General features: G+C 40.6%; 1 pseudogene; it reads left to right on the top strand.

Annotated features, from left to right (window-relative positions):
- The first annotated feature begins 56,517 nt into the window (after window positions 1-56,517).
- LOC133768133 (NEDD4 family-interacting protein 2-like) lies at window positions 56,518-95,088 on the top strand (annotated as a pseudogene).
- The last annotated feature ends 49,091 nt before the right edge of the window (window positions 95,089-144,179 follow it).

The raw sequence follows: 144,179 nt of genomic DNA, 5'->3' as shown, positions 1-144,179 counted from the left end.
GGGAAATTTTTAGGATTTGTAAATTAATTGACAATTGGATTGAAACTTGCTTCTAGGTGAAATTATAATTAAGTCGGAAATTACAGCTCCAGAGACTTTCCTTCTGGAAAAACTACTAAATTTAAAAATGTGCAATGCTAAAGAAAGAGTACAAGATGCAAATGCTAATTATGATTTGACAGTACATGCTATATAAATGTCTACCCCATAGATGTGTATAATTATTACATGTTAATCAAAAAGTATGTCAAAATCTTATTATTTGAATTATTAATTATAATATAATTAGAATTAAAGGGAATCATTATTTAAAAAAAGAACGGGAAAAGCCCAACAGAAAAATTAGGTAAAAGATATGATCAGATAGTTTATTAAAAAGCAGATACAAGAGAATTGGATTTATAAAAAGCCACTCAACTTTCTATTTAAAAATTGATGCTAAATACAATGTGATATTTTTCACTTTGCAGATTAGCAAACCCTAGAATCCTTAATAGTATGTTTGGTTAAAAATGTGAGAAAAAACTCTAACTCATTCATTACTGTGTACATTTAAATTGTTATAGATTATTTAGTCATAGCTACTAAAATTTAAAATGACTTTTGACCTAGAATCCTACTGAGATATCCACATATGGATAAAATAATGAATGCATGAAGTTATTCACTGTGGCTCTATTTGTAACTGCAAACAGTTGAAAGCAACTTTAAATGTTTATCAATAGGGGACTGAATAAATACATTATGATATGCCATAGAGTATTATGCAGTTGTTAAAAAGGAGGCAATCTTTAAGTATTGCTACAGACTTATATTCAAGATATATTATTATTGAAAAAAGGCAGGGTTCAGGACAATTTGTGCTATGAGCCACCATTAATATAACAAAAGAAAAAATACATATTTAATTGCATATGTATAAAATATCTTTGGATACACAAAAAATGGAAATAATATTTCTTTTTTCCCAGAAGAGAATTGTGTAATTGGGAGACAGAAGTAGGAGGGAAATTTGGATTTCACTATGCGTCTTTGTGTGCCTTTAGAAATCTGTGTCATATGTATGAGTACATTTCCTGGTAAAAAAACATCTAAGCGGACGTAAGAATTCTAGGACAGAGGTTTCTTTTGGGTTACTATGTATCTGAAAACTGGCATCATTCTTCCTTAAACCCATCTGGTAGAGTACTTGCATCACAAGGTCAGTCCATCACCATCTCACTCCTCGATTGCCTTTGTCTTATTTAGTGTTCGGCATGGGATAGGGGCTCAAAAATATTTGTTGGAAAAAGACATGGGATATACAAGATGACTTCATGTGGAACTTTGCAAATCTCAAATAGCTACAGTGAGGTGGGTTTTACCTACCGTGATTTCCAGGACTGAGGTTTTATGTGGAAAAGGAACACCTGCTCCTTTAAAGAAAAATTGAGGAAAAGAAATGGACTTCTCGGAGAATGTGGTATTAAAATTCCATAGAGCTGTATTGATGAAGCCTTGTCCTAGCCACATCATGGTCACCGGTCACCAGTGAATTTGTCCTGAGAAGGTGGGGAGTGAGCAGAAGACTTTGTAGACATGGCTATGCCCTGTGCTGCTAAATGTTTAATAACTGACGTTTGGGAGAAAACAAGACAAAATCCTGAGTTTTAGTGTCATCAGTTTCCATGGTTCCATGTGCCTGCCATAGCCCATTCCAGTTACCAATGTAACATCCATGAATGTGAAGTTGGGAAGCAAACTTCACTTGACTCTCGTGAACCAGCAGGAGCCAGGGCTAGCGCATCATTCGTTATAACCAGGCAAGGATTATCTTTCCATCACTAAAAACAGAAGTTTTAGGGTGTAAACAGACAGGGGTTGGAGTTTTAGAACCATTATGTAATTCTTCTAAGCCAGTGATTCTCAAAATGCAGTCCATGCAAATTCTCAGGCCCCAACACAAACCTGCTGAATCAGATACTCTGGGGATGAGGTCCAGTGATCTGGATTTTAAAAGCCTTCTAGATAATTTTGTCGCAGACCAAAATTTGAGGACCACCGTTCTAAGTCTTAATTTCTTCTGGAAATAGGCAGAATTTTTAAAAAAATATGAAACTAGAATAAAGATTAAACAAAATGATGATTGTAAGTACTTGGCACAGGGGTAGTCTCCATGATTTTGAAGGTGATTTTTTTTTTTTTTTTTTGTGGCTCATCCAGGCATTTAGGAGATACTGACTGAGTTTGAGCTGTTTATGCTGGACGAATAAGAGGTGTGCCAAGGAAGCTGCATTTTGGCACACTTGGACCATTTGTTATTATCTGAATTCCTGTAGCATCACTGGAAGAGGTGAATACCAGCCCTGTCTCTCAGTAGCATGCTTAAACAGAGCTTAGATGCCTTAGACTAGTGTTGGAAGGGTGATTTCCCAAAATTCCTTGGCACCCTAGCCTTTAAACCAACTTATTTTATAAGCACCAGAAACCAACCTCAATGAAAAGAAGATTGTGAGCAGTAGTAGATGAGATAGATGAACATACTTGGAGATCTAAGACTTGAATCTCAGGAAAGTTTTGGTGTTAAGTAACAACACCTGCAGTTTTGGAGACTATTAACTTCATTTAGTGAACACCCACTACCTAGCAGACCTTGCAAAATGTTTTTCAGTATAGGTTTTTTTTTTTTTTTTTTTTTTTTTTTTTTTTTTTTTTTGACAGGCAGAGTGGATAGTGAGAGAGAGACAGAGAGAAAGATCTTCCTTTTTGCTGTTGGTTCACCCTCCAATGGCCGCTGCGGCCGGCGCATCGTGCTGATCCGAAGCCAGGAGCCAGGCGCTTCTCCCGGTCTCCCATGCGGGTGCAAGGCCCAAGGACTTGGGCCATCCTCCACTGCCTTCCTGGGCCACAGCAGAGAGCTGGCCTGGAAGAGGAGCAACCGGGATAGAATCGGGCGCCCCAACCGGGACTAGAACCTGGTGTGCCGGCGCCGCTAGGTGGAGGATTAGCCTGTTAAGCCACGGTCTTATCTCCATTTTACAGATGGAAAACACAGGTAATATGTTGAAACACAGAGAGTTCATTTCTAAGACATCAGGAAGACACACAGCCAGTCCCTTAACTATTGTTTGTGTTCTTTTAAAAACAACATCTTTTATTTAGTTTTCCTTTATGCTATGGCTCTTGGTCATGGAAGGGCCACTCTCCTTGTTGCAGACCTGTTTTTTTTTTTTTTTATCATTAGGCAAATTTCAGATACAGTCATATCAGAATGGTCCATGACAGTCTTCCCTAAAGGTACAAAGATAAACCTTCAAAAGAGTGAGTGCAATGACATGGAGAGAGCCCCAGGGTTGTACAGACCACTGGCTGAATTTTGTCTTTACCACTGCTAATTCTCAGATTTTGAGTAGATTACTTGTTTATTTTTTAAGTGTTAAAATTAAAAAATTGACACATAGTAATTGTACACATTTATGTTATACATTTATTCAATGTATAACAATTAAAGAAAGGTGATTAGCATTTCTCTGTCCTTAAATAAATGTATCATTTATTTTCATTGAGTGGCTTCAAATTCCCCTGTAAGAGTACATAATAAATGTGTAATAATTTGCTGCAGACTGTAGCCATCCTTCTGTGCTGTAGAACATTAGAGCTTATTCCTTCGTTGTCACTGTATGAGGATACTTCAAAAAGTTTGCAGAGTGGTGAGCTTTTGGTGTACTGGGTAAGACTTCTATACCCTGTATCCCATATCAAGGTTCCTGGGTTGTGATTCTAGCTTTTTGCTAGTAAATACCCTAGGAAGGTATCAGATGATGGCTCAGGCAGTTGGATCTCTGACACCCAGGTAGGAGACTTGGATTGAGTTCCTGATTCCTGTCTTTGGCCAGGACCAGTCAGTTTTTATAGGCATATGGGGAATAAATAAGAGGATGTAAGATCTCTCTCTCTCTCTCTCTCTCTCTCTCTGCATTTCCAATAAATAAAAATTTTAAAGCATTCATGTAAAAGTAGAAGTAAAAATAAGCTTATCATGTTGCAAAACAATTTTGAAATCCAGGCATAATTCCATGAATTTTTTGAAGTACCTTTGTAGTTTGGTACCCGTTATTCAATTTCCTTCTACCCTCCCTCCTGGCCCCTGCTCCTTCCTATCCTCTGGTGACCACTTTTCTCCTCTCTAGTATATAATTCATTTTTCTCTAAGTGTCATAGTTGCATTCCTTAGAAGCAGAGCTTGAGATGGAGAATTCTGTGCAAATGATTTATGAAGGGATTGCTCTTGGGAGAAATTTGAACCTGAACAAGGGAAGCAAGAGACAGCAGGGGAAGATGCTGAGTGCAACTGTCGCATTTGGCTTAGCAGGCCTCTTAGCTCCAGCCTGATCCCACTGGGAGTTCTGGAGCGTAAATTGTACCAAAAAATTGGTCCCAAGGGGTGGACCACCATTTGTACCTCCATGTCAGTCCGTTTTGGGCTAGAGGGTAGCATGGGAGAGGGTACAGTCTCCTGTGAAGTGTTTTTTGTCCTCAGAGAGCATTTCTCAAGGAAAGAGGGAAACTTTGAGCCTCCATAGTCGTTAGTCATAGTAGAGAGAGCTCACTGGAATCTGGGTGGAGCAAATCAGCTCCTATACGGTAATTCTTTGTGTTTAACAAATGCAGGACCTGGTGTCCCCTCAAAGGGAGTATTGCAAGGATTAAATGGTATAACATGTTGAGTGGATCAAAATCAATGTTAGCTTCATTTGCTTTCTGTTTTCTCTAAAGGATAATGCCAACTCCCTTGTTAGGGTGATGATACCTTCTCAGAAAAATCAAACTATTCCCCCCAACTTCAGATTGGAAGAGAATAATTCTGGGATAATTATTACTTATTCACTAAACTATTTATTTAGCACCTACTGTGTACTAGTCACAGTTCCCTGTGCTGGAGATACAGTTGTGAACAAGAAATATAAGATCCCTGCTCTAATGGACCAACTTCTAACAAAGTAGAATAGACAACCAGCAGAGAAACAAAACTAGAACACTTTAGCTAGTGATACACACATACTCCAGTATGGAATCTAGAATGATTGGAATGCTACCTTAGATTGAGAGGTCAGAAAGGTCATCTCTGAAATGACGCTCACTTGAGGATCAAAATGAGTTGGTCATTTGGAGTTATTGGAGAAGACTGTTTCAGGCAGACAGAGTGCCTAGTCCAGTTTCCCAAGGAAGAAGAAAGTTGGAAAATTCAAAGTGCAGAGGAAAGGCTAAAGTGCTGAAGCAGGGAGAACAGTGGGTGGGGTAGGGATAGGAAATGAGCCCAGAGATAAGGATGGGAGATTGGCCCAAGCTAGATCCTGCAGAGCCAGAGGAAGTTCTAAGAAATTTTGATTTTATTATAAATGTGAAGGGAAGCCAATATGGTGAATTTATGCAGGGAAATGAAATGAACTTATGTGTATTTGAAAGGACCATTCTAACTAATTTTTGAAGAATGAATTTTAGGAGAAAAAAAGTGGAAGCAGCGACACCAATTAGGAGGTCACTGCAAAGATAATATTGGCCAGAAGCAATGTCGGGAATTGGGGGAATAGATTTGAGAAATCTGTTAGTAAATGGATTTGGGAAATGTTTTGAAGGCAAATTCAGTGGGGCACACTGACAGACCACATGTTGTCTATGAGAGAAGAGGAGAAGTCAGGATGAACTCAATGTTTTTTGTCTTGAACCTTTGGGAAGCGGGTTTAGATACTTAGTAAGATTGGGAAGACAAGGGAGAAGTGGGCATCTTGTGTATCACAGACAGAAGGAAGGAAAGGAGAAAAAGAGAGAGAGATAGGAAAAGAAAAGAAAAAGGAGCATGCCATAAGGCAGAAAAGAAAATGGAGGAAATGCAAAATTTAAAAAAATGTAGAGTACTCAAAAGATTCAATATCATGGACAGGAAAGTTGGATGTGAAATTTATGAATATATGTACTGGAATTTGAAGAGCCTATTCTAGAGTTCAGCCTGTTGATCAGCATTTTCAGAGAATGGCAAATGCAAGCCTCTCCTATCAGCTCTTCTAAGAGGAAGCATCTGGGGGTATTTAAGATTTTGGAAGGACTGAGGGCTCATTTACTTTAAAATTTCAAGATTCTTTCTTTTCTTTTTTTCAGATTTAGTCATCAAAACCATAAGTAACAGGGGTCAACATCTTTTCAATTAGGGATCTTTTCAGAGTGAGGTACTTTGAGAAATCTCAATAGATGGGCAGAAAAAAAGCAACGACTTAGCTTTTTCCATTGGCCCCACGTATTTTGGGGCACAAAAGACAGGAGCTAGCCTTCTGTTTCCATCGTGCTCAATAGTAAAAATCATGAAGCAAATGTAGCATTTCCCCTTCAAAGATTTCAAATTAAGAAAAATATGTTGGGGTTGGAAACTTGGGAGAGATGTGCTGTGCTGATCTCTCTGTCCAAGACCAAAAATTCCAAAGAGCTTGGAAGAAAACACAACACAAACCATCCTGTAGCTTTGTTCTTGGTTAACCGTTCTTCCCTCAAGACAAACCCATTCTTCCCAATGAGACTGCCTTCTATTTATTTTTTTAGGGATGTGAATTTTACCCTAAAGATTAAGGAGATCATTATAAAGGTGGTTGAAATGTGATTTTTTTCATTGCCTTGCTATGTTTTAGAAAGTAGCTACCAGGGAACCTAATGAGGGGTAGGGATTCTTTTGGAGTCACTTGGATCTATTTGCTGGCCACATGGTTGTAAGCTGGAACCTTCTAATGAAGAATTTCTCTCCTGTCTAAGATCCTTGGTGCAGTTGAATGGAGATAATTGGGGCCCTGGCTTAGAGTTTTGGTTGAGCTATCGTTTCTAATCACTTATGAACTTGTCCAGATGGGCATTAATTGGAAACCACAATTAAATCAAGCAGTTTTTAGTATCAATATATTATACCTCATTCTAGTACAATTGCAGGAGTGGAGAGAAAAACATTCTTTTTTTTAAAAGATGTACTTATTTGAAAGAGTGGCAGAGGGAAAGACAGTGAGAGAGAGAGAGAGAGAGAGAGATATCTTTTCTATCTACTGGGTCACTCCACAAATGTCTGCAACAGCCAGTTCTGGGCCAGGCTGAAACCAGGAGATAGGGAACACATCCAGCCCAAGATTTTGGGCCATCAATCGCTGCCTTCCTAGACACATCAGCAGGAAGCTGGACAGAAGCAGAGCAGCTGGGACTCAAGCCATCCCAAATGAGAAGGTGACATCACAGGTGGTGATTTAATCAACTGAACCACAGCAGGAGGACCCCCCCACCCCCACCCCAGCGCTGTTTATTGGTATCCGCTGTACTACAAGTTTTGAATTGGGAGTGTTATACATATTAGTGCATCCATTCCTCACTCGATCCCTGAGCATTATTATTTCCATATATGTGCTGTTAAGTGAATCTGAGATGTGGTTACATCAGACACGAGGTATTGGGTGACATCTCTTTCTGCATAAAGACAATAACTTGAAGTGGAACTGATCAGCCAAGAGAAAGTTACAACAGAAACCAGGCTTCAGGGAGGGACTTCAGTGACCCCAATGTATGTTCACACCAAAGAAGGAAACTGTGATGAAGCAATTCTTTAATGGAATGAGCATTGGTGTTGGTCCTGGGTTTAGCACTGAGGCTGGCACATGAAACTCTGACACTGGATATGAATCTTTGGAAGGAAAAAGAGCGATACTTGCAAACTAGAAGAAAGGACTAGCAAATTTGAACTGATATTTTCAGTAGAAATTTCTATAATAAAAACGTTCTATATTTGCACTGTCAGACATAGTATTGATGGGACACCACAGCAGCTATTGAGCACTTGGTTTGAGGCTAGTATGACTAAAGAATAAATTTTAATTTTCTTTAAATTTGAACAAATTCAAACTTAACTTTAAATGGTATCATGGTTCTAGTGCCTACCATAACTAAACACTTCAGTGCTCACAGTGCTGTGGGATCCCCTTAGTTAAGCATAGCTCAGTAAAGCAGAGTTAAGAGGTGTGAAAGGCAGTGGAGGTGAGATACAGCAGGTGGAGTGAGAAATGCCAGAGTGAACATAGCCCAAATGGATTTAGAGCTTGATAAGGATCATTTTAAGGACTGGACTTGTATAAGCAGGAGGTGGTTGAGAGCTGAAACAATATGTGCACTGATGACCTCATTTGCACTTTCATGGTAGTGAGCTTTGGGTTACATTTGAAAGAGACAGCTGGAGTCATTGCTCTTCAGAGTGCTTGCCACTTGTTGTGGTCCTTAGCACACTGTATGTGTTCAGTAAATATTTGTTTTGGGTGAATGGATGGATAAATGGAAGACAAAGGAAGTCATCTGAGATCATTGTAACAGTTAGTATTGTAATGCCACATAATAAACCACCCCAACACTCAGTGACTTAAAACAAGAATCATACCCCTCTGGCTCACAGACTAACTGGTGTGGCTTGTGTCATGTGAAATCATTTAGAGATGGTTTAGTCTAAAACGCAGCTACACAAGAGGTGCTCTCTTCCTGCAGATGGCAAAGCTCAAGAGGGCAAAAGGAAATGTAAATGTATGAGGTATCTGAAGGCAGAGCCTCAAAGCTACTGCTTTGTCACTTCTACCCGCATTTCATTGGCCCAAACCTGTCTATTCACTGATCCAGAAGTTAATGGTTGAAGAAGTGTCTCTGCCCACAATGAACAAGGACAACTATGAAGCCACATAGCAAAAACAATGATTGGAGGTGGTACAGAAAGAGTTGGGTACAAAATGCAACTTCCATAGTGATATGGTGAGCCAAGATAAGACCTGAGTTTCTGTTACAACTGTGTCTAGTTCCACCCTATAAATTTCTTTCTCTTCCTCAAATGCTTCATGTATAATCATATACAGTTTTACCATCTTTAGCCTCCAGGGCTGATGTTATGTGCTTATCCTTTAAAACAGTCTGATAGTCTACTTTTAAAACTTTTGTTATTTATCTCACGAATGATTATCATTTTTGTGGTCCTGGACTGCAATCAATCCACATGATTTGGCTCCATCATAGGGTTGGAGGTGTAGTCTCATGTTAGTCTGCAAATATTTTTGCCTTAATCACGGACCATCTCAGTTACTAACAGCCTGGGATTCTGCTGCCAATGGCTGAAGCATAAGAGGGTGGAACTTTCACAGTCCCAATACCCTGGGCTGATTTTCAAGTTTGACTGAAATTCCTTGCTGTTGTCAGAACCTACCATTGCTTTATTTAATCGATTCACTGTGAAAAATTAAATGTGGCAAAATTTTCTATTTTTGATATATAATTCTATGAATTTTGATAAGTGTAGGCAGCTGAGTAACCACCAAATACAATCAAGATTTAGCATAGAACCACTGCTCACAAAATTTCTGTGTACTGACCTTTCATAGTCAACTCTTCTCCTAACCCAAACCTAACCCAAAACCCCAGTTTTTGATAGTTATGAAAAGGTATTTTAATTATTGACATGTAGGTTAAATATTGACATTTGGAGGCAGGTGTTGTGATACAGCATGTCGAGCTGCCACTTGGAATGGCCATATCCCACATCAGAGTGCCTGGTTCGAGTCTTGGCTACTTCATGCTTCTAATCTAGTTTTCTTCTAATGTGCCCAGGAGGCAGCAGGTGATGGCTCAAGTACTTGGGTTCCTGCTACCCCCATGGGAGACCTGGATGGAGTTCATAGTTTCTGGATTTTGAAGACATTTGGAATGACCCAATGGATGGAAGACCCCTCCTTTTTCTCTCTGTCTCTGCCTCTGCTACTTTGCCTTTCAAATATATAAATAAGTCTTTAAAAAGGTATTTACATATAGGCTTTTATGTGAACATAAATTTTCATTTCTCTTGGATAAATACTTAGGCATGGGCTTGTTGGGTTGTATAGTAATATATTTAACTTTTTAAGACACAGCCAATTTTTTTTCCCCATATTTTGCATTCTTAGCAATAGTGTGTAAGAGTTCAAGTGTGTAAGCGTGGCTTTTTATTTCTCTTCTTCCCGCTTTGCCAGTTATTTCCCTATATTAATTTGTAATCCTAGACCTGTCTGTTTCCTCAGGCTGATTTGTTTTTGGCTTCACTTGTAGTTCAAAAGAAGCTATGTCTAGCATAGATCTTTTGTGGAGTACACAGTACTTTGTGTGGAGTAATAGGTGTGAGTACTGGTGTTCCAGTGCAAGAAAATGGAATATTAATTTGATTTTAGTACACTGAGCATCTAAGGGCAACTTTCTTCTTTCTTCTCAGCTACCTCAATACAAAAACAAAAATGTTGATCCAGACAATATGTGTAGTTTCTATAAAACTGGTTTCTTAGCCTTAGCTCCTTGCTAAAAATTGGGTCATCAACCTGCCATGATTTCTGAAATTCACCAAGCTGAATTCTTGACTTAGGCCTTTACCAGTTTCATTGTATCCTGGCCCAACTCTCAGCTGCCAGCACCTGCCTGTTTTTGTTTGAGACCCTGCTCCGGTCATGAAAGGCCACTGTGCTCATACACGGAGCAGGTTGGAATGATGTGGAATAAGACTCCCTAGGAGCAGCCCTCAACTGTTGACTGACAGAAAAATAATGGATTGAATTGGAACATAAACACCCCAGTTCTCTCAGCCTCTCTTTGGAAAACTTTCAAAATATGTTCATACTGGCTCCCAGAGTTCCCCAGTGCACTTAAGCTTCATTTGCCCAAGGTAGCAAATTCCTTGATAACATAAAATTTATTGATTGTCTTCCTTTCCTTGTTTGACTTTTCCACTTTCTTGCTGTTGCCCTTTATTTCCCAGATCACCTACTTGAACTTAACTCTTGACTTTGTGTCTACTTTGTGGGGAAAGAAGACTTAGACTGCCTAGTCTTGATTTCTCTCTGCAACTCCCTTGTTTGGTTGCCTACATCCCTGACATCTATGTGCTCTACTGCCCATTAATTAGATCTACTCAAGCTTACATCTAGCACTCAGGTTCTAATGTATTTCATGCAGCCCTGCCTTCCTTCTGCCCATGAATATAATATAGCTTTATGGTAGGAAGAATATGATTATAAGGTCACATCTGTGTGGACTGGGGTGACTTAAATTTATCCAAACCTCGATTATGACATTTGTAAAATGTTAATAGATTCCATCATGAAGATGGTTTAGAACTTTAAAACACCTTTGAGTGTTTAATAGATAGTATTAGTCATCAGTATAAATTAGTTTTCCTGTTTTTCATTTTCTGATCACTTTGAGCCTAAATCTTATTTCTTTCATGGCTGACCACTTTTCAAGACCATAAATCAAACAGTCAGCTTGTTTTTATGTTTGGCATTAGGTTTTTAATTGGCTTAGAAATTTGACATGATGTGCTTGTGCCGTAGTACCCTTCTTGATAGATTCTTTCCATAAAATAAGTAATTCCTTTCAATATTATAGATCAGGAGTTTCAGCAAAATTACAGAATATTTCCCAAATGTGTCAGGGATATTCAAAAAGTTTATGGAACATGCATATTATGAAAAACTATGCATGGATTTAAAAAATTGCACCAAAATGAACTTATAGCTTAATTCTATTTTCCATGGACTTTTTGAAACCACTTCCTATATTAAGGTTCCATGACAGAAGAAAGCAATAATATGAAAATAAATGTCCTGTTTTTGCTTTGGATCCTAAACATGGTAAGGAGAGAAGACTCAGAGGAAAACATTTGTTTTAGTGTTGGAAACAACAAGAAGGTTCATCTAGTAATGGTACTAGTATGGCTATTGTTTATTAAATACACGGAACAGAATGTGGCAGGTGTTCCAAGCGCTTTATAGGTGATCCCTCCACAACAATCTGCTAGTGTTTGTCTTATTATCATTATGCCCATTTTTCAGAAAAAGAAATGAGGCCAAGTTTATTAATGTGTCCAAGTTATAGTCCTAGCAAGTGGCGTGGTAGGAGTCAAACCCAGGGAGTTAGATACCAGAGTCCATCTTCAAACTCTTTGCCAAGCTGTCTCCTCAGCTCAAGTAGTTGTGTCATAGAGAATTAATGGCTCTCTGGGCATTTTGTTCTGTGTTGAATAATGCTAGCTCTTTATCTTAAGTGTAAATCAGATTCTTGGTTCTTTAAACTTTTTGATCTTAGGTCTAACAGTCAGAAAAGATTATTTGTGTCTTCAGCCTGACAGCCTTCCAAGGCTCTCTCCATCACCTCTGGGTTTTCTCTTCTCCAGATTAAACAGGCCATAAATCTCTGCCGCAAATCACTTGCGTGGCATGTATATTCATGATCACACGAAGGCTGCTGCACATCTCTGCTAGTCATTGCTGGGGTGAGATCTTCCACCAGGCACCAGTTTGCATTAGCTTTCATCATTCCTGGTCTTAGTTTTGTTTTCAAGGAAGGCAAGTTCAAAAGGACTGAATGGGAGTGTAAATTCAATATTCTACAGGAAGGCATGAAGAGCTCTAGAAATAGTGAATGCATATGTACAATGTTTTCTCTGTTTATTTTCTTTCAAAGATCAATGCTTCAAGCAAACAAGTAATATATTCTGGAATTTATTATATATATATATATATATATGATAAAATCACATATGAGAGGTTTTCAAAAAGCTCATGGAAAGTATCCATTATGAAAAAATATTTGGGGCTGGTGCTGTGATATAGTGGGTAAAGCCGCCACCTGCAGTGCTAGTATCCCATATGGGCACCGGTTCAAGTCCCGGCTGTCCCACTTCCGATCCAGCTCTCTGCTATGGCCTGGGAAAGCAATAGAAGATGACCCAAGTCCTTGGGTCCCTACGCCTGTGTGGGAGACCAGAAGAAGCTCCTGGCACCTGGCTTTGGATCAGCACAGCTCCAGCCATTGCGGCCAATTGGGAAGTGAACAGAGGATGGAAGATCTCTCTCTCTCTCTCTCTCTCTCTCCCTCCCTCTCTCTCTCTCTGCCTCTCCTTCTCTGTGTAACTTGACTTTCAAATAAATAGACAAATCTTAAAAAAAGAAAATAAAATTTATACATGGATTTCAAAAATTTTTCATGAAAATATTCTTTGAATTTCATTTTTCTGTGAATTTTTTTACATATCCCCATAAAGTCAGAAAGGAAGTAAAAGGAAGAATACTGATTAGAAATGAAGTGATACAGTATTAACTCATGGTAAATTTGATAAATTAAGAACATATAATGTAATCCTTGAGGTAACCACTAATAAAAATAATCAGGGAAATATTAAAAAATTACAATTGAATAGATTAAAGAGAATACTAACATGTAGATGACCTGTCCAAATGAAATAAAGCAGAAACAAAGGAATAAAGGAAAATGGAATAAATAAAAACAGCATCAATGTGAAGTTAAACATAACCATATAAATCATTGCAATAAATATTAAGGGATTAAACACTCAGTTTGAAAGGCAGAGATTGTCAGGCTGGGTAAAAGACATAAATCTGCCTATATTTTATTTGCAAGAGATTCATTTTCAGTAAAGAGACACAAACTAAAAGTAATAGCCTGGAAAAAGATACATGAAGAAATTGAACTACAAAAATTGCCTATCATGCCTGTAGGAAGTATCCAGTACCTACAACAGATGTCCAGGAGCTGAAGAGAAGGAAGCAATATGAGAATGATTTCTTCCAACAGGGATGTGCCAAGTACTGAGACTGTTTCTCCAGAGATCCAGCAAGTTCAGCTGTCAAAGTAATGCCTTTCCCCTCACCCTTATTGGCTCATTTCTGCAATAAGAAACCATTTGTATTGGGTCAAAGTGGCAGTTTTCTGCTAGTTCCTCCAAGATAGCAATTCAGCCTGGCCCAGCAGCTTAGCTGTCAACAGTAGCAGTCAGATGCATGCATACCAATTTCCTTCCCCTGTTGGGGCTTGGGATTAAGTTTAGCTGGCTGACACCCTTTTTCCTGGTCTAGTATGTCCCCTTTTCTTGTTGGCCCCACGGTAGTGGCTATTGCCAAAATCAACAATGATAGAATATAAGAAAGAGAAATGAGCTGTTGGCATGTTTATGGCTCCAACGTTGCCAGTGGACTGGGGGATGTAAAAATGAAGAGATGTTGTTGTGATTTTTGTTCTTCACCCTTGGCTGTGAGGTTTCCTAGCAACGAGTTATTTTCTGCACATGAAGCACCTGTGCAATACATGGCTGGACCTTCACCAGCTGCAAAGTAGCTGGCCTCTGTGAAAGAGAGAATATTCCTTCTGTCCCTCTGACCTCCTCCTGAGACTCCTGTCTGCCATTCTTCTGCAGGGCTCCTCAGGTGGGGCAATTGCAGGGATATAATTCTGTTGACAAAATTCATGGTTTCAGTCCTGCAAATTAGATGAATTTCAGTTAGATTGGAGTTTGTCTACGACCATAATACCAATTACACCGGGCAGAGGAGCAACTTTCTGTGCTGCGTGGTTGTTTTGCTGAGAGTTGGCTTTAATTAACCTGTCTTCTTTAAGCCTGCACACTTGAAAGGCTTTCCAAGGCAGCATTCTACCCGCCCCCTCCAAGCCGTTCTCTCAAAGGGAATGAAGGTGACAATTGGGTTTGTTTCTCAGCATTGTTAATTTGGTTGATATTGGGGCTATTCCAAAGAAACCATTTAAGCTATCATAGAAAATGAAGGGCAACATATTTGAAAAGGATTGTGGAACATTTTGGCTCTTGGAGTGAACTGCATAATTTTTGGCAAAAAGAAAAAAAAAAGGAAAAAGAAAAAGATGAATTCATTATCTACAAATAGTGGAAAATATTATAAATGGCAGTAAATGAAGTAAATGGGAGTTTCCACTGAAATGTAGGATTCTTTGAGCCAGCCACCCAGAAGGAACACAGCTTGGTTTGCGGGGTGGGGATTATGAACTGAAATGCAAGACACTGTTCTTGGGCTCCAAGCAATGTTTGGGAACAAGGCATTGCTTCTGCTGCTGTAGATCTTCTGGTTTACTGCCCATCTGGGCTGTGTGTGCCTTGCAGCCTGCTAACTTGAACCCAAACTGAGCTCTAGCCTCTTTGACTTAGATCTGACCTTAGGGTGTTGCTTCTTACTGACTCGAGCTCCAGGGGAAAAGAAAATACAGGAAGAGGCTCACCCCTCCTTTTGTGAGGAAATGGTCTCTCTTGCTTTTGGATCTGCTGCTCTGGCTGCCTTCATGGGTGTGCAGAAAAAAAGCCATGGCTGTATCTCCCTGACGTTGGGGACGTAGTCACTAAGCATGTCTGCTTGGCTTGGACCCCGCCTTCTTGTCCTGGGGGTTAGACCTTTGAGTTTCCAGCTTTCTCACAGGAGAGCAGAAAGCCACACCCATCCCTGCCACTACCTCCCTCAGCTGCTGCACAGGACATGAAGACCATTCCCCACCTTCCCTGGCAGCCGGATACCTCTTGCTCCTACATTAGTGAGTTCCCTGCTGGCGTGGAATGGAAATGGGATCTGCCTGCTGGACTCTGTTCTGTTCTTCTGGTGAATAGAGCAGGTGCTCAATAGCATAGTGTCTTCTCAACCTTTTCTTAACTAATCTCAGTGATTTGTGAGAACTATGAAATATTTAGAGGTGATTCTAAACTCTTAGTCTCTGAGGTTTGCTATGAATTCCAGAAGCTATATAATGATGTCCATATTTACATATTTACATTTATATCCTAGAGATTTTATTTTTAAACCTTTTTATCTCACTGTGAGCTATCTTGTATTTAGCAAAAAACAGCTCTAAAGTTAGGTCTGTGAATTTTTGCTCATCCAGTGGAAATTATTGTGGGCTCATGCCAAATTCAAGTCTACAAGTAGTATTTGGGAACTTACTATATGCAAACTCCAGAAGATATACAAGTCCCACATTCATACTTCAATGAACATAAAATCTGCTTGAAAATATAGAAGAGACACATATGGAACACCTGATATGTACCTCTTTCTATTTGATGTGTATACATCAAATAAGTATGACCCTCACATGCATATACCCACTCACAAATGTGTGTGTGTGTGTGTCTTCACACTCACCTGAGGATGCTTTTGAGGAAAATAGAATTAAAAGATGAGTTCATTTTGTTACAAATATTTTTTGAAATCTATGCATAGTTTTTTCATAGTTTACATTTTTGATGCTCTTTTTTGATGTACCCTTATGAACACATATAGGTTCCCATTTATATAGATTTACACATATAGATCCATATACACACATTTTAAAATTGTGATGAGTGAATAGTTATAGTCCCTTTATTTTAAAAAATTGTTTTGATACAGGTGCTTCTCATGTTTCACCTCATTAAGCATGGTGCTGACTTTTGAAACATATTTTTATCATATTAAGGGACTCTCTTTCAGTTCTTACTTTACTAAGGGAGTTGTGTTCTTAGAAATTTGAAAACTACCCCAAAATGCAATGAATAATGATGGACATTCATATACCCACCAATAAGAACTGAGGACTGGTTAAATATTGCTCTGTTTTCTTCTTCCAAATTTAAATAAAGACAGCAAAGTGTTAGAGAGAATGATGGAGTGTTCCACCTACAGTATTGTTCTCCTTGCCTCAAAAACTCAAACTGAGCATGTATCTTTTCACTCCAAATAAATATACTTGAATATATATGTACATGTTAATGAATAATATATAATGTTCATTTTTGTGTTTTGAAATTAGAAGTAAATATCAAAGTGTGTACCATTTGAAACTTGCACTTTTTCTTTTCTTTTTTTTTTTGACAGGCAGAGTGGACAGTGAGAGAGAGAGACAGAAAGGTCTTCCTTTTTGCCGTTGGTTCACCCTCCAATGGCCGCCGCGGCTGGCACCGCGCTGATCCGATGGCAGGAGCCAGGTGCTTCTCCTGGTCTCCCATGGGGTACAGGGCCCAAGCACTTGGACCATCCTCCACTGCACTCCCTGGCCACAGCAGAGAGCTGGCCTGGAAGAGGGGCAACCGGGACAGAATCCGGCGCCCCGACCGGGACTAGAACCCTGTGTGCTGGCGCCGCAAGGTGGAGGATTAGCCTGTTGAGCCGTGGCGCTGGCCAAACTTGCACTTTTTCACTCTGGATTTTGGGTGAGGCACTAACTGTGTGGCTGAATAAAGAGAAATACATTATTTTAAGAGTTGTATAGAATTCCAGTGAAGGTAAATACAAAATATCAACTATTCTCATATTGATATGAATTTTTTCATCTTCAAGATCTTTGTAATGGAAACTGTTGATATGGTTATTTGTAAAGGTGTGCAAGAATTTCCCTGGAATTATACCCAGGAATAGAATTTCCTGGTCAATAGTATGTAGGTTACTGATTTTCCTACATAGTGCCAAATTGTTCTTTAAAGTGATTTAACCAATTTAAATTCCCACCAGGAATTTATGGAAGTTCTGTTTCTTAAAATTCTTGCCATTAAAAAAAAAATAGTTTCAGATGTTTTAATGTTAGCCTGTTTGAGGTATTGGGTAGTACTGCACTGTTGTTCAATTCATGGGTCCTAAGGAGTTTTTGGAACTGGAAATAAGTACTGTTCCTTTTCATCGTCTTTTCTGAATATATTGAGATGGTTTTTAATCAATTACATTGTTAATTATATTAGTAGACTATTCATTATTGAATCATCTTACGATTCCTGTAGGTCATTTCCATGTCATTCATTTCATGAACTGAGAAACCAAATTTATCGGTATTTAATTTGTGAATTTTTGATGTCAGTAACTGTAAGTAGGATTGTTCCATATTTTTTCTTATGCTCTTTTTTTTTAGGTTTTAGTATTAATTTTATGTTCTTCTCATGTAGAATCATAAGAAATACCTTTCCTTTAGACTCAAATATACAATATAGAATAGGAAAAATCTCTTCCTTAAAGATTTGAAAAGTTCATCCTTGGCATCAGCTGGTCTTGGTAACTTTTGAGTATTTTAGGTAAGGAAGGGCTAAGCAAAGATAGGGAAGTAACCCTTTCTAAGTTGTGATAATTTTTCCATTGATTATTCATGTTAAATTTTGTCAAATAGCTTCAAATTTGCTATATATTCCCCCTAGAAAAAGTAGTTAATTTTCTCAGGTTTTAAGTTAATCTAGTTAGAATATTTAAAGGAGTATTATAATTCAAGAAGAAAAAATAATCTAATAAAAAATGGACAAGGGATCTGAATAATTGTTTTCAGAAAGAATGTATACAAGTGGCCAATAAGTACATGGAAAGATGCTTAATGTCATCAGTCACTAGGGAAATGTAAATGAAAACCCCAATGAGACATCACTCCACACCCACTAAGATGACTGTAATCAAAAAGGCAGACAAAAATAACTGTTGGCTAAAATCTACACAGAGAAGTGGGCACCCTCAGATACAGCTGGTAGGAGTATAAAATGGTGCAACTGCTTTAACAAAACATTCTGGGAATTCCTCACAAAGTTAAAAACCACGCTTCCAAAGAAAACAGCAATTCTATTTCTAGGTGTATATCTAAGATAACTGAAAACAGATTTTCACACAACAGCTTGTACACAAATGCTTATAGCAACATTATTCCTAAGAGTCAAGTAATGAAAGCAATCCAAATTTCTATCAGCAAATAAATGGATAGGCCACATATGGTATGTCCATATAATGGAAAATTATTCAACCACAAACGCAAATGAAACACTGATTTGTGCTACAACATGATTGTATCTTGAAAGACTTAAGTCAGAAACAATAAAGTATGTTATATGACTTATTTCAAATGTCCAGAATAGGCAAATTTGTTGATACAGGAAGTAGATTAGGTTGCCAGGGGCTGAGGGAGGGGAAAATTAGAAATTACTGTTAATGGTTTAGAATTTTCTTTCATTATTTTCATTTTACTTGAAAGTTGAAAAAGAGAGAAATGGAAGGAGGGAGGGAGAGAGGGAAAAATAGAGAGGGAGAGAGATTGTCCATCCACTGTTTTATTCTCAATACCTGCAACAACTATGGCTGAGCCAAACTGAAGCCAGGAGCCGAGAACTCAGTCTGGGTTTCCCATATGGGAGACAGGATCTAAGTACTTGAGCCTTCACCTACTGCCTCTCAGGTGTGCATTAGAAGGAAGTTGGTTTGGAAGTGGAGTAGCCAGTGCATGAACAGGCACTCCATTATGTGATGTGTGTGTCCCCAGAGTCGACTTAACCACTATACCAAATGACTATCCCCTGAGTTTCTTTCATAGTGATGGTGGAAATATTCTGGGCGAGCTGATGTTATGCTGTAGTGGGTTAAGCTGCTACTTGTGATACCAACATCTCAAGTTAAAATGTCAGTTTGAGTCCTGGCTAATCCACTTCTGATCCAGTTCCCTGGGAAGGCAGTGGAAGATGGCCTGTCTAGGCCCCTGACATCCACATTGGAATACTGGTTGGAGTTCCTGGCTCCTGATTTCATCCTGGCCTAGACATGGCTGTTGTGGTCATTTGGAAAGTGAGCCAGTGGATGGAAGATCTCTATATATCTCCCTGTCATTCTTCTGTTTAAATGTGTAAATAAATAAATAAGAAGAAAATATTCTGGAATTAGATATTGACAGTGGTTATACAACTTCAAATAATAGTAGAAATCATTGAATTGGACACTTCAAAATGGTGAATTTTGTGGCATGTCAATTACATTGCCCTGAAAATATATATTGGTGATGTTCAGAGCATGGATCTTAACATTGGAAGGGATTTCAGAGGTCATCAATTACAATCAAGTTCAGATGGTCAGGGATCTTTGGTTGAGTTCTGCTTTTCCCTTAACTGGAGCTCAAAACTGTACAAGTCTGATCGAATTTTTAATCAACTTTAATGCCTAGGAAAATACCCTTTTTATTGACCTGAAATCTCCTAAACAATCTCCTCTCATTTAGTGTCTCTCATCCTCTTCCATGAATTCTTCCTTTACGTGGTTAAAGATGAACTTTGTACCCTTCTAAAGCTCTATTTTCCCCAAATGCTGATTTGATGACAGTGGCATTATCAGAGGTTTCATTTTGCTTCTTCCTTGTTTTTTTTTTTAATTATTGCAAATATCACATTTATTATGTAATGTGAAGAAAAAGATATTTTCAAAATATGTCCTCCAGCACTGAAATGACTTGACTATGAGACGAGACAGTGGGTCTGTTTATTTACTTGTGGTAGATCTGATTTTGGTCAAAAGTGTAAAGATTATAAATCTGTTAGCACCATGTTTCTTTTTCCCTTCTTTCCCCAGCCTTGCTGATTGTGTGCCTCATCCATGTTCTCATGTGGAATTATGCTTAGCTTGATCCATTCCTTGGTTTAAAACATGGGGAGGCAGAAATGGAAGACTCAACCCTCACTCTTAGTAAACTATTAATCTATGCCCTCCAAATATACCTATTTCCCAAAGTAGCTTCTAATTTTGTAATAGTAGCAAAGACTAAAGAAAGATCTTCCCAAGGAGTGAAGAGAATAAATAGAAATGTAGGGCCGGTGCTGTGGCTCACTTGGCTAATCCTCCACCTGTGGCGCCGGAATCCCATATGGGTGCCGGGTTCTAGTCCCGGTTGCTCTTCTTCCATTCCAGCTCTCTGCTGTGGCCCGGGAGGGCAGTGGAGGATGGCCCAAGTGCTTGAGTGCCTGCAACCACATTGGAGACCAGGAAGAAGCACCTGGCTCCTGGTTTCGGATCGGTGCAGCGCTGGCCGTGGCAGCCACTTTGGGGGTAAACCAACGGAAGGAAGACTTTTCTCTCTGTCTCCCCCTCTCACTGTCTGTAACTCTACCTGTCAAATAAATTTAAAAAAAAAATAGAAATGTAGAGAAGAGTTTCAAAAATCTATACATCTGGGGCCGGCGCTGTGGCACAGCAGCCGGGATACTGGGATAGCAGTAGAAGATGGCCAAGTCCTTGGGACCCTGTACCCACGTGGGAGATCCAGAAGAAGCTCCTGTCTCCTAGCTTCGGATCAGCACAGCTCTGGCCATTGTGGCCATCTGGGGAGTGAACCAGCAGATGGAAGACCTCTCTCTCTGTCTCTACCTCTCTAACTCTGGCTTTCAAATAAATAAAATAAATCTTTAAAAAAAAACTATACATCTAATGCTGGTATGAATGAAAACGGCTAAAGCCAGAAAGGGGAATAATTCCTGTTTCTTCTCGTCTCAAGCATGCTCTTTGGGTAAACCTGGACACAGAACACCAGGCAGATGGACCATATATCTTACAAGTATGTCAGAAGTTAGGATTCTTTTTCCTCTCACTGGTCTGTGGTTGATGAAATGGCATGATAGTTAAAGACTCTACAACCGAAAGCCTGGGTTTGAATCCTGGATCTTTGTCTCATTTTCCTCATTTGCAAAATGGAAGTGACAATGATTACAATCTTATAGGGCTTCTAACAGAAGTAAGCTAACATGCACACATATACAGATAGGCTTGCATACATGTGTACATAGAGCAAGAGTAAGACGGAAGAGAACACTGAAAGTAGTTCTCGGCCCATAGTGTGGTGTGTGCTATATACATCTATGTAAATGTTAGCCACTGCTACCGCTATTGTTATTCTGTTGTTCTGGGATGACGTTTAGATCTCCAGCCTTTCTGGAACTTTCTTCATCTCATTTTTCAGTCGTAACTGTTAATTGATCATTGCTTTGATTTAATAAGCACTCAGAGAGACTCTTTACCCCATTTGATCTGCCTGCTGCTCTTGCTGACAAGATTGATTGATTTCTTGTCTCTACACTTCCTTTCCCAGCTTTCCCAGCAAAGAGCCCACATTGCAAAGCCGAGTAGGGAGTAGTTCAAGAAGGTGATTATAAAACTGAAAACCTCTTTGATCCAAGAGACATTTCTGCACTACCTGTCTTCAGGACCTCTTGCAGATGGGAGCTGCTGAGGTCACAGTTTTCATATCTGCACCCCGTGGCCTCATAGATGGGACTCCAACTTCCCTGTCTTCCTCAAGGGTGACAGCTCCAAGGGGAGCACATTGGAACAACTCTTTTCTTCTTAACTATGTGGTGTGCTTTGTGTCTTCAGCCATGCCAGCTGTGAGTAACCCATTCATTTGTTTTCTAGTTCATTCATTTAGACAGTGTTGGGTGCCTATCACATGCTGCACTTGGCTCAGTCCTAGGAATGGGTATGACCATGAATGAGACAGACATTGTTCTGCCCTAATTGGATGATTAGGGTGTGTGATATTGGGGGGTATTTTAGAAGGAGAGTATTTTAGAATACTGATAAATTGGATGTAGCCTGGTATAAGAATCTTGATCTAGTAGTCAGGCAAATGGCTGGGTTTTATACAAACAGTACTTGCTTCATATAAACTCTGTAAATTTCTCAAATTGTCTCCTTTTAAGCCCAATTTCCATGTTGGCGGATGGACCAGAAAGATGACATAGTTTTGAATACAGAAAAAGGTTACAAGTAGAAAGTAATGATATTGTTTGACTACCTTACTCTCCATGCAGCCTTCCCTGTAATCATTCATGATTAAATGGGTTTATTCCTTGTATTTCTTTTGCAGCTGTGGTGTGGCTTTGATCCGATACTCTACTTAAACAGGGAGAAGGCAATTCTACTGCTCCCTGCTTGATTTGGGGCGGGCCACTTTGTGCATGGCATGTTTCCACAGCAATGGCCTTGATTAAGCAAAGGCCAATGAGCTACTCAGCACCAGGGAGGGCAGAACTTAGCTCTCTTATTGTTCTCAATCCCAAGCGGATGTGAGTGGGAAAGAAAGTGTGGCGTGACTGTGTGAGAAGGCTCACCCTCCCCTTCCAAGAGTCTCCTGGAATATGGAATAGATTAGGAGACTCAGAAGCTGTGAATTCCACAGGTCATGCCGAGAGGGTGGTGAGCATCCTCATAGCACAGGCCTCCCTGATTTTAGGGTGAGGCCTGGAATTAGCCTGAGGCCTTGGATGGGGAATCCAGGCTCTCATGGAGGAAGGGAGCTTTCCTTCATCTTCTTTTGTTCAAGAGAGACTTTTTTCTCCTCCAGTAGGAGGGCGGAACACATGCATAGCCAAATATTTGTTAACTCTTCCTAACTCTCTTAATTTAGGGAGGGAAAATACTAGTACCAGTGTCTTCCAGGACACTATCAGTCACAGAGCCCCTAGGGATTTGGGGATGACATAATTAGGAAAGAAGATCCAGACATTCACACTAAGAATAGTGAGTCTTGATCACAGAGAGATGCTTCACAGATCCACGAATAATTGGAGGCACAGAATAGACTTAGGCCGTTTAATTGATGGAAGTAAATCATCTGTGGTGTGAACAATAAGTGGAAAAGAGGTCACAGCTTTCCTTGATCCACTGTGCCCAAGCTAGACACCCCCATCACTTCCTGCTTCAAACAACACCATTGTGCTTTGACTCACAGCCAAGGTAAGTACTTCGTTCTCTGTCTCTAGGTGTGCAAACAATGTTACCTAATTGGTGGTGACATCTCTATCTGTTATCAACTACTTGCACAGCATAATTTTCAAGAGGACTAAGAGGCAAATATACAGAGTCAAGCACAGAAGTAATGAGACTTTTCTGCTTTGGGTCAGAATCTGACTTTGTCCCTTGTCTCGCACTCTTCCTCCAGCCAGGTCATCTATCGTTTCTATCTACAGTTCTGCTGAGCCTCAGTTTGATGCCTGTCCTTGCCTCCACCAAGAATCAGACAAGAAACTTCCTGAAAACTATGCAAAAATGGTTTCTTGTGTAATATTCATTCTTCCTTTGCTAACTAAAGCTTGAAGGGCCAAAAGACTACACTTAGAGAGAGGTCAGGGAGGTGCTGAGGGTGTTCAGCAAGTGTTGCAAATGTGATCTGCAATTTAGAAGCGAGGTCATGGTAGGACTATAGCTTTGGGAAACACACAGCAAGGAGAGGAGCTAGTAAGAATAGCCAGGAGAGGAAGATAGGCAATACAGCAAGCAGAGAACAGTCCAAGAGTGGTATTTTGTGGAATAGCTTCCATTAAATGATAGACAAAGAATAGAGAAACATACTGATGAACACCTTATATACGTATTCAGAAATGTTGGAGGGAAACCAACATCACAGAAATCAAGGAGGAGAAGGCCTCATTTTGAGAGGCAGGGATGCTTTTAGATTGCAAGCAGAAAGGATGGCAACAAAATTAAACCTTTGATTTGGTTGACCTTTGGAGAGACTATTTTTTCAAAATTTAGTTATTTATTTGAACGGTAGAATTACAGAGAGAAAGAGACGGAAAGAGAGAGAGGGATCTTCTGTCTACTGGTTCAAACTCCGAGGGTCACAACAACCAGCACTAGGGAAGGCCAAAGCCAGGAGTCAGGAAGCCCATCCAGGTCTCCCAGGTGGGGGAAAGAGGCCCATATACTTTGCCACCTTCTGCTTAGTAGGAAGCTTGATCAGAAGTGGAGCAGCCAGGACTTGATCTGGTGCTCATATGGGATGCTGGGATCACAGGCAGTCACTTAGCCCATTGCACCAAAATGCCAGCTGAAACAATCTTGTTTTGAGTAGATTTTTGTAAATGGTATGAGATAAACATCCATTTTCATTTTCTGCATGTGGAGATCCAATTTTCCTAATATCCTCTATTGGAGACCATCTCTCTCCAATTATGTATTCCTGGCACCTTTGTTGAAAATCAAGTGATGGGTTGGCATTGCGACACAGTGGCTTAGGGTCCCATCTACAACACCAACATCCCATAAGAACTCAGATTTGAGTCAGGCTATTCCACTGCCCATCTAGCTCCCTGCTAAAGTTCCTAGGAAAGCAGAAGAAAGCCCAAGTACTTGAGTCCCTGCCACCAGACCTAATGGAGTCCCTGTCTTTGTTCTTGTCCAGCCCCGGCTGTTGTGACCATTTGGGGAGTGAATCAGCTGAGGAAAGATCTCACTTTCTCTGTCTCTCCCTTTCTCTCTCTGTAACTCTGCATTTAGAATAAATAAATAAATTTTTTTAAAAAGAAAATAATTGTAAAGATGTGGGTTCATTTCTGGGCTTTCTATTCTGTCTCATTGACCAATGTGAAAGATCTGTACACTGAAAACCATAAAACAATGAAGTAAGCAATTGAAGAAAATACAAATAAGTGGAAAGATATTCACTGTTCAGCAATTCGAAGAATTAATATTATTTAAATGTCCATACTACTCAAAGTGATCTACAAATTTAATATAATGCCTACCAAAATTCCAATCATATTTCACAGAAATAGAAAATACAAGCCTAAAATTCATATAGAAACCCCCAAACCCCTAAATAGCCAAAGCAATCTTGAGCAAGAAGAACAAAGTTGGGTGTATTACACTACTTGAATTCAAAGTATATTTCAAAGTTATAATAACTGAAAATGCACAGTCAAAAGACAGGAGAGAGGAAGAAGTGAGATCTATGAGACTGAGGAATGGGTCTCATATTTATCTGGTGTTTTGTAAATTTAGTGCTGGATGCTATTCATGCAATATCTTGTTTTGTTGAGGGTATAAAGAGAGAAGAGGAAGCAATAGGATAGGAGAGAGACTGGAAGAAAAAGGAAGGTTAGAGATCAGAGTGAGATTAGAGGGGATTTTGTTGGCATTTGTGTGTTTATTTTTGGATGAGAAGATTTGAGTCCCTGTTGAGGAGCTGGACAAGTGGCCAGTGGAGAGAGAAACAGAGACCACAACCATCAAAGGAAAGCCCCAGTGAGATGGAAAGCAGGTGAAAGGGTTAACCTGTCCATGTGGCAGGGAACATTTCTTCCAAGATGGGCGGGAAGGAAGAAAGTTAGGGTGATGATCCAAAGAAAACTTAGGGAGTTTGGGAGGAAACTTGTGGGAGTTCTCATCAGATGTTCTCAATTTTCCCAGGGAAGTAGGTGGAGAGGTCATCTTTGTTAGTGAAGGGACAGGGGAGGAGCCAGAGCCAGAGAATGAAGGCGGTGGGGAAGGAAGGTTGTTGTGTGAATGCCGTGTCAGGGAGTAAGTGCTCTGTGGGTGATAAAACAGGGTTGCCACTAGGCGCCGAGCTACCAATATCTACCTTGTCTATTTCCCCTGCCCCAGCCCCGTTTGACTCTGATGCTGACAAGGGCCGGGAGAGCCTATACGTGCTCAGAGATTTATTGAATGGACAGGAGATAGTAAAAAGGGAAAACACTGACTTGCTTTTAAATAGGAAGATTTTAAAGAGGAAGAGAGTATTTAGAATGTAAATTGATATGGGAACACAGAGAATTTCTTATGCTTTCCAGTTTTGATGAAAACTCTCCTAGTCCTGAAATCCGATTGACTTATCTCCCTCTGATTACTCACTGAGACCGGTGGTCTCCATAGATTAGAATGGGATCTCTGCCTCTCAGGTTAATCATCTTCAATCTATTACAGAGAGAACTCAAGGTGGAAGGCTTTTAATAACCAGACCACCAGTGCCATTTAGCATTTTGATAATGAGCTGAAAACAATCAGGTCTTGATGTATAATTTGCAAGGTCCAGTGCAAAATGAGGTATGGGACCTTTGTTCAAAAGTTTTTAATAAGTTCAAGACAGTGACAGCAGAGCATTAAGCCAAGCCCTTTGTAAGCAGAGTGTCCTGGTGCTGCCTTAGTCATATGCCCTTGAAGCTGGTCCTAGAGGCGATTCAAAGGCAGTAACACCAGCCGTAGAAACTTCATCAGCTTGTGCCCCACCTTGTCTCTCACTACTGGTCCTTAGTTTTGGATACTCAGGCCGAACCATCAGCTGAATTGTTCTTTACTATCCCTTGTGGAAAAGTTGAATCAGCTCAACACACCTCTCTTTTGATCTGCCCTATGACCATCCTGGGACTCTGGGCAGGGATCTAAGAGTGGGATGTTGTAGTGGACAGAGCTGGGCAGAGATTAACCTGTCTCCGTATGGTATTGCATGTTGGCTTTTAGTAATTTTTCATTATTGCCCAGAAGTGACATTTTTTGAATTTCCTGTGAGATGGGAGTGGACATTCGTAGTGCTATTCCAGGCTCTGGCTCCTGACTCCAGCTTCCTGCTAATGTGCACCCCGGGAGGCAAGAGGTTGTATTTAGTGTGTTGGCTCTCTGCCATCTGCATGGGAGACCGGTATTGAATTCCCAGCTCCTGACTTTGGCCTCAGCCCAGGCCTGGCCATTGCAGATATTTGGGAAGTAAACCAGGAGATGTGAGCCTTATCTTCCTGACTCTCAAATAAATAAATAGATTTTTTTTTTTTAAAAAGAACTTCCTATGAACTGTCATCTTCTTTGTTATTTGAAAACAAAAACCTGGCATCCAAAGCAGTCTGTTCAACTAGCACAGTCCAGCCAGGGAAAAAGAGCTATTAGCTGTTGGGTACAACATTTCAACTGGGAGTAAATATGCATCCAATTTATGATCTTAGTCACAACAGAATTAGAAACTCCTCTCCCTTCCCTACTTTTTGATGCAGGGTATCTTTATAGTTTATCTTTAGACTGTTGACTTCAATGATTAACACCCTGATTAATTCCATATATTTTAAAAGGGTTGGGAAGGATGCTGCATCCATGAAGGAGTTTTTGGAGCTGCCCTGGGAAATGCACACCAGAGATGTCCCATTAGAATGACTATGAGGTGACAGAGATTTGAGAATACTATAGGTTAGAGAACCTGAAGCTTGCCAAAAATTATATGCAAACAACTATGAGAAGTAGGTAAGAAGTCCAAGAGAGGGAGGAGAAGTTGTGGCAAGGGGCAGCCCCGCTTCTGGAGGACATAGCTGAGAGGTGCTAGAAAGTGCAGGCCAACAACACCTGGGGAACAGCGAGAACTAGGAGGGCAGGAGCCATCAGGCCAGCCATGCTTAAGGTTTGGTAACCAAGGCAACATTTTTTCATTATCTCAGGTTTCCTCTAAATTCCAGTTGCCAGGTAGAGCAGGCTGGGGTTGTAATTGCCACTTTTGGCTGGAGTGTGTACAATGGGAAGCAGAATAAAAGGAAGTTCTGTAGAAAGGATGGTAAAAAGATGTAACTGTGTAGTTCTCTCATTTTGAAGAGGAAATCTATGCATTTCCTATTTTTGATCTGAGAAATAAGTTCTTTAAGGGCAACCACCATTTATTCCAGTCTTGTCCTGTCCAGGGGTAGGGAATAGATATTTATAATATCATTTGCAAGTCATACACAGTTATCAACTTAAAAATTAGCCTGGGGCCAGTGCTGTGGCATAGCTGGTAAAACCACTGTCTGGGGCGGCAGTATCCCCTGGGGTACTGGTTTGAGTTCTGGCTGCTGCACTTACATTCTACCTCTATGGTAATGCACCTGGGAAAGCAGTGAGGATGTCTCAAGTCCTTGGGCCCTTGAACCCTTGTGGGAGACTTAAAAGAAGCTCCTGGCCACTGGCTTTGGATCAGCCCAGCTCCAGCCATTGCAGCCATCTGGAGAGTGAAGCAGTGGACGGAAGAACTCTGTCTCTCTCTTTCTCTCACTCTCTGTAACTATGCCTTTCAAATCAATAAGTAAATCTTTAAAAAATTAGCCTGCTATAGATTTATTAAGGTTTGAGTCCCATTTGTTGTTGCTTCGTCAGGACCAGACCAGATGATTTCTTGGGTGTTATATGGTTTGCAGGTTGGATGTTCCCCATTTCTGTGTCTTATATATGGCAATTACATCATTACCATGTCTTCCTTGTTTTTATTACTGAGGCATAATTTGGATACCCTAATTTGATGAACCTCTATGTATGTATTTACCCATGTAACTACTACCTGGATCAAGAGATAGAACATTTCTATTCCTCTAGAAAATGCACTCGGACACTTGCCAAATCAATATTACTACTTTCAACCCAGAGACGGCCACTGTTCTGACTAGTATTCCCTGTTTAGACTAGGCCAGAGTTTCTTTATTCACTCTGTTGCTGATGAGCATTTGGTTCATTTTGGGGTGTTATGAATAAAGCTTCCTTGAATTTTCTTGAATAATTTTTTTGTGGACACATGCTGTCATCTCTCTTGGTGCCCTCCTTCTTGGAATATTTTTGTCATTTAACATCAGCAGCATCCCCTTCTTTTTATTCTCTTTTACGTCACTGACTTCTCTTTCTTGATGTTCTTTGCTGGTTTCTCCTTACCTCCTTAAATTCTAAATGTTGGGCTCCATTCCCCTCCAGTTCATGGTCCTTTACCTCATCTATGCTCATGGCAAGTCTAATTTCATGCAATCTAATGACATTAGAGGCCATCGATACCTTATGATGCCTAAATTTACATCTGTAGTTCAGATCTCTCACTTAGGACATTTATATGCCCAAATTTATATGCCCTTTTCACCATCCCAACATGGACACTTAGTGGGCTTCTTACACTTGATGGGACAGAAGCCAACATTTTGATGTTCCCTTCGTGATATGTTCTACCTGGGTCTTCTCCATCTCATTTGTGGCATCTCCATCCTTCCACGTGCATTAGTGAAACAACAATGAACAAGCAAACAAAAATGAAATACTGGGAGCAATCATCAACATCTCCCTTTGTCTTCCACTGCCCATCCTGTCCAAGAAAATCCCACGGACATTACCTTCAAAATATATCTTGAGTGCAACCATTTATCACCACATCCATCACCATCTCCCAGCTTGGATCTCTGCTTCATAGCCTTTTCCTCTATAGTATTTTCTTCATAAAAAATGAGAATGATCCCTTTTCTTTTTTTTTAAAGGATTTATTATTTATTTGAAAGTCAGAGTTACACAGAGAGAGGAGAGGCAGAGAGAGAAAGAGAGAGGTCTTCCATCCGATGGTTCACTCCCCAGATGGCTGCAACAGCTGGAGCTGTGCCTATCCAAAGCCAGGAGCCAGGAACTTCTTCCTGGTGTCCCATGTGGGTACAGGGGCCCAAGGACTAGGGCCATCTTATACTGCTTTCTCGGGCCATAGCAGAGAGCTGGATTGGAAGAGGAGCAGCCGGGTCTTGAACTAGCACCCATATGGGATGCCGGCGCTTCAGGCCAGGGCATTAACACACTGTGCCACAGTGCCAGCCCCAAGAATGATCCCTTTTAAAGCATGTATCTGTTCAAAATGCTCCAATGACATCTCATCTTACTCTGAGTCAAAGTCAAATTCATTAATTGCAGTCTTGCCCTGTTCTATAGAATATGGCACAATTATTTTCTAAAAGATTTATTTATTTGAAAGGCAAATCTACAGAGAGGCAGAGAGAGGTGGGGGGGTCTTCCATCTGCTGGTTCACTCCCTAGATGGCTGCAATGGGCCAGAGCTGAGCTGATCCAAAGCCAGTAGCCAGGAGCTTCTTCCAGGTCTTCCATGCAAGTGCAGAGGCCCAAGGACTTGAAACGTCTTCTACTACTTTTCCAGGCCACAGCAGAGAGCTGGATCAGAAGTAGAGCAGCCGGGTCTCAAACCGGCACCCACATGGGATGCCAGCAGTGTAGGCGGTGGCTTTATCAGCTAAGCCACAGCTCTGGCCCCTGGCACAATTATTATGCCCTCTTCTTTTCCCTTATTGTTTTTATTATTGAGGCATAATTTACTACGGGATGCCTTCCTAGTCTCCCCCCTTGCACACTATGGTCGCTTTGCTGTTTAGTGAACAAGCCAAGTGCATTTACTAGTTAGGAAATGTGCTCCTGTTGTTTGCTCTCCCTTGATAGCTGCACAGCTTACACTTTTACCTCCCCCAGCCATCTATCAGATGTCACTTTATTATGAAAGACTCCCTTCAGCATTTTCTTTAACACAGTAACTCTTCATCCCAGGTCATGTGGAAGGATGTAAAATATGTTAAGTTGTTTATTTGCTTATTTGCTTGTGTTACAAGAGATTCCTTAGAAAGAGTTATCCTTTCTCTGAATGTAAAAGCAAGCAGATTAAAGCAAAATGATTTTCTCCTGAATTAGGTTATAATCTCTAGGAGATTTACATTGATTTTTGTTCTCCACTATGCTCGGTCTAGTATTGTTACTGCTGCTTGGTGAGGGTTTTTGGTTAAATGATAGAAAAAAAAGATGGCTGAATTAAAACAGCTACGGAATAACTTGTGAAGTTACTGGAAAGCTTGAGCAAGTTGGCTGCTGACCCTTTCTAAGGCTCGGTTTTCTCATCCGTAAAGTGAGTGTCATAATTCTTTTATATTTGCCTTAAAAATGAGCTAAGCATGAATAAAATACTTAAAGCAGACTGCTTGATAAATGGAGTTGCAGGAATCATTTTGGAGAGCTCTATTTGAGATATTACATAAAAGCATACATAAACTGTGAAGTGCAGCACCAAATATGATTTAAAAGTATTAATGTATTGAGTAATTATAACCTGTACATCTCTGCGATTGTCTATATTAAACCGCGGTTTCTGCTCAGTCATTCCAAAGGTGTATGTCTGAGTGCAATATAGTTATTACATGAAGTCCCCACTCTTCTGGAACCTTCTGTTACAAACCTCTGGTCTTTGCAAACTGATCATTAACTTCCAGGTGGCCTCCCATTCTGACTCCGGCAATGGGCCAATTCCTTGATTCTATCTCACAACGTAACTTCCAAAGTAAATGTCTATTAAGCCTTTGTGTAAACATTCCAGGCCTGTAGCAAAATCAACTGAACATAAATCATACCAATGAAAGGGGTGTAGGAGAATGTGTAAGTTTGAAAAATGAAAAAATACAGTGCAGTTTCATTGTGAATCTCTGGCCTCAGTTAGCTTGACTAAGACTTTCTCTGGTCTACATCACAGTTCGTCATCAGAGGTAGTGGTTTTTAGTTACTCTAGTGGGCTCTGCCCAAATATAGAGAAAAGAAGCCCTCCACATGTAAAGATGTAAAGATGCCTATTTGCAAATGGGCTTAACCAATCTTCTAAATAAAAGCCAGGTTCTGCCATCTCCTTGTCACTGACTGTATCTTGTCCATATTAAGAGAGTTTGGCTAGAAGTCAGAGAAAGTGGTTATGATTGGTTTGGTTGTTTTGCTCTGGTATTCCTTCTTTCTTTATTTAGAAATGGATGATGGATGTAAGTTCTTGTTTTTATGAATTGATTTTGGATTTTTTCCCTTAGGAAAGAAAGAAAATAGAATGAAATGAAAGCTCTCCCTGGAGGAATAGAGAGAAGTGAAAGGAAGATATTTGACAAATTTAAGGACTTGCATTTGATTCCTGCCTTGAGGGAATCAGGTGTGCATTTTGAATTTGAAGTTTGAATTTGTCAACTTGAAAACAGTTTTTTCCTTAAAAAGAAAAAAAAAAAACCCTAATGAGTGTATATGTGGAGCTATCCCAATGCAGAGGGGTCACCCTATTTGAAGATAGGCATTTTCAAACAAGTTTCCACATTTTCAGAAAAGAGCATTTCAGTTCTGAGAACTTTTACATTTCTAGCACGTGCCCTGGAGGGTCTAAAGAAATGTAATGACCTCTTAAAATGCCTTTTCTTTTACTAATTAAAATATGTCATCAATCTTCCCTTTTCTAACTCCCTGTTGGAAATCAATGTAGAAGGAAAAAATTGCCAAAATGGATTTCAGTAGTTTTTATAGATGTCATGAATCTGATAAACTTTGGAATGAGCCGCAGAAAAGATGACACAGTATTCGTTCCTAGCAGTTAATTCAGAATATTTCTTGCCTATCTGGAGACATTTGGCCTTGGTTCTGTCTGAATGCATGCAATGATCAAATAACTCTAGAACTTACATTGTACACCTAGAGCCAGTGGTTTGTTTCCCTGTTCCTATTTCTTGGGCTACATCAGGATGTCACTTGCAGATGAGTCTGTTATATGCTTGTAGCCCCCTGAATCTATAAACTTCAGTGCATACCGTTCTGCTTGGACAATCTACTTATGTATGGGATAGTCTGGGCATCATTGCTATGGAGTCACTCTCCCAGAAGCATTTCCCAGTGACGAGGGGATGCAGTTGGTGAATGAATTCCCCAGATGTGTTTCCCTCAGGACAATTCTTAGGTGTTTGGTGTATTCTGCACAGAGGGTCCCCAGTGGGTTCTGCCCAATGACCATAGCAGTACACTGCTCATGAGCGCAGCCTTAATCGCTGCATTTCCTTCCCTGCCTTGACGGGTGCGTCAACAACTTGCCCCAAATACTCATCTCAGGGTTTGCTTCTAGGGAAACCCAACCCAAGACAATACCTGACCACCTTATTTAAGGAATTGCTTAGGCTAAGCATGGTGTCTATTGATCTTTTATTTCCTTAGCTCTAATATTAGAATAATAATAATAATATATCATTGTATTTGTGCAAGGCATAGTTCCAAATACTTTATTTATTTATTTATTTTTTCCCCTTTTTGGCACGCAGAGTTAGACAGTGAGAGAGAGAGAGAGAGAAAGAGAGACAGAGAGAGAGAAAAGTCTTCCTTCCATTGGTTCACCCCCCAAATGGCCGCCACGGCCGGCATGCTGTGGCCAGCGTGCTGCGCCAATCCGAAGCCAGGAGCCAGGTGCTTCCTCCTGGTCTCCCATGTGGGTGCAGGGCCCAAGCACTTGGGCCATCCTCCACTGCCTTCCTGGGCCACAGCAGGGAGCTGGACTGGAAGAGGAGCAACTGGGACAGAATCCGGCGCCCCAACCGGGACTAGAACCCGGGGTGCTGGCGCCGCAGGCAGAGGACTAGCCAAGTGAGCTGCAGTGCCGGCCCCAAATACTTTATATACGTATATTCATACATTAAAAATTTAACTCTGGAGCTGGTGTTGTGGCACAGTGGGTTAAGCTGCCACTTGCGAAGCAGGCTCTTGTATTGGAGCACCAGTTCAAGTCCTGAATGCTGTGCTTGTGATCCAGCTCCCTCCTAATGTGCCTGGGAAAGCAGCAGGAGATGGCACACATGTGTGGACTCTTGCCATCCACATGTGAAACCCAGATGGAATGTAGGCTCTTAGTCTCAGCTTGGCCCAGTACTAGTTGTTGCAGCAATTTGGGGAGTAAATCACTGGAGGGAAGATCTCTCTCTCATTCACTCTACCTTTCAAATAAATGAATAAATGTCTTAAAAAACTGAACCCTGTGAAGTGTGTACAATGTCTATCTGCCTTTTTAGGTAAAACATGGAGACATGGGATAGGAGGTAGGTACTTTGTTCAATAACACAAAACAAGTATCTTTTCAAGCCATTCAAACTCACACATCTGGAACAAGCATTCCTAAACACTAAACCATTGTTCATACTTTGTTTTCTTTTTGAGAATCAAATGAAATAATGGGCATGAGGGTGACTTAAAAAAAATGTTCAATACAAATGAGAGAAATGATTGCAATTAAGAACTTCTCAATTTCATCCTGTTACAGCTCCTGCCCATTGAGAAGATTTTTAGCAAAAACAGGAGCTGGCTCCATGTTCCCCCCGAACACAGTGAAAGTCCCTTATAAGTGAGCTGAACTTGGGCTAAAAGTGTATTAGGTTCTGTTACCTAATTACTGCTTGTTTTCTTAGAATCATCATGAAGAAATCCATTGTCAAGAGTTTGGGAGGTTCACTTACAGTGGATTATTAGCAGCACTGAACAGCTGATACACTCTGGTGCCATTAAGAATAACATCACCACCAACGCACAGTCCTGCTGCAGACACAATTGCTTTGGGTGTGTGCTTCAGTGAAGGTGCCAAAAATGCGAAGACTGGGAGAAAGCAGAGGAGAAAGTAGAGCTACTTCCTCTGCATACTTTGCTGCTTGGAAGGGAGACAGAAAAACAGCAGGAAATGCTCTTCTCTTGGGATTTTTCAGGGACCTCCCACCTGAACTGGACAGTTGAAATGTGCTTTGGTAAGGCTTGACTCGCTGGAAGATGAAAAGTTTCTGAGTAGAACAGGAGAGAGGTTCTTCTCAGCTCCCAAATCATTGCTGGGCACAGCAAGGGACAGGTGTGCTGGCAGGTGTGGCTCCAGTCTCACTGAGGAAGCCTCCCCTGATCCCAGGTAGGGCAGTTCTAGCATCAGCAGTTGGGACTCAGTCTCTAAGCAAAGCAGAAGCAAAGTGTCATTTTTCTTTTCTTTTTTTTTTTAAATTTTATTTGTTCATTTAAGTTATTTGAGAGGCAGAAAGACAGCCAGACAGAGTTTGATATTCCATCCATTGATCCAATGCCTGCAACAACCAGGGCAGGGGCAGGTTGAAGCCAGGAGCCTGGAACTCAATCTAAGACTCCTATGTGCGTGGCAGGGACCCAATCTCTTGAGCCATCAACTGCTGCCTCCCAGGGTGCACATAAGCAAAAAGCTGGAGTCAGAAGTAGAGCCAGGACTTGACCCTAGGCACTCCCATATCAGATGCAGGCATCAACCACCAAGCCAAGCGTTCCCCTCTCTGCTTTTGCCTGACTGCCTTCAACTAAACTGTCTCTAGAGGGGCATCAAGGTGGGCAGGACTCTACAAAGTAGAAATGAGCTGATCTGCACTGGGCTTGGGGAAAACTACCTAGGTTTGGTAGAGGCACAGAGTGTATAACAGGTTGGGGAAAGAATATTCAGGAAACTGAACATTTCTCTGGTCCCCAAAGTATAAAACACGGGGTACAGTAGACATGAAATTGACCTCCATTCACTTGATGTCTTAGTGAACTATCTCAGCTTTTGGCACACTGCCACCCTTCCAAGCAGATGTGGGAACAAACACCATCAGCACACTGATAAATGTTTGCTTTCCTTTGGCATTATGGCTAAGAAAAATAAAGCAGGGAGGGTATCAGCCCTGGGCTAAGCCTTTAAAAGGATTCCCCTTTTGATTCTTTTATGGCTGTCTATTTATAAGAGTAACAATCCCAACAAACAGAAGTAAAGACTCCAATCGCCCATGGGACACACTGAGTCAGAATTTCATGTAAGGACTTCTTAATGAGTGAGAAGCATTGTTTTTATTATTATGCCTTTAAACCAGTGTGGGGAAGTTGTATGTAGAAACCAAAGTGTTGCTGTGGTCTGTTGCCTTTTTGAATCCCTGGAAAGACTCACCAGGAACGGTGCTTCTGATAACTCCACCTGCCAGGCAGTTTGCATGAGAGACAAGGGGTTTTAGGAAGACCATTAAGGATGATTCATTACCAGTGGGTATACACATGTTGTGTTTATAACTGAAAAGCATAAATCACATGTTGACAAGCAATTGGTTGTGCCCCACTATGTTAGGTCCTGGGAAAACTAGAAAGATATAAGATGTGATTATTATTTCCAAGGAAAGTTTGATTTCATCAGGGAGATAAGGCTACCACGTATGCAATAGTCAGAAAGTATGCAAAAGCTAATGGTGAAGTGGTGACTTGAGACTTAAAGGCTGGGGTACTGCCAGTCTCTTAGCTGTGGCATTAAGAGATACATGGAAAAGACAAAGAATGGGACAGGTCTTCAAGAATTGGTACAATCTGAACAGGTTGAGGAGGAGGAGAGATGGTTCTGGGCAAGGAGAATGGCATGCATGAAATCACGGGGAAATGAGTGAGAGTACACATTCATCCCTGTGACACCTAAGACAAAGCAGCCCACTGGTTTGGTGGGGTTGGGCAAATGATGAGTGAGCAATTGGGTGAGATAGAGTAGTGTCAGGAAGGGGAGGCAGGGCTTGTCTATCCCCAGATAATGCAATCAATCCTCACTTTTATATAAACCTGCACCAACTTTTTCCTTTTGTTCATTTGCTGATTGTAAAGTTTCTAGGAGCAATTTGTGTACTTAACACCATACAAGACTGGGTTCCATGGTCTATCTTAATTTAGGTTTCTCCATAAATGGGGTCTGATGCAAAGAGTCCAAAGGAGGTAGTTAAATTAAATTTAAAAAAAATTTTTTTTTTCATATGAGTAGCAGAGTTACAGAAAGGGGGAGAGAGAGAGAAAAAAAAGAGAGAGAAAGAGAGATCTTCCATCTACTGGCTTACTCTTCAAATGGCCACAATGGCCAGGGCTGGGCCAGACCAGGAGCTTTTTCCAGCTCTCCCATGTAGGTACAGGGACCCATACACTTGGGCCATCATCCGTTGCTTTCCCAGGCACATTAGCAGGGCTGGGACTTGAACTGGTGCCTATATGGAATGCCAGTGTCACAGGCAGCAATTTTATCTGCTATAACACAATGATGGCTGTAATGTTGGATTTTGAAAACTATTCATGGGATGTGTGGTAGGGCCAGTACAAAGGCCAGGCAGGGAGATAAAAGATGGCAATAAGGGAGGTGTTATACCACATCTGCAAGTGTGGAGAAATGCAGCTTAATTTCATTGCTAAACGTTGGAAATCCGTGTGCTGATCACACCTGGGAGGTGAGGGAATTAGGGTATTTATCCATTAGTCACTGAGTGAAAGCTAATTTCGAGGGCATCAACTTCTTGTTACCTCCTGGGGTTTTTTTTTTTTTTTTCTTTTTACTTAATTTATTTTATTTGAAATAGAGGAAAAGGGAGAGACAGAGAGAAAGCCCCCATCTGCTTGTTCACTCCTCCAAATGCCTGCAATGGTTGGGCCTATGTTAGGATGAAGCCTAGAGCCAGGAACTCAATCCAGGTCTCCCATGTGGGCTACAAGGACCCAACTACTAAGCCTCTGCTACTCTCTCCCAGGGTGCACATGAGCAAGAAGTGAGAGTTGAGAGTGGAACTGGGATTCAAAGTCAATTCAAAGTCCTATTTGGAATGTAGACTTCTTAACAGTGTCTTAGCTACTAGACTAAACTCTTGCCCTTGAGAGCATTAACATCTTAATACTTTGTTCCAGGAAAAAAATCCAAAGGGGAAAGTTTGCAGGTGTTTGCAGTAGGGAATCATGGTCCTAATATGTCAATGTCTTTAGACTGGAAGTAAGAGCCTGGGCTTCAGATCCTCTAGCTGACACACAAGTCATCTTGGGGCATTGAAGAAGTCCCTGGCTAGTCCGTGTGAGCCTCTTCCTGTGTCTTCCATTCATTAATGTGGTCTGCTCTGTCTGATGCAGAAAAAACTTTGGGAGGACAAATGTACAGTCTGAGTTGTGAATGGAAGCATGTGGAGAGGGCTAGTTATAACTGGACTGTACCTGAGCTGGTATACTTCTACTCCAAGAAATTTCCAACACGGCTCTGAGGAATATCAAATATGATAATGGCTCAAGTTTGAAGAGACCAGAGCAATGATTCTGGGTTGAGCCCTGGGTTTCCATGGGATAATATATGTCAATTAACTGAGCTGAGTTTTCCTATGAAAAGCAAACTGTCCTCACAAAAATTCAGTAATCAAAATATCCACCTGCAACAGACCTTGCTCTCACTCTCTCCACACACACCTCTTCCTCTGCTCTACATGTGTCCAGGCTAGATAGGAAATAAAAATTCAATCAGTGGTTCAAATCAGTAATTTACATTTTCTGTCTATGGGCAGCAACATTTTTGTGCTGGTTGGTTTGGGGTCCAGTGGGAAAGAACAATTAAAGAGAAATCACCATAGAGAAAGCATTTAAAAACAGCATTCATCCTTTCTTTCTAAATTTTAGCTTTTGAAGTTTGCCTTGGGGGTACCTTTGGTTAATAAAGCAGTATGAAGGAAAACTAAGAAACATTTTGTTTTTCCATATACCTTTTATGAATCTTGGACTTTGAAGGAATCTTGTGAGTTCATGCTAATGGTCCTGCATTTCCATCAATGTGTGTGGAGTTGAAGTAGTGCTGTATTCCATATGAGTCTTCCATAGATCAAAGACAGAGACGAAGCTCCTTCAGTAGCCTAGCATTTGTTCATCTACCTATCCTTCCACCTGCCCAAAGTTTTTTCTCAGGAAATTCCTGTATGCCAAGTGTTGTCAGTGCCAATTCCTTTTTTAGCAAATAGGGAAGAACAATCTCTCTGTAACATACAATTGAGTGACAGATTATTTACACCGTCTTTCTCTGGTGAGGGTTTATGTCTGGGTATCTCAGATGAGCTTGCTTTCTTTCCATTTCCCCTTTGTAATCTAACTGGTACATTCAATACACATAAGATAATTAAGTTTTTTAAAAAAATATTTTGACTGGGGTCGGTGCTGTGGCATAGCAGGTAAAGTCGCAGCCTGCAGTGCCGGCATCCCATATGGGCGCTGGTTCATGTCCCAGCTGCTCCACTTCCAATCCAGCTCTCTGCTATGGCCTGGGAAAGCAGTAGAAGATGCCCCAAGTCCTTGGGCCCCTGTACCCGCGTGGGAGACCCAGAGGAAACTCCTGGCTCCTGGCTTCAGATTGGCACAGCTCCGGCTGTTGCAGCCAGCTGGGGAGTGAACCAGTGCATGGAGGACTTCTCTCTCTCTGCCTCTCCTTCTCTCTGTGTAACTCTGACTTTCAAATAAATAAATAAATCTTAAAACAAAATATTTTGAAATGGGCAGGTGTTTAGCATAGTAGTTAAAGTCACTGGTTGGGATGCCTGCTCCCTCTATATCCTGTTCAGCTTCCTGCTAATAATTCACACTTTGGGAGGCATCAGATGATGGCTAAAGTTGTTGGGTCCCTGCTACTCGAGTACATGGGAAACCTGGACTGGGTTCTGGGCTCTGGCTTTGGCCTGGCCCACTTCTGGATGATGTAGGCATTTGGGGAGTGAATCAGTAGATGAAAGATACTTTTCTTTCTGCCTCCCTCTGCTTTGCAAAAAAATAAAAGTAAGTAAATTAAAATTTAAAAATACTTTGACATAGATGAACAATTTGGATTGTAGATAAAAAGATCTGAATGATATAAAATAATGATTTGATAACAGGAATATGTATTCAAAAATAAGAAGGAAATTTAAAAATACAAATTCTTTAATTAATATATAAATTTTGTGGTACTACAATAATAATAATAATGTTTGTAAAAACTAGACATATTGTGCCGCTGTGGCGTAGCAGGTAAAGCCGCCTTCTGCAGTGCCGGCATCCCATATGGGTGCCAGTTCGAATCCCAGCTGCTCCACTTCTGATCCAGCTCTCTGCTATGGCCTGGGAAAGCAGTGGAAGATCGCCCATGTCCTTGGACCCTTAAACCTGTGTGGGAGACCGGGATGAAGCTCCTGGCTCCTGGCTTCAGATTGGCACATCTCTGGCCATTGTGGCCAGCTGGGGAGTGAACCAGGGGATGGAAGACCTCTCTCTCTCTCTCTCTTTCTCTGCCTCTCCTTCTCTCTCTGTGCAACTCTGACTTTCAAATAAGTAAATGAATCTTTTTTTTTTAAACTTTTATTTAATGAATATAAATTTTCAAAGCACAGCTTATGGATTACAATGGCTTCCCCCTCCCATAACTTTCCTCCCACCCGCAACCCTCCCCTCTCCCGCTCCCTCTCTCCTTCCATTTGCATCAAGATTCATTTTCAATTCTCTTTATATACAGAAGATCATTTTAGTATAAAGATTTCAACAGTTTGCACCCACATAGAAACATACTGTTTGAGTACTAGTTATAGCATTAAATCACAATGTACAGCACATTAAGGACAGAGATCCCACATGAGGAGCAAGCGCACAGTGGCTCCTGTTGTTGACCCAACAAATTGACACTCTAGTTTATGGTGCCAGTAACCACCCTAGGCTGTCGTCATGAGTTGCCAAGGCTATGGAAGCCTTCCAAGTTTACCGACTCTGATCATATTTAGACAAGGTCATAAAAGACAGAGTGAGGATAGTAACCAATGATCCTAAGAGTGGCATTTACCAGGTTTGAACAATTATACAGCATTAAGTGGGGAAGAGGACCATCAGTACACACAGGTTGGGAGTAGAGCCCTTGTAGGTAGAGTAGAGGTTATGATTACAAAGGAATGAGGCCCAAGTGCACTAGACAGGGCCTAGAACAAAGGACAGAGTCATTATTAGAGGAGCTAAGAAAGGTGCTGTCTAAGCTACAATTAATTTTTCTGATTGAGAGGCAAATAGAACCTGATAGAAGGGGCTTGATAATAATCTGGTGGGCTTTAGGCCTTGTAAATTCAGAGGCCCAGACCTATCTATCTCTTCACATGGGGTATATCCTAAGGGAGGTGTGAACCTCCTAGGGGAAGGCACTCTGTTGACTTTCATTACTTGGCTGGCCTGGGAGGAGAGCTGGCCAGGTAAAGGCAGGTGGCATCTCTAACAAGAAATTTACAGTTCTGCCTGCAATGTTGCTGACCCTACTTGACCATCCCCTCAGCTGCAGTGGTCCCTTTGGAAGTTGGGCTGAGTGAAGGGCTTTTCAGCTTAGAGCCAATAAGATCTGTGGCTCTGACCTGGGCATCCTTCGACTCCAGGGCAGGTCCATTTCCAGTGATCCAACTCTTGGCAGAGCTGCCAGGGCTCTTCACAAGCTGACTTCTGCTGAAGCCCAGGCTTACCACATTGAAAGCCACTGCAGTGGAGTGGCCTGTTGGGTCCCCTTGAGGGCAGATCACTGTACAGATCAGCCATTAATAGGCCTGCCACCCATTGCTTCTGATGCCTAGCTTTCTTTTCCTCCTGGTTTGTGTTAAAGCAGACCAGAGGATGCAAATCAAGGGAGTGCCCACGTCCCATCTCTAATCTTCGGTGGCCTGAACTCCAAGTCTATAGTCACAGGCATGTTCTGTAGTAGTTTTTCTAAGGTAGACAATGCCCATGAGGAAAATTATATTCTCACTTTAAAACTTTCTTTCCCTTTGGTCTGAAAGGGAGGTTTTTTCTACTTACTGTATACTTCGCTGATGGCGAAGTGAATCTAGCTATGAGATTATTATTTAAGTTCTTATTTTGGCTATGCTATTACATAAGAATGTTAGCCATCTCTTTTATAAGGTCTAAAGATTAAATTGTGCATCCTACAGATTCCTTTATAATAGAATTAGTTTCCTACCTTGAAGAGAATAGAGAAATGAAAGAACAAGTTCGGCTTAGAATAGAGAAATGAGGGAGCAAGTCCTAGATCGCTTGCTGACAATAAAAACATCACATGAATACTTAGCAAACCGTTTCAACCATTAGATAACAACTTAAGAAAACATTTACCAGAAGGTCCAATGCCTTCTATAAATTTTAAGAATCATGTATTTGAAAACACCTCTTCAATATCTAACATGGTGTAGTTTGTTTAGCCAGTAAACTTAAGCATAACCATCTAAAATGTTTTTAGTTTCTTTCTACCAACACGTTTAAATAAGTAAATGAATCTTAAAAAAAACAAAAAAACAACTAGATATTATCAGTCTGTGTAGAAAGGTAAGCAAACAACATTCTGAAAAAGAAGTGTAGTGAGAGATGACTATCCCATCTACTATGAGATTTTATAAAAACTCATCAGTTAAGACATTATGGTACTGGAATAAGAAGAAGACATGATTGAAGTTGCAAGTTCATAAATAGACCCAAATACATGTGGGAATTTAATATAAGATAAATTTCTCCTCCAAAATCAGTGAAGAGATTTTTTAGAAATGAAGTCAGAATAAGAACATCACATTAAATGTAACAGCATAAAAACTTCTAAAAAATAAAATATTTAATGCTAAAAATAATGATAGAAACACAAGAAAATGTAAAGCTTCTTTTATACTTGGAGAGGGGGAAAAATTCTTCTAATGATGTAGAAAAAAATCCAGGTGTCATATTGCAAAAGATTGATTAAAAATCAAGTATTTGCACCTGGTGAAAACTACCAACACCAAAGTCCAAAGGTAAATGATAACCCTAGAAAAATATTTGCAATTTTGGCAAAATGCCAATTTTGAGATCACACAACTGATTAGAGAAAAACTAATATCAAGTTCATGATGAACAAGAAAAAAATAGAAAGTTCAGTTTATGTAAAAGGACATTCACAAGGAAAAGTAATTTACTTTGATTCTAAAAGAGACATACAAAGCAAAGTTCAACTGAGATAGAATTTCCCCTGACAAATTGGCAAAGATTCAAAAGTTTGATGATGCACAGTTAACAGTGTGGACATCAACAGACTTTCATAGACAGATAATGGGATTGCATGTGTAAATGACACCAGCTGAGGACCATCCTCACATTTTTAAATACTTTAAAAAATCAAAATAATATTGTATAATATATGGAAATTTTGCAGAGAATAAATTATGAGTACCCTTGTCACATATACCCAAGGAAGATATGCTTAATTTTTTTGACCATACTTTCACTCTGGATAGTCATATCAAACATTATACATATATGTATGTATATATATATACATGTTGAAGCATAAAATTTTATAAAGGTTACTTAGTGACACATGACAATTATATAAAAATTATATAAAATGTTATATAAAATTCAAATTTCTTGTTCCTTTAAGTGTTATTGGACCAAACTCATATCTGCTCTTTTATCTTCATCTACTTCTGCTTTTAAATATAACAGCAGATTTTAGTAGTTGTAAGAGAGAGTGTATAGCCCTCAAACTTGGATATATTTGCTCTCACATCCTCTGTAGCAAAACCTTGCTGACTTCCTGACCCCTGCCCTATAACTTGGCAATATCTACCAAAATTGCAAGTCCTCTTTGACCTAATAAATCCCTATCCAGGAACTTATCCTGCAGGTACACCTGTGTAAACAAACTGATACAAGTTCAGGATATTCATTGTGGCATTGTTGGCAAAATATTAAAAGACTAAATGTCTATTAATAAAGGACTGACTGTATAATTATAGTATATCCACATATTGAAATATTATACAATTATGAAAAGGAATAAGAATAGTATTTATTTAATATACCAGAATGAAATAGTCTCTCAAATATATAAGACAAAGAATTGTGGATAAAAAGATGATTGTTATCACTTGTGTAAAAATATGAAGAAAGGATATATATATATATATATATATATACTTACAAATTATCTTGAGAGATTACATAATAAACATTGATTGTCAGAGGGAGAGTAACTATGTTATTAGGATTCAAGTGTAGGAGGTCCAATTTCATGTGCCTTTATGCTTCCTTTTAATATTTTAGAATTTCTAACTGATTGTGTTTTCTACAGTTTTTAAAGTTAGATTTCCATACTCCATCCACATTCTCCATCTTATTATGTGATAATATTTTCTTCATAAAGTATGTTTCCATCTGAAATTTTTTCTTCTGTTGGCCTCACTAATGTCCTTTGTAGACTATTGTCCCTTTTTTTAAAAAAAAGATTTATTTTATTTATTTGAAAGACAGAGTTACAAAGAGAGATAGAGACAGAGAGAGAGGTCTTCCATCCACTGGTTCACTCCCCAGATGGCTGCAATGGCTGGAGCTAGTCCTATCCAAAGTCAGGAGCCAGGAGCTTCTTTTGGGTCTCCCATGTAGGTGCAGAGGCCCAAGGACTTGGGCCATCTTCTTCTGCTTTTCCAGGCCATAGCAGGGAGCTGGACTGGAAGAGGAGCAGCCGGGACATGAACCAGCGCCTATATGAGATGCCGGTGCTTCAGGCCAGGGCTTTTAACCCCTGCACCACGCTGGCCCCAGACTATTGTCCCTTTGAGAGCAGTGACTATATCTGTCTTGTCAGCCACAGAGCCTTGTTGAATGAAGCTGGCTCCATGGAATGAGTAGCTAGGTTATGTGGGATGGACGGTGTGGAGTGTGGACAAGGGACCCCCACAACAAGGTGGACCCCACGGAGCACAGGCAGTGTTCCCTGACACTGAGAGTCACGTTGTGTACTCTTTGTACCTCCAGTAAATCCAGCCTCCATCACCTCCAAAAGATGCACTTGGAGAAAAATCAGCCATTAGCAAGCAGCATAAACCAGAGGTCTTGCCATTTCACCTGGGGGTCCTGATGTTTCATTTTCTTTTTTTTTTTCTTTTTTTTTATTTATTAAACTTTTATTTAATGAATATAAATTTCCAAAGTACAGCTTATGGGTTACAATGGCTTCCCCCCTCCCATAACTTCCCTCCCGCCCGCAACCCTCCCCTTTCCCGCTCCCTTTCCCCTTCCATTCACATCAAGATTCATTTTCAATTCTCTTTATATACAGAAGATCAGTTTAGTATATATTAGGTAAAGATTTCAACAGTTTGCCCCATATAGCAACACAAAGTGAAAAAACTACCATTGGAGTACTAGTTATAGCATTAAATAACAGTGTACAGCACATTAAAGACAGAGATCCTACATAATATTTTTTTAAAATTAATTAATTTTCTATGCCATTTCCAATTTAACACCAGGTTTTTTTATTTTTTTCATTTCCAATTATCTTTATATACAGAAGATCAATTCAGTATATAATTAGTAAAGACCTCATCAGTTTGTACCCACACAGAAACACAAAGTATAAAAATACTGTTTCAGTACTAGTTATAGCATCACTTCACATTAGACAACACATTAAAGACAGATCCCACATGGGGTGTAAGTACACAGTGACTCCTGTTGCTGACTTAACAATTTGACACTCCTGTTCATGGCGTCAGTAATCTCCCTAGGCTCTATTCATGAGTTGTCAGGGCTATGGAAGCCTTTAGAGTTCGCTGACTTTGATCTTATTCCGATAGGGTCATAGTCAAAGTGGAAGTTCTCTCCTCCCTTCAGAGAAAGTTACCTCCTTCTTTGATGGCCCCGTTCTTTCCACTGGGATCTCACTCACAGAGATCTTTCATTTAGGTCTTTTTTTTTTTTTCCATGGTATCTTGGCTTTCCATGCCTACAATACTCTCATGGGCTCTTCAGCCAGATCCAAATGCCTTAAGGGCTGATTCTGAGGCCAGAGTGTTGTTTAGGACATCTGCCATTCTATGAGTCTGCTGTGTATCCCACTTCCCATGTTGGATCCTTCTCTCACTTTTTGATTCTATCAGTTAGTATTAGCAGACACTTGTCTTGTTTGTGTGATCCCTTTGACTCTTAGACCTATCAGAGCCATCAATTGTGAGCTGAAATTGATCACTAGTGAGATGGCATTGGTACATGCCACCTTGATGGGATTGTGTTGGAATCCCCTGGCACTTTTCTAACTCCACCATTTGCGGCAAGTCCGATTGAGCATGTCCCAAATTGTACATCTCCTCCCTCTCTTTTTCCACTCTTAAATTTAACAGGGATCACTTTTCAGTTAAAATTTAAACACCTAAGAATAATTGTGTGTTAATTACAGAGTTCAACCACTAGTACTACAACAACAACAACATTGTACTCCATAGAATACTATACAGCAGTAAGAAACAACGAAACCTGGTCATTTGCAACAAGATGGAGCAATCTGGAAAACATCATGCTGAGTGAATTAAGCCAGTCCCAAAGAGACAAATATCATTTGTTTTCCCTGATTGGTGACAACTGAGCACCAAAGGGGAAACCTGTTAAGTGAAATGGACACTATAAGAAACAATGACCTGATCAGCTCTTGTCCTGACTCTAGATGTACAATGTAATACTTTATCCTTTTTAGTATTTGTTGTTGTTGTTGTTGTTCTAGTACTAGTGGTTGAACTCTGATGTTTCATTTTCAAACTTGGAGGATAGTCTGTACTAGAAAGAATCCAGAAGCCATCCAAGTTTCCATGGATAGCCTCTTGGCTGGGTGAGTGTTGCAGTGTCAGGCAGGCCTTATGGAGAAGAGAGGACTTCATAAATTTTCCTGAAAAGATGACCAAGTGGGATAAAACAAAGAAAAGAAATTGCAAAATAGTGTGTAACAGCACATTCTTCTGACTATTGCATGTCCATTCCTTTCAGAGATGTTCAATGTAGCATTCTTAGGAATTGTCCAGGAGCTTTGACTATAGACATGGATGACAGAATACATTTCTAATGACAAAAAAAATAAACAACAGCCTCCACAAAGACAATGGACAAAATTAATTTTCTGATTCTTCATCACCCATTTGCTTTTCCTTTACCATTAATTTTATTTATTATTATATTTTATAATCTCTATTAACTAAATAAAAGACTTTTCAATATGAAAAAATGGGATATGAGTTTCAATCATTATGTACACTAAAAATGTGGAGCATATGTGTATATTGATGGCAGTGGTTATTTCTGGGAGCCCATGAGGAAAAGGAATTTCAACACTTTCTTGCGCATTTCTGCAGTATTTCACTGTTTCTTTTTTTTTTTTTTAAGATTTATTTATTTATTGGAAAGAGTTATGCAGAGAGAGGAGAGGCAGAGAGAGAGAGAGAGAGAGAGAGGAGAGACTGAGAGAAAGGTCTTCCATCTGCTGGTTCACTCCCTAGATGGCTGCAACAGCGGAGCTGTGCCAATCTGAAGCCAGGAGCCAGGAACTCCTTCCGGGTCTCCCACATGGGTGCAGGGGCCCAAGGACGTAGGCCATCTTCTACTGCTTTCCCAGGTCATAGCAGAGAGCTGGGTCAGAAGAGGAGCAGCCGGGTCTCAAACCAGAGCCTATATGGGATGCTGGCGCTTCAGGCTAGGGTATTAACCCGCTGCACCAAAGTGCCAGCCCCAGTTTTTCACTGTTTCAATATTTTTAATTCATATTCATGAATTTCTTGTGCAATTCAAAAGAATCAGTGAATCTCCATTGTCGTGTGGCTCCATGTGTTCCTGTTCACAATAAAAAGCAGGTTCAGAGAGGCTATGGAGGTCCCGTGAAGAGAAAGTGAGCTGTGGCATCTAGACAGGAAGGCTGTTCATCAGGATTCATGGAATTTAACTCCTGGAACAAGTGAGGTACATTCGCTAGGTGCTGGTTCCCCAAAGAGACACCATGCAGGGCCAATGATGAGAGGAAGGCCATAATCATTGTCACATTCTAAGGGCCCTAAAGTTAAATTTTAATCATGTGAGTTCTGATTAAATTGTAATTTGATTAATTTGATTCTGATTAATTTTAATCGTGTGAATTCTGAGAAGTTAAAATAATAATACAAGGACTCAAGTGGCTCCAGAATGGGCCTGAGGAGCTACATCCATCCACCACCCATATAAACACCTGCTTTCTTTGTTATTATGTCCTGTTCTTACTGTCTTAATTTTTCCTGATGCAGCTGAGACAACAAGACAGGGTGGTCCAGGGCTGGGAGTGCAGACACCTGGACTCTAGTCCCTTCTCTTCCCTTTACTTTCCCTGGAACTTTGGGTTGTCCACAATCTTTCCCACTTTCTCAGTTTCCCATCCCAGCAAAGGATGGCTTCAGTTTGAGCAGAATCTCATTGTCTTGTATGAGGGCATCTATATTATAGGATTTGCATTTGTCTTAGCCAGATGGTTCCTATCAAAGTGTTAGTGTGTGTGTGTGTGTGTGTGTGGTGTGTCTAATCTCAAACTCCCCTTTTTTTCTGGCACCCTATCAAGAACTCTCCACTGTATTCCCCTTTGCATCTCCACTCAGATGGTCCTCATGCAACAGAAAGGTTGGGGGAGGAGACAGAAATCATCTGGTCTAATACCATCAGTTTCTAAGTGCAACCCTGAGGAACTGAGTGACTTGGTCTAGACAGTTGTTCTCCAGCTGGAATATGTACAGGACTCACACTGGGATCTTGTTAAAATGCTGATCCTGGTTCAGTAGGTAAGGGATATTGTTGTACAGATTGCATTTGAGGAAGCAAAGATGTAGGATCCATATCCTTCCAGAAGCAGAGGCTGAACGTTGTCCAGTTGCCTTCATTCATGTCCGGTGCTCTTTCCTATAGAGGGCACAATTATGAATTAAGTTGCTGCAAAACTGAAAGCTATCACCTGAGAAGTTTTATGTCAGAGTCCCTTGGGGAACTTTAAAAATTCTGTTTCTGAGTCTGTTCCTAGAATCCCCATTTGGTTAATATTGCAGAAGTGTAGGAATTAGTATTTTAATAAGACCCTCTGATTATTTTGACTTATTCATTCCATGAATCAATTTTGAAGAGCATTGTCTAGGTCACTTAAGAATATTAAATTAGATCTGATACCACCTTAGTTTTAAATTCATTTTATATTGTTAATTTCTCAGTGCATATTGACTCCCTGTCTATTTCTTATCACTTCCTAAACCACTGAGATCAATGTTCTGCAGAAAAATCTTGTTCATTTATGACCCTTTCACCTTCAATACATAAACATGCATATCCTGAGCCTGGGATGTGCTGTAAGTGAACATACAGTTTAGACTTCAAAGATACTTTGAAAACCTCTTCTGGAAATGCATTTACTGTATCATCTGCTTTTTACCTTTCTCTTTGTATATTTGGATTAGCAAGACCTAAATATCATCATAGAGTAAATGGCACCAAGGCTTTATCCCAAAAATGTATATTCCAAAGGTTTCAGAATGTTTACTCAGGTTAACTTCAGGCAGACATGTTCCTTTTGTCTTAACTTTTATCGGACTTTTGTGGCAAGCAAACAATGGTGGGATTTGCTCTCTCACCATCAGTGTTCCTGTTGGGAAAATCCTTCAAAAGCTGCTCTCTTCTGGGGGACCCACCCTACTTGGGGAGGAGCACATCAACCTGGGGAAGGGGGCCCACCTTTTGGGTTTCCTCTCCATTCCCTATGACTCTACGCTATGATTCTTCCCCAGACGCCCACAGTGTGGATCAGCTAATCTGTTTCCTCACACGCACACTCCAGACGCATGACTTTCCCAAGCTTCTTAGCAAAGGGTTGTGCTGTACTTTGTCCTAGGACCTGACCTCCAGCAACAAGGGATTCTTTCATATTTTATCAGCAATTAGTTGCAATCACTGCTGCTTTATGACCTGACAAAGGCCTTCATCTGCCTGGTTTGCTCATTATTTCCTGCTCTTTGGTGGAGCCTGATGAACATATTCCTTCTCCACCATTCACAGAGGTGCTAGTTCAGATGAATTTTCCAGCCTGCAACTGGGTGAGGCAGCAGCTGAATCACGTGAGTCAAGTTTTGACGTTTAATAGGACATGAATTATCTTTGAACAATGTCTCCTCCTGCCTCTGGCCTACTGTGGGCAACTGTGAACATGCTTTGCCTGCATAATGACATCTCAGTAATGGAAAGAAAGGATGATTATTCAAAGTCATTGGCTCTAAGGGAACATTTTGAAAGCATCAGACCTTGGCCTGTTGTCACTTTTATTCTGCCCCAGTGAGGTCCCATGTCACACCAGAAGATAGGTGATGATGATATGGAAAGTAAAGATGGGACACCATGTGTGAAGTGGTGGCCTCATTTTCCTTTATAAAGAGGGCCCATCCTTTATTTCTGTCAAAAAAAAAAAAAGATTTTTTGACTCTCAGGTACAACTAAAAATGTTGAACAAGCACAAGAAAGAAGTTTGGGAAGTTAAATCATTTCAAATGAGTGTACTAGGAAATGGAGCCATCAGCATGTTTGAGAATCAGACTTCTTGCTTTGGCAAGAAATGGAAGCAATGGCACCAGACTCAGAGTCTGTTTGAGCCTTTTATATACTGTTCTCCACAGTTCTGATGTATTTCATTTAAATTCACCTTGTCAGACTCTGTATTCCTCAAAGGTAAAGAACAGGTCCTTATGTTTTGCTTTTCTCTATGGCTTTTAAACAGCATGGAACATAGTTTCTAGTACACAGCAGAAACAACTAAATTTGCCATTACTGTTCCTGTATTATTACAGGTCTTATAAATTTATTACATATAATGTCTATGATTATATAAGTATACTGTTGTTTTTCTGTTGCTAATAATAGGTGCTGTTTGGGAGCCTGGACTGTGTTTCAGTTATTCATCTGGCTACTTTATTTATTTGCCATTTAATTCTCACCACAAATGCTGAGATGGGTGAATCATGTTTCTTTTGAGACTCTGGGAGGGATGTTACAGCTTGCATAATGGCAAGAACCAAAATCATTTTTGAACCCCAGTTTTCTGCATCCTTTTCTCTATCCCTTGTGGTGCTGTGAATTGCTCCATTGCTTGATGAGCCTTGATCTGGTTCTGAGCTGTTTCTCCTTAAGTTACAGGAGACCTTGACCATCTTGGTCTAGCCTTAGACTCCACTTGACTCAGTAGATAGACGTTGTTATCTTTAGAAACATACAATGGTAGGTCTGGTGTGAGCAAAGAGAGGGTACATTCTGCTGTGATGCTCTTGAGTTATTTCCAGGTTTTCAATCATTCGTTCTGAGTTTAGATTTGGTCCGGAACAACACATTGACGCGTACATTAAGCTGTCCTTGTTGTTAATCTGCTTGTATCCTTCCACGATCTTTATCACCTACCCATTTGAAAAAGCCTAAAAATGTCAAGCTGGGTCCTTTGTCCAGAGCCATGAGAAAATCCAATAGTTCATCAAAATTCTGCTGTAATAACCTTTATCAAAAACTACTACAGTTCGTAGTTGAGAGAAAGAAGCATCAGGAGAGAGGCCCAGAAGAAAGGTGAGAGTTGGGTTACCCTGTGCGTTTAGCCTGGCGGTGGAAATCCACTGCTGCTTGTCTGCCTTTGATTCTCTGGAAAATTTTTGCAATGTGCTGATTTCGTTAGAACTGCCTCAGGTCTAATATTCCTTCTCAGCTTAGCACTCTCATCTGCTTGTTAAAACCAACTAGAGTTGGCCGGTGCTGCGGCTCAACAGGCTAATCCTCTGCCTAGCGGCGCTGGCACACTGGGTTCCAGTCCCGGTCGGGGCGCCAGATTCTGTCCCGGTTGCCCCTCTTCCAGGCCAGCTCTCTGCTGTGGCCAGGGAGTGCAGTGGAGGATGGCCCAAGTGCTTGGGCCCTGCACCCCAAGGGAGGCCAGGAGAAGGACCTGGCTCCTGCCATCGGATCAGCGCGGTGCGCTGGCTACAGCGTGCTGGCCGCGGTGGCCATTGGAGGGTGAACCAACGGCAAAAGGAAGACCTTTCTCTCTGTCTCTCTCTCTCACTGTCCACTCTGCCTGTCAAAAAACAAAACAAACAAACAAAAAAAACCAACTAGAGTTGGCCTATATCATTGAAACTGTTTATGTTATTTGATTTGAGAAGTTCCTCCTCCCCTTTGTGTGTCTTCCTTTCCTGTTAGAGAAGCAAAACACCAGGGCCAGGTGTGCTTCCATTTTGGCTGAGTCCATGGACTTCCCATGGGGCTACACCTTACCACTGGCTGTTACCAAACCCAGCCAGCAAGAGAGGAAAGCTGCTTCATGTCTATAGCTTCTTCTTATCTATTGCTGCTTTTTTTCAACCTGTAAATGATGTAGTGGATGGGGTGAGGAGATGTGGAGTTAGCACTAGCCTTTGTTATTTGGAATGAAAGCTCATATACTTTTGCTGGGTTTTGATGGTCAAGTGTCTTACTTGGGTAAATTGAGAATTCTGTTTACCATCTTAAAATCCAAGGGCACCTTTTCTGAGCTTTTCTGTAAGCGAAACAAAGGGGACATAAATGTCACCAGGAGTGAACTAGATATGCTAGGGAGATATTTTTTTGTGAGAAAAACATACAGCTGGAATGACCTAGGATATTCATTCCAAGATCTTTGTGGTAGATTGTAAAAATCTCCAATTTTCCATCCATCTCTGTTTCTCTGTCAATGACAATGTGATCTTGCAGTTCATTTCGTGAAGAGATGGAAGCTGTTTCCCTTTCCCTTGAATCTAAGCCAGTTGTGTGACTTGACTTGGCCAACAGAGTGCAGTAGAAGGGGATCCTACATCTCTGAGGTCTTGTGTGCTTCTGCTTGCTCTTTTCTGCTACTGTCACATGAACAAGACTAGAATATTGTTTTGTAGGGTGTGAAACAGAAATGACCCATTCCCAGCTGAGGGTTTTCTGCACCAACCAGCCCTTAGCTAATCTAGACAGTGTCTTCAGGAACACAAGTGAACTCAATTGAAATCTATTAAACTTGGCATGGTTCAGCAGAACTACCCAGCTGACCTAGACACTTGTCAGCAGTAACAACTGGTTGTGTTTTAAGCCACTACATTTTGGATTGTTTAGTTATGCAGCAAATGCAGAATGACACACATTGCAGTTCCAGGGATTATTTCATGAAGAATTCACATAGCACGCATAGAACCGGTCTCACATTTAGTAGGTACTTAGTTAAAATTGGTTCTTGTCTTCTTCCTTTTCCCTAAAGAAATTAAGTACCAGATTGGATTTTCAGGTTTCAGTCACAAAATGGAACAGCAATAGAAGTTGCATCATGAAGGTATGCATGAGTGAGGGACTCTTAACTCTGCAGAAACAGGAAGTAGTTTCTTCTGAGGCTAGACAGGACATTGATGTTTCTTCCTTGCCGTCCTAAACAATGGCTCTTGGTGTTACATGGCTCCTGGGAGAGAAGAGGAAAGGCAGACAGTCCACACATTTTAAAACATATTCTTTAATTCCCATATACAGTAATGTTTCTGGCTTGTACTTTTTTTTTCTTAAGACAAAATATAGGTTTGTCATGCTTTAACATTTTTCCTGGGTCTCAGTTTCCTTACCTTTAAAGTGGGAGCATGGGACTCACCCACATGACTCCTGACTCCAATCCTCTATGAGTCTTCTGGTACCATAATTGTGACACTTGCATCATGAACTCCAGAGCCTGGCTGCTAGTTCTGAAATCTGGCCCAGATACTTTCTAGCCATATGGGTACTAACTCTGTCCGTGCCTCAGTTTCTTATCTGAAAATGGGGCTGCCTCATGGTGTGGTTCTGAGGATTACATGATATAATCCATGTAAACTGCTTAGAACAGTGCCTGGCACACAGAAAGCACTTAGCAAATGGTAGTTATTATTTCATTTGGCATAGAGTCATATCTTATGCAACTGCACTTTCATGGGATTTAAATGATGAAAGTTCAAATGGTGAACATCAACTGAGTGGATAAAACTGCAACATGCTTTTGAAATTCACACACAAACACACAAAAGAGTATTAACCGTTCTCAAGCTCTTATATCCATAAGTCAAAAGGATTTGCTTTTTTCCTCACCTGGTTGGGTGTGGTGTCTTACATAAATGAAATTTGTCACTTGAGCTCTGAGCTTATTTTATTCTCTCTTTGGCTGCTACCCTTTGGCAACAAGCGAGAGGCAGTTTAATGTAATATTGAGAAAATGGCTGTGACTTACTGGCTTGGTGAGCTCTTCAATTACTCTGTCCCTCCGTTTGCTCCTACATAATATATGGGTAATAATAGTGCCTATCTCATAGGATTATTGTGTAAATGTGATACCTCTAGAAAAGTGTCTGGCATACGGTAGGCACTTAACAAATGCTATGGATTAATATTGTATCCTGTTGCTTTAGGTTGCTTTAAAGGAAGAATTAGGAACCCAAACACTGTCCAAAGAAATATCTTTGGGGATGAATTAGAATGGAAGTCCAGGGATGCTGTTATTGACCCACCCAGGTTTCTGCCATGCGGGTGTTTCCTTATCCTCCATGCTGTGAGCCTTGGTTGTTAATGGCTTACAGCTGCCTCTCTCCTTGGAGAGTTGCCCTTGGCCGAATGGGAGTTGCCTGGCCTGGAATTGCCTGGGAAGTTATGCAACTCTCCTGCCCCTGGGGGTGGCCCACAGCCAATGGCTGACTGATGCAGGGGCACAAAAGGACCCTTTGCCTTAAAAAGGGAGGGAGACAACTTTGTGGTGCAATCTTTGTTTCAGAGCTCCCCATGGGATCAGACTGAAGCTGGACTCCAGTGGAGGCCACACCCTTGCTCTCCTTTCCCCTTCCCTCCCTTTCTCCTTTATCAGTGATTTACTTCCAAACCAGTCCTCATTTTGGGCTCCACTGCTAGACCATGACTTTAGGCAGGAAGCAAGGAGGAACTGAACCCCGAGCAATTCCAGACTTCTGATGGGAGTTTCTGGCAGGAAGTGTAGCATCGATAGGTCTAGTTTTGAGTCTAAGTCTTTGTCTGGGAGAAGAGGCTGGAGGGGCTGAGCAGAAGTTGAGATGACAACAGGACCCTGGGCAATGTCATATACGAGCTCAGTGTAATAATAAGCCACTTGTGAGTGAAGTCTGTGTGTTATCTGAGTTTGGGTGTGTGAAAAAATATAAATTGTAGAGGCAGATTTTCAAAAACCATGTAATCATTACAATGCTTAATACCAACCAGACTTAGAGTTTTCCAGCACCCAAATAAATATGCTTTCCGTCCCAAATCTTATGCGCAAGCATCTTTTGACTATGTGGAAATGTGCTTTTGTGATGAAATTGCTTTCCTTCTACACCCATCAAAGGCCATACACAGGACTTTGTGGATGGTTGAGGTGCCATGAATAGGTGCACACTTGCTTATGAAGCCATGGATGATCAATGGGCACAAGGCAGGTTTTCCAGGGCAGGATGGTTGTGATTTGCCCCATAAAAACCTAGAGAGAAATCTACCTACAGGCTTGGCTTGCAAGTGCTGAGGAACAAGCCACTTACTTGAACTCAAGTCCTATTACATATTGATGCTTCCACGGAGGGCTAAAATATAGAGTTGTCTTCATGCTTTCTTCTTTACCTCCAAAATGGGGACAAGGGATCATCTCTTACCTCCGCCATCCCTCACTTCCTTCCTTCCAACTTTCCTTTCTTCTCTCCCTTTAACTCCAATCTATGTGTGATATCTTAGGAGCATACCTCTGTTAAACTCAATTCAACAAACTATTTAACATTTGATAAAATTGGCTATTATGTCCCTCTTTTAACAGCTTTATGAATTTTGTCCTTTGCTTCTCAAGGCCAGGCAATATCATCTGATGCAACTTCCTGAAACACTAACTGAAAGTGATGCCACATAATTTGTAATACTAGTTTACATTGAAAAGAGCACAGATAATTTAGAGTCAAGTATACACACTACATGAATTTAAAGACAAACATGAGATTTCAAAGAAGAAAACTGGGGTTAGCATGGGCTGTTATGAGTGCACCCCTCTGATCTCTGGTATAGGATGGTGGACAGTGTTCTCTTATGCTAAAAGGACAAATTTGGTGCAAATGTCTAAAGACAAATAGGTCTGATTTCTGACAGTTCACAAGACAATGTATGCAAAGCAGCAGAATAACTGCAACAGCAGGGACAAAAAGATGAGAATATTTCTAGTGTCTTTTTCATCTTAAGATTTGAGATGCCAATAATATACTAAGTTTTGAGGACTAGCTCATGATTTGGCTAAACATAGTTTTCCACATTCTCTGGAATCATGGAGAATTACCTCAGAGGGACACAATTTCGATTTGGCATGTCTCAAGTGGGCACAGGTCTGGTTGATTTGATTGGTGGTAGATAAGGAGTATGAACACTCAAAGCTTCTCAGAAAGGATTCGGCAGATGCACAGTAAACAAATGGTGTACTTTGTGACTTTTTGGCTAGAAAAAATGACAGTTGTGTTGTTTGATGAGGCTATTTAGTCCTGAGAATTTTGCAGGCTTAAGCTGGCCTGTGAGGATCCTTTAGTTTCATGATTCTTTTTTTTTTTTAAGATTTATTTATTTGTTTGAAAGGCAGAATTAGAGAGAGAGAGAGAGATCTTTCCTCCGTTGGCTCACTCCAAATGGCTGCAACAGCATAACAGCCAGGGGTGGACCAGACTGAAGCCAGGAGCCAGGAGCTTCATCTGGGTTCCCATGTGGATGACAGGGGCCAAGGACTTGGGCCATCTTCCTCTGCTTTCCCTAGTGCATTAGCAGGGAGCTGGATTGGAAGTGGAGCAGCTGGAACATGAACTGGTGCTTGTATGGGATGCCTGTTTTGCTGGTGACAACTTTACCTGCTGCTCCACAGGGCCGTCTCCCCTTCTCTCGATTATAAATCTCCGTAATGCTGGTGACACTCTGTGACTGGCAACATATGACCATAATAAGACTCAGGGGTTATCCCAATTCAATGGGAGAAGTCATATTTCCACACTTGAGAAAGCAATGGCACTTTTGTGCGGCCAGTGTGGGAACCCCTGAAGATTATACAGATTGTGGTGTTTTAGAAGAGACAGGTAGAGAAGCCCCTTTTGGGGCCAAGGTCAGTTATTTTTCTGGGCAGAGTGACTTCAATTCTGACATGTTAACTTCCTAGGAAAGGGCCTTACAGCAAACTCTAACAGATGGAATTTGGAGTTGTTTTTGGATCACATAAGCAATGTTTTCATAAGGTAGCAAGACATAAAGCTTAGGAGAGAGTTAAAGCAATGTACAAAGAGATTGTGTCGTGCAATCTACAAGAGTTCAAGAATACAGTTCTAAAGGGAAACCTTGAGGAGATTAGGAAACCCTGAACCCCAACACTTGACGTGAAAATGTTCCCTCTCAGTTTATGTGTCTGGTCTTGGAGAGATTGTGTTTAAGTTTCTGCATATTACTTATTTTTCTTCAGGGAGTTTTGACAGGCAGAGTCTCCTCCTGCAGAGCCCGAGGCAGGATGGGGTGCGGTGCAGGTTAGTCCTTTTGATCATGATTTTACTTTAAGCAGTGGGTATAGATTTCATGTTTCCTTCCTAACCTTTCCCATGAAGCGTGGTATTGCGTGGGTGGTTCGGTCAGAGATGTCCAATAAATATTTGCTGGCATACCTAATGGAGGAAGACTGATGACAGCAAGATGTTTGTCCTGCCTCTGCTGTGTCTCCAAGGTGCCACCAATGCAGTTCTGAGGCCATGCCTGTGCAAGACTGAGTTGGTGTGGCATTGTCTGAGCTGGAGTCCTGGCCATGGTTTGCCTTGCACCATGCTGCCCACCTGATTTTCCTGTTGCAGTTGCCACTGCTGGAACCTCCTCATTCCCAAAAAAAGGAATCACTCTTTGTCCTAATGAGCATGCAGACAGATGAGAGAATTAAGAAGACAAGTAGAAACCACCCAGCAAGAGGAATTGAATAGTGTGCAAGGGAGAGCAGGGAAAAAGAGGAAAGGAAAAATGTGTCCAAACAATATTGTGTCAGTTCTATAACTTTCCACTAATCCATATGCGGATTTGTATCAGTGCTCATGTCTTAGAACACAAGACAAGAGCCAGACAGAAATGCCTGGACTTAATAAATCCAGGAGAGAGGTTTGTTTATCAAGATCTAGCATTGTTTGAAAACTCAACATCTGTCAAAGACTTTAGGTCTTTGCCCCCCACAGTTTGGGCAGGTGCTTCTGGTCTTATGACACTGGTGAATGGATTTTAAAGAAACATTCAGTGGAAAAACCCAGAGGTCATCCTCTACTCATTGTTGTTGCCTCTGCTCTGTAACAAGGCTCCTCCTCTCTTGTTGGACTGCTGTTGAGCTTCCGAATGAGTCTCCTTGCCTCTCATCACCTCCACTCAGCTCTGTCCTTCCCATATCAAATTAATCTTTCTAAAGCCCAGACTTCAGAAACCTCTTAAAACCTCCTCAGCTTCTTAGTAGCGATTTTCAAATTCTAGAATCCTTGTTTCTTCCAGCTTAATATCTGGTCACCATTCTTTCTTAGGTGGTCTTTTCTTGTATTTTAACTGTAAATATTTTATGAAATATAGCATACATTTGGAAAAAACATGTGTGCTGTTTGATATATTATTATAACTAGTAACAAGACCATGAAATAGAATACAGTCACCACCACAGAAGTACTCTGAGATCCCTCCCAGTCAGTATTCACCTGTAGGTAACTGTTGTGATTTTTAACCCCAGAGATTAGTTTTGTCTTTTTGGAACTTAAAACACATGGAATCACAGTGTACATTTTCTGCTATATTTTCAGTCAACATTATTTATCCTTCACCCTTTTTGTGTGGGTGGTTGGAGCTGATTCATGTTCATTATTGTATAATGTTCCATTCTATTTATTTAACCTTTCTACTCTTCTCTTAAAAATCTATTTACTTGTTTTTTAAAGGCAGAGCAATGAGGTGAGAAACACACACACACAATACACACCCCCCCACACACAGAGCTCTTCCATCTGCTTCTTCACTCCCCAGATGCCCACAGAAGCCATGAATAAGCCAAGCTGAAGCCAGGAACCAGGAACTTCAAACTGTTCTCCCAAGTGGATGGTAGGGACCAAAATATTTGAACTATCACCTGCAGACTCCCAGGGTGCACATTGGCAAGAAGCTGGATCAGAAGCAGAGATAGGACTCCATCCCAGGCACTCTAATATGGGATGTGAGTGTCGCAAGCAATGGCTTAACCTAGTGCTCCACAATGCCACCCCAGCCATTCTACTCTTTGTTGGATATTTATTTAGACATTCCACTCTAGATGGACTTTTGGGTTGCTTCCAACTTTTAGCAATTGAGAATAATGTGATCACAAAAAGTTTTCATAAACAAAACACCAAAATTTGTGAGCTTAAATTCAAGTGATTAATTAGTTGTATTAAATTAAGATCCTCTGTCTTTCAAAAGTTACCATTGAGGAAGAAAAGGCAACCTATAGACTAGCAGATATTTGTTATACATATCTGGAAATGCGTATTTTGAATATTTGTAAGATGCCCATAAATAAGCAAGGAAACTCCCAATAGTAAATAAGGTAGATGTCTTGAACCGGCTCTTCATAAAGGAGCCTATATAAATGACCAGTGGCTCTAAACATGAAAAATTGTGCAGGCGTTACTTTGCAGTTTTCCCAATGGCTTCAGAACTCATAATTAGGCCAGAAATGTTCCTATTTCACTCTCTGTATGCAGGTTGTTCTCCAGCTGTTGGGAGCATCTTTTCCTCTTTTGCCGTATGGTTATCTCTTAAGGACCAGACAGAAGGTCAGCTGCTTTCCAAATTCCATGACTCCATAATAGGCAGAATTACTATTACTCCTCTGGGATTCCCAAGTGTGATTTTGTTGAACTAAGCTGTATAACTAATATGACTTCAGGATTTCAGTGCTAGCATTGCTCCTGGTGCATAACAGGTGATCAATCCGTGCCTTTCTGAATGAATGTCTAACTTTCCCTTCAAACCTCCAGATAGGATCTAAAACCAATAAGGACTACGTAACAAAGGTTTTCTGTCTTGAACATGGGAGTGCTTATTAGCCAATACAAAGGTTACTTCATAGGGGAAAATACTGGCCCTGGCCTATTTCCCAAATCATAGCTCATATTTAATAAATAGTATCACCACAAGCTTGTGGAAAAAGACCGAATACTCTATAGGTTGAATTAAGTGTTAATATATACAATATATTAATAAGTAGGTGTGACAAACAGCATTGCCACCTGGGAAAGTAACTGAAGTTAGTTGCTGGGATCCATTTGGACCAGTAGCATTTATTTAACACAAAAGATAACTCACTTAGGGCATTAGCCTGAATTTGAAGACAAGGAGCTACATGGTACAGTGGGAAGAGGTAGGAGAGTTTTTTTTTTTAAACTTTTCCTATTGTAAGACTTGATTGAGACAACATTTCTGACTAGACCAAAATTTCTTTTGTCATCCTCATTTCCTAGAATTTCTCTCTCTTACCTGCTCATGCTTTTACAGAGTTCTACTTTCCCTAATCCCCTAATCTCCTGCTTCTAATGTGCTTCTATCCAGCCTCATAGAATTTCCTCAATCCCTAAGTCTTTTTCCTTCACTGCTCTAATTTGTGTTAGTCAGGTAATAAGGAAAATCTCATTTTTAAAGAGAAGACTTGTTCTTTATGGCACTTTGTATCTCTGGTTAGCTTATTGCCTTTCAATAAAAATTTATTGAATCCATGGCTTGACAATTGCTTTCGAAAGTGGGGATGGTTACTGACCCCTAACCTTCACAATAGCATAGTCCAATATTTATTTATTTATTCAGAAGGCAGTGATAGAGTAGGGCTGGTTTTCTTCCATTTTCTGGTTCACTCTGCAAGTGACTGCAGTATCCAGGGCCTGGTCCAGGCCAAAGCCAGGAGCCCAGAACTCCATCCAGTTCTCCCAGATGGGTGGCAGGACCCCAAATACTTGAACCACCCTCCACTGCCTTATCATGTAGACCAGCAGAGAGCTGGATCAGAAGTAACAGAGACTTGAGCTAGACCTCTGATATGGGATGCTGGCATCACAGGTGGTGGCTTAACACACTGCACCACAATGCCTGCCCCAAAAGTAGCATTTTTTCAATGAGATTGCTCATTAATTTGAATGGATTTTAAATTTATAATGTCTCAGTTGATGAAAAAGAGGATGTTAAAAGAAATTATGAAGTAGAGAAAGCAATTTTTTTGAGTTTGATCCTGTGTCCTTAGATTGATTCACTAAATAGAATTCTTCTTTTACTTTGGAAATTTATCTAAATCAACAATACTTCCTCCCTCCACCTTAACATTAAGCAATCTTAGATACTAAGAGTACGCAGATTCTTAAATATAAAAAGACCAAGAGTGACCCTGCATTAAATGCTTTATAATAAGATGTATTTTACTATCCTAACATCCATATTTATTTAATGCTATTGGCATATACTGGTATGAGGCATGTCATTAACACAATCTACAAACAAAGCTTGGTGTGTAAATTAATACACAAGTTCTTGCCAATAACCAGATTACTGTTGTTAAAAGTCACACCTTTCCTTTCACTGGTGACAGAACAACTGATGAAATTCAGAACACATGGTAGCATTTATGAACTTTTATAAGACTTGTCTTAGGTGGCTTTCTTAGAAGCAGAGCCTGAGATAGGATTGAAGAATGGCTCTTAGGAGGAATGTAAGGAGAGAAGCAGGACATGAAATGGGAAGAAGCAGTAAAAAGCTGATATTTCAGGTAATGTCTAGCTTCACACTAATCCAGCAAAGAGCTTTTGAGTGTGAATGACAGCAACAGTTTGTTCTTCATGGAAGTGGGCTTTTGCCCTCCCTGTACCATCATTGTCTACAGGCTACCTCAAAGGAAATGTAAACACCCACCAGAGTAGGTAGCTCTAGCTGCCTGAAAGGAATAATGCCAGAGAATATTGCAAACATGGGCTCTTAGCATCATGGACCTCAGAGCAACTGGGGGCAGACAAAACTGGGACACATATCTGAATAGTACACTTAGAGTGTGCAGTTATTAAATACTTAATTAACTAAATAATTCATTGAACAGTTCTTTATTGAGTTGCTACTCTGTGTGGTCCCTAAAATAGATTGATGAACAAGCTAGATAAGGTCTTACACTTACGAAGCCTATTGTTTATGGGAAAAGATGGAAATAAACTAGTAGATAACTGTAGCAACAGAATAACTTCTGAACATGACGATTTTCTCATTATAGTTTAATAGGTTGTAGAATGACTGAGGCAGGGTCAAACTTGTGGGACAACCTTGTTTTGAGTGGTCGGGGATGGGTTCCTGAACAGAGACCAAGGTGATGGGAAGGAGGAAGCTGAGGGCTCAATGTCTAGGCAAAAGGAGTAGCCATTGTCAAAGCTCTAAGATGTGGAGAAGCTCAGCGTTTTTGAAGAATAGAATGAAGCCTACTTGGGAGAGCTATGAGAAAAAGGTGGAGAGGCAACATAGAGGGGGAAGCCAGCATAGTAAAATTTGTTCAGCCTGCACTGAGATAGGAAAGATGGCAATTTGTCAGACCTCAGCTTAAGTTTGCCTTAATGTTATCTATTGGAAGAAGGATTTGTTAAGCAGGTTAATGAAACAAGGAAAAAATTTGGATTAAAGGACAGCCTGCTGTTTTCAAACTCCAGTGACATTGCAAGCACTGAACTCAGACATCTTATACGGTAATTATGAGAAAAATTTCCCTCCTGGTTCAAGCACTCACAAGATTTTAAAGATATACAGTTGGACTAAACCTTCCTTTGTCCTTGGCAATGTGACAAAGCAGCATTTTTAGAAAAGAATGCAAGTTAGAATTGACCTTGGCTCTGTACGGGTAGAGTTATCAAGGTCACTTTTGAGGGATTTGTTTGTACAATAATTGCTACTAAAGTGAATCAAGAAATAAGTAGAGACCATCCACACATTGCTCAGCATTTTGCTTTGGGTACTGAGTGTACAAATCATAAATGCAGATCTGTTTCCCAGTTGCAAATAATTGTGTACGTTCCTTAATCTTCTCAAAGCTCACTGGAGAAATTACCATGGTTAGAAAATGGCCTTGATCATGATAATGGACAATGCTTCCTAAATTGCTTCTGATGAGATATAATACTTATAGACCATTGGCCTCCATCAAAACTGGTGAATGGAACACAATGAAATCAAAAAAAGAAGCTCAGTAAAATTGTTTTCTCTATGTGATCTATCAGGTCATGGTTGAAAAGCAAAATCAAATGACAACTCTCTAAAGGAGAACCCACTTAACCATTTCAAATCAGGATGAGCTGAAATATAAGTAGCAGACATACCTTTTCTAAAAATAGCTTTTTCAAATGGTTTTGATTTAACAAAGATTCTAAATTGTTTTGTCTTACTATTTCTGACATCAACCCCTGCTCCCTCCCCCTTATACAAAATCCACATTTTATTCAGGGGGAACTTAATCCACATGTTTTTGATCCATTTGTACACAATGTCATTTGGTTAGATCAGGTTAATGTCCAAAGACTCTAATAGGAGTTTTTACCAGTGTTTAAAATTTTTTTTTCAAGCCAGAAAATCATACTTTCCAGGTTAAAATATCCTTCAAAATCAGAACAAATCTGGGTCTATTGTAAACATCACTTTCAGGGACCTTAAACTTGGGCAAATGTCTTTACAAGCCCAACCCCCATTGTGAGCTATGCAACAGGTGTCAGATGAATATCCTCTGAAAGGCAAGAAAAGCAAAGGAGAAGGAACACAGAAAGAACTTGAGTGGCACAGGGAGCCTTGGACCTGCCATATTTTTCCATTTTTAGGAGCAACCGTGCCACAACCTATAAAGTCAGATTCAATATATGAAGCATGAATGGAGCCAGGTGGTTTTCAATTGGCTTTTGACAGTATCTTTGAGAAAGACAAAGAATTCTAGGAGAACTTGAAGATTTTTAAATAGAAAAAGACTTCATCGGTGAGCATAATTATTCTGTCACCAGGTTTTAGTTTCTAGAAATCTAGGTACAGTCTGAAGTTGGATAATTATTGATTATAGAGTTAATCATTACCAAGAGTATAGACTTCAGGCTTTTTACAGACAAGTGCACAACCATTAGTATGTGCAAAAGCATAAAAATATTTCCTTTATTCCATTTACCTTAGTTGTACTTAATTTTCTTACCATCCTTTCAGGATACCTGCTGTCTCTGGGAAAAAAATGATACATAAACAACTGTTTTAAGCTAAGTATTTGACAATGTGTGACTATTCTTCAGAAAATTGAAATTTTGCTGTTAAAACTGGAAATCTTCCTAGTTCTTATTTTTTTACTGGACCAGAGGCATGAACCACCATCACAATCCTAAGTTAGGCCCTTGTGTCAAAGGGACTTGCTGTTCAAGCCTCCTAACATGTCTTCTAGTGCCTCCAGACAACAGCAAGATAATATAGTTAAGATGCCAGTTAGGATGCCCATGAAAATGCCAGCATTCCATATCAGAGAACCCCGATTCTTGGCTCTGAACTTGACTCCAGCCTCCTGCGAATGCAGACCCTGGAAGGCAGCAGGCGATGCCTCAAGTAACTGGATTCCTGCCACCCATGTGGGAGACCTGGATTGCACTCCAGCTCCCAGCTTCAGCCCTGGCTGTTGTGGGCATTTCAGGGAGTGAACCAGCCCATGGGAGTGCTCGCTCTGTCTCTCAAATAAAACAATAAGTAAGAGCAAATAAAATACAAAAAAAACAGCAGTGGTGATGAGATTTCTAACTTTATAAGTGCCTCTATTGCCTATGTTATTTTTCAAAGAAAAATAGTAATTAATGTTGATTATTCTCATTCCAAATACAATCTATCCATAAGTTATATAGACCTTTCTTGCTCAACTTTGATCTTCAAATCAGCAACATTAGCATCAATTGAAGATTTGCTAGAAATCAAGAATCTCACATCCCATTGGAGACCTGCAAAATTACAATCTGCTCTTCAGCAAGTTCCCTGTGACTCACGTGCACATTAATGCTTGGAGAGCAGCTCCCTAAGATGCCTTCATATTTACTGACCATCTTTGCTTGGATTATTTCAGTTCTTTCCCCGATTTTCTCCTTGTCCTCTTCTAATATATTCTCAATTTATCCACCAAAATGGTCTTTAAAAAAAACAGTGAAATAAATTCATTCTGCTCATTCAAACCCAAAACTTGACATGGCATATGAAATATAATATGAACTTCTTTTTTTTTTTTTTTTTTTGTGGCCAGGCAGAGTGGACAGTGAGAGAGAGAGACAGAGAGAAAGGTATTCCTTTTCCGTTGGTTCACTCCGCAATGGCCGCTGCAGCCAACGCACCATGCTGATCCGAAGCCAGGAGCCTGGTGCTTCCTCTTGGTCTCCCATGGGGTGCAGGGCCCAAGCACTTGGGCCATCCTCCACTGCACTCCCTGGCCACAGCAGAGAGCTGGCCTGGAAGAGGGGCAACCGGGACAGAATCCGGCGCCCTGACTGGGACTAGAACCCGGTGTGCTGGCGCCGCAGGCAGAGGATTAGCCTATTGAGCCGCAGCGCTGGCCAGTATAATAACCATTGCATAAAAGTCCTATTGAAGTGACCAATGCATCTCCCCATGCCTTCTGGTCTATTCTTTCTCTCTCTTTTTTTTTTTTTAAATAAGATTTTATTTATTTATTTGAAAGGCAGATTTACAGAGAGGCAGAGGCAGAGAGAAAGAGAAAGAGAGAGGTCTTCCATCCAGTGGTTCACTCCCCAGGTGGCTGCAATGGCCAGAGCTGTGCCGACCTGAAGCCAGGCGCCAGGAATTTCTTTTGGGTCTACCACATGGGTGCAGGGCCCGAAGGACTTGGGCCATATTCTACTGCTTTCTCAGGCCATAGGAGAGAGTTGGATTGGAAGTGGAGCAGCCAGGACTCGAACCAGTGCCCATATAGGATGCCAGCACTGCAGGCAGGAGCTTTATCCACTCTGCCAGAGCACCGGCCTCTGGTCTGTTCTCCTTAAGTCACACTGGCTTTTCTATGCCATATACCAGCCTTTCCTCCATTCTGTGTTTTTGGGCAGAAATTCTTTTGGCTTCACAACACTCAGGTTTGTCACAAATGTTGCCTTCCAGAACTCCTCTTGGCTACTGTCTTTGTCTCTTTGAGATGCTATAACAAAATCCCTGAGATTGGGTAATTTAGAATAAAGAGAAATTTATTTCCTTATAGTTCTGGAGGCTAGAAGGTCCAAGATCAAGGCATGGGGTAGTTTTAGGGTCTGTTGAAGGCCAAGTGTGTCTGCTTCAGGAGGGTGCTACATACTCCAAATGGAAGAATGCTGTGTCTTCATGTGATGGAGGGGATGGACGAGCAGGTGGGAAAGGCATGACTCATTCCTTCCAGTCCTTTTATAAGTCTTAAAGCTATTCACGAGGGCTCCACACATAAGACTTAATCACTTCCCCAAAATCATCTCTTCATATCCCCACAATGGGGACTCAGTCTCCACATACACAATTAGAGGGACAGTAGGTCCACAATAGCTTCCAAATTTAAATCCACCTCCGAGGTTATAATGATGGCTCAAGTAAGTATTCAGGTTCCTGTCACCCACATGGGAGACCTTGATGGAGTTTTGGGCTCCTGGATTCAGCTTGGTCCAGCCCTACCTGTTGTGGACACTGGAGAGTGAACCAGCAGATGGAAGAGCTTAACCTGCTGCACCACTGTTCTGGTCTTCATTTGATTGGTTAGTATCCAGATGGATGTTTTGGGAAACATCCCATCTCATTCCAGCTATGTCCTCAACACTTAGAATGGTACCTGGAGCAGCAGCAGAGGCACTTAATAAATATTTATTGAATGAATTAATGAACAAATTTATATTCATATAATCTGGGAAAAGCTAGTGTCTAGTCATTCATATATTTCCTCTTTCCCTTCCTTTTTCTTTGACAAATAATGGTTAAGCATTTAACATATGCCAAGTACAGGGATGTAGAGGGGACAGATATAAACCAAAATCATAGCATAGAGCCTGTACATATTTTCCTAACATAGTCCAGGGGACCACTTTGCCCTGGAATTGAAGAAAGACATATTAATCAGCAGAGGAGAGTGAAGTAGGTGGAGGAGAGCATTTTGGCCAGACAAGATTAAGTATTCAAAGGCAGCATGGCATGTTGGAGGAATAGAAAGAGGGACAATAGGATAGGAGTCCAGAGAACGAATCAGGTACTGATGAAGCAGGTACAAGGGTGGTGGGGTAACGGTAATATTGCTTGGTTGAGTTCCAGTTTACTTTTGGGATCTGAAGGATTTATTTATAATGCCCCCTTTCATTCTCAAAAGTGTCCTGGTTTGGGTGATAAGCTGTGTGGTCAGTTTTACCGGCCATACCATGTGCATTGATCTTCAGAGGCTCACCACAAAGGCTTGTGGTTAAAAATGATACCTCTGTACACAGATTTATGGATGAAAGTAAGTGGTTTGCTGTTATTTGCATTGTATCTTCTTTGGCCAAATTGCTAAACTCTGAGATTTGGTTTCCTCATCAGCCAAACAGGGATTCAGTCATGGTAGTAGCCAATTTATAGTATTTTAATAAGGTTTTAAAATATTTTTATTAATATAAAAAGAAGAGATTTCATGCATTCCATAGGTACAGTTCCAGGAAGACAGTTATACTTCCTTCACTCCCGTGTTTCCCCACCAGTCCCCTCCCTCCTTTTTCTTTATCAGTTTACACAATTTTTTTTTTACTTTTTATTTTTTATTTTTATTTTTTTTACAGACAGAGTTAGACAGTAGAGAGAGAGAGACAGAGAGAAAGCTCTTCCTTTTTCCGTTGGTTCAACCCCCAAGTGGACACTATGGCTGGTGCGTTGTGGCTGGTGTGCTGCGCTGATTGGAAGCCAGGAGCCAGGTGCTTCCTCCTGGTCTCCCATGCAGGTGCAGGGCCCAAGAACCTGGGCCATCCTCCACTGCACTCCCGGGCCACAGCAGAGAGCTGGACTGGAAGAGGAGCAACCGGGACAGAATCCAGCGCCCTGACCGGGACTAGAACCTGGTGTGCTGGTGCCGCAGGCGAAGGATTAGCCTAGTAAGCCGTGGCGCCAGCCACAAAGATATAATTTTAATCCACTCTATATTCACAGGCTGAATTTGCTACTTATCATAATATTTGACAAGTAAAAAATCAGGAAGACCACAGTTCCACAAGAGTATAAACAAGAGCTAAAAATGGCAACCATATCTCAAAATGTCCATTTCATTCCTTTTACCTTTTTTGTATTCTATATTAACTGCCACATATCAGAGAGAACAAATGATATTTGTCTTTTGGGGACTGGTTTACTTCATTAAGGGTAATTGTCTCCAGTTGCATCCATTTTTTTTTTTTTTGCAAAAGACAGGTTTTCATTCTTTTTATGGCTGAGTAGTATTCCATAGTGTATGTATATCACATTTTCTTTATCCAGTAATCAGTTGATGGACATCTTGGATGATTCTATATCTTAGCTATTGTGAATTGAGCTGCAATAAACATGGGAGTACAAATAACTCTTTAATTTGCTGATTTCAATTTATTTGGATAAATTCCCGGGAATGGGATGGCTGGGTCATATGGTAGATCTATTTTCAGATCTCGGAGGAACCTCCATACTGTCTTCCGTAAGGTTGTACTTGTTTATATTGCCATCAGTAGTGGACTAGAGTATGGTAACTTTTTCCCTCAATCTTGCCAGTATTTATTGTTTTTTGATTTTTGGATGATGGCCATTGTAACTGGGGTGAAGTAAAACCTCATTGTGGATTTTATTTGCACTTCCTTGTTAGCTAGTGATTCCAAGCATTTTTTAAATGTGTCTGTTGGCCATTTGCATTTCATTCTTTGAAAATTGCCTGTTCATGGCCTTTTCCATTTCTTAACTGGATTGTTTATTTTATTGTTGTTGAGTTTTTTGAGCTCTTTATGGATCCTGGGTATTAATCCTTTATCATTTGCATAGTTTGAAAATATTTTCTCCCATTTTGGTGTTGCCTATTCACCTTGCTGAATGTTTTCTTTGCAGTGAAGAAGCTTCTTTGTTTAATGTAATCCCATTTGTCTATTTTTGCCTTTATTGATTGTTCTTCTGTGATCTTTCCCAAGAGGTCTTTGCCTATGTCAATGTCATGCAGTTTTTCCAATGTTCTCCTCTAGTAGTTTGATGGTATCAGGACATAGATCTAGATCCTTGACCAATTTTATGTTGATTTTTGTATAAGGTATAAGATAAGGATCTTGTTTCCTACGTCTGCATGCATAGATAGAATTTTCTTAGCCAGCATCATTTGTTGAAGAGACTGTCCTTTCTCCAGGGATTGATTTTAGCTTGTTTGTCAAAGATTAGTTTGTTGTAGATGAATGGATTAATTTCTGAGGTTTCCTGTCTGTTCCATTGGTCTACATGTCTATCTTTGTGCTAGTACAAGGATGTTTTGATTATAACTTCACCATAGTATGTCTTAAAGTCTTTAAAGATTGCTTTAGCTATTTGGGATCGCTTATATTTCCATATGAATTTTTGCCTTGTTTTTTTCTAGATATGAGAATTTTATTGGTATTTTGATTAGGATGGTAACCAATCCATAAATTACTTTTAGTAATGTGGACATTTTGATGATATTAATTCTTCCAGTGTGTAGACTTTGAAGATTTTTTCCATTGATTGTGTCTTCTCCTATTTCTTTCTTTAATGTTTTATAATTTTCATTATAGAAACCTTTCACCTCCTTGGTTAAATTTATTTCAAGTTATTTAAATTATTTTGTAGCTATTCTGAATGGGACTGAACTTATAAGTTCTTTTTAAGCCATAATATTGTTTGTGTATACAAAGGGTATTGATTTTTGTGTATTGATTTTGTATCCTGCAAATTTACCATCCTGTCTTATGATTCCAATAGTCTCTTGGTGGAGTCTTTTGATCCCCCTATGTACAGAATCATGTCTTCTGCAGACAGGGATAATTTGACCTTCTCCTTTCCAATTTGTATCCCTGGGATTTCTTTTTCTTGCCTAATGGTTCTGGTTAAAAGTTGAAGGACTGTTTGAATAGCAATGGTGAAAATTGGCATCCATGTCTGGTTCTCGATCTTAGTGGAAAGGCATCCAGCTTTTTCCCATTCAGTATGATTCTGGCTGTGCGTTTTTGGTTTAGTGCCTTGGTTATATTGAGGAATGTTCCTTCTGTACCCAATATGCTTAAGGTTTTTATCATAAAAGGATGCTGTATTTTATCAACTGCTTTCTCTGCATCTATTGAGATAATCATATGGTTTTTGTTCTTCTATTTGTTAATGTGATGTATCACACTGGTTGATTTGCCTATGTTGAACCATCCCTGAATACCAGTGATAAATCCCACTTGGTCTGAGTGAATGATCTTTCTGAAGTGTTTCTGGATTTGATTAGCTAGTATTTTATTGAGGATTTTTGCCCCTATGTTTATCAGGGTTATTGATCTATAATTCTCTCTCTCTCTCTTTTTTTTCTGGTTTTGGAATTAAGGTAATGCTGGTCTCATAAAAGACATTTGGGATGTTTTTCTCCCTTTCAATTGTTTTTAATGATTTGAGAAGAATTGAAATTTGTTGTTCTTTAAAAGTTTGGTAGAATTCAGCAGTGAAGCCATCTGATCCTAAGCTATTCTTTTTTGGAAGTATCTTTATTACTGATTCAATCTCTGTCTTGGTTACTGGTCTATATAGGTTTTTTATGTCTTTTGATTCAATTTTGGTAGATCGTGTGTGTCCAGAAATCTATCCATATCTTCTAGATTGTCCAGTTTGATGGCAGATAGTTATTTTTAGTAATTCTTAATGATGCTTTTCATTTCTGTGATATCCCTTGTTATATCTTCTTTTCATTTCTGATTTCATTGATTTGGGTCTTCTCCCTCTGTTTTTGATTAATTTGACCAATGGTGTATCAATTTTATTAATTTTTTAAAAAAATTAGCTTTGCATTTTACTGATCTTTTGTATCATACTTTTGGTTTCAATTTTGTTTATTCCTTCTCTAATTTTGATTACTTCTTTCCTCCTACTAATTTTGGGTTTTATTTGTTGTTTTTGTAGGTTCTCAAGCTGCATTGATAGCTCATTTATTTGATACCTTTCCAGTTTCTTGATGTAGGTGCTAATTTCTATAAACTTCCCTCTTAACACTGCTTTTGCTATATCCCATGAGTTTTGATATGTTGTATTGTCATATTCATCTATTAATTAGGCTTAAATGAACTTCAATGTGTATTAATGTTACAGCATAGTTTTTGATACACATACTAGATATGTACTAATTGTTAATTATATTATTATTATGGTTAATAATATTTTAACATATGACTAATAATGGGAGCTTATGAAATATATTAGAAGGCATTGGCATGGTTATAACTGTGTTTTGCAAATGTCATTTAGACTTTCATGTAGAATAATATTTTGGTGGGAAAATGGCTAGTATATTGTAAATGTCTTTTCATCTGATAGTATTTGGGGCAAAACATCTATTTCAAATTTGAAGCCAACTGAATAGTAGTATCTTAGATTTAATACAAGTAACAAAGATTCGAGTTAGAAGGACTATACAATTTACTATTGTAACTCAAAGTCCACACTCCTCCCCGAAACAACTGAGAATCTTTAGGTTGTATTAAAAAATTTCCATATGGATGTCTTTTTAGATATTCAATGATTTCCAGGGCAAAACATTCAGCATTAGCAAGATGGGTTGGAGGGTTTCAGCGAACTCCTCCCAGAGGGCCTTGACTTGAACTTTCAGGGCCTGGATTATCTCTTCCACAGCTCTCTAACACTGCTGTTACCCCAAGGGTGAGAGGAAGCAATGTCAGTGAAAAGAGGCCCCTTCTCCAGGTTAGTGGGGGACATACCTCACAGTCACTTGTCACTTTGAAATTCCCCTCTCCCGGGAGTGTGGAGAAGGATTACAGAAAGCTGGCAGATAATTAACGTTTCCTGGTGTGAACGGAAGGGATTTGTCACACAATGACTTGAGCACCAGGACTTTCTCACTAAGCCTGGGGAAAGGTAAGGAATTATAGGAAAATCCCATGTAAGAATGGTTGAGGAATGGGGACACTGTGGTAAATTGTTAACCATTTGGTTAACCAGGACTCATTGCATTACCACATCTGGATTTCCCCAGTCTGAAGACTTGGACTACACTGAGGTGATCTGAGCAAACTCAGTTCTCTGACCTTTCGCAAGGTCTTTATAAGCCTTTGAGAATCCATTATAATAGATTTGAGTCCATAGCGGGAAATCTAGCTTTGTAAATTCTTTGACAGGGAGGATTTTGGATAAATGAGGATCTGTCACACTGAATTAGACATCTGTGGTGAAAACTGGAGACCATCAGCAGGTGAGGCCCAAGAAGAAAGTAATCACCTTTAGAGGTGAGGCAATTTTAGAATTTCCAGTTCACCAAGAAAAAAATTCTGCTGCCTTGGAATTGGAAGAGTACTTAAAACTCAAAGTCCTTTTATTTTTTGCGTGTCTGAGGATTAAAATAGAGACTTACCTGAAACCATGCTGATTGTTTTGAAGATACTGTCAGGAGGTGGATGTTTTAAAAAATTATTTATTTATCTATATATTAAATTATTTATTTTCTTTTTATTTGAGATGCAAAAGGACAGACAGTTTATTCTTCAAATGGTTTATTCTTCAAATACTTGTAGCTACTGGGGCTAGGCCAGGTACAAGTCAGGAACCAGGAATCAGGAACTCAATCCAGATCTCCTGTATGAGTGGCAGGGATGCAAGTCCTTGGGCATCAACTGTTGCCTCCTAGGGTTCACATTAGCAGGAAGTTGGATCAGAAGTGAAGCTAGAACTCAAACCAGGCACTTTGAATGGTATATGGGTGTCCCAAGTGGTGTCTTAACCGCTGCATCAAATGCCTGCCCCAGGAGGGGGGTCATAAGGCTAGTTGAGACACAGGTAGGAGTTGTGGAGAGCACTAATGGGATAGACATTCCAGGTTGGAGAAACAGGTGAATGAGACCCAAATGGATACGCAGATGGTTGCTTATCATGATGATGAAGACTCTGTCAGTGCTTATTAAGTTCTTACTGTGTGTCACCAGCTCACTAGCAATGTTATAAGCAAAGTTATGTCATCCTTCATTTCACAGAAAAAAAAAAAAACAACCCTGAAGATGAGATAATTCAATATCAGGCCAAACTGTGGAGAAACTCAAGTGCCAAGCTAAGCAATTCATGACTGTGTCCTTTATAACAGGCAATTTTGTTAACTTCAGTGGAATGCAATATATTCTGAGATTTTGGGAGTGTACTATCAAGTGTTAGGGGCTGGCCTTACAGGCTTTTTTATGTGGTTGGGATCAAATTAATATAAGAATATTTTGTTGGCAAGGTATAGTCTAATTCTTACATAGCATTTAAAGCATGTGATATGTAAAGGAAAAAGAGAGAAACTTAACCTCAAAATCTCTCTCGTTTCTCAGTATCAGGGTCTGATGTTCCATTCTAGAAGGTGTACTTCTCAGTGCCTAAGGATATTTTGGGATTTTCTGTAACTTTCTTTTCTTCTGCTCTTCTTTTGTCTGTCTCCGTTTTTCTTCTTTTCTTGTTTGCTTTCTTCTTTTGCTCTCTCCCTTCTTCCCTTCCCTTTTCTGTTTAACACGTATTGACCTCTTACTGAATATACGGCATATTGCTTCAGGTTGAGGATGCAAAAATAAAAGGAGTTTCCTTTTGGAAGACACTTAAAGCCTGGGGAAGAGACAGTCAGGCCAGACCGTGATTGCTAGGCAACCCAATAAGGGGATGAGCAAAGAAAAAGCCCCTCCAGGAGGGTTGAGGCCATCATATAAGACTGTATGGAGGGGAGAAATCTAGCAGAGGTCTAAAACATAAATAAAATAGGGGACAGACCTTCTAGGCACCAAGGACAGCTTTTCAAAATCTGGTGGCATGAGGTTGGAAAATGCTGAGCTGTTCAAAATTTGTAGGGCATATATCTTTTCTTTTTAAGATTTTATTTATTTACTTGAGAGGTAGAATTACAGAAAGTGAGAAGGAGAGACAGAGAGAAAGGTCTTCCAACTGCTGGTTCACTCCCCAAATGGCCTTAATGGCTGGAGCTGGGCAGATCTGAAGCCAGGAGCCAGGAGCTTCTTCTGGGTCTCCCATATGGGTGCAGGGGCCCAAGGACTTGGGCCATCTTCTACTGCTTTCCCAGGCCATAGCAGAGATCTGGATAGGAAAAGGATCAGGTGGGACTAGAACCAGTGCCCAAATGGGATACCGGTGCAGCAGGTGGAGGATTAACCTACTGTGCCACAGCACCGGCCCCATAGGGCATATATCTGAATGAAAGAGGGTTGATAGGTATAGGATTTGTGTAGCTTAGTAGAAGAGAAAGTTATTTTTATGAAGTAGTTTAGATTTTATGTTGTAGCTGTAGCTGATAAATAACAATACTGATCAGCATTCTCCAGACTCTACTATACCCGGTTGTTTCTCAACTCTGCCTCTTCTGGCTGAGTTTCCTTTTTAGGCAGATATGGTGCCCACAGTCTCTGCTTCCATATAGCAATCCCTACAAGGAGAGGTTTTTAATATTTCCATAAGAAAATTCCAGGAAGAATCCTCATTGACTCTGCTTGGGCAATGTTCCTTTGTCTCAACTGATCACTGAAACCAGGGGGTTGTCAAATTTAATTGATAGGTCACATGATAATCTCTGGAACTGGGAATAGGATTCACCTAAATCCCATGGACCTTTCTTCAAAGAGATACTAGATAGACCACAAATATATCCAGGAGAAGAAACTTTGGGAATTTTCAGCAAAAGAATGATAGATTTGATGCTGCAAACTCTGGGTTTATTTCCAAAATACACTCTTAGACCCTAATATAAAGAAAAAAGTAGAATTTTTTTTTTTTTGCAGACAGGAAAAAAATAATAGCAAATCATGGCTCCTCAAATGTAGAGCAAAATCAGTTGCTTTGGAGGGTGTTCCATATTTATCTAATGACCACACATACATACACTGTTGAGGCAGGTGCTACAGATGCCCCAACCAGGTCCTCTTCACTTGGCTGGTGCACTCATCCCCTGGAAAGTGTCAACGGACAATAGCTCTTAGAAGCTACCTCCTCTAATAAGGTTAATCAACCTTGGGTGCTATTCACTCTTCAGAGCTTCCTGTAGGACCAAACTTAGGATAATCTCTGAATGCACCGTCTTTGCTTCATTTTTACTCCCTGCCCCATCCTGCTTCTCCTGCTTCCTTTCAGGTTTCTCCTTCAGGCCTGTCTACATATATCACCTGCCGAAGCCTTTCTATCTGAGTTTCTGGTTCCAGAGGACCGACCTTAGCCACCTACAGATATCTCTCTGTGTAGCATACGAGCAAAGAGCCATTCTTGTGGAGGATCTTTGTAGGGAGTTAGTGAGCACCAATAGCTTTGTAGGAACAGAAGTTCAAAGAAAGGACTGGAGGAAAAAGAAGATAAGTTCTAGGATACCTCACTGATCTGCTGTGGGTCAGGCCTGCAAATTTTCTCTGAAGTCCTAACTGCCTGCCTGAAATTTTATTGCTTATTCTTTGATGAACAAATGTCTATTGTTATACTACATTTCAGAGTTTTCTTGGGAAACTGAAGGCCTTTGATTTGTAACTTTCATAATCCCTGTAACTCCACCCTCCTGGAGTCTTGGGATAGAGACAAGGAGGAGAACATAACTCTGTTCTAACCTCACAGTTTTCTTAAACTAGAAAACAAAAAACAACACAAAAAAAAAAAATCCCCCAAAGTCAGGAAATCTTAATATGATACATGTGGTTATATTTTAGCTCAAACTGAGACCAGCCTTGCAGATCCCAGAGATATTCAGATTCTACTTCTTTTTGTCTCTAAATATGTTTCTATTACAGAAATTAATTGAATGGATCATTTGTGTAGTTCTGCAAGTAATTGGGATTTTTGCAATGGTTGCCTTTGGATTCCCCATGAATGACATGTTTTCAATCATAGAGCAGCTGCAGGGTCATTACAGAAAGTAGCATATGATAAACAGCAAGACCTGTTGATTTCCTAAAAGCTCAGGAGGTAGGAACATATGTGTACTTTTCGTCATTCCATCCATTGGGAGTCTTTTGATTCAGCTTCAGAATTCTCTTTCTGAACTCAGAGGAGGCATTGCTTAGACAAAGTTCATGGAGGACAGAATGTCGGTTCTCCATCTGACCTCTGTTTGGGAGCATCAGCAGGTTTGATGGTCCAATGCCCAGTTTCTCTATCAAAACAATTACTGACAGGAGTATTTATTCTGGTTTAGTTTCCACTGCAGGGAGGGTATCTGGAGTAGAGTGTTCTTGGCTAAACTTCCAACACAGCTCTGTCTGCCATGAGTATGCTTCTAAGTCCAAAGAGCCTGAAAAGACCTGCATCTTAACCAGGTACTCGGTTGATTGTTAAGAAGGGTGTGGATCATGGGAGAAATTCCTTGAGTCTTACATAACAATGAGATCTATATAGTAGCAAGTCTGCTAATAAAGCCTTCACTTTATTTCTGAGCCCCACCTAACTTTGTCCATCTGCCATTTGTGGTTACACCCTCAAGCAATTTTCCTAGTGCCCTACTCCCTGTGGTACCACATTTTTTTCTTATTGAAAACTTATTTTCCTCTACCCGGCATTATTAAACTATTCATGACTACTCTCCTCTCATCTTATTTATAATTTTATCTCATTTTTTTATTATTCTGTCCTTTGATGCTATAATTTTATTGGCCACTATATACTCATTTTGTTTTTATTTTTAGACTTGCCGTGTTAATATTATTCTTTTATTTTATTGAACTACATTTTACATTACAAATTTTTTGTCTCTGTATTTGTCTTCCAAAAGTTTAAAAACACTTTTGAGCTATTGCATAAAAGCACATCATAACCTGGTAATTTCTGTTACTATTTCATTTTCTCCAGTTAAAGTAAGAAAAGAAACTAGGAGAGAGTGTTTCACCTAGTGTTTAAGATGCTTACACCCCATATAGAAGCACCTGGGTTCCATGCCTGGCTTTGGCTTCTGACTCCAATGTCATGCCAATGCAGAGGCTAGGAGGCAATGATGATGGCTCAAGCAACTGTGCTCCTGCCACCCATGTAGGAGACCTGGATTGAGTTGGAAGACCTGGATTGAGTTCCCAGCTTTGAGTTTCAGCCCCAGATTCAGCCTTAGCTGTTGCAGGCTTTCTGGGGAGTGAGCCAAAAAATAAGAACTCTATGCGTGTTTCTTTCTTGCTCTCTTTCTCTTTCGCTCTCTGACTCTGATTCTCTTTCAATAAATAAATAAAAAGCAATGCAACTGGATCATCCATGCAAGAAAAACATTGCAGTATCAAATGCTTCAGAACTTTTTTCTGGAAAAGTACCTAGTGGCTTTTAGGCTACTTGTCAAAAGGAAATACCTGCACAATGGTTCAGTTACCCTCTATGCTCCCTGAAGGCTCACCTGGCAAGATAATACTGAGAAGAAAGGAGAAAAAGGTAAGTAATAAAGCAATAGCATCCAGGAAAAAGTCTAAAGTGATGTCAGAATATGACCACCTCAGACGGAAATTAGCCTAAAATTCTAGGTACAGGGAAAATTTGTTGTCATGCAATTGGAAACATTCACAGATCTGTGCATTTAATAGATCTGATCATGCGTAATAGATCATGTACAGGTTAGGACTTGGAAGTTTTTTTTTTATCAAGCTCCCTCATATAGCTTTGTACATATGGTCTATGTTTTGGTGTTATTCCAGGGATTTCATTAGAACTGCAGGAAACTGATGCCCCAGTTTTTAGTTTTTCACAACCATGCCAGCCAAAGAATTGTTTTTGTTCCTTGCTGCACACTTATCTATGCAATGAGTTATTTTCAGAGGTGCCTAATTTCTTAGGATTCTCTTTGACCTTGGGAATCTGTTTGTCACAGAAATGGGACTCCCCCATGTAGACAATGAAAAGCTGGTGATTTCATCTTTAGAGGATGAAGTCACCATTGACTGCTCTCATAGACATCTTTGTGAGCTCATGCTGAGCACTAAGTCCAACTTAAATGAATTGTGACATATCATCTAAGAATATGATTATGGAATTCCATGAGCAGAGATACTCCCAAAGTCCTGAACACATTTTATTGACTGGTGTTCAAGGACTGAGCCAAGGAAACTTTTTGGAGAGACAGAGTAAAAGATGTGGTTCAGAAATTTCGGGAAGATGACAAAAGCCCTGAAAAGTAGAAGGAGCCTGGGGCCAGCACTGTGGCATGATGGATAAAGCCACTGCCTGCAGTGCTGGCATTCCATATGGGGTCCAATTCGAGAGCCAGCAGCTCCACTTGCAATCCAGCTCCCTCCAACTGAGCCTGGGAAAGCAGCAGAAGATGGTCCAGGTACTTGGGCCTCTGCACCATATGGGAGATCTGGAAGATCCTGGCTCCTGGTTTCAGCCTGGCCCAGCCCTGGCCATTTGGGGAGTGAACCATCAAACAGAAGATCTGTCTTTTTCTCTCTCTCTTTCTGTCTCTGTCTTTGTTTCTAACTCTTTCAAATAAATAAATAAATAAATAATTTTTTTTAAAAAAAGAAGGAGCTGCAAAAATGTATTGTGAGGGAGCTGAACTTTGGGGTAAACTCATTTGGAAGAAGTAGGATTTTTCACTTTTTGTGTTTATGTCCTCTCCTCTCCTCCAAAGATAGAAACATGTTTAATTGGCTTGAAACATGTCCACATTACATCCTAAGCCACTTCCTTTGTTAGAAATAGTATTTTTTAAAAAAGTTCTTGTAACAGTTTCCAAGTAAGGAGCAATGAGTATTTTACTATAATTGTCTACAGAGAGTCATAGCGTACTGTTTTTCTCTCTTTCCTTTAAAATTAAATCCTGTAGGGTCATCTTCATGTGTTTCATATATGTTTTAGGAAGATCATTAAGTTCAAGGGCCCAACAATACATAATCTTGAACTGGATTTTTTTTTTTTTTTTTGACAGAGAGAAAGAGAGAGAGAGAGAGAGAGAGAAAGAGAAATGTATTCCTTTCGTTGGTTCACCCCCCCCAAATGACCACTATAGCTGAAGCTACGCCGATCTGAAGCCAGGAGCCAGGTACTTCCTCCTGGTCTCCCATGCGGGTGAAGGGCCCAAGCACTTGGGCCATCCTCTACTGCCCTCCCGGGCCACAGCAGGGAGCTGGACTGAAAGAGGAGCAACGGGACAGAACTGGTGCCCCAACCGGGACTAGAACCTGGGGTACTGGCGCCTCAGGCAGAGGATTAGCTTAGTGAGCCATGGCGCCGGCCTTGAACTAGAATTTTATGGTGCATAGTACAAAACTATGAACCCTGCCACTTGAATTTGTTCAAACTTTGTCTTCTTTGGAGTAAAATCTAGCATACATTATATCAAGTTTAGAAGTAATGCTGTTTATGACTTAGAATATTATTTTTGCTCTTTATCCCTACTAAACTAGCCTGACTAGTTTATGCCTATTATAATACTTGAAGGATATTTGGACAGTGAGGCATGAGTAATGTGACATTGATGGGTGATTAAGCGCAGGGGAGATGTCTGCTTCTAGTGAGATGCTTGTTGTGTCTGAAGATCTGGAATTGTTAATGACTTTGTCACATTAAATTGGATTTCCCTGTTCTTACAGATGAAACTCCCACAACAGAAATCTGTTATAACCTAATTTTGGTACCTGCCCTTGGTCTACTTTGCATCTAAAGAGGAAAGGGCATTATAGGGGAACGAGTATTTGGAGATGCCATTTAGATATATGATGAACTCATTGGATAAGCTGGGGTCAAGTGGTAAAAGTCTCACTTTTATCCAGAAGCTGCTATTCATGGAGCAATTCATTTTATGGTGCTTTGATTGGCTAAAGAATTAATTCAATTGCTAATAAAATCTCTGCAAGAGTTTTTTTTTTTTTCCCAAAAGTAGATAAAATGATGTAGCATTGGTTATTTCAATTTCAGATTTAACAAGAAAATGACAGCATCAACAAAAGGAAGGTGACTGTGAAATTTATTGCACAAACTGGGGTATCTTTTGAAAGTGAAAGTAAGTGTATTAATGATTAAGGGCATGGAAGCCAGTTTAAACCAGAACATTTTTTTATTTGACAGGTAGAGTTATAGACAGTGAGAGAGAGAGAGAGAGAGAGAGAGAGAGGTCTTCCTTCCGTTGGTTCACTCCCCAAATGGCTGCAACGGCCGGCGCTGTGCCAATCCGCAGCCAGGAGCCAGGTGCCTTCTCCTGGTCTCCCAATCTCCTGGTCTCCCCTGTGGATGCAGGGGCCCAAGCACCCAGGCCACCCTCTACTGCCCTCCCGGGACACAGCAGAGAGCTGGACTGGAAGAGGAGCAACAGGGACTAGAACCCGGCGCCCACATGGGATGCCAGCGCTGCTGGCGGAGGATTAACCAAGTGAGCCATGGTGCCGGCTCCTAAACCGCAACGTTTAATAACCCTAAGTAAGAGTACTAGCTGTGAAAGTGGTACTAATATTACGTAATTCCACAATCCAAATGGTACAGACAAAGCAGGATAATAAATTTCTCTCTCTCTCTTCTCTTCTCTCTGTCTATCACACGCACACACACACATACACACACACCAGCATCTAAAAAGAAATTGGTTATTCACAGTAACCATGCTAGGGAATCATCCTAAGCACCAACCAATAGATAACATGAGAAAGAAAATGTGTCATATAAAATAAGATTTCATTGTGTGTGTTTTGAAAAATGCATCTATGAAAAAACTATGTATGAATTTCCAAAAATATTTGCACCTTAATAAATTTGTCTGTTTTTTCTTGAAAGTCAGAGTTATAGATGGGGGCGGGTAGAGAGAGAGAGAAAGAGGGAGGTAGAGAGAGAGAGAGAGAGAGGTATCTTCCATCTGATGGTTCACTCCCTAGATGGCCCCAACAGCTGGTACTGGGCCAGGCCAAAGCCAGCAGCCAGGAGGTTTATCCAAGTCTCCCAAGCACTTGAGTCATCCTCCACTGCTTTTCCTGGTCTATTATCAGGGAGCTGGATTGGAGTGGAACAGCTGGAACATGAATTGTACCCACAGAGGATGCTAACATTGCAAGTGGTGGCTTTACCAACTACATCATAATGCCGGCTCCATGAACTTGTTTTTTAATTCTGTTTTCCTTACACCTATTGGAGTATGTGTGTGTATATATATATATATATATATATATAAATATATATATAGTGTATGTGTATGTGTATATATGTATGTAGATGTGTATATATGTATGTAGATGCATATAATGAAATATTATTCTACATTTTTTAAAAAAGGAAATTCGTCATTTGCCACAAGATGGGTGAACCTGGAGGACTTTATGATATTTGAAATAAGCCAGGTGGAGAAAGCCAAATACTACATGGTCGCACTTACATGTGGAATCTCAGAAACTCAAACCCCTAGAAGCAGAGGGTAGAATGCTGGTTGCCAGGGCCTGAGCTGGGGGATGCTGAGACATTTATTACAGGGTGCAAAGTTCCAATTATTCAAGATGAATGAATTTAGTAGATCTAATATATCATCACCATCATCATCATCATAGCCTGATGATGATTTTAGTTAATAATATTATGTTGTATACATGAAACTTGCTGAGTCTATATCTAAAATGGTACTACTATCCACATACAAAAAGGTAATTATGTGAGATGATGGAAATGGTAATTAACTTGATTGTGGTAATCATATCACAGTGTTTACATAGGGAAATACTCCAAGACTTTCTTGGAATATAGAATTAAAAAAATAATTTTGCTGCAAAACTGTTTTGAAATCCATGCAGCTTTTTCATAATACATATTTTCTGCAAAATTTCTGAAGACCTTTTGAATAACAAAACATCACATTGTACACAATAAATACATGTAACATTTATTTGTCACTTATACGCTAATAATACTAGAGAAAAATAAGTTCAGACATAATAAGTTCTTTGCTTATATTTCTTGGCTACAACAAAGAACATACCATGAGAACATGTCTTCAAATTTCTTTTACCTCTGGACAAATTTCAACACACTTTTTTACAGACCAGACCAACATCTTTCTCCTCAGAGCCTCTTGTTTAAAGATCCTAAACTTGTCTCAGCCTGCATACCGTCCCCCACCATCCTATTATCCTTTGCTTGTTTATGTTGATTTTGTAACATCTACACCCTAAAGATTTAGTCTATGAAGGCCAGACCCTTCCGGGAGGATGAGAGAGGAGGAAGAAACTAAACTCCTGAAGTGCAGTCCTCAGCTGTTCACCTGTTAATACTCTTGTGCCAATTACTGTTATTAATGGGAAGTGTTCTATGTGCCTGGTGTGATGATAAAATTAAAAACTTCATCTAAGCTTCACAATGATCCTTGGTATAAATGTTCTTGACATTCCTATTTTTTTCGGGAGAGAAGACTGAGCTTGCCAAGGGTAAGTATAATGCTTAGAACCTATACCTGACAGTTTGATTCAAGGGCGTTTGCCCCTGGACAGTATGTGCATGGCCAAACTTTATCTCTTGTTATTGGGATTGCATAAGAGTAGCAAGACCCCCCACTTGAAGTGTACTATAATGAAACAAGTCCTACTCTAAGTTTGTGGAATGCTCGAAAATGTTCTCTCCCACTTTGAAAATCACACTGATGTGGATGGGGTTTCTGGAGATCTTTCGACAAGTGAATCCAACATGAAGATGAATGCATACAAATTCAGGTTATTTGGAACCCTTACACGAAAGTGAGTAGAACACACAATGAGAAGGGGCTACTCCTCTTCCAGTTGGAAAGGACTGTTATTGGCCGAGTTCAGCTGCTATTGCCAGAAAGACATCAACCCTTTTTAACGCTCAGACTGTTTTTTTATGACTGCCAGAAGGATATCAGATGAGCTGTCTGCTATAAATCAATAATAATTTGCTTTAGATTAATGAGGAACTAAAACTGTTTCTAATAAATCTCCAAATGCTTAGCATAGTTTGGAAACCAATCATTTTATGAAAAGTAGATTTTCTTTTCTCTGGAAGAGCTAGGAGTTGAGGGAGGAAGAAAAAGCAGCCAAAGTGCGGAATCAGAGCAATGTGGAAACAGGGAATGAGAGCCTGCGCGTTGCAGCGCTGGCGAGAGAGCAGCAGCTGGCCGTGATGGGGCTGTGCCCTCCGTGCAGTGTCCTCAGACAAGTCCATTGGCTACTTACTGGCTGGTCACTCTTCTGGAACTGGGACGTGGTGAATGGAGCTGACTTCTAGTCCAGGTCCTGGTTTCTGGCAATGCTCAGGATTGATTGGATAACTGGAGCGTGTCTTGGAATGTGACTGGAGGGATCCCACTTTCTGTCTAGTCTTTTTTTGGTATTTAGAATGCATCATGGGAAAAGAAAAATGTAGACTCAATTCATCCATTACTTTGACATAGTTAGAAGTCTATTTTTTCCTGAGGATTTTCTTATGAAATTGGAAAGGGAAAAGAAATCTAGCAGAAAGGTGAAAAGGAGAGAATTATTATCTTTTCCCCTAAATGTATTGGAGTGATTCTGTTATGCCAAAATTTTAAGAGTAATCTAGTGGTTAATAAACTGATATAATTGGTATTTGAGAGACAAAGAAAAGCAAATGCTTATTTGTAGAACCCTCCTCATCTCCACCAGCAATCCCAGGCTTATTTGGAGGAAGAAATGAAAAAAGTACAGAGTATTGTGGTAGGACAACAGTATTTACCAAGCTGGGGTTTCCTGTTTTTTTTTTTTTTTTTTTTTTTTCAAGCTGCAGCAAATGGAAGAATTTCAGTTTCTGAGTATTCTAATGCCTGGAAAACATTTTTCATAATCTTTTATTCTGCAATAAATAAAGCGTGGGTGTGTTCATGCATTGGTCACTTTTTGAAATGGCGTGATTTGCTGAGCAGAGAGAGCTGAATCTCACTGATGTGATTCTGTAGAGAACCGGCTAGGCGTCTGTGGCAAAGATGTGCTCATATTTTTGCTCTCACTTCATCCTTGGGACACAGCTGGACTCTATTTCCTTCACAGCTGGATGTGGACATGTGTCTGAGCTCTGTCCAGTGGAGCAGGAGCAAAAATGATAGGTGCTACTTTACCACTGGTTCATAAAAACCTTACACGTGCCATCGCTTCCCTTTTCCCATGTTCTGCTTAAATGGTGAGGGCCCCTAGGGCTGAGGGGAGGATGGAGCCACAATTTAGAAGGTGCTGAAGCCTCTAAAGGAACACATAGAAGCTGCCTTCTCAGAAATATCCATTACTGGCAAGTGACAGCCATGAGAATTAAAACATGCAGGTGTTAAGTCACTGGGATTTACAGTTTGCTTTTTTACAACAGATAGCCTTACTTGCTTGAGTGATGGCCTTGTGTGGTGATAATGATAGTGCACTCTAGGTTAGGTGATCCTGGATTCTGCCTGTTAGTATATGCATGATCTGGGGCAGATGAGTAGCCTTCCTTTCTGGCCTCCTTTTTTTTTTTTTTTTTTTTTTTTCTTTTTAACCAACAATCAAAGCCTTTAAGGTAGATTAGTAGTTTTGGGTTGAGAGAAACTTCAGCAAATGTAAGCAAAAGGAATTCATCATCAGGGTATTCAAGGGGCTCACATTAGCAATAATGAACTTGGAGAACCAGGCCAAGAGAACAAGAATCAAGGAAGATCCGGGATTCCAGGCATCAGTGAACTACTTGGCAATCTGGTCATGGTACCAAGCATCACTTATACCAGAGGAATATATTGTAATGACCTGTTGCACTTCATAGTGACCACAGTTACTAATAATGTAGATGACAAAATTGCTAAAAGAATAGATCTGTTTTATTTTATTTTATTTTTATTTATTTGAAAGGCAGAGTTACAGAGAGAAGTACAGAGAGAGAGAGAGAGAGAGAGAGGGCTTCCATTCCCAAATGGCCACATTGGCTGGGGCTGGGCCAGGCCAAAGCCAGGAGCCAGAAGTTTTTTTTGAGTCTCCCATGTGGGTTCAGGGGCCCAAAAACTTTGGCCACCCTCTGCCACTTTCCCAGGAACGTTGGCAGGGAACTGGAACAGAAGTGGAGCAGCCAGGACTTGAACCAGTGCCCATATGGGATGCCAGTTCTGCATGCCAGGGTTTTTAATCCACTGTGCCACAGTGCTAGCCCCAAGAATAGATCTTTAACATCTTCATCACAAAAAAAAAAATGATAAGCTAATGAGGTGATTGATATGTTAACTACTGTGATTGAATCTTTCTATAATATACAGCAATCACCACATTACACTATGCCATAAATGTACACAATTTTTATTTGCTAATCAAAGACGAATTAATTAGAAAAAATTGTCATGACTTTCCTCTGATTTGCCGCAGTTTTTTTTTTTTTTAACCCATTCTCTCCAGGTTAGATTTTGCTGTGTTATAAACAAAAGCAGAAAACAAAAAATCCTGAAACTTTGCAGTTTAACACAACATTTGTGTAGCTCCTAGTTTTGTAGGTTGACAATTTGGGCTGAGCTCAGCTGAACTTTTCAGCAGACCTGGGATAGGCCTAGATCTCAGCTAGAGTGACTCCTTCATAAACCGCTGTGTGATTTGGGGGATAGTATATTTGAGATTGTTCAACTGGAATTACTTTCTTCCCTTCCTTCTTTCCTTGCTTTCTTCCTTCTTCCTGCCTTTCTTCTTTCTTTCTTTTTACTTTTTTTTTTTTAAGATTTATTTATTTGAAAGGCAGAGTTACAGAGAGAGAGGGAAAAAGAGATCTTCCATCTACAGGTTCACTCACCAATGGCTGTAACAAACATGGCTGGGCCAGGCTGAAGGCAGGAGCCAGGAGCTTCATCAAGGTCTCCCATGTGGGTGCAGGTGCCCAAGCACTTGGGCCATCCTCTGCTGCTTTCCCAGGCACATTAGCAGGGAGCTGGATTGGAAGTGGAGCTCAAACCTGGCTGGTGCTACAAGTGGAAGCTTAACCCACTGCACCACAACACCAGCCCTTGGAATTGCTTCATTCTGTTCCAATCTCCCATCAGGTGGATAAGAGTTTGTTCACATGGCAATTGGACAGTAAACCAAAAAAGCTGATGATTTGTTCAGTGTCTTTGAGGTCCATGTTAAGAGCTTTCACAAGGTCATTTTGCCACAATCTGTTGGCTGAAGTCACCAGACTAGCTCAGTTCAAGTAGTGGGGAACTTGTCTGCACCTCCTGATGAGAGAAGTTGCAAAATCCATATTGCAAAGCAGCTGGACATGGGGAGGTATGGGCTGAGAATTGTGGCCTGTTTGCAGTCTGCCAAACCTTGATTTGATTATATAAATTTTCCTTAGGTAAAAGAGGGTCAACTGCATACTCCTTCTAAGAGTAAACAGAATGTGGAAGAAGTTGGTTCCCAAAAGAAAGAAGGGAATGGAGGAAAGATCAGCTGAGCAAAACAGACCTGGTTCTGAAACCCAGCACCCTTAGCTAAATGTGTGACAATGGCAAAACACAGAAACTCTCAAAGATTTCTTTCTCATCTGTAAAATGGCTTTGGTAATACTTATAAAGTTGTTGGAAGAATTAGAGATTATTAAAGGAAGACATGGGTGCATGCTTATGTACAGTAGCCGCCCAGTAACCTTTCTGGTTTTCACCTTGAGTTGTCACAGTGGAAAGAAGAAGAAATGCATGTGTGAGACAGTATTTCCTTTTGGTTCCTTGGAAAATAACATGGGAGGACATTGTAGACTTAATTTCATACTACTTTTGCTTTACCGCAGCATTTAGAAACATTAGCCATTAAGATCTGATTCTTAACGGGGTCTTCAACTGATGAGTAACGGGATAATAATATTGTATTTGTCAGCTTCATCCATGCTTAGTGGTTGAGTGGTATCAATTGGTGGAGGTATCAATCCGATCAGCTGGTGTCCATGCTATACTTATTGTTAAATATTGTGAATATCCCACTGACTATTTGTAAAGAGCATCCCACAACCTTAACAGAGCTCTCTTCTGGAAAGTACTGTGGTTTTACAAAGCCTGAGGTGCCATATTTTTCTTCGAAAGTGTTTGACAAATGTGTGTTGAGTGAATGGATAGGTAAATGGATGATTTGGTGTAATCTCTTCATTTCCCAGTGACAGCTATAAACAGAAGTGTCTTAATTAAATGCAGACAATGATCTACTCTGGAAGCTGCTGGAAGACACATTTTAGGGAGAGAATTGCAGATGTAAACTATAATGAAATTGAATGTTTGCTTTATTTCTTTTCCATGAACCTGTTTATCTTTTCAGTTTGAACTAGCTCTTGAAATAAATAATACTGGGGTTTGCTGGCTAGAGTGTAAACCTGGATTTCATTAATTTGGCCTAAAACTAGCTGTTTTGAACTTTGGGGATTGTTTGCAGAGTATAGTTCCGCGGCTCACTAGGCTAATCCTCTGCCTGTGGCACCGGCACCCCGGGGTTCTAGTCCCGGTTGGGGGGCCAGATTCTGTCCTGGTTGCTCCTCTTCCAGTCCAGCTCTCTGCTGTGGCCTGGGAGTGCAGTGGAGGATGGCCCAAGTGCTTGGGCTCCTGCACCTGCATGGGAGACCAGGAGGAAGCACCTGGCTCCTGGCTTCAGATAAGCACAGCGCTCCAGCTGTGGCGGCCATTTGGGGGGTGAACCAACGGAAGGAAGACCTTTCTCTCTGTCTCTCTCTCTCACTGTCTAACTCTGCCTGTCAAAAAAATAAAATAAAATAAATAAAATAAAATAAAGGTTTAATGACTATGTCTGTACTGACTTTGCCCATCTTAGAATTTGAAACTGAGAATGGAATGCATGTAGGTATTTAGATGGTATGACCAAGATGCTGCACGCAGGACCGCCATTCCCTGTTCCTGCCCCTGCCATCACACCCTGCACCCTCAAGCTTTTTGCATGTCAAAAGTACATTCATTTCCCTGCCTTGCTTTTCTAGACTAGAAGGCTTTGGTGAATTTTGGCCTATGTGTGTTGTGTCCTCTGTCTGCTACTCAGAATTAAGAGTATAACAGGCTCTGGATGAGTCCCATCTGAGGCCAAAGCACCCAAGGTTTCATCAGCTGTGTTGTATTCAATTTGCTCATTTGGAGTATCTGAATGATGGACACACTGCTTGTTCTTCATGCGGAAAGCTCCGAGGAATTTATGACTAAAGGACCATAAAAGTAGGGTCCTAGAGTATATAAACTGTATGTGCAAGATCGCTGGGACATTCTGGGTTTCCATCTGTTACTCTGTCACCTATCCAGGTTAGCAGTTATTCCTTATCTGTACCATAAGTGAAGAATTAGGATCAATATTTTTATTAGAGTGATCTGGGATAGATGGACTACCACCACATTGTACTTTCACTTCCCCCGTGGTCTCACTTGATCGTGAGTGAGATGCATGTGGAGTAAGCAGAGCTCTCACTACAACAAGTAGTCAAATCTGCAAAAGAACAGAGTTGACTCATTTTTCTTTCTGCTGCTCTTTCCAGAAGTATCAAGATAGGCATCTCTCTTTCAAGGACAGCATGCAGGGTGCATTCAAGTTACTGTGGGGGTAATTTCTTCTAGATGTGGAAAACTCAAGGAAGGCTGTGTGCCTGCCTGATAATCTGGATGCTGTGGTCCCCAAGGAGCACCCTGAAAAATGCTTCAAAGAGAGATTAAAGTGGTTCTATTAATGGTTTTTGATTTTTTTCTTAACTATAAGTTCATGGAAATTAAGTAAAGATTTTGTACTAAAGAATGAACTTTTTTTTTTTTTGAAATGACTTTTCTAGATTTGATTGCATGTTTTCCAAAATCAGTTGGGATTCTTTAAGCCAAAATATTCAACAAGTTGATTATCAATAGCATTGCAGTAATTAAAGTTTTTAGATATCTGAAGTTATTGACAATAAAGCTTGCAGACAGAAAGATATTCAGTTGCAGGTATTTAGCCTAATGGTTCATATGTCAGCATCATATATTTGGAGCCCCTGGGTTTGATTCCTGGCTCCAGCTCCTTGGTCCAGCTTTATTTTTTTCCCTGCATTTTGCTAATGCAGATCCTGTGAAGCAGTGGTGATGGTTCAAATAGTTGAGTTTCTGCGACACACATGGGAGACCTGGATTGCATCTTTGGCTTCTGGCTTTGGCTCCAGTCCCATGATTGATGGCATTTGAGTATTGATGTAGCAAGTGGGAATATGCACACACTCTCTCTCTCTCTCTCTCTCTTTGCCTCTCAAATAAATTAGAAATAAAAAGTAAGGCATTCACATTTATTTAAAAACACTATATATGCTAAATTATAGTTGCTCAAATGATGTGCAAGATCTCTGTTTGAAACTCTGTAATTGTGCTGTGGTAAAACTCAACTTGTGGTAAGAATCTATTGATAGATTTTTAGATGGATAGAGTAATATTCTTTAGGCTGGAATAAAAAAAGATTGAGAAAGTCCATGATGCTATAGCATCTAAGTTTGGTGAGACATTCAAAAGTATCACAGGTGAAATTACATGGCTTTTTTTAGAACTTTGCTTGTAAAAATATTTGCCTAAGAAAAGTGCTCTGAATAGACAAAAAGTTAATATTTATGAAAACATTTGGACTGAAATGCCTATATATTTCAATAAAAATAATACCATCGATAATGGCCTCTGTATGAACTGAATTATGTAATTGTCTCCACCAAATTCACATATATAGCTCCGGAATGTGACTGTATTTGGAAATAGGGATTTTAGGAGGTAAGTAAATTTATGTGAGGTAATAAGCATGGGGTCCTGATTCAATAGGATTAATATCCTTTATTTAAAATAATTTTTGAGTTTTTTTTATTTGATAAGGGGAGGATAAGAGAGAAGTGGGAGAGAGGTAAAGAGAGAGTACACTTCAACACACTGGTTTGCTCAGATGCCTGCGAAAGCAGTCACTGGAGCCTGACCAAAGCCAGGAACCAGGAACTCAATCCAGGTCTTCTATGTGGGTAGCAGAGGTCCAAGAAGATGAACCATCACCTGCCACTTCCCAGGATATGAATTAGCAGGAAGCTGTAACGGGAAGAGAGCCAATACTCCAACCGAGGCACTTCAATATGGGATGCAGGCATCCCAAGCGGTGTCTTAACTATTGACTCAACACCCACCAGAGGATCAGTACTGTGATGAGACACTACGGTGCTCTTGCTTGCTCCCCTCATCCTACCTCATGTGAAGATCCTGTGAGGAGGTTGACAAGCCAGGAAGAAAGCCCTTAGCAAATCTGACTCTGCTGGTACCTCAATCTTGGACTACCTAACCTCCAGAACTGTGAGAAATACATTTTCTTGTGTAAGTGACCGAATCTGTAGTATTTAGTTACAGCAGTTCAAGCAGATTGATATAGCTTTACACTAGCAGAATTTACTGAGTTTGGCAACCTGACAGGGAATGCAAACAGATTTTCTCTTTAGAACAGTAAATTTCACATACTTTAATCATGCAATTTTGAAAAAGATCTCATTTTGTGCAAGTAGGAAAAATAGTAAGATAATGCTCAGAAACACCAATAATAGAGTATATAAGAGATACTCATTACATTTTATAAATATACACCCAAAATTATTTGATGTTATTTTTAATATAAATATAACATAAAATATAAATATAACATAAAATATGTTAGCATTTTAAATATGTGAATATATTCTATGTTCTTTAAATATTTTTTGAAAATAGGTTTTAAAATATTTATTTATATGACTGGTAGAGTGACAGAAAAAGGGAGGGAGAGACAGAGTGAGGAGGGGTCTTGCATCTACTGCTTCACTCCCCAAATGACGACAACAGCCAGGACTGGGACAGGATGAAACCAGGAGCCCAGCGCTCCATCTGGGTCTCCCACAGAGGTGGTGGGGGCTCAAGACTTGGGTCATTTTCTGCAGATATCCCAAACACATTAGCAGGGAGCTGAATCAGAAACTGGGCTCAAACCAGTATTGGAATATGGGATGTTGGCATAACAAGTGATGGCTTAACTCGCTGTGCTATAATGTTGGTCCCTGAAAATAGTTTAGACCAGAATTATTTTATAATTCTACTAATGAATTAAAATCATGATGTTAGTTTAAAATTTTTTACCAATACATTACTTAAAATTCTATTTGTTTTTAGAATTTTTTTTTTCTCTCAAATTTGGCCTAGACTGGCCAGGAAATTACATGATCACCACTTGCTGGGATGAAATATTTAGTCTTGGTAAGATGTTTTTATTGAAGTTTGTAGTTGTCCCTTAATTAATTTAAATTAGGTTAACAGATTTGAAGTGAGCTCTTCCTGCCTACCCAGGGCAGAAATAGTGCTATATAATACTCTAATTTCTAGGCATTCAGGAAGACTACAACTCCCAGCATTTCCTGAGGTCGTTGGCCTCATACAACTGAATTCTAGCCAGTAGAATATGTGGTGAGAAATGTATTTTACATCAGGAGTGGGTCCTAAATTATTTTGAATGATCATTCAATAGTGTATTTTATTTCTTACTGAGTGGATTAGAATAATCCAGCTGAGTACTTGGAAGCCCTAATAGACAGTGGAGCCAATTGGCAGGGGGATCCGAGTTCCTGAATGGCCGGAGGCAGGGTCTCCCAGAGGATTCACATTGAGTTGTAATGTGAGCAGTAAATAACCATATTTTGTATTAAGCCACGATGATATGGGGGCTGTTTTGTATAACTGCAAAGATTGCCTACTTTAATTAGTGTAGTATCCAACTCTCTCCAAGGGAAATTTATCTCCAGCTCTGTCTCCACTTTATCGTTCCTCCTGTCAACTCCGTGACTTGCTAACACTTTGTTTTGAAACATTTCCAGGTAATAAAAGAATGTGTTTACCATTAAAGCAACTGATTATGAAAATAGCTTGCCTTCTTAAGGTTTATGGATTAATAGATAAAAATTTATTCTCTGGGCCAGTTTGGATTATGTCCTTACAATAAAAATTAATACACAAGTCAAATTAAAAATACCTACCATAGACTTTATATAGATAAGTAAGGTATATATTGATATGAAAAGTACATATTTAAGATTAATCCTAATCACAGCCTTTTGAGGTAGATGCTTTATTAGTTCCAATTTGCACATGGGGGCATTAGAGTTCAAAGATAACTTGCTGAAGGTCACATATGTGGAAATGGTACAGCCGAGGTTTACATGCACATGTCTTGGACTCCAAAGCCTGGGCTCTTGATTGCCATATGAGCCATGGGAGAGACATTCAATGTCAGCTGTGTACTTCTTAAATCTCACCATGATTCATGATAATGATGAGGAGGAGGATGGTGATTAACATTTTGTCCACTCACTACTTGTCAGATTCTGTGTCCTAGGCTTTATGTGCCATAGTTTATTAAGCCTTCTAACCATCATAGATGACAGATGTTATTACTGTTTGTTATGTGCACACGTCATGTATCTAATAGCTACAGTAAGCACTCAATAAGTATGAATTATCTCTAGCTTACAAAATAGCAAACTACAGTTTAGAGAAACTAAGAAATTGGCTGTAGTACCTTGTGGGAACATCCCCCCCCCCAAAAAAAAAAATGCCATTGCCACCTGGAATCTTTCTGCTTTGTTTGCCTGAGTTGCAAGGCTTTTCCCCAAAGGAAGAAAATGAGAAGAGGGGAGAGTAGAGTGGAGCCTGTGACCCTCTAAATTAAAGCAACCCCCAAGTTAGAGAGGGATAAGATGATTTCTATTTGCTGAGCTGACATGAAGAACAACTTTTGTCTCCTCTCTCACCCCTAATATATATGAGGGGTCTTCAAAAAGTTCATGGAAAGTGCAAACTCTATATATATGGATTTCAAAAATTTTTTTTTGCACCAAAATAAACTTATGTTTTAATTCCCCTTTCTATGAATCCTTTGAAGCCCCCTGGAACACACTCAACCTTTTTTATTACTTTATTGCTTTGGGGAATTAACAGAGCCCAATTCCACTGAAATCCAGGGGGCCAGTCTGGATTGATGAGATGCAATACTTTTAAGTCTTCACCATAATAAGAGCCAGAGAAGAAAAAAGCAACAGACACAAGCATTGAGAAACAGAAGCTACATAGTCTGGCTTTGCCTTCTCTACCACCAAAAAAAGATGGAAAAAAAAAAGAAGCAGATAAACAAAAGCTGAGACAGCAGGTAGGAGGAGACGCTAGGGCAGCTCTAGCTTTCAGCAAAGCCGGCTGTGTTCCACTTCCTTTTGAATGTCCAGGAAAGCTCACAGAAGTAAAAACAAGGCGGTGAGTCTGTGGCAGCAGCCTCGTGGAAACGTTATGTTAAACAATCGGCCTGCCGGTCAATTGTGAAGGGCGTTAATGTGTGAGACCCCGATAAAGAGATTTGCACGAATGGCCACAAAGCATTTCATCTTTAAATCTGGGTTCAAGTTTGTTCTGCACAACAGTATAAATATAACTAAGGTGGGGTGGAGAAGGAGATTTGGAAACCAGCCGATTTTAGGGGCGCCAACACAAACACTCCAACAAATGCCGCATTTCGCACTGCCTTTGTGCTTGGGACTAGCTGCTGGCATGAACTCATGAAAACAGAAAAGACCATGAAGTATAGTGGTTGAGATACTGTGTGCCTTGCTGGTGATACAGTATACTGTTTATCTGAAAACAACCCTCTGTCCATGGACGAAGGAATCGCCTTATTTGAAGGTGCCAGTCTTATTTTATTGTGTTTCATGATAGTCTTAAAGGTCTAGAAAAGTGTGCAGTATTTCTGGAAGGTCTTAATTTGTTTCCAGTGGCTATCTCTTCTATAGGGAAGGCAGAAGGGTGACAGTCTCTAACCTTGAAGGCTTTTTAAATTGGATGTTTAATATAAAGGAATATATTGTAGCTTCTTTAGTAAATTCATACTGTATAAAAGGATGTTTTCTAATAGACTAAGCAGGCTATATAAAATTAAATAAAAGCTGAACCTAGTGCCTGAAAATAGTTGGCAGAATTCCCTGGAAAGCCACATTTGAACATTTTTAGTATATATTATGAGGGAGAAAAAGAATAATTATCCTCTACTGAGGTTCCCAAGTGAGAAAAATGTATTTGTACAGCCCTTTCAAAGAAACCCATCTGTATTGCCAAATTGTTGTGTTTGGTATGTGTCCTTTCTGCTGTGGCTTGTGGCTTGCTTCTCATAGACAAAGCAGGCACGGCCCAGACGTTACTCTGCAATTTCATGAGACTACTACCTTGAACAAGGTGTTTTTGCCAAGGGCCTTGGAATACTTGGCTGAGACATCTCCAGAACAAATACTATTGTATTGAACCCTATGGGTGTGACACCATGGATGGTTTGGGCACAAAACCTAGCTTGAGCGATGAGCTCTCTTCCTTATTTCTAACTGGGCTGTTGAGTTGCAATGTGTTGCATCTTGTTTCTCGACTTTCTCTCCTTTCACTCAACGCAAGTCATTTCTGTATGTCCAAAGCATTGCATTTCTAAGGTCACCTTCTGCATGAGTGTGGGTTGCCTCAAACACAGATCCTCTGATAAGAATTTATGTGTAGGAGTATGGAGGGGACCTGCCAGCTCAGAAGCCAGATCCTGAGCTGAGCAGGATGTCTCATCACCAGCTGGCAATTGGTGGCTCCAAGGTGCATCACAATGAAGAAGATGATTCAGAACCACCTGCTATAGAATAGCTGTCCACTTCAAACCCAACAGCACAGACCATGCAGACAGCTCCTCCAGCAGCAGCACCTAAAACTGACTCTTCTCCACCTTACAGTAGAGGAAGTCCTACAACTTCAGATACAGAAGTTTGTGGTGAGTTTTACCCTGTGCCACCTCCTACCGTGTTGCTACCTCTCTTCTTACATATGATGAAGCTGAGAAGGCTAAAGCTGCTATAATGGCAGCTGCGGCAGCAGAAACATCTCAGAGAATTCAGGAGGAAGAGTGTCCATCAAGAGAGGACTTCGTGCCGCAGACCAGTGTAGCCTGGGTAATGATGGCATTTCATGCTGGCCTTTTTCATGGCATTGACTTTCAACTGACTTGGAATTTGTTTACCCTTCTGTATCACTAACACCACAGCTGGGAGGTATGATGCTATCTGTGGACTTGGCCTTTCATTGATCAAATGGATCCTTATTGTCAGGTTTTCTGATTATTGTACTGGCTATTTCAATGGACAGTATTGACTTTGGTGGATATTCCTTGTACTTGGCCTGCTTCTTCAGAGGAGTTGCTAATTATCTAAAACTCAGAAACATGTCTGATATGGCAGCTGCTCATAGAGAACAAGATATTTCTTCCTATTACAGATACTGCATCAATCTGACATTCCTTTCTTACACCGAAGTGGAATTTAAGATCATCTGTAAACCTTTAACTATAATAGCATAGAAGACTATTCACAGCAAAAGACAAATTAGTGAAGAAAAGATAGAGTTTCTAAATTGAATGGCAGGTGGTGTATGCTTAAAAGTCATTTCTGCTCATCCTTTAAGTATTTACATTTCATTTGTTTTGCATATTTGCATATGTGTCCATTAAATTTTTTTTATTAGACAGGTAGAGTTACAGACAGTGAGAGAGAGAGACAGAGAGAAAGGTCTTCTTTCCATTGGTTCACTCCCCAAATTGCCGCTACGGCCGGTGCTGCACCAATCCGAAGCCAGGAGCCAGGTGCTTCTTCCTGGTCTCCCATGCAGGTGCAGGGGCCCAAGCACTTGGGCCATCCTCCACTGCCCTCCCTGGCCACAGCAGAGAGCTGGACTGGAAGAGGAGCAACCGGGACTAGAACCCGGTGCCCATATGGGATGCCGGCACCGCAGGCACCGGCCCTTAAAAATTTGCATATACTTGAAAGAAACCATAAAGTCGTAGCAATAAAGTCCAGTCACATTTGGTTAATCAGTTTTTTTTTTAAAAAAGATTTATTTATTATCTTAAAAGGCAGAGTTAGAGAGAGACAGAGGCAGAGAGAGAGAGAGAGGTCTTTCATCCACTTGCTCACTCCCCAAATGGCCGCAAAGGTCGAAACTGGGCCAATCCGAAGCTAGGAGCCAGGAGCTTCCTCTGGGTCTCCCACACTGGTGCAGGGGCCCAAGGACTTGTGCCATTTTCTACTGCCTTCCTAGGTGATAGCAGAGAGCTAGACCGGAAGCAGAGAAGCTGGGACTTGAACTGGTGCCCATATGGGATGCTTGCACTGCAGGCAACGACTTCACCTGCTACCCAACAGTGCCGGCCCCATAACCAGTATTTTGATATAGTTGAAAGAGTTGAGTGATTGACAGCTTCCCAGCATGTAAACACTATTGACTTTTTTTTTTTTTAACACCATTGACTTTTGACCTGACATTTAGGATAATAAAAATGAGATTATTAACCATAAAAAAAAAAAGAATTTGTGTGTAATTAGGTTATTTTAGAATGGGTCCCAGGAAGAACAGTGAGGGAGTTGGGAACGTGTGAGAGGGAAGGGAAGAAAGTCAATAAAGAATTGTGAAGGACCAGATTATCCCCACCAGGCTCGATGCTGCTTGGGACCCTCCAGATGAGTAAAACACCAAAGATTGTCCCTAAGGGGATAGATAGCTCAGGCATTTAGTCTCCAACACTGTTCATTCTTGAGTAGAATGTTGCTCCAGAGTCATTAACCTTCCTTGTGAAAGTTTCTAGGCTGTGATAGGGTGATGGAAGCCTCTCCCACAGAGATCGGTCTTCAGGCAGAGAAAGACAAGAACTGGGTCTATCTGCATGGGAGCTCTGCAGGCTCCCTTCAGGATAGACTGAGCATCAACTCTGCCAGGGAAGACAAGTTTCTTCCACAGGAAAATCCTTTATTTTTGTAAGTGCCTCAATCTGTTTATTTTTTTCCCATTTAATATAAGTATTTCTTGTCTTTTAGTTTCACTGCATAACTATGACCTTAAGCATTCACAATTGCTTAAAGAAGTAATAACTAGAATTTATATTTATCGAATGCCCACTCTGTGTCAAGCATACTAACTTATAACAAATCTTCAAAGCATTTATGGAAAATGTATTCTCTATACAAAAAAAAAAGTATAGATTTCAAAATACTTTTGACCAATGTACCATTATACTGAACTGTAACAAAACCTTATGATATAGACACTATTGTCCTGGTTTTTTATCAGTACAGAAATTGAGGCTCAGAAAAAGTAACACATTGCCAAGGAAAGAGTCAGCATTTGAATCCAGGTCTATCTGAATCCAAAGTTAAGACTTACCTTTAAAACTCTACATTGCCAATGTCGAATTGGGCAAAGGTATGTGCTTTGGCCATACATCAGAGCTTTTGGATGGGTACCATGACTGATACTGTGGCCACCCTCCAAGATTAGGGCCCTAATCTCCAGACACATCAGGCCTTTATAGTCATTCCTCACACTGAATCTGGGCTGGCCAGCATAACCCATGGAATACTGCAGAAATAATAAAAGAAGGACAGCAGCTTTTTGGTTTGTTCACTTTTAGAGGGCAGCTGCCATATTGAGAGACCATGAAAGAAGGACAGTGGGAAGGTTCATGCAGTAAGAAACCAAGGGCCCCTGCCAGCCACCAGCACTAACTTGCCAACTGCAGCAAATTACTCTGGAGGGGGTACCAGTGCATTCCCGGGCAACATTTATAGAACATTAGTGAGAGAAGTTAAGAAAGAGAGAAGATCATGGTAATATACACCATGGTTTTAGAAGACTCAAACATGTTAAGATATCTATAGTCTCCAAATTTTTCATTTTAATCAAAATCCCATCAAGCTTTTTACTAGAAATTAAAAAGATAAGATTTGAGTGGAAAAGCAAAAGACTTAGAATAACCAAAAGAATCTTGAAAGAAAAAAAAAAAAAAACAGAAGGTGGAGGACTTGCCCTTATTTGATTTAAAGACTCACTCTAAGGCAGGGGTGGGGAATATCTGGCCTACAAGCTGAATAAGGCCTATGAAATCATGTAGTATAGCCCTGTGAAGTCAAACTCAAGCAGGATTCAAAATTCGATAAATCTACTGCAGGCTAATTTTTAAGTTGATAATTTTTCATGGTCCTGTGAATGATTTTATAAATATCCAAATGGCCCTTGGCAGAAAAAAGTTTCTCCACCCCTACTAAAGCTGCAATAACTGACAGTGTGGTATTATTACAAATAGAGGCATGCCAAGCAGTTGAATAGAATGGAAAATCCAGAAGTGGGCCCATGCCTGTAAGATCAGGTGGCTTTTGATAAGGTACTCATGGAGAAAAGAGAGACTTTTTAGCAAATCCACCTGGAAAAACTGGATATCTTCATAGAATAGAAGACATCAGACCTCACCTTGTGTAGATAGATAGATGGATAAATACACAGATAGATAGATATGCTCAAATTAGGTTCTAGACCTAAACAAGAAAATAAACATATTAGCTAAATATGAAAGGGAAAAGTACAAAATTTCTTTAACATGCAGTAAAAAACCTTCATGACTTTGATATCAACAAAGATTTCTTAGGTATGAGTCAGAAGCACTAGTTTTAAATGAGAAAAAAGTTACGCAAATGTCATCAAAATTACAATTTCATTTTTAAGAATTATTAAACTGCATAGTGTGTATATCTTGAATAAGAAAATATTTGCAATAAATATATCTGATGAGAGACTTTTATCAAAAGTATATAAATAGCCCTTAGAGCTCAAAAATAAGAATATAAAACCCAAGGCAAAAGACTTGAAGAGACACTTCAAAACAGAAGCTATAGGAATGGCTAGTGCTTTGGGCTGAACATTGATAATGCTGAAAATTCATTTGTTGGAACCTCAAACCCTCACGTGACTGTATTTGGAGGTAGGGTTTTTAGAGGGAAATTGGGGTTACATGAGGTCACAAGAGATTTTGATCAATGGAATTAGTGCCCTACTGAGAGCTAGCTTGCTCTCTCTCTCTTTCTCTCTCTCTCCCTCTCTCTCTCTTCACCAGCCATTCACTTTTTCTGCCATGTGAATACACAGCTCAGAGGTGTCCATCTGCAAACCAGAAAGGAAGCCCTTACCAGATTCTGACCCTCAGCATCCTGACCTCAGACTTAACTGCCTACAGAAATGTGGGGAAAAATTCTGTCGTGTAAGCTTTTCTGTCTATGGCATTTTGTTATGACAGCCTGGACTGACTAATGCAGCCACTCATAAGTCTAAGAAAAAAATGTCCGACATTACCAGTCATGAGAGAAATGCAAACTGAAAATACAATGAGGTAACATTACACCTCAAATTGTCACGATTGACAATACCAAGTTTTGGCAAGGATCTGGAGAAAAAGGAAATCTCATATATAGTTGGTATGAGTGTAAAATTGTGCAACAAGTAGGAAATGGTTTAATGGTTTCTCATAAAGTTAAGCATCCATCCAACCTATGAACCAGCAATGCTTCTTCAGTATGTTCTTCCAAGAGACATAAAAACTTAGATTCAGAAGATTTGAACACATTATTCATAATAGTCAGTGTGAAAACAAGCCAGGAAACTAGACAAAGAAATTGTGTTTCCTCTATCCAAGGGAATATAACACAGCAATAAAAAGAATGAACTTCTGATTCATGCAACAACGTGAATAAGTCTTGTAGGCATTATTCTGAGCAAAAGTAGGCAGACAGGAAAATGGCATTGTAGGTTCCATTTAATCACGTTTCTAAAACATGCAAAATTAATCTTTAGTGATAGAAGTCAGACCAGTGTCTGCCCCGTGCAAGGAATGGGCCAACTGCACAGGAGCATGAGAGAAATTTCTGGGGTGATGGGAATCTTTTATGTCTTGACTGGGTTTGTTGTCACAAAGGTGTGTACATTTATCAAAGATGTAAAATGAGCACTTCATTGTATGTAAATTACACCTCAATGAGGTTGATGATGGATATTTGTTATTATAACATCTCTTGCATTTTTCTAAATTTTTAAATATAAAGGAATAATTTATGTCTCAAAATATGCCAACTTGGAGGTTCCAAGTCCATTGCATGTGTCTCCCTCTTCCTTCATGTTTCACCTTGCTGGCTTGTTGCTTTAGAAAAGTATCACCCTTGATTTTGGATGTATCAGAGATTTATAGAAATAGTGATTTCCTGATAATCTGCTTATCATTCTTTTTTTTTTGATACATAGTGATTTTTGATTCATGGGTTTATGTAGTTGTAGGTTATCTCAGAAGTGTTTCTGAAATCCATTTAAGAACACTTGATATTTGTATAGATTGAGCTTTGGGATGGCTTTTGTTTCTCCTCTTTTTCTTTGGGAAAGGATAATCAAAATGTTTAATTATATCCTGGTATGACTTCTTGCTAATGCCAAGCTGATGGGGAAACATGGTCAGAACTGACAATTTTCTCATTCAGTTAAAATCCTAGGACCCAGTTTTTTCTCCTCCTATGGTATTCACAACTCCTTAATTTACCCATTTTGTTTCTTCATACAAAAAATCTCAACATCTAGTGAAAAGGAAAGAATTTCTAGATAAAATCTTTAATGGAAGTTAGAAAATGTCAGTCATCTCATTCACTTTATGATACATGGGAATCTAATTGCTTCTTCTAGATGGGAAAGTTCCCAATACTTTTCACTGCTGTATCCCTACAATGTTTAATAAACATGAATTTTACAGAAGAGGAAATAAGAGTTCAGAAAAATTTAAATGAGTGGCTTAAAGGCACACAGTGAATGACCCAGCAATTGCACTGTTTTTTTTAGATTTAATTATTTATTTTGAAAGAGTTAGAGAGAGAAAGAGAGAGAGAGCACTTCCATCTGCTGGTTCACATCTGCTGGCCACAACGGCTGGAGCAGAGCTGATCTGAATCCAGGAGTCAGGGGCTTCTTCTGGGTCTCCCACGTGAATGTAGGGGCCCAAGCATCTGGGTCATTTTCTGCTGCTTTTCGCAGGCCATTAACAGGGAGCTGGATCAGAAGTGGGGCAGCAAGGATAAGAACTGGTGCCCATATGGGATGCTAGCATTGCAGCATCCACTCCACAGTGCCATCCCCTAGCAATTGCACTTCAGTATATATACATAAAAGAATTGAAGATGGAATCTCATCAAGATGTTCATATACTCATGTTCTTAGCAGCATTGTTCACAGCAGTCAAAGGTTGAAGCAACCTAAATGTCATCAAGAGACAAGTGGATTAACAATGTCTGCATACAACAGAATATAAAGGAGCCTTAAGAAGGAAGAAAACTGTGATATGTGACAACATGCATGAAACGATGGCATTATGCTAAGTGCAAGAATCCAGTCACAACAGATAAAATGCTACGTGATTTCCACTGAGAAGGAGGTACCTAGGGTATCAAACTTATAGGTACAGAAAGGAGAGTGGTGGTTGCCAGGAGCAGGGAAGAGGGTGAAATGGGAGTTTTGTAGTGGATTTAGTGTTTCAGTTTTGCAAGATGAGGAGCGTTCTGGAAGTGGATATTGGTGATGGTTGCACAACATTCTGAATATAATTGAAATGACTGAGCTGTACACTTAAAAATTATTAACTTGGCCAATTTTGTGTTGTCTGTTTTCATTACAATTTTGAAATACCCACACAGCTAGTACATGACATTGCTAGAAACTGCTGTTTTCTAAATGTTTGTGTGTCCCCCCCACCCAAATTTATCCCCGAGGTGGTGGTATTAGGACATAGGCTTTGCAGTAGTGATTAGATCATAAGGACAAAGCCCTCATGACTGGGGTTGGTAGCCTCACAAAAGAAGCCTCAGAGAGACTCCTCATCCTGTCTTGCATGTGAGGACACTGCTGGGAGGCATCATCCCTGAATTGGGATGTGGGCCCCCATCAGAAACCAATCTGCTGCTGCCTTGATCTTGAACTACCCAGCCACTAGAACTATAAGAAATAGATTTCTATTTTTATAAGCCACCTAGTATTTCCTTAGAGAGCCCAAACAGACAAACACTAAACCCAAGCCCATGTCTTCAGGATTCTTGCAGCCACTGGTAATTTTGGATACTATTAGGTTCCTCGATAGCTGAATTTGTACAGAGGCAAAGCATGAATTTGGATAGTTAATGCCATGATGTTGGTGATGTTGGGATAGCTCTGCCACTCTTAAAAGGAGCTGTGCTAATTTACCTGATGTTGCCTTAGGTTTCATGATTTTAATGACTGTCAGTCTTAGCAGCACATTGGCAACAAATTGGGATATTTTAAAAATGTGGCTGTCCGGGCTGTGGTCCTCCTCCCTGCAGCCTCATTGCCCCAGGCTTTCTGATGTAATTCAAGTGGGGTGTGGTGTGAATATCAGGAATCCTGAAGCTCTGGATCCCAAGAGCCAAGAGTGACTGCTCCTAGGGCAAGAATTCTGACTGCATCACCTACTATCCCCGTGACTTCAGCCTGATTGCTTAACTTCTCTGGATCCCCAAAGTGGGCATGGAATGCGTCCTTGCCCAAGGTATTAAAAGTGAAATGGATGTGATAATTTCTCTATAACACAGTATTCAACGAAGGTTGAACAATTGGTTTCACTATTTATTGTGAAAAACTCATTTCTTGATGTCTAGTATTTTTTCTCTTCTTTTGTGATGAGACATATTTCTTTAATATGCTATTTAGATCCATTTTATGTGGCATATACAGCTCTGGTTTGTGCACATCAAGAGTGAAAGTGAAGGGGAGAGAGAGAGAGAGAGAGAGAGAGAGAGAGAGAGAGAGAAAGAGAAACAGATGGAGGTAATAGAGCAAGAGAGAAGATTCAAGCTCCCAAAAGCATTTACAAAAAGATGGTAATTGAGGAAAACATTTTGACTTCTGGGCTTAATACCAGATGGAAACAGAAACTTGGAGAAGAGACCAAAAAGCAAAGATTTAAAGCATCCTTAGAAGGGAGAGGGCTTCCACCTGGGATGGAAAGAAAGTTGGCAGAAGAGATGGAGAAAAGAAGGAAGAATGAGCCTTGGATTCAGTGAGGAGGAAGAAAGAGACAGTGGGGGACAACATTTTGAATATTGAATTTTTTATACTGCTACATGAAAAGTTAAGCATGGAGGAAAAGCATTTTGATTTTATATTCTAAATCATTTCTACAAAGGAAAAAGCTTATTTTTGTACTATACATTGGAATTATCGGAAAGGGAGTCTACAATATGATGAATCCAAGTTCACCACAGTATCTTTTTTCAGACTGGAGGACTGCCTGGACCCCTAAGCTTACCACTTCCCTCCAGCCATGCCTATGTCCAATGTCATACCCCCTGCAGCAGGCAGGGAACACTGCCCTGACCCAGTTTCAGAGTACAGAAGAGGGAGGCACCTGCCCAAGGGAATGAGCTCCGATCCTCTGATGACAGTGCAGCTGGAGGTCTGGCAGAGGCCCATGAGGGTCACCCTGGATGATTCTTGTCCTACACAAGGGTGTGTTGTCCATGCACCTCAGGGTGGGTGCTGGGAATGTTCATAGCTCATTCTCAATTGTGTTCATTCCATTTGCTGACTAATTCTTTTGAGACTTAGTCAGAGGGAAGGGTTTTTGGCTGTTCTTTTCTGGGCACAAAACATGGGCCTCCACTTTCTCTGATTGGGAGGTTAGCCTTTTTTTCATCATTTGGAAGATTTGCAAATCTGTGCTGTATGATTGGTGATCCCTTTGTCCAATCTTCCACTCCCCTAAAGTTCTTTAGTTTGTTCCCTTGCTAGGATGGGTCAGAATGTACAGGGGGTAGAAATCTCTAGGAATTCCTCCATCCCTCCCCCATCAAAGATCTTATTTATTTATTTGAGAGGTAGAGTTACAGACAGAGAGAGGGAGAGACAGAGAGAAAGATATTTCATCTACTGGTTCATTCTACAAATGGCCACAATAGGCAGAGCTGGGCCCATCCAAAGCCAGGAACCAGGAGCTTCCTAGCACCAGTCCCCTCCTCCATTCTTTTTTCTCTCCACTCAATTTATCACCACATGGGAGTAAGAAGGCAGCTTGGACCCTTTCATATTCATGTGCCTCTCCACCCTCTTATTTGGGGGTGACCAGTGGGATTAACTTAGAGAAAGGAAATCTCTAATGAGTTCCTACAAACCGAGGCCTGGGCTGCTTTCCTGGTGCTGTTGGGTCAGCTAGTCTACACTTTTTGAAGTTACGTGTTTGTGTGTATGCAATTTTAATATGACAGTTCAGACCTGAAAACCAGTACATTTGGAAATACAAACTAGAAGAAAACAAGTTATAATGAAAGTGAAAAAAACACAACAAAACATATCAATTTACTGCCGATTGAAAATCAGGACCAGATGAGACTGTGAGCTCTGGGTGTTTAATTTACTGAGGAGGTCACTGCTTGGCGAAACCCAGGCCCAGCCTGCATTGACTTCCCATGAGCAATATCGTGTTTATTTGTCTGTGCCCTTCCCCTAGTGGGAGGAGTCAAATAACGAGACAGCTTGTTTGAAAGTCTTTCTGCCTTTCTATATCATGGTGTATTGCCCATCATTTTATTTGGAAAGAGGTGGGGTAGGAGAGGACATCAGAGACCAACCTGAAAAATCCAGTTTGTCCCCAAAAGAACACTTATGACCAGAAGAGGGTAGAGAAGTGTCAACAGGCAGGTGGGGCTTAATGGAACTTGGTAGAAGGAAGAGACACAGGCTGCTGTAATGTATTAGTCTGGTTTTCGTTACTGCAATGATATATTAAAGCAGAGTATGTGTATTAAGAAAAAAGAGATTTATTTAGCTTGTGGTTTTGGAGGCTGAGAGTTCAAACAGCATGGTGCAGACTCTGGTGAGGCCCTAATGGGGGCTAGCAAAGGTGGGAACACATGTGGAAGGTACAGGTCACATCCTGTGCTGGATGGAGCTGGGTGCAGGCTTTTCCAGCAAACTTCTTGAGAGACTTACCAAGGGGTTGCATGAGAACCGACTATTTCTTTCTAAGGGAAGCACCATCAATTGACCTAAGATCCTCCCACTAGGCCCCACTTCTTAAAGGTTCCATACCACTAATACCTCTACCCTGGGGACAAGGGTTCCATACCACTAATACCTCCACCCTGGGGACAAAGCTTTTCACATATTAAACTTTGCAGGACACACTAAACCATATCCAAACCAAAGCATCTAGCTGGGATTCAAAATACTGCTTTTTATATCATTGCTCCATGGAGTGGAGAAAAGCCAAATGGAGAAGGAATAGAGAACAGCACTGTGAGTGAAGTCTCTGGAACAGGGGCCTAAGCATCACCCAGGAGCTTGTTAGAAGTGCTGGGTCTCAGTCCTCACAACAGCCGCTGCTGTGAATTTAAATATGTCATTATTTGCTCAGAGGCGGTATGTTGTCAAGCCAAAGACTGCTTTTAATTGGTGGACCTGTTCTGTTTGGGCAATTGAATGTTGGCCCACAAAATATTTTTTAAATAAAAAATTTTTTTTTACCAACAATTACAAATCTGAATGTAAAATGAAAAATCTAGATTTCCGGTTCATCCTGGCAAATCCAGGATTTGCAAATGATGCCTGAAGGTCTGGCATCATTCTGTGTGGTACAGACCATATCCTCTTAGTTTTGTGTGGACTTTCAGTGTGCCCTGTTGTCTTCTCTGTCCAGTCAAATATCTGTTGTGGGTTCGCACTGACTTCAGGTACTCATTCAGTGATTGGTTCAGGAATGGGCTTGTGACTCAGCCTACTGTCCAGTGAAACACAAGGGAAAAATCTGGAGCTGTCTCAAGGGAATTTTTTTTCTGTGTCAGGAAACTAACTTCCTTCCTTCCTTCCTTCCTTTCTCTCTCTCTCTCTCTCTCTCTCTCTCTCTCTCTCTCTCTTTCTCTCTCTCTTTTAGGATTTTATTTATTTATTTGAGAAGTAGAGTTCCAGACAGAGGGGAAGGTCTCCCATCTGCTGGTTCATTCTCAAATGGCCGCAATGGCCAGAGCTGGGCCGATCCAAAGCCAGGAGACAGGAGCTTCTTCTCGGTTTCCCATGCGGGTGTAGGGACCCAAGCACTTGGGCCATTTTCCACTGCTTTGCCAGGCCATAAGCAGAAAGCTGGATCTAAAGAGGAGAAGCCAGGACATGAACCGGTGCCCTTATGGGATGCTGGCGCCATAGGCAGAGGCTTAGCCTACTATGCCGCAGTGCCAGTTCCCCTTTATTTCTCCTGTTGTTATGTGTGGTTGTGGCACTTATACCCATCTTGCTTCTAGCCTGTGAATGAAACTAAACCAAGTTGACAGAGTGGAATCATGGAGAGTCTGCACCCTTGAGAACCTTGAAGAATTGTGGAATCCACCCACCCTGGGTCCTCCCTACCTTTGAGCTTCATTTTTGTCTAAGCCATTTTGCAACTTGCAACCAAACATGTCTTAACTGATTGAGAGGAAAAGCAATTCATCAACAGAGAATGTTGTGTGCGTTTTATGTCTGCCATTGTTGTTGATTTATATTATCTGCTTTATCTGGGCCCTGAATTCCAACACTGAGTGTCAGTATAATAAACCCTGCTGACTTTCCTGGGTTGGAGTATAGTTTGAATGTGATCCTGGCATGTGAGTGCCTGGTACCTCATCAAAAAGGATGTAGTATAGTAGACTGCATGCTCATGACGGCAGGCTGTGGCTCCAAAATCATTCCCCTGGCAATCTTGGCAGTACCTTAACCTTGCTAAGCTTCAATTTCCTCTTCTGTGAGCTACTCATTTCTCTTAGAAGGCTGTCATGCAGATTAAATGAGGTGATTGCAGTAGTGTGACTCCATTTCTTGATGTTTGACTGCTGATAGCTTAGAAGTCTCAACCCTCCCTGTTTCCTTTGTCCTGGGAAAGCTGATAAGAAAGGCCACTGCTCCTTCTTTTGGTGTTGTTGGAAAATTCAAGCCACACAATCCCCTGCCTGCATGTGGAAACCTTTCCCCTGCTTATCCCCAACGCTAAAAGCTCTAAGCAAATCACTTTCCCTCGTTTTCTCAAGCCTTTTCAAACCAACTTGGGAGGCTTGCCTTGCTCTCCTCCAAAAACCCCATGGTATAGTAGTGAAGGTTTCCATACTCTCATGATGTATGGATAGCTTCATCATTCTTGACATCCAACCCAAATTGTAGATGGGTGCCCATCCTGTTCCCATGGAATAACTAAGACAGTACATATAGGGCACTTCAAAGAGTTTGTGGAAAAGATGGAATTAAATAACAGATTTATTTTAGAGCAAAAGCTTATTGAAATTCATGCATAATTTTTTTCATAATACGTATTTTCATAATCTTTGTGAAGACTCCTTGTGTGTATGGATTTCAAAACTTTTCACACCAAAATTAACTGATATTTTAATTTTATTTTTAATGAATATTTTGAAGTACCCTTGTATATTGGGAATTGTAATATCATAGTACATAGGAAATGTTAATGTTGTATGCCAATACAATAGAACAATGTCTTTTATAATTATTAACAATATGTATATGGATGAAATACTCTGTCCACCACCTACCGCTAACAACCACTGTCTTTCTGCCATTTTTGTCTCATCTGTCTTCAACTGCTCCCATCCTTGAGAATTTTAAAGCAAATCCTTGCAAATTCGCCTCACTGTGTATCTTCAATATGTATCTCCAATAGATAAGGACTTAGTCTCTTTTCTTAAAAGTTCTATAGTTGGGGCCGGCATTGTGGCTCACTTGGTTAATCCTCCGCCTGCAGCACCGGCATCCCATATGGGCGCTGGATTCTAGTCCCGGCTGTTCCTCTTCCAATCCAGCTCTCTGCTGTGGCCCGGGAGGGCAGTGGAGGATGGCCCAAGTGCTTGGGCTCCTGCACCTGCCTAGGAGACCAGGACTCTGTCTGTACATACAGAGTAAAATGATTATTACAGTCAAGCTATATATGATCAAAGCATAGAAAATATTCAGTTTTCCTTGATTGCCTCAACCATGTCTTTTATAATCAATTTTATAATTGACTTTTCCAGTTAGAATCCAGATAAAGCCCATATATCTTTAATTTTCTACATAGCCAGTTGATATTTGTCTTATTAACCTTTTTTTTTTTTTACTAATTTCTTATTGTTAATCTGCTTCTTGTCTTGTTAATTACCTCTCCTCACCCTTTAAAGCTGCAAAAATGCCTAGCCTTTGTCAATTTTGTACACTGGTGTCACCCCAGCATGCAACATAATATATACACTAAATTCTCAATAGATAGCTGCTAAATGAACAATTTTCAAAGATTTATTTATTTATTTGAGAGGCAGAGTTATAAACCAAGAGAGGAAGAGATGGCTAGAGAAAGATTTTCTATCGGTTGGTTCACTCCCCAGGTGGCTGCAACTGCTGAAGCTGTGCTGATCCAAAACCAGGACCAAGGAGCTTCTTCTGAGTCTCCTATGTGGGTGCAGGAGATCTTCCACTGCTTTCCCAGGCCATAAGCATAGAGCTGGATTAGAAGTGGAGCAACCAGGACTTGAACCTGTGCCCTTATGGGATGCCGGTGTTGTAGGGGGAGGCTTAACCTACTATGTCACGGTGCTGGCCCTAGAAAGAATAAATCAATGAAGGAAAGAACAAGTAAAAAATGCTCTCTGTCCACACATGGTGTTGTGTATCTTTGCAGCTTTTTTGGGGCCCACAATCGACAAGACTTATGACTTGATTCTTCCTTTGCTCTTGCTCAAGAAAAAGAATAGACAGAGAATGAAAACTAAATGCCGTGTGATTATCCTAGCAAGTCCTCAAAAGACTACTAAGTAGTAACGTGCTCTGACAAGATCTAGCAGTAAATACAATATACAGAAATGACCTCTTTTTTTTTTTTAAAAAAGGCGAATTAACAAAGTTGAATCAGCTTTATTCAGAAGAATTTACCGAGTAAAAGCAGACATAAGAATGTATTTACTTTCAAAATCCCCTTTTCTATTAGCATCTAATGAAAGAATTCCAGGTTCTTTTGAGCTGCATTGAATTATATAACAGGAATATTTTTTTCAACTGTCACAAATTCTACAGGAGTTTTAACTCAATCCTTAAATGAGTTCCTGCTCTGAAACAGCAGTGTTAATAGTAATTGGTAGGGACACGAAGAAGTAAGTGACCATAAGATCCCAAGGTCACGTGCCCTGGCATCATTCCAGAAATGGTATACAGTCAGTTCTGTGTACTTATGGGTTCTGCATCTATGGATTCAACCGACTGTGGATTGAAAATATTTTTAAAAACTGCTAGTACACTGTTCAGTTTACACTGGCATATCTTTTTTCTTGTCATTATTCCCTAAATGATAGAATAACTGTGTACACATCATTTGCATTGTCTTAGGTATTAGAGCAACCTAGAGATGAGTTAAAGTAGGTTATATGCAAATGCTAAGCCATTTTATTTAAGAGACTTGAGCATCTGTGGGTTTTGATGTCAATGGGGGTTCCTGGAATTAATCCCCTTTGGATTCCAAGGATGATTATATGTTAATTTTATCCTTCATAAATTTAAGGAAATCTCACAGGATGCTTATTGAGATTGAGTGACATTAGAAATCTCTTTCCTTTAGGTTCATGAAGAATTGAAACAGTTTACCTAGAAGATGCAAATTTTGTCTTCAAGGACAAGTAGTCTTCAGATCTTGTATTTGGTTTAGGAACCAGAACATGGCTTAGAGTTTTAAGGAGAGTATAAGACAGAAGAATAAAAAGACAAAAAATAATTTCTTCAGTGCTCAGGACAAAACTTGTAAAAAACATCAGTTTCTGCTCTCTCAATTAATAAAGAGTTATTGAAAATTTGATGACTTATTTAATATAGCACTAAAATTTCTATATACAAACACACATTTTCCTAATATTTTATTCACAGTACACATGTGGCCCCTGAACACAAAATGTGAAAGAGGGCCAGGAATATTGCCGAGATTCCCTGGGGGGCTACTTTTATGGGGGTTCTGAGGAACTGCAGCGATCACACACACACAGAGCTGAGCAATCCCTGGGCACAGCTGCAGTGTTAGAACTCAGCCCTACTTACCGTGTCTGTTAGCACCGTGAGTTTTGACTGAGAGAGCTGCTTCGCAGAGCTGAGAATTGTCCTCTTTTCCATGCACCCCCAGAGTGGGCTTCCCAAAGGATCACGGGACCTAGGAGAAATAGTTCCCTGATGGCAAACTTGTGGCACAGTGAGGGAAGGTTTTTAACTTGAAGTTTAGTTGAGGGACCTTGCATCGGTTTGGGTCTGTACCTCTGTGATAGAGACGTGAGTCACCTTCCTTCAGGAAAGTCACTTCAAATGGATGCTCAAGGAATTCCACATCCTAATAGGATCATTGCTGCATTTGGTGGAGCAAAAAAGACTCTGTATTTTTGCTGGCTAATACCACATTTCTAGAGGCTCATTAAGCTGTTAAAAAATGTGAAATGATGACTCATTGCGAACCCCTCCCAACCCCCTCCCTGCTCCAATTTGCCTGTGGGTTGGAGGAATGTATACTGACTTGAGTTAAAGAAGAAACTTGTGGTTTCCATTATAGTCTGTAAACATGGATTGCTGGAAGCCTCAAGCGTGCTATCATGTCCTGCCACACACATGCTTTATATACAGTTCATCTTGGAAAACAGATTGGGAAAGCACCGTGTTTACAACGGCAGAGTATCCCAGTTAATGGGGGTCTGGCTTGCCTGGGGGGCTCCACACCATCTCTGTTCAGAGCTAAGTGGAGGGTCCCTCTGATGTCTTCTAGGCTAAAGCATCAAGAGAGAAGCCACGGCCAATTCTCCTGAAAGAAAAGTCCTTCTTGGGGTGTGCAGTAGCTGTTTGCCATACCATCATGAATGGAAGAGTTTTTTTAAAAAAAATCTTTTCACAGACAGGAAAAAAAATTACTCTTTGTTTTTCTTTTAGGTTTTGTCTTTGGGTTTTATACTTAAAGTCTTTGGAAAGTTGGCTTATCTACTATTTCCAAGGCCATTGCAATGCTGACATTTTGGTCTGAGAAACAAATCAATTTAATTACATGGAGGTGGGGGACAGGGTGTAAGCCATTCAGGGAAGTGTTCTGATAGTGTGGGGTGGATTTAAAGGGCACACAGAGAGGCTGCAGAAGGCATCCAGCAATTTGCTTGGCCTCCTGACTGTGGACTAACCAGTGGCCAATTTGTTCTGGAAGGAGGAATAATAGACATGATATAGGTAGAAAAATTCAGGGCACACTGTCAGGAGTTTCAGTTTGCCTTCTGGCTTTGACCTTTAGTAGCTTTGTGACACAGAGCTGTTTCTTACACTTTAACATGAGTAGAGTTACTTTGAGGAGGGAGCTCACTGGGGGATTCTGGCTGTGCAGTAGGTGTGAGTGGGCCCGAGATTCCCAGTGCTCTTCTGTGTACCACACTGTGAGTAGTGGCGAATCCAGCAAGTTTCCCCATCAGTGTGAGCGTTGGCTTCCTCTGTAGTAAAACTTAGTTTGGTTTAGAGTGATGCTGAGCTCCCAGGATTATTATCAGGACTCAGAGTGCTGGTGAGAGTGCCTTGTATGAGCACTAGTATGAACACATCAACATTGGCTTTGGGAGAACAGAAAGGGTTGGCTTTGAACCTTGAAATGTCAGCCACGGAAGACATTTGAGGAAAGACCTTTTCTTTCCAAGATTTGTGTGTTTATTTGAAAGGCAGAATGATAAGAAGAACACAGAGAGAATCTTCCATTTGCTGGTTCACTCCCCAAATGGCTGCAACAGCTGGGACCAGGCAGCCCAAAGCCAGGAGCCAAGAATTGCATCTGGGTGTCCCACATGTGTAGCAGGGACCCAAGCACTTGGGCTATCTTCTGCTGCCTTTGCAGGTGCACTCGCAGGGAGCTTGATTGGAAGCAGAGCACCAAGGACTTGAACCAGTACTCTGATAGGGGACGCCAATATTGCAAGTGGCAGCTTACACATAAGTGCCACATCACAAATCTCAGGACCTGAATTTGACCCCGATTTTACAAGTGAAGGAGCCAAGGTGTGCGTAAGGGCTCAGGAAGTCTGCAAGGAGTCTGCTCATAGGGTCTAAATCAAGATTCAGTCTGTTTTGTACTTGGTGTGGGTGTGACTTGAACCTATGGCAGCATCTGAACTATGATTTGATATCAAATGAGTCATGGTTACTAATATTCCATTTCTTACCTCTCCCTCCTCCCATATTATTATATTTTATAAAGTAAGGAGGTTCTATCATGGGCCATGCTAATAGTTTTCATTCCAAACAGAACAGGGCAAAGAGCCTGTGATTTCATTCATGCTGAGCTAAAACTGTCTGCTTTTCCCTGATGTCTCACCTCCCACCCCTGCTTCCTCCTAGCTCCAATTCTCCTTTCCTCAGCTCTTAAGAATGCTAGGCAGGCCGGGTTGTCATCCTTAATCAAATAACGTGATCAGTAAACATCGTAAGAGTATACCTTTCTGCTCTTTCTGCATTGCAGTAATGGTGAAGGTACTAATGATGTAATGAAAAGACTAATTAAAAACTAATAAATCCCATAGTCTTGGAGTTTGGTCAGTGGCTAACGAGAAAGGCTGGGTTCTACAACTTGCTTACTAATAGCACAGTGATCCTTATTAGGTAGTAATTCTCATTGTCTACTTCTCTTTACCAAGCCTTGTAACATGAGGCTGTTGAAAGATGCTCCACACAGCCCAGCTTTGCAGAAGGCAAGGCTGCCTTGGTTTCCTGGTTTTTAGAGTGCTATGTTTGCTCTCACCCATCCTCAGCTGTTGGAGCCAGTTGTCTGTGTGTGTGATGCTAACAATATAGGAGGTTTCACCCTAGGCATGTTTGCAGGATGCAGCACAAAGAGGCAGTTTATTCTCTGACCCAAGACTGCACTGTTTGTGTCAGCCTAATTCCTCTGACCATGAAAAGGGTCAGGAGGTGGCAGAAGATTGGCTCAGTGAATCCTAAAATCTCTACTAGGCTGAGGGAAGGCCCATGCTTTGAGAAAATGGATCGGTCACTTCCTGTTAGTTTACAAAGGGTGAACCACAGGCAGCAGGTAAATAGGAAAATAGGGAAATAGAGAAGTGATGTGTTCCTTAAGAATCACCAAGGCAGGGATTGCACAGGGAGGCCTATCAGTTTAGGACAAGTCACACGAATGAGTGACAGAAATTTCTGGGGGCTGTCGTACACCAAACTGATATGTGACTGATAGTGCATTCACTTCCTGATTATTTTTTTCAGTGGGGGCAGTTATTAAAGTCACCTGCTGTTCAGCCTCATGTAACCAATACAGAGTAGTCCCTCATTATCCATGGGGAATATGTTCCAAGACCCACAGTGGATGCCTGGAATCATGCATAGTACCAAGCCCAATATACATTGTATTTTCCTATGAATTCATACTTCTAATGAAATTTAATTTATAAATTAGACACAGTAAGATATTAACCATAACTAAAAATAAAAGAGAGCAATTATAATATATGCTGTAATAAAAGTTATTTAAAACTTATGACTTTATTTCTGGAATTTTCCATTTAGTACCTTCAGACCATTGTTGCCTGTGTGTAACTGAAATCGTGGAATGTAAACTATGGCTAAAGAAGCGCTATGCTACAGACATTAAAGTACCATCCTGCTTTTCTGGGATCTGAAGATATTTAGACTTTTTTTTTAAAAGGATTTATTTTATTTATTTGAAAGGTAAAGTGATAGAGAGATTGACACACAGACAGACACATATACATACACACACACACAAGGGTCTTCAATCCAATGGTTCACACCCTAAATGGCTGCAATAGCCAGGACTGGACCAAGCCAAAGCCTAAACTTCATCTGGGTTTCCTATGTGGGTAGCAGGATCCATCTTCCACTGCCTTTCCAGGGAGCTGGATCAGAAGTGGCGCAGGCCGTGACTTGAACCAGCTTTCATATGGGGTATTTGCTTTCTGAGCAGCAGGCCCCTGGCTTCCAGACCCTGTGTATCCTGAATGTGTGGCTGCCGGGTAGTGACCAAAATTGAGTGGGTCTGTAAGTCTGCCTGGAGAGATCCTACTGCTTTGTGGAAACAGTGATTAGCAACCACTAGAGTGGATGTGGTAGACTGCAAAACACCCCATGTTGTTTGTCCCCCCATCCCTTCAATGTGGGCCGGTTTTATGAGCTGCTTTGACAAAGAGTCTAGTGAAAGTGATAGTGTGACATCTCTGAGCCAAGAACTCAAGAAGTCTTCCACACTTCCACTTGTTCTCTGGGATTCCTGTGACCACCATGTGAACAAACGCCAGCTTGCCTGCATGAGAGTGAGACCCAGAGATGAGCCGCTTCAGGCAGGGCCATCACAGGCCACCTAGTCCCCCATGGGCCCACAGGGAACAGGGCTGATGCCTCAGCAAGCCCAGCCGAGATCAGCCTAGCCCACCCCAGAGCAGAAGAACTCATATATTTAGGAACTACACAGATGCTTAGTTTTTCCTTTAACATTTTACTAATGCAACGTTTCAAACATACAGAAAACTTGAAAGATTTTTTTCAGGGAACAGCCACAACCCATTATATAATATTTTATTATGTATTTACATAGTATTACTTAAAATACTATACATTTACATAGTATTTTACTATGTTTGTTTTATCACATATCAACTCATCTATGCATCTTTCAAACAATATCTTTTTATTTTTTTATTTTTATTTATTTATTTTTTTGACAGGCAGAGTGGATAGTGAGAGAGAGAGAGACAGAGAGAAAGGTCTTCCTTTTTGCCGTTGGTTCACCCTCCAATGGCTGCTGCGGCCGGCGCATCATGCTGATCCGAAGCCAGGAGCCAGGTGCTTCTCCTGGTCTCCCATGGGGTGCAGGGCCCAAGGACTTGGGCCATCCTCCACTGCCTTCCCGGGCCATAGCAGAGAGCTGGCCTGGAAGAGGGGCAACCGGGATAGAATCCGGCGCCCCGACTGGGACTAGAACCTGGTGTGCCGGCGCTGCAAGGCAGAGGATTAGCCTGTTAAGCCACGGTGCCGGCCCAAACAATATCTTTTTAAAACAGTGATGATTGTTTGAGGCCACCAAATTCAGTGGTTTCTTATGCAAGAATTATTTGTGGTAGGGGGTAACTGATATGGTGGACACATAGAATACAAAGGTTGAAGAGAATAAAGGAGAGTTCTAAGAAAAGGGGCTGATTTGGGGTTCTTGTCATAAAAATGTTTTCTATTTTCTTTAAGATTTATTTTTTTGAAAGGCAGAGTGACACAGAGAGAATAAGAGATGGGAGGCGCGAAGAGATCATCCATCTGTTGGTTCACTCCCCATACAGCTGCAGTGGCCAGCAGTGGCCAGGACTGGGTCAGGCTGAAGTTAAGACTCTGGAACTCCATCCCAGGTCTCCTGTGTGGGTTGCAGGCCCAAGCACTTGGGCCATCTTCCACTGCTTGAGCAGGAAGCTGGATCAGAAGCAGAATGGCAGGGACTCCTACAGCATGCTGGTTCTGACAGAAGGGAATTGGTCCGATGTACTCTTCTGTGAAGACGTGTGTTGACCGGCGGTGGTGAAGCAGTTCAGGGATGATTATATAATTTTCCTTTGTTTGTTTTTGTTTAAAGATTTATTTATTTATTTGAAAGTCAAAGTTACACAGAGAGAAGAGGAGAGGCAGAGGCAGCGGCAGGGGGGTCTTCTATCCTCTGGTTCACTCCTCAATTGGCTGCAATGGCCGGAGCTGCGCCAATCTGAAGCCAGGAGCCAGGAGCTTCCCTGGGGTCTCCCACGTGGGTACAGGGGCCCAATGACCTGGGCCATCCTCTACTGCTTTCCCAGGCCATAGCAGAGAGCTGAATCAGAAGTGGAGCAGCTGGGTCTCGAACTGGTGCCCATATGGGATGCTGGCACTGCAGGCGGCAACTTAACCCACTGCACCACAGTGCCGGCCCCTGCCCAGGGCTTTTAAATGGGGATAGCAGCTGTCAGTGGGGATGAGTGAGAAGAATGTACCTTACAACATGCACTCACTTCCGCGGTTTCCAAGTGCTTAACACAGATGTTTACTCATTTTCACATCAACTTCACAAGGTGAAGCTTGGAAATCAAAGCTCAGAGAAGGGGCGGGTGTTGTGACACTGTGAGTTAAGCTGCCGCTTGCAATGCAGCATCCTATATATACGAGGGCAGGCTCAAGTCCCAGCAGCTCTGCCCCGACCCAGCTTCCTGCTAATGTGCATGAGATTCCTGGCTCCTGGCTTTGGCCTGGCCCAGTCATGATTTTTTAGCCATTTAGAGGAGTGAACCAGCAGATTAAAGCATTCTCTCTCTCTCTCTATGGCTGTTGTTTTGACTTCCAAAGAAATAAGTAGGTAATATTTTAAAGCTTGGATGGGTTTTTGGTCTGCCAATATCAGTTTAAGCTTGATCTAATACTCAAATTCAGGCTTTTGCCCTGTATGTCCCAATGCTCAGCTATCTCTTTTGTTATATGCACACACATATACACATATACACATATACACATAAACACATATACACAAACACACACACATACACATACACATACACTTATTTGGGGTCTTCAAAAAATTAATAGAAAATAAATTTTACGAAGCAACCATTCCTGGATTTCAAAATTTCTCTGCATCAAAGTACACTTATTTTTAAATTCAATTTTCCATTAACTTTTTGAAAGACTTTGTATGTTTCCATATAAGAGGGATGGCATATGACATTAGTAATAAGTAATATGGAAGAAGATAGAAAAGGCACTGGGGATTATGTGATACATGAGTGATATATTCTGAGCTTGTTTCTATTAGAAATATTTCTTTTCTCTCCTTCCAAGTATCTGGTATCGTGCTAGGTGCATTGTATGGCTCCAGACATGGAAGACAGCTTCTGCCCTGAGAAAATTGTGGTCCAAGTTGGTTGATAAAACACAGAGCAAACACTTCTGGAATTTTCATCACAGACTCACGGCCCACTTCTAATTTCAGCCCACACATTGGGGACAGTTCTCTGAACTGAAACCTTAACACGGCTGCCAGCCTCTCACTTCAAGGGCGTGCTGTGTGGCTTTCTCTGCTTTGCCCCAGGACTTTCTGCCAAGCCGTGGGAGCTGGAGCTTGTTCGGCTTGTAAGTGACACTCAGAAGGTGTAGGGAATCAGCACTCTTGGGGGTGATGCTGAGCCAGTAGGGGATACAGTTTGGTGGGTAAATGCTCTAGCATTCCACTGTGTGGTTGGACAATTTCAGGAGCGCACCCTGTAGAAATGATCCATATTGTTTACAGTACTGACTTTGATCACACACTCTTGTATTAGCTCTTCCTTTTTCCCTGTGTCATTCTCTCTGTTTTTTTCATGCCTGTTTCCAGGGCCTTCTTCCATGCAAGCCAACTAAGTTCATATCTTGTCTCAGACTTTTCCCAAACTATATACTCACAAAAAATATAGTAATATAACACCACAAAACAGTATAACATGAGAGACTGATATACAAAAGTATTTCAAAATGTTGGTGAAAAATACAAATAAAAGTTCATTTTGGTGCAATTTTTTTTTTTTTTTACAAAAGTTTATTTGAGAGAGAAAGAGAGAGGTATCTCTCATCCACTGAGTAACCCTCCAATATGTGCAGTTACTGGAACTGGGTCAGGCTGAAGCCTGGGACAGGAACTCAGTCCAGGTCTCCCATGTGGAAGGCAGGGACCCACACAACTGAGCCATCACTACTGCCTCCCAGAATCCACACAAGCAGGAGGTTGGATAACTGGAACTGGGCATTGATACTAGGTACTCCAATATGGAACATGGGCTTCTTAACCAGCACCCTAACTGCTATGCCACATATACTCCCCAGATACAAAACATTTTGAAGTCCATGCATACAGGGAGGTCATGAAAAATATGTACTATGAATAAAAAGGTATATGGATTTGAAAATACTTTTGCATCAAAATAAACACATCTTTTAATTCCATTTTCTGTGAGCTTTTGGATGCATCCTGATATAAAAGAAACAAACAATAGCTAATAATACATGGATTTTAGAGGGAAGAAATCCCTGGAAACTGAGGTCACTGGAGTCAAGCCTTTATGTGAGAACAGGATTTCAATACATTGTTAAGTGAAATTCTGGGCATGGGAATCTGTGGGAGGGAATTTTTCTGGGATTCTTATAAACCTCTGTTTTTTTTTTTCTTCTTTACTAAATGTCAGCCATTAACAGTGCTTGAGTATCCACTGGAAACTTTAATGACCAAGTGCTCACCATGAAATAACAACTTCTTGCCTGCTAATGCTGTTTGAAACCCAAGTGGTCTCCATTTCTTTTTTTCCTATCTGATTGTCGCATCATTTTATTAAGGTTGACCCTTTATGTTTTGGACTGATCATATAGCTCCTTTCCCGGGTAGGATATTTATGAGCATATTCTGTGCCAAAATTGCTTATATAAAAGTCCCATGGACAAGTAGGACGGGAAAGCCCGGGTTGGTTTGTGATTGAATGTGTCAGTCAAGGAGAAGTGCAAATGCCGTGTGGTTGGCTTTTAAATCAAGACCAGATGGCAAATAGTATTTGGTGGGTCTTGGTCATTTTCCAGTTGTCTAATGCTCAGAAGTCTGACGAAAAGTGTAGATATTTTTTGCCACAGTGAAAAACCTGGCGTCAGTAGCCAGTTGCCATGATTTCCATCGTGCAGGGCCAGTTCTGAAGCATGATTCACATCACAGAGGCGGTGGCGGGCTAGGACCGGCTTGAGTGAGAGGGTGGTCCCCACGGGTCAACAATCAGGCTGGGGAAAGGGCAGGGCCAGGAGGCTCCGATTGCAGCTTCCTACACAGCGCCTGGCCTGATCCTCTATTCAGCAGACAGCTTTATTTTCTAGGACTAATTTCTCTCTCACTCTTCATCAGCACCATGGGGGCTGAAAGGCAAGGAAGTCACAGAGGGAGGAAACTCAGAAGGAGAAGAAAATCTCTGCACATCAGGGAGAGCATAAACAAGAATGTAAACATTTAGCAAAAGGCACCCATAGACATAAAAGAAAGGATGCAAATCTCCCCCCATCAAGCTACCACAGCTGCACAACTGTGTGCTCAAAACACTTTAAAAGCCCCAAACATGAACTATTTTGTTCTCTTCAAAGTTTATAACCTTTTTTCCCTTTTTGCTCAGCTGTGTTCTAATGACATCTTTTTTTTTTTTTTTTTTGCTGTTAAAGAGGATCAGTTTATGAGAACAGGATGTTTGTATTAAATATTAAATTGTCAAGGCTTCCTTCAGCTGAAGGTCTCAGTTTGGCTTCAGTTTTGATTGAAACAGACAAACCTACATTCCTGCAGAACTACAGAGAGTACAAAGACTTTGTCAAATCTTGATAGTGGAAGTGGGCATTGGGCCAAGAACAGAATAATTGGTTAATGTCTGTGTAGTCTTTGATGATACAAAGTATTGTGGAAGTTCTAAGTGGTATTGAGAGCTGAGCCAGCCCTTGAGGGCCTGGTGCTGGGGGGCAGTATTCTATATCCTTCCCCAATTGTCTTTTGACATTGGCTTACGTGGGTCACCTGTAGCCTTTGCTGGAGCCACCTGGGTCCTCGAAACTGTCCTTTATCTCTGGGGTGACTGTTCTTCCCCCTTCTTCTTGGAGACCTAATTATAGGCCCAGCTGCTAATGACTGAAAACCAGTTTCTTCTTTGGCCTTCGGAGATTAGGCAGTGTCCTCCAAGGTGTCCTTCATTTCATGCGAAGAAAACATGAATTTAAGTGGTAGAATGTTGACAAAACAGGCAAATACATGTTAATAGAATTTTTCAGCACTTCTGCAGGATGTCAATAGGCAGTCACACAATGAAGGTGATTTGTCAAAATCAGTTTTGGGCATGTGTGTTCCTCCTCTTGGAGAAAAATAAAATGAGGAATTATGTTGCTTCCATTATGGTTTGTTATGAAAACTGAACTCATTCAAGGTGGTTTACTAGAAATGTAATACAGGGAGTAAGTTAGAGAAGTATTGGGAGAGCCAGAAACATTGTCCCCTGATGATGAGCCAATCTGAAGGTGAATAACGCAGGGACCCACTGCCATGCGCAGGGCTAAACACAGAGCCAAGAGGTAGTGTTAGCCAAACTCAGGGGCTGCTTTGCGTGTCTGATCTTAGGAAGACCAGCCTAGCAGGCACTAGGGCCACCTGGGAGATGCAATCTTTCCCTAGGAAACCACCCAAAGCAGAAAGATGGGGTAGACACAGAAGACTCATAGAATGACAAATGCCCTTTATAAACAGCACTCTGACCTCAGAATCAACCCCTAAGGCAATCAGATCTGGCTGAAAATCTTATGAGAGCATTTCAGGCATGGAAAGCCAAGACACTGTAGCAAAAACTGTTCTGCATGAAAGATCTCTGTGAGTGAGACCCCAGTGGAAAGAAGGGGCCACCAAAGAAGGATTTTCTCTGAAGGGAAGAGAGAACTTCCACTTTGCATATGGCCCTGGCTAAATACCAATGGAGTTTGTGCACTCAAAAGGCTCCCATAGCCTTGGCAGCTCATGTCAAGAGCCTTGGGTGGTCACTGACCTCAAAAATAAGAGTGTTAATTGTTAAATCAACAACAGGAATCACTGTGCACTTATTTCCCATGTTGGACCTCTGTCCTTAATGAGGTATACTATGAGAATTAACGGTAAAACTTGTCTTCAAACTGTACTTTATACTTTGTACATTTTGTGGGTGCAAACAGTTGAAATCTCAACTTAGTATAGAGTTGGTCTTCTGTATGTACAGTCAATTAAAAACAAATCTTCACCCAGGGTTCTAGTCTCGGTTGGGGCACCGGGAGCTAGTCCTGGCTGCTCCTTTTCCAGTCCAGCTCTCTGCTGTGGCCCGGGAGGGCAGCAGAGGATGGCCTAGGTCCTTGGGCCCCTGCACCCACATGGGAGACCACGAGAAAGTACCCAGCTCCTGGCTTCGGATCAGCGCAGCGCCGGCCATAGGGGCTGTTAGGGGAGTGAACCAACAGAAGGAAGACCTTTCTCTCTGTCTCTCTCTCACTGTCTATAACTCTCTCTCTCTCATTGTCTAACTCTGCCTGGCAAAACAAAACAGATCTTAATGAAAAACAGAATGGGAGAGGGAGTAGGAGGTGGAATGGGAATGGTGGTGGGAGGGTGGGAATGGGGAAAAGAAACACTATATTCCTAAAAGCTGTACGTATGAAATTTGTATTCATTAAATCAAAACCTTCTAAAAAAAAGAAAGAAAGATGGGGTAGAATGCCTGGCTCCTTCATTTTTCCTGCTTTGGCCTCTGAGGCTTCCCATTGACTCAACCAAACCAGAAACCAAATGGCAAGCAGATCCTGGAAAAGTGCCCTGCACAGGCAAGCCCTGTTGTTCAAAACAGAGCAGGAGCGAGGAACTGGTGTTTGGTACGATGTTAAATTGCTGTTTGGGCACCTCCATCCCATGTTAGAGTGCCTGAATTTGAGTCCTCACTGTGCTTTTTTTTTTTTAAGATTTATTCATTTATTTGAAAGGCAAAGTTAAAAAAAAAAGAGGGAGGGATGGAAAGAGAGAGACCTTTCAACTCCCTAAATGGCTCTGGCTGAAGCCAGGAGCCTAGAACTTCATCAGGATCTCCCATGTTGGTGGGAGGGTGGGAGGGGCCCAAGCACTTGGACTTCCTGCTGCTGCTTTCTCATGTGCATTGGCAAGGGATGAGTTAGAGGTGGAGCAGCTGGGACTTGAACTGGCACTCATATGGGATGTCAGTGTTGCAGGTGGCAGCTTAACCTGCTGTGCCAACTTTGCTCTGCTTCTAGTCAAACTTCCTGTTGATGTGCATCCTGGGAGGCAGCAGGTGTTACCTCAAGGATTTGGCTGCTCCCAACCATATGAAAAACTTGTGTGGAACTCTGAGCTCCATACTGGGCTCTGACTTGGCCCAGTCTTGGCTGTTCCTGGCATTCGGATAGTAAATAAGCAGATGGAAGATTCTCTCTCTCTCTCTCTCTCTCTCTCTCTCTCTCTCTCTCTCTCTCTCTGTGTGTGTGTGTGTATGTGTGTGTTTCTCTCTGTCTGTGTTTTTCAAATAAATTTCAACACACTAAATAAGACTTAAAAAAACAGAGCAGGGAAAAGATAGGAGGCAGGCCTGAGGATCAGCAGGCAAGGGGACAGGCACAGGAATCAATGGCACAGAGAAGTCCTGCAGTTCTGAGGTTGGCTTATCATTGACCTAGAGTCAGGCATAATTGTTTGATTGTGGTACTTTATTACTTTCTTTTCTCTTCAATTGATCCTATGCTGCCATCTTGCATAGAGTTTCTAAAGGATTTTCCATTGCTAATCAAGTACTGTTTGCACTCCAGCAGCTCATTAGTGTTACAGTGAAGTTAATCACAGATACATAGCCCAAAATAAGTAAAGGCTGGGGTTGTGGCTTCTCTAAATGGTTTTGTTTCTCCTTCTTATTTACCACCTGTTTGGAAGCAGCAGCTGGCATGAGGCTAGGGGAATCCTGTTAGTGCTGGCAAGGGTACTACTGTCAAAGGGAGGTCTTTTTTGGGGAGGAGGGGTAGGACCTTCGCACTCGGCAAAAACATGGAGAGTAGAGAGCCTCATCAGGGAAATCTGTGGTAGGCATTGTCAATGGAACTTATTTCTACAAAAAAGTATAGCTCTCACATGGGAAATTGATAGCCCAGAGCTTGGACTATGGGTGTCAAGCGTTAGGCCCTTTCCCTCAAGTGGGAGTTCTAGGACCCTAACTGCCCCCAAGAGCCATCTGCCTACCTTCTCTGTACTCTAAGTCTCCTGCTACAGTGCTGGTCTTTCCCAGTACTGTGGTCATTCCTGGAGTACCAACATGGTTTTCAACCATGTCTATCCTTACTCTTGTGCACTTATAAGTGTGCATGGGTGATACCTGAAGGACTTGGCTTGCTCCCAACCACATGAGAGATTGTATGGACCTCTGAGTTTTTTATTTGTGTATGTATAATACATAATCTCTGTTACTCTTGTAGTGTATATATGTGTTTGTGAGTGTGTTGTACACAACTCTGTGATTCTTGTGGTGTGTATATATGGGTGTGTTCATTTGTATTTATTCTTCTCCATGACTAGAGTGGGGCTACAAATCACATACCACAGAGAACATATCCTGAACCCGCCCTGCCATGCATCTTCACTAATAGGATAGACCCAACTGCTCTGAAGTCTGCTGCCCTATATTCCTGGAAATCATTCATTCATACTGGGTTTGGTATACAGTGTCAAGGTTGCTTCAGAACAAAAGTAGAGACCTAAAGAAAGAGTCAGGAAAGAGCTGTAACTTGGCATGAGATGTTCAAAATTTTCCTTCCAAATCTGGAAAATGCTCTTGGGAGAGGTATGTCTGGTGGAGACCCTGGCGTCTGATTTCCTAACTGTTGCCACCCAAGGATGGCCAGGGGCAAGGGAACACCACCTTGTGTCTGCCACCACATTCCTAAAGAAGTTCCTTTTTGTCTCTTGGCTTTCTCCTTGCCACAAAAATCCACACACTCAATAAGGCCAGTCTCCGAAAGCGTAAGGCAAAATAACTCACTGACTTTGACAAGCAATGCAGGCAATTTAGGCCTTGACAATGAAATGGTCGGTAATCTTTGCAATAGGGTGTGGTTTTGTTCTTCTCTGAAGATAATTTTCCTATTTTCCCTCTTTTGGTCTGGATACATTTCCACTCCTGAATCAGCTCCTAGATTTGAGGGTTAGTCTGGATGCTTGAGAATTTGATTGTCTTTGTAGTCTAAATCTTCCACCTCTTCATTAACCACAATTTTTTTCATTCTTGACTTTGCTCAGAATCCTCCTTATCCAGCTCTTTTCTGCTTCTTCAAAGAAGAAGAAGAAAGTCAGAAGACTTTTTTTGCTGATAAATATGACTATTTATTTCCTTTGGACATACTATCAGCTTATGCCACACTTTGTCAAATTCAAGATTTTATTCGCATACAATTTTAGTTGGCTTGCTACAAACGAAGCAGCAGTCTACTAATCTCCAGAATGTTCAAAAATTCTAGTCTCTGTATTTAGCATTTAACCTAATATTATAAAATAAAATATTTCAGAAGGTAAGAGGGGAGAGGAAGGAAAATCAAGCACAAAACTTTATTTAATTGAAGAAATTACCTGTCTTCTACCACAGCAGTGAAAGTCAGAGGAAACCCTTTTGCAGGTGACATAAGTGAAATTTCTCACAGTGTTTGTTTTGAAATTTGCATCTTTTGCATGCTGCTTTACTCTTGTTTCTAGCTGGGATAGTAAGTGGAAAAACCACGAGAGAGGCTGTGCGTGTGATATTGCCAGCCGGACTGGAAACAGGAAATACCAGGAATCTTATAATAAGCGTGGAGACTTCCAGCCTAATTTCACAGTCTCAGAAGTTTGAATAGAGCTCAGACCAGGCTGAAAATCTTGGGCGTACATTTCAACAAAACTTCCGGTCTCATGGTGACCCGCCCTAGGTTAGAGGAGTTGCCTGTGAAACTCAGTCTTGGTTATCTACATTCTGAGAGGCCAAATGCCAGTGCCCTTCAACTTTTTGAGTGGACCATGAATAGAAGGTAGGCTTCAGTTAAGCTGGACAATGGAAAGGAGATATTATCACCTCGATAGTTCTCCAAATCCAGTTAGGAAACCTTGTGCTGTGGCTTAGATAAAATCCTGTCAGGAAAAAGATACAGAACCTGGACAATCACTACACACAACAGCAGTATTGGCATCACCTGGAAGCTTGGTAGAAATGTGGACTCTTAGGCCCAAAGGCACACCTACTAAATCAAAGTCTGTGTTTTCATAAGGTACTTATACGCACACTGAAGTAGAAGTATTAGTCTGGGAACCAATGTTGTGGATAACCTATATGGGCACTGGTTCAAGTCCTGGATGCTTTACTTCTGATCCAGCTTCCAGCTCATGCACCTGCGAAAGCAGTGGAAGACAGCCCAAGTCCTTGCGCCTCTGAACCTATGTGGAGACCTGGATGAAGATCCTAGCTCCTGGCTTTGGCCTGGCCCATCCCTGCCTGTAGTGGTCATTTAAGGAGTGAACTGTGGATGGAAGGTCTCTGACTCTCCATTTCTTCCTGTTACTTGCCTTTCAAATCAATCAATAAATCATTTAATTTTTTTTAAGAAGTATTAGTCTGGAAGACTCCTGATAATTTTCTGAAAGCTCTGGGATTTCTCCTTGCTATGTGGATTCTGAATAGCTCCTGCTATTCCTCAGTTATGCAATACTACCTATCAAGATATTTCCAAAAGTTTGTGGCCATTGAATTAAAAGATATGTTTATGAAGTGTGGGTAGTTGATAGAGCAGCTAAGATGCTGCTTGGGATACACTTTTCCCTTATTGGAGTTCCTGGGCTCTGCAGCAAATTCCAGCTTCCTGCTAATGGAGAACTTGGGAGGCAGCAGATGATGGCTCAAGTAAGTGGATCTCTGCCACCCACATGGGAGACCTGGATTAAGTTCCTGGCTCTCAGCTTCAATCTTGCCTGCTCTTGGCTGTTGGGGATATTTGCAAGTGGACCATCAGGTTGAAGATTCCCATTTCCTTACCCTTCTTCTCTTCCCCTCCCTCCCCTTCCCTTCTTTTCTCCCCTCTCTCTCTCAAATGAATAATATAAACACATTTTTAACAAACTAACAAATGCAAGTTTATATTTGGTGCAAAAACCTTTGAAATCCATGCATTGTTTTTTCATATTATGCACTGTCCTTGAAATTTGTGAAGACTCTTTGAATATCATGTAGGTAGCATAATTTCCATATAATTTGAAAGGTTCCATAGCTCTTTCCCCCAATTAATTCTTCCCAAATATCTTATACCATTATGTTTGAATATGTGTGTGTATTGGTATATCCTCTACCACTGGGTAAAGAATCATAAGTTTAGCAGCTTAAAACAATACAAGTTTGGTATCTCTCAGTTTCTGAAGGTCCAAAGTGTGATGTGGACTGGCTGGGTCCTCTTCTTAGAGTTTCATCCAGGCATGCATGCAGGTCAGCTGGGGCTGCAATCTCATCTGAAGCTCAGGGTTTTCTTCCAGCTCACTGATTGTTGGCAACATTCACCTCCTTGTGGTTGTGTGTGTTAGGTCTCTGTGTTCTTGCAAGCTGTTGGTCGTAGACTGCTCTTAGTTCCTGGAGATGGCTCTTAGGTCACTGGCACATGGCTTCCTCCTCTCACAACATTGCTGTTTGTTCCTCTGAGCCCTGGAAGAAAGCATCTGATGCTGCTTCAGTTTTTTCCTATGTGATCACTTCATTAGGTCAGGCCCACCTAAGATAATTTCCCTTTGGACTGTCTCTAAGTCAACTGGTAGGGATCTAAATTCTACATATAAAATCCCTTTTGCTGTGTAATGTAACATAATCATGGTAGTTATATCCCATGACATTCCCAGGCTTTGCTGCACTCAAGGGGAAGGAATTATACAGACAGGTATACTGGGATCACAATAGAATTCTGCCCGCTATTATAAACACACACACACATGAACACACACAGTTTTCCATAATTTATATATATATATATGTGTGTGTGTGTGTGTACAGTACAGGATTATAGATAAAACTCTTCAGTACAGTGTTCCTCAAACTATATTGCTTTACTTAATTTTTTGGTTACTTTTACACGACCTTAAAAGCCATAACATTGTTTGCACATATTTTCTTTAAGTTCATTACTTTTTCAACTTAAAATGTGCTAAGAATGGATCTTCAGTGTCCTTAACATAAACTAAAAGCCATTATCATTCATCATGAACTAGAAGGTAACACAAAATATAAATTCAAGAGAAATAAAACATTATCAAATTAAATCTATTGACCATTGCCTGAACTTGAAGTCTGTTTGATACTTACTCCTCTTTGTTAAAAAGGGAGTGTAGCAGGTGTTTAAAGAGAGATTAAGAGGTCCTAACTTCGAATCAAGTCTTTTTCTTTGACATAATCAGTTGTTGAGATGAGTGTAAAAAGAATCAACATTGTCACAAGTGATTCAACCTTCTTAATACTGTGTGATTGCCAGTTGCTAATTAAGGTGAGTCCCACACTTTGAAATATACTGGGTTTCTTGAAGGTTTTTAATAAAAAATAATGTCTGTTGCCCTAAGTAGGATAGCATGTAAACCTTGTGTGCTTGTTTAACTTTGTTGTCTCCTGTGCAAAATATTCATGGTGGTGGGGGAGTGTAGCAGGTTAAGCTGCTGCCTGCGATGCTGACATAATATACAGGAGCACCAGTTTGAGTTTTGGCTACTCTAATTCTGATTCAGCTCCCTGATAATGTGCCTGGGAAAGTAACAGAAAATGGCCCAAGTGCTTGGGCTTCTAACACTCATGTGAGAGATCTTGATAGATCTCAGAATTCTTGACTCCCAGATGTTGCAGCCATTTGGGGAGTACACCAGTGGATAGAAGACCTCTCCCTCTATTTCTCCTTCTCTCTGTCACTCTGCCTGTCTATTAAATAAATAAATCTTTGAAAAATTCATGATTGTAGATCAAATATTCTGATAGCACTAAAAAAGCATTCTGAGAACTCTTCTAGCTCCAGGAGCTATGGTTATATTAGATTAGTGATATCAGATTATTTGCATGGGATTCTTTATTTGATTGGCCAGCTAGCCACCAGCAAGGAGCAGCTTTCATTGAAGCCTTAGGATGAAGGAGGATGTGAAGTGGAAGTGTGATGGTTGTGTCCATTTGATTTGGGGATTGTGACTCAAGGAAGACAAGCCCATGAAGGGCCATACCTGGTCTGTGGTCCAGCGTGGAGGAGGAGGAGCTTCCAGTGGTGGTAGTGGCTTTCCTATGGATTAGGAAGAGACACCCTAGGAGGGCTTAGAAGTTATCAGGGGCAAATCATTCACATTTGCTTGGTTTAAGGCAGAAGTGACAGCATACAGAGAGTTTTCCAACTGCCCCTTTTGGTCCACCATGGCCATTATCCACCTGGGAATCTCCCTGACTTCCAGCTCTGTTGGCCCATAGGCCATAAAGGAGGTTATGGGAAGACTGGAGGAGAATGGTGATGAGACACTTATTTCCTCAGTTCCTTCCAGCAGCCCTCTGCAGGAAGTGAGCTATACTTCAGTGTCCCATAGCTGCCTCCATGCTGCCCCTTTTCTAGATTAGGAGTCAAAAACAGGCTTTGAAGCGGTCTCCCAAACCCTTCCTAGCCACTGGAAATAGTCCCTTAACTCACCTCTCCTGTCTGTGTGTGCCATCTTTTCTCTGCGGGGTCACTGTACACACCACCAGCAGAGTTTAATACAAACTTTGGAATATTCCAAACCTGTAAATGAAGGAGACGCTCTCCTGCTAAGGCTCACCTTTTCCACCTTGGACTGTGAAGTCAGGTGTTCACTACTCTCTTCCCAATAACATGATAGTAACATAATCAGAGTCCTTCCTGTACACCGTAGGCCTGAGCTCTCTATGAGAATGTGATGGAAATAATGATGTAATTTTTTAAAAAAAGACTTTTTTTATTATAAAGGCAAAGTTAGAGAGAGAGAGACAGAGAGAGACAAGAGAGAGAGAGGTCTTCCATCTGATGATTCACTCCCCGAATGGTCTCATTGACCAGGGCTGAACCAGAAAGAAGCCAAGAGCCAGGAGCTTCTTCTGAGTCTTCCATATGGGAGCAGAGGCCCAAGCACTTAGGCCATCTTCTGCTGCTTTCCCAGGCACATTAGCAGGGAGCTGTATATGAAGTGGAGCAGCTGGGATTCAAACCAGTGCCCATATGGGACACTGGTATCGCAGGCAGTGGCTTTACCCACTATGCCATAATGCCAGCCTCTATTTTTAATATCTTTTCATTTTAGGAATCAATGATCCTCTGAAGATGTGATAGATTTACTCTGCTAAAGTGCTATTCTGTCTGATTTCTATTTTTAATTTAATCTCAAAATGACAGAAATACTTTTGAACCTGGGAACATCGGCGATTACTCCTTCCCCTTAGTTATTATACAGACTTGAAATGAGACCCGCTATCCCATTGAACTTTCTGAATTTTGTCTATGAAAAGGATCAAAGCAGTGGGTATAAGCCTGAGACAGGACATTGAGTGTCTCATAAAGGAAAGAGAAATGAGGCTGGTTGCCAATTATCCTAGAATTCAGTGGTTTCGATTTCAAACAGGATAGGGACTGAACGTTTCTTTTCTTTTCTTTTTTTTTTTTTTAACTGAACAGTTATCATATTCCAACAAAAGATCAGGTAGGATGAACCAAGATCTGACGACAAAAAGACATGGGTATTTCTTTGGCAGGAATAGTATCAAGCTTGTCCTGTATTATTCTGGTGAGTCTTTCCTATGAAGGAAGAGCTTACCCTGTTTCTTGGTGACTCAAACTTTCTTCAGCTGGAGTAGGCTTAGAGACTGTCAACAGGGACTTTTCAATCAGAAAATGCAATGACAGTTGCTCTCTAAGTATATAACTGGGTGAAATAGTGTGAACAGATGATCATAAGCTCCTTTGTAAGAGTATGTAAGTATGAAACAGTTTAGACTTGTAAGTACAGCTTCTCTGAAGGATTTGTTTTCCTAATGAGAACAATGACTACTTCTCACTTATTGAGTGTAAGAGTTGAGTAAATATGGCTGAGAACCATTATGCTGCAGGAAATGGTTGCAGGTGATTCTTGGATAACCCAATAAATAACATCGTGCAACAGTTTTTCCTTTTAAATAATCTCTCAGGCCTTTGGGTTTTGTTAAGGAGTTAGTCTCAATTTGCTGACACCATATTTTATTGATTCTAAGTGTACATAATTTTGCATGTTAATATCATTGGAATTGGGGTAGCTTTTATAATTTGATATATCTCAAAATATCAGTCATATGGCAATAAGATGCAACTGGGATGTCATTGGATTCCTGAACTTTAATTTTGTGACTGCTTGTTTTGTCTAAAAAGGTATAAAAGTGTTCTTTCAATAAGTGCAAAATACAGACTCTACAAAAAGAAAACATTAGGTCATAATTTAATTGACAGTTTTTTTCTTTGTGTAACATCAAATAAGGATGTGTCTTCATATGGCATCGTAGAGTCTATGAAAAGTACACTCTGAGGCCTAGTGACCAACAGGACAGTCTTGTCAAGCCGAGGAACACACTGGACTGAGGCGATGCAGCTGTTTCGCAGGGCAGAGCCAAAGGGACTTCTCCACGGATGAGAGCAACCTCATCAAACCGGGAGTCAGAGGACCCTGAGACCTTGGCCAAGCTGTTTAACTTTCCTAAGCCTCAATGACACTTTCACTAAATAAGAATAACAATGATATCTACTTTGGTAGGTTGTTGTGAAAATTAGATGAGAATATGTTTATAAATATGTCTTTTTAAGCAATTATGCCTAGAAACATTCTTTGCAGTGTTATTCCAAAGAATATACTGGTATTAACATTAATGGCCTACAGAAGGAGGTTGGAGAAATTATTGTGTACACATATGACGGATATTCACTAGTGCTGAAACAGAATTTTTGGAGAACATTTAATGCAATGTAGAGATGCACAAGGGAAAGCATTGGCCATGAAAAAGGAGGATACAAAAGTACATTTACAAATGAAATGATTGTATTAATTATTTTTAATTATAACCATTATATAAATAATAGTTCCAGGGTGCCCTTGGGTACCAAGTCTGAGTACACTCAAGCCCCTTTTAGAAAATGACATAATATTTGCATATAACCTGTGTACATCTTGCATATGTTAAACGTTTCTAGCTTATTTTAATAACTAATACAATGTAAATGCTATGTAAATAAATGTAAAACCTGTGAATACAGAGAACTGATAAATTTTAAAGTGCTTTGAAGGTTATATGAGTATAATTCTACTAAAGTGCATTTCCTATTGCAATCTACTAAGCAGGTTCACCTACATTTTCCCACTTAATTTTCTCTTTGAAACTGTAGGTTGCAGTTCTGGTACCAGGGGAGCTGACGAATGCCCATAGCAAAGGCTGTCAGTTGTCTCTGAGCCCATGGGGATGTTGTCCATTCTTGTCCAGTTCTATAGCGAAGGGGACTGGGGCACCTCAAGAGCCAGGTGTCAGAACCCGTTCCTTCTCATTGTGCCATCTACCACATTAGAGTCTAGGCAAGTTATTCTGTGTCTGAGATAAATCAGGTCAGGAAAGGAGGTAAAAACATTGTGGACTTGTTGAAAGCAAATTTAATTCTATTCAAATTACTGTGTAGAAATTCTGTTCCTTAGTTCACATTCCCAGACTGTTCTTTAACTCATGCCTATGCTTCACCTTTCGTATCCAAATTCTCGATTTTCTTACTGATGTTCTTTCCCCCTGTTTCTGTATCTGTACTCTCTTTCCGTTGAATTTTCCTTGGGGCAAATTTTTATCAACTTACACAGAAACAGACAATTCACTGTGTTCCCTTTAGACTACTGAAGAGTTTTATTATTTTTGGATTCTGTTCTCACCATTTCATTCACATTTTCTGTGTGATTTTTGTCTGGTAGTAGTTTGCTAAATCTCAGGTACTCTGAAATTCTTTTAATTTAAAAATTTAAAAAAATTACTTATTTGAGAGGCAGTGCGATAGAGATGTAGATAGAGATGGAAACAGAGACAGATTAGAGATAGAGAGAGAGAGAGAGAGAGATAGGGATAGGGATAGAAAGAACACTCCCATCCACTGATTCACTCGGTTCACTCCCCAAATGTCTACAATGGCTGGAGCTGGGCCAGGCTAAAACTGGTAGCCAGGAATTGAATCCAGGTCTCCCATATGTGTGGTCGAGACTTAACTTCTTAGGTCATCACCTACTGCCTATTCAAGGCCTGCGTTATCAGGAAGCTGGAGTCAGGAGCCAGAGGCAGAAATCAAACCCAGGCATTCCAATATGAGATATGGGCCTCTTAACCACTAGGCCAAATGCCCACCACTGACTGGTATTTTTGAGGCCTCCATAACATTGGCATAATGCCCAATCCCAGTACCATGAACCACTCTTTGATACTCCAGGGATGCCATATGCATGTCCCTCTTCTGTCCTTTCTCTATTTGAACTACTTCTCTTGTTTCCCACAAATTCATACCATGTTCGTCCTCTAAGACCTACAGCAAAGCATCCCAATCTCCACCCTTTCCCAGTGTCTATAACCTTGCTCAATGAGTCACTTATCCCCCAGTTGTGGCCTTATAATGGAGAATCTTATTTTTGTTTATTTAGTTTCACTAGAAACAAATCCTTTTTCTCCACTGGGCCCAACATTCCTGATTTGTCATAAAAGGGTAATGATACTTCGTGTTCCAAGTGTCATGCAATGGTGTGCTGACAATGCATGTGGGTGAGAGAGACCTTCTTTTCAAGTTAAAGTAGCAGATGTCATGTTCCTCAGCATAGCCCCACCATAGCACCACAGTCTGCACACCAGTTGTAGAAGATTCATCAGGACCCCAGAAGATCCTGCAGGCACTTCTAGTGTTTCTGTGTGCCCATCACCCAAGCTTCAGTGGGTTTCCTGCTTTGCACCTTAAACCTGTACCTGGAAATTTATATCACCTCAAAGCAGGCCTTATCTCATTACTGATGAGTAAGGAAGCAGGGAAGCATAGCTCCTTTACTTGAGAGAGAACAAAGTATGAGGCCCACCCGTTGCTCCAGAACTTCCCCAGGATGTACTTGAGGCCTGGATGTCACCTGACATTGAATCCTTGCTTGATATGTGATCTTGTTGCCTGCTTCTCTCATTCACATATCAGTTTCTCTTTGCAGAACTTTTTTTAATAAATCATTTATGCATTCCTTTTTGTCAAATTTGTCCTGGAAAACTCAACCTAAGACATTAATCTTCAAAGTTGGTTTAGAGATGGTATTTCCAAAGAATAAGACATTCTCAATTCATTTCTCCACACTCATATTTATATTCACATACTTGTAAATACTTACTTCCATGGCAGTGCTGTTATGCACATTGAGTGAACATATATACATTTGTGTGGATATAAATGCACATAATTAGGATGTAACAGATGCAGGTTTTGAACTGAATATCTTGCCTCTAAGTCTGGTGTTCTTTCCTCTACTTTCTGTCTGTGGATGTGAGACACTCTTACATACTTCACTGTCAAGTTTTGAAAATGTAGGTCGTTTGGTGACTTCAAGGATTTTCCCAGAGTCATATCAAAGTAAAACAATACAGTCTTACATCACTTAACGATGGGCTAGTTCTGAGAAATGGGTTTACGTGATTTCATTGTGAGAACGTCAGCATACTTGCGCAATACCACTAAATGATATAATCTTATGGGACCACCATCATACTAGAGGGCTATAATTGACTGGAACATTTGCACTACTTTTTATATCCCATAAGCAAAAGTGCATGAGCAATCTTACACATGTTTGGTTTGCTTCTCAGCTCTGCTTTCATTTCCTGGGAAAAACAGAGTGAGTTTGATTAGTCCATATTGCAAGTGAATTGATTTAGAAGTAGGATGAAGATTTTACAAGAGCTAGGCAAGGCCTCATGCAGCCAGAAGTTTCTTTCAGCTGATGGTTGAGGCCTTAGACAATGGCAAAAACCCATCCACGGGCTTTTTGATGAACCCTTTTTGTCAAGAATGGTATCTCAGGAAGGGGGCTAAAGGTATAAGATAGTCCTTCGACATTTGAGCCACAGAGCCCCAAACTAGATATTAAATCTGCTGATATGCTGAAGTTTAAGGGGAGGGTGGAGCTGCAGGTGGAATGCTAAGGATTTTCCCATGATGTCAGCCTCTTCACTGGAATTGCTTGTTCAATAGGGCAGGCAGACAGATTGGCCGCTTGTAGGGGATTCTGAGTGCTTTGCTGCCAACAGAACCCAGGTTTTTGGTTCCTCGATGCCACACTCAGCACAGTAGTTTAACGTCTGGAAAATAGAGGAAGAGCACAGGAGAAACAGCAAGACCTCCTCATTGATCTTGAAACACTCATGCTTAGTGTAATTTATATTTGCGCTGACCAATTTAGCACTCCTTTGGGATGGATCACTTAATTAGAAAGAATTAAAAAAGCTGTTGTTTGATGTATGTGTCTTAATTATTTCCAAGTGGCAGAATTGATTCCCCCTGTTATGAATTTGCCTCCATTTGAGAGACCAGCGAAGCACCATTAAAGGGAACGGAGGTGAGAGGTCAGCCTTTCTTTACATTTCATGTCCTTAAGCTGGTGGATTATTTATGAGGGTCATTATGCCTCGGGTAATGTTCCCAGTTTTTCAGAGGAGTTATATCGATATGTAACAATGAGATACCACACATCTCGACTTCATTCACTTGAGCTCCAGATGTCAACTGGAAAGGAGTAGTCTGGGAACATGATTAATTGCCATGAATATTGGCAGCAGTCAATATGGCTTTCATAGTCTCAGATGGAGTGATTTGGACGCCATGGGCTGTAAAGCTTGCTCTTACGCAATGCTGTAGGGAGCCTTGTATCTGAAAAAAAAAAAAAAAAAAAAAAAGGCAAGGGCAGTGCCTTTTTTTTTTTTTTTTCTTTTTCTTGGATTTCATGATAGATTTTAACTTATTAACTGGGTAATGAGTGTAGAACAAAACTGTGCAGAAGCATTGCGAGTTTTTGTCCCTAAGCTAAACTTCCTTGGTTCAAATAAGAATTCTATCACTTGTGATCTTGCAGTAGTTACTGAAAATCCCGTGCCTCAGTTTTCTCATCTGCAAAATGGGCATAAAACATAATGTTGAGAATTAAGTAGGTCATTTCATCAGAAATACTTTGGAGATTTTCTGGCACACATTAAGCTCTTAATAAGTGCAAGCACTCATTATAAATATTTAAAATTTACTATGGGGTTAGGTTTCTTCATTTGGCCCTGCCCTACAGCTTCATTTCTGGGCTGGTCTGTCTGTGGTTTCACTCTAGTTTGCCAGCTCTCTCTCTGGGCTGAGCCAGGATTCCCAGCACCTCTTAGGGGGTGATTTGTCACAGGCCACTTCTCATGATAGCAGACAGCAGAAAGTTACTGTGTGTGTTTTTGTGTATATGTGCAAGGGTCCATGATAGGGTAGGGGTAAGACTACTGATTCTGGAGCCAGAAGAATTGTTTTTTTGTACTTTGAAGTGAGCCTGCCTAATTCTATGACCTTGCACAAATTAGTAGCTCATTCTGAGCCTCAAATTCTCATCTATATAATGGGTGCAATTCATCAAGTGGTTGTGAGAATTAAATGCAACAAAGTGCTTAGCATAATTCCTGGTGCAGAGAAGACTTTTCAAACACATTAGCTCTTCTGTTTGTTTATTCATACACACAAAACTCTTAGTCACCAGCTAATACCAAAATCCCCACGATAGGGAGCGGCCGTTACCCTTTGGGAACAGACTGACAGATGATTTAAAATTAAGAAAATCTGCCATCCAGTTTCTAATCAACACTCTGCTTTCAAAGTTGTCCTTGTCAGTTTTGACATGGAGAATCTCACTGAATTATGCAAATACAAAGTGATACATTTTTACCCCTGCTGGAGGGCTGGTGGTGCAGACAGCTCTGTTCTCCATTTGATCCTCTGTCCTTTGCGGAGAAACCACGTGCACGCTCTCATTTGTTTAGGTGGTGGCTGAAATGGTATCCATCACAGCCAGTGAACGGCCTCCCATGCTCCTCTGACAGATGGCAAGGGCTGCCATGTCCTCATGAATTTGTGATTGCCATAATTGAAATCACATTTGTCCTCCAGCACTGGCGAGAAATGGGGGCTTCAACTGGAAAATGCCGAGCTGGGAAAATCCTTCACCAGGAGAAGTATGTGTAAGGGGCGGGACTAGACCTGCGCAGCCCTGCAGCTGCTGGCTGAGCGGGCACTGGTCATTCATCTCAGCTTATGATGCGGTAGAAAAGAAACAGGGAAGCCCAACCGACTCCATGTTTGACTCTTTTTTTTTGTCAGGCAGAGTTAGTGAGAGAGACAGAGAACTTTTTCCATTGGTTCACCCCTCTAGCTGAGACAGCCAGTGCGTTGCGGCCGGCGCGCTGCCAGGTGTCTCCTCCTAGTCTCCCATGTGGGCGCAGGGTCCAAGGACCTGGGCCATACTCCACTGTACTCCCGGGCCATAGCAGAGAGCTGGACTGGAAGAGGAGCAACCGGGACTAGAACCCGGGGTGCCAGTGCAGCGCCGGCATGTTTGACTCTTAAAAGCCTGAGCCTGTCTAGGAGGCACCATGTGCCTGCATTCTATGCAACAGGACCCAAGGCACTTTTATACTATCTTCTGAGTTCCTGGGGGCCCAATCTTTGAGGAGCACTACAATACACAGTTGCCATCACTGACTGTTCCCATGGTAAGCTGTGGGAGACTGCCATGAAGTCCCTTCTGGGTGTCACTGGTGTTCCACCCAAAATATCTTGTGATAAATGAGCTAATCGGTGGTAATGATGGAACAATCCCATATGAAAACGTTCCTCCAATAGAACATGTTTTTAAACTGTAATAATCAAAAGTTGTTGAATACTTACTCTGTAGCTGGTTCAAAATCTTTGAACATTGCTCTCATACATGCATAGTCTTCCCCTAGAAGTGTGGTTCCTGTTGGATATTACCTTGTTTTTTTCTTTCTTTTTAATTCTTTTTTTTAATGTGCCTCCTGTTCACCACCATTAGGCCTTCATTTCCACCCTTCAAGCATTCTCACCCAAAGCAACATTGTGCTTCAACATACTCAGCTGAGGGGAGGCATCACCTCATACTGAATACTCATTGGACAGCACTGTCACAAATCAAACCAGACCCATCCCTAAAACCCTCACATGCAGAGCTATTTTGAAGTCAGTTCTCAAGAAAGAAGACTTTGGAGAATCATTTGAATTCAGGGTTGGTTAATAGAAAGTTTCAGAGTATAAAGACAAAAAAAAAAAAAAAAAGAAAGAAAAAAAGAAGTGAAAACATTCTGATCATCTTCTTGATAGGACATGTTCCAGAACACAGGGAGCTAGGATCAACCCAGCTGTGCCAAACACTGATAAACTGTGGCTTTTGGTTAAATATTCATGGGAAGGGTGTTTGCTTTTGCTCAGGGGCACAATAGTTTGCTCTGTTTGGGGTAGGTGATGCCATTCACACCTTTGTCAAATAAACACAGATGACCCTGAAATGATCATCTCAGACTCGTGTATTGATTATCTATGCAAACTTCTGTTTGGTTGGACAGTTTTGTTGAAGAGAAAATGTGGCCCTCCTTAAATGGCCTGTTTATGCAAGGGAACCGCCAGATGGGCCTTTGTGGGGATGAACCCAGTTCGTTGCTTGACTGTTCTGGTGTCTGGATAAACCAAATAAAGGGCGGTCCGGGATGACCAAATGTTGGTACATGGTCTATTTTGGAGAATATTTTAATTAGTAGGTTGTGGTCAAGCCTGGCCTTAGGGTTGCCCAAATCTTTTTCTATCCTCATTTGTAAAGACTGGAGGTTGCAATCTGATTGCCAAAAGAGGAATGAAGTTGGTCATTCTGTGTTGTTTGACCCATGTGGTCCTTGCCTCAGCTATGTTTTTCAGAAACTTGTGCTAGTTAGCATATAATTGTCGGATTTTGTACAAAGGCTTGGATATTTGGAGTCTTTGTGAGTACTGGAAGTTGTGGATGGGAAGTGGCCTCTCTTATTCCTTGTTGGGGTCCCCTGACAACATGCTTAGTTCTTTTGCTTCTGGACCACTGAGTTTGTAGCTTTTTGAATCAGCATTTATACTTTTCAAGGCACTTCTCTATACTTTTGTCTCACTGAATTTTCTCTCTGCTTAGGTAATCAGGCATGTGTTATTTTTCTTAATATACTAAAATGATAAACTGAGCATATTAGTCAGTTTTTCAGCAGTAAGCAAAATACCTAAGTTAAGCTGCTTATTTCTGTTCATGGTTCTGGAGTTCATGTCCAAGACTGAGTCCTCCTATTGGTTGGGCATTTGGTGGCGGTAAAGGACAGAAATGGCGGAATGTGTTGGGAAGAATGACTTCATAGGTTTTATAAACTCTCCTGTAAGAATTGCCTTCTGAGAGCATGCCCCTAGTGACTTAAGAAACTCCTTCTAGGCCCCTTCTTATACACAATAATTGGATTAAGTTTCTACCCTCTTAGTGCCACTGGCACTTGACTTTGACATTTAACTGCATGAGTTTGGGAACCATATACCATTCAAATCATAGCTGTGAGATTCAGAAAGATAAACTGACTTGGACAGATCTACACAGAATGTTATTGGGAGACTCAGTATAAACACACCAAGTCCTCTGACCTTCAATCCAGTATTTCGTTCTCAATGTCAAGCCATGCTTATGCTTGAAGGACTATTGCAAATTAGGGGGCCAATGTTAACTTACACTTTAAGCTTCAGACTGACCAAACTGTTCCTAGTTTGGGACCTAAGAGTCTCTGCTAAGGTTTTGGCTTGGAAGGCTGTAGTCTACAGAATATAACACAAACAGTTTCACAAATGTTATTGTTCTTCCTTCTTCTCTTTCTCCTTCATGTTTCTGTCCTACCTCTTCCTTCTCTTTAGCCACCACCATCTCATCTCCTTTTTTCTCTACATTGTTCTCCTTACATCCTCTTCCATTTCTTCCTCCTTACTGACTTTCTACTTGATCATTTTCATCCAAAAGCTTTCATTTGAATAGTCCTGCAGGAGTTGAAGACGACAGTCTTTCTATGTGGACACATTTCAGCCAAGAATTAGGCAATGTGTTTTTGTTTAAACTCTTTTGGAATTTTATCCAGAGATACAAATTTGAAGAAAGTAGTTTTTTTTGGGGGGTATGAGCTTTTAGGAAACACCAGTGATGGCATGGAGAAATGAGATAAAATCAATAATGGGTATATTAGACCATTTTCCCTTGTTATAACAAAGACATAGAGGTTTATTTAGCTCACTGTTCTGGAGTTTCAACAGCATGGTAGTAGCACTTGCTCAGTTCCACTGAGTGCCTTTTGGCTACATCACAACAGAGCAGATGGCCTCCTGGTGAGAATGCATTCAAGAGGGAGAGACTATATAGTGAGCTAGGAAGTAAGAGAAATTCAGAGGCTAGGCTTGCTCTTTTCATATTATCCCACTCTTCTAGGAGCTAACCAGGGGCCCATTAATTTCTTTCAAGGGTGAAACTCCTAATGATGTAATTATTTCCAAGTAGGCCCTACCTCTATCATCTCTCACCTCCACACTAGGGACCAAGCTTCTAGCACATGTACCTTTGGTGATACATTCAACTCCTATCCAACCTATATCAAGTGTGTATCATCAAGCTTCATCTTACAGGAAAACTCTGAGACAGAGTGCAGCATGTAACTCAGAGTTACCCTACCCAAGAGGCAAAGGTATTAAAGTACCAACTCATGACAGTCAATGAATGGTCTTCTTTTAGGTGTTGGACATTAATTCCCTGGTGTTTCCAGCAGGCATTGTTCATGGGCAAAGTGGTCTCCAGAAATCAGAGAGAGTCCTCAGGGTTCAATTCCAGTTTCAACTGGAAGCCAGTCAGAATTCATGGAAATAGCACAGTCCTTTGTAGTGAGGTCAATGGCAGGTGAAGATAGGAAGAAAAAGTTGGATGAATGAGAAACTGACATTGAAGAACTCAGCTCTTCCTGCACCCAAAGCCACATGAGTCTCAAGATTAGTCCCATGGGTTTTGTCCCTACAGTCTCTCCCTCAGTTTTCAATATCAATTAGGAACAATAACATAAAGCTCCAACTTGAGCTTCTTGGCAGTCAATGAAATCTTTGAGTGTAAATGCTCATGTGTAGATATCTATATTTATTTTGTAGTTCTTTTCAATCACTGAATATACAAAGACAATAAGAATTATTAACCACAATTTTAGAATAATTCCATTATGTTTGTTACATTTTAACTTTTTGTAACTTTGAGAATACTCACTTTATTAACACTTCAAAACAATTTTCATAGAGTCTTTTAATTGTGGTCACCCCCCTTATCTAACTATTTTAACTGAATATATTTCAAGTATTCTGAATCTAAGGTATAAGTAATAAAGTGCGGACTTTTGAAATGCTGTTATTTTCTGTTTGTTTCTTTTTACACTAGTGTGATTTTCTGATCTGAATATTTGGAAATAAGCTGACTTCTGTCACCATCTTATGCATTTCTAACATCTATAATCATGAATAATTCGTGGCATATAATTATCTAGATATAGAAATAATCAGGCATCCTATGTATGTAGTCTTTCTGGGTCAACAGTTACATACGCATTGCGTGAATACCACACTTTACCACATATAACTTTGTTATTCTGTCTAATTTTGGAAATAAATCAATGATATTTATATTATTTTCAATCAGTGATGTATTTACATTCTCTTCCTCTCTCTCTTTACGCACACACACACACACACAGAGGGAGAGAGAGACTCCTAACATAATTGAGCATGACTTTCCATAGACATTAAGAACACATAATCAGTTATTTATTTATTACATTATAAATTGGTATTTTAGAGAGGAAAATCTTCAAGTCTTTGGATTTGTATCCCATTTATTTATCAGAGGGTTATTGAGAAAGAGGAAGTGTAAAGGACTTTGCTATCTCACATAGAAACCATAGGATCCCGTCTAAAGATAATTTAGGGAGTTTTAAGACAGATTTTGCTCCTGACAACTCTAAGGAACACAACAGTTTTCTCTATACTCAAGTCTGTATTAAGACATAGAGGTGTGAGTTCTTTTTTTTTTTTTTCTGTTGTACAGAAATTAACCAGGTTGGCATTGATTATTTATAATAATAAGGTAAATAAGTTCCATCTTATAAAAGAAATGATTCTGGTCCAGGAAAATGGAGAATCAACTACTTAATTTCTAAAAATAAATTCATACTGCCATTTTTTATGAAATGTTCATTGAGTGCCTAATATGCTCTAAGGACTACACTAGGTATCAGCTCTCCATAGCTATTCCTACTCTCTCAATTTACCTTAAGATGAAGGCCTTGAACTTCTGATTCCTGCCTTTTCTCTTCTTTGCCTTCAGGAGGGTAGGCTTCTATACTCCTGTTAATAATTGGCCTGGGTCTTGAACTCCTGCGAGAAGCATTCTAAGTATGGAAAGAATTCTGCCAAGAATTGTCTATTGATCACCTGCCATTTAGAACTGGTAAAAGGCCAGCTTTATTTGCCCATGGAATCTTCCAAGGAATATAGATGTTCTAATCATGAAAAACAGTGACTCATTTTTATACTGAAGCAAGTTATAAACCATGGGAAATGATACTCCAGTAGAGTGACAGAGTTGAAGATTAGGGCTTCCAGAGCTATGGAGTCAAACTTTGCCTCCGTCATTTCTCAACTATGAAGCAAGTTCCATTCTCAGAACTGGCAACCCGTTCTCAAGCCCTGGGGCTCCAGGCTCTAACAGGTCATGTCTGTTCTTTTTGACTGCATCCCTCATGGGAAAAGATGTCTACAGGATATAGGAAGCACCCACTTGGAACCTACTCCCATTTTTTATTTGTTTATTTTTAATTTTACTTAAGAGAGAGAGAGAGAGAGAGAGAGATCTCCTATCTACTACTCCACTCCCCAAATGGCTGCAACTGACAGGGCTTGGCCAAACTGAAGCCAGAAATCCAGAACTCAACATGAGTCTCCCATGTAAGTGGAAAGGACTCAAACACACGAGCCATCATCTGATGTCTTTCAGCACGTGCATTGGCAAGAAGCTGGATCTGAAGCAGAAGAGCTAGGACTAAAACACAATCCTTCTGATATGGGATGCAGGCATCCCAGCCAGCATCTTCACTGCTAGGCCATATAACAATGCCCCAAATCCCCTTTTACACCATGCTCTTAGACCAAAATCTACCACTGAAACCGTCCTGAATTTTTTCCAGGGTCCACTGGAGCCTCTTCTTTGTTTTTCATGCTGAGGGTGAATGGCACTGCTGGTGTATTCACCTATAAAGGCCTGAGGAGTGGCCAAGGGACAGCTGTGTGTAGGGAGGGAGGATATGCATAAAGCTTGGACAGGTAGCCTGCAATGTGTGCATGTTGCATATTCAGCTCCTTGTGGTGCTGAATAACTTAAATGGTACAAACAGAGGAGTGGCAGGCTTCATTCACGCTGTTGCCCAAGTTCATAAAATATCAGCGACAGGTTTATATCTAACAGTGTGTTATATAATCTCTCCAGGACTTAGTTTTCTCCACATTATAAGGTGAATAATGATATTCGTGTCATTGCTGTTATGATTAGAGATCATACACACAAAAGGAATATTGCCTGGCAACATATAAAGCCCATATTAAAAAGGTGTTATTTCAGCACTATAATGTGTCTTGAAGAATAACCTGACTGCATAAATAACATAGCATGTTACTAAACAGAGAGAATGAATGGATTTTCAAGAATGAAAGAATTTTTGATGGGAGATTTTCTTTCTTTTTTCTTCTTAAGGGCATCTCTATTTGAAAGGGACGGAGAGAGAGAGAGAGAGAGAAAGAGAGAGAGAGAGAGAGAATCATCTGGGTCTCCCACATGGATGGTAGAGGCTCAAGCACTTGGATCATTTCCAGCTGCTTCCCCAGGTGCATTAGCAGGGAGCTGGATTGGTGGATTGGAAGTGGAGAACCATGACTCGAAGTAGTACTCTGATATGGGATGCTAGCATCCCAAGTGGCTGCTTAGCCTGCTACACCACAATGTTGGCCCATCAAAGGGAGATTTTCTATTAAGAAGTCTATTATACGGGGTAGATGTTTTGCCTAGTGGTTAAGTTACCAGTTAGGCCACTCATATTACACAATGCTGTGTTATGTTTGATTCCTGGCTCCAGTTCTTGATTCTGGCTTCTAGTTAATTTAGACCCTGGGAGGCAGCAGAGGTAGCCTCAAGTAGTTATGTCCCTGTCACTCACACAGGAGAACTAGACTGAGTTCCCAGCACCTGACTTCAGCCTGGTCTAGCTCCACCTGCTGTGGGTATTTGAGGAGTGAATCAGCAGGTGGGAGCAGGAAACACACTCTCTTTCAAACAACCAAATGAAATTTTAAAAAAAGAATTATATGAGAGGAGAAAGATCAATATGGCATAGAATTCCTATACGGACTCCTAAAGTACAATTTTCCCATTTGTAAGGATGGTATCTTCCTTATAAGGTAGATGTTCTATTTGTAGGAGGTGATAGATGCTAAGCAATTAGAACATACAGTGTTCAATGAACATCAGCTATGACAAGTATGCTTAATTTGGTGCAAATGAACAAACATTCATAATGTCTATTTTGTTTATGTCTACATTTGATGAAGAGAGAGAAACAATTTAGCGTGAAATAGAGCTTTGGGGACTGGACACATTTATTGTATTCTGAGGGACCGCCTCCTGTTCAGATGTTTAGCTGAAGTTATGCAGTATAGGGAGAGGTTACTCAGATTTTTAAAAAATTTTATTTAAAATTTTTCTTTCTCCAGTGCATTTAAGAGGACCACCCTTCTATAAGAAGGCAGAAAATAAATTACATGAAGAAGGAGAAGAGAAAGAGTATTGGTTGTGCTCTGAAAGTATACAGGGGAAATTGATAAGGAAATATTTGACATATTATGCCCTTCAGAGATAGCTTATCAAAGACTGTATCAGTTTCATTGGTTTCACAAAATGGTATGGTTATGGGGATATTTTCCAGGCCCAGCCAGTCTTGTGACAGTCATCTGTGGGTTTCAAGTTCAAGAGAGATTATTGTCTCCGAAGCACCACTTTAAAAACACTTTTCTTGTTCTAGCTGAGTGTAGGTAATTCAACCTACAAATGACACCTTCAAAAAGACCATGGGGAATGTGAATTATAAAAAAAATGCATGGATTTAAAAATATTTTTGAATCAAAATAAACTTCTCTTTTAATTTACTTCTTCTGTTAATATTTTGAAGCTTCTCATGGATCATTGTAAAGAGGGTAAATGACCCTGGGGTTCCAAAGGAGTCCATCAGGAATATCAAGCAAAAGCATTTAATTGACACTTTGATGTCTATGTATTTTGAGTGACAGAGGCAGACCTGGTGAGGGGAGAGGAAATCTAATCAAACAGATAGTTAGCAGCAAATTCTTTCAGAGTAGAAATACTCACTGGTAAGAGACTTTGGAAGCTATAGCTTTGAATTAGACTAAGATCAGTATATACCTTAGGGTCTCAATTTCTGAAAAATTGTCCCATAATTAATGAAATGTTGTCTCATATTGGGCTCTCTAGAAGCAGAGCCTGAGATAGGAGTTCAGCACGTATGATTTACTGAAGAAGTGTACTTAGGAGAAAGGGAGTGACGGGAGTAGGATGGCGCTGGCAAAGTGTTGAGCAAAGGCATGATCTCAACTAGAATGTAGCTTCAGCTACGTTCCAGGGGGAGTTCTACAGTTGGTCCTACCTTGAGGCAGTAAAACTGACTTTTAATAAAAAATCACTGTCAGTTATTGGCTGTCCCTCCATA

Source organism: Lepus europaeus, chromosome 10, assembly GCF_033115175.1.
Source record: "Lepus europaeus isolate LE1 chromosome 10, mLepTim1.pri, whole genome shotgun sequence".
NCBI classification, from domain to species: domain Eukaryota; kingdom Metazoa; phylum Chordata; class Mammalia; order Lagomorpha; family Leporidae; genus Lepus; species Lepus europaeus.
This window is presented reverse-complemented; position numbering and strand designations above follow the sequence as displayed.